Source organism: Mesoplodon densirostris, chromosome 12, assembly GCF_025265405.1.
Source record: "Mesoplodon densirostris isolate mMesDen1 chromosome 12, mMesDen1 primary haplotype, whole genome shotgun sequence".
NCBI classification, from domain to species: domain Eukaryota; kingdom Metazoa; phylum Chordata; class Mammalia; order Artiodactyla; family Ziphiidae; genus Mesoplodon; species Mesoplodon densirostris.
In genome coordinates this window covers 31611344-31755522 of record NC_082672.1, presented here as the reverse complement: position 1 = coordinate 31755522, position 144179 = coordinate 31611344, and the positions used below count along the sequence as shown (strand labels likewise).

At 38.3% G+C, this 144179-nt stretch overlaps 2 protein-coding genes across 2 annotated transcripts; one reads left to right on the top strand and one right to left on the bottom strand.

The window, feature by feature from the left end:
- The first annotated feature begins 26408 nt into the window (after positions 1–26408).
- On the top strand, positions 26409–94059 carry ENPP1 (ectonucleotide pyrophosphatase/phosphodiesterase 1). The gene is made up of 25 exons (XM_060114404.1): positions 26409–26670; positions 59073–59145; positions 61359–61475; positions 62209–62334; positions 63239–63299; positions 65417–65514; positions 67397–67476; positions 68376–68495; positions 69568–69677; positions 71060–71125; positions 71433–71505; positions 72658–72766; positions 73746–73877; positions 76247–76278; positions 77032–77159; positions 78412–78481; positions 79345–79432; positions 80902–81071; positions 81906–81957; positions 83325–83479; positions 85036–85165; positions 86240–86320; positions 87155–87287; positions 88901–89063; positions 90674–94059. The coding sequence occupies exons 1-25, from the start codon at positions 26431–26433 to the stop codon at positions 90842–90844; spliced, it is 2778 nt and encodes a 925-aa protein (XP_059970387.1). The 5' UTR covers positions 26409–26430; the 3' UTR covers positions 90845–94059.
- Positions 94060–140170: 46111 nt separating this feature from the next.
- Positions 140171–143308, bottom strand: CCN2 (cellular communication network factor 2). Its single transcript, XM_060114684.1, has 5 exons — positions 143148–143308; positions 142818–143040; positions 142287–142538; positions 141944–142155; positions 140171–141529 (listed from the first exon to the last, which is right to left on the bottom strand). The coding sequence occupies exons 1-5, from the start codon at positions 143211–143213 to the stop codon at positions 141233–141235; spliced, it is 1050 nt and encodes a 349-aa protein (XP_059970667.1). The 5' UTR covers positions 143214–143308; the 3' UTR covers positions 140171–141232.
- Positions 143309–144179: the final 871 nt, after the last annotated feature.

Here is a 144179-nt window from a genome sequence, read left to right as displayed (position 1 = left end):
AAGTTTGCTTCCTCAAGGCTTCTACTCATCCATTACATGACCCTGCCTACTGACTTCCGTTTATCTATTTGAAAAATATTTATTGAATGCATACTAGATGCCAGGCACTGTTTTTAGTGCTTAGGATACATCAGTGAATAAAGACAAAGTCTCCTGCCCTTATGAGTTTTAGATTTCAGTGGGAGAGACAGACAAAAGAAACAACATAATTTCTTATAAAATTATATACACGTTAACAGGTGCTAAGTGCTGGGGCAAAAAGAAAAAGAAGAGCACAATCAGAGGAATCAGGAATGCTGGCCAGTGCAAGCCAGGGCAGGTTGCCATATTAGAGAGTGAGCCTCATTGGAAAGGTGGCATTTGAGCCAAGACTGGAAGGTGAGGGAGTGAGGGAGCCAGGCAGATCTCTGAGGAAAGGATTGCCAGGCAGGGGGACCTGTGGGAGCAAACGCTCTGGAGAGGGATGTGCCTGGCCAGTCTGAGCACCAGCAAGGAGGTCAGGATGCTGAGTAGAGGGAGTGAAGGACAGAGGAACAAGAGGTTAGGTCAGAGGGGAAATGAGGCTCCATGTAGGGCTGTGAATTGAATGGGTGTGTAGGAGGCACTGGAATATTTTGAGCGGAAGCGTCATACATTCTGCCTTAACTTTGAGCAGGGTCACTACATCATCCACATCGAGATCAGACTGTTAACAGGGAGAATGCAGAAGGCAGGCCATTTAGGAGGTATTGCAAAACCCAGGCAAGATTTAATATCGCTTGTATTCTGATAACCCAGACGTCAGTGGGATCAGTGGAGGGAATAAGTGGTCAGATTCTGCATGTATTTTGAAAATAGAGCCACACATCTGCTGAATGATTAGATAAAAGGATTGAAGCAGAAAGAGAAGTCAAGATGACACCGAAGTATTTGTTCTACCTCAAAGGATAAAGTTGACATTAACTAAAACAGAAAAGGCTAGGGAGAAGACGAGGAGCTTAGTTTTGACACCTTGAGGTTCAGATATTGATCAGACATCAAAATGCAGTAGTTGAGTAAGCAGTTGGGTGCGTCTCAATCAATTTTATGCATCCTAATACAGTTTATCAATAAAAGTCATTTACCATATATACAATTTGAATTGTTGGTAAGCCCTGAGTACCTTTCCCTCATAGTCCTTATCTGCTTATAATTATATTGTTGGTATGATTCATTTATTAGCACCTTCATTAGACTCTAGACTCCAGGAGGGCAGGGATCGCCTTTGTTTGTGCTCATTTGGTCACTCTATTTCCATTGCTTAGCAGTAATGCCTGGTAGATGGTAGGTTTCAAGGGACATATCAACCACCCAATAAGTATTTGTTGAATGAATTGATATTTGTTAAAAGAATGAGTTTTTCTTTTTTATTTGGAAGAGGGATGTTGATCTGTAAATATTTGGAGATAAGAACAAAATATTTTTTGAATTTTTCAAATCTCATTACCATGCTATTTTACCAGAAGTATCCACCAGCTTTAATTCAAGACTAAAAAAACAATTTTATCAGAAATTATATTTGTCCTAGATATGAGATTTCGACAAGTTTGAGGCATCAGAACATGTGACTATTACTATAGCTTGTAAATTAATATATGTATATTAAATATTTGCATATATAAATATATAAATCAAAAAGATATATGTATACATATAAATTGTCCTCTTCAAGTGAGATGGCATGTCTGAAATGACAATGCATCCCAGGGAAAAGCATTAATAAGATTTATAGAAATTGCAAATAAGCAAATCAGAACTTTTCTAGAATGCTACAAGCTTGTAAAGAAAGACTCACTTTATGTAAACGTTATGGATTCAAGTAGATGGTACTGAAATAAGTGAACAAGGAAATGGTGTGGGGTGAAGTGGGTGGAGGATCTTGATGCAGAAACCATGGGGAGTTTGGATTCTGAGATATTTGGCCCTCTGTGTGCTTCTGAGGGACTCGACCACAAGGAAAGAAAACAATGTGTCCTTGGATTCACCAGTGTCCCCACAGAGGAATTTTCTGGAGTCTCAGAACCACTTCTCTGTCTGCTGAGGTTGAAGAAAGGAATGGCCAAGACCCAAGTGAAACAAGTACATCCTACTTGTTTCACTTCTTAGACATTTCTGAATTCCTCATCCTGAGATAAGGAAAGTGCAGCTAACTGCCAGAGGAGCAGTGCTGCGTGAGGCCCAGCAGGACAACAGTGTACCTCGGTGTATCTCAGTTCATTTAGCTTATTTCCATGATTTTTCCTGAAGCACACAATTCTGACCTTGGTTGAAACCAGACTCTGATGTGGAAAAAGTGAGATAATGTGTCTGCATCTATTTTTCTAAGGTTTTCAGGCCAATTCATGGGCCTGTAAAACCTGAACAAGCCAAGATTTCCTACAGCTTTCCTGACCTACACCCAGCTCCTTAAGGGAATGTCTCCCTCATCCATCAAAGAAATCCATCAGGGAATAAACTCTTGATAGATTAAATATCACAGACAGATCTAATGATAATGGTATTGCTTATTGAGATTTGAATATATTTTACCAGTTCTCCATGCCTCCCTCTGCAGAGTGAATGAAAATGTGTGTCTTTGGCAGTTACACATAGCAACACAGTGAAAATTTCTGTAACTTTCTAAGCATCGATTTTTTCATCTTTAAAAAGGCATTCTAGAATACATCAGACATTTTTATGGATTAATATATGTAAAAATATATGCTTATGTAAACATCTGGTACAGATTAAGTGTTCTAAATAGTGGCTTTTAATACAGAGAAGTTGTATGAAACATCATTGTGACGCGATCTAGGCACTGGGGATCCCTAGCAACAGATGTAAGCCCACTGTGTTCCTTTTAGAACGCATCACCACATTTCCCATATTCTGTGGGTCACTGTCTTACCTCAATATTCTTAGTGACGTGGCTGAAAAATGCATATATCTCTGGTTGTGAATCCTCCTGTATACTTCCTTTGATCTTGAATTAATTGACTGAAGAGTCAACAGCAAACAAATCTCCACAAATTTCTATCTTTGTAGCAACTGTGAGCAAAGCAATTCCTGACAAAACCTATCAATGTAACTGCCATTGAAGGAACCAAGAAATGCATAAGTGTTTTGCCTTAAATTGGCAGAGGTTCCAAATGGAAGGCAGAATGTCTAGAAGTGAACAGTAAATCCTCTGGCTGCTCTCAGGTATAAAGGATATAAAGTCCCTGTGGAGGGCTCCCTAGAGGAATGCTCCACGTTTCTGGGATCTGGGGATGGTCAGAGTTGTTTCTCACCTCCAGGGCCCATCATCTTTACCTCTTCCACCCCATCTGCTCTGATCTTCCCTCACTAACTCTGTTCCAGCCACACTGGCCTCCCCAGCATCCCTGGGACTGGCCAGGCAGGCTCCAGCCTCAGGGCTGTGTACGTCCTGCTTTCTGCAACACTCGTCCCCAGATGTCTCCCCTCTTCTCCTTCAGGTCTTTACTGAATTGTCAGTTTCTCTGTGAGGCCTTCCCTGGCCACCATGGTTAAAACTGCAGCCACCTCTCTCTTCCCACTTATTTATATCCACAGAATTGACCCCTTGTTAATATACCAGATGTCGTATTTATTTATTTTCCTTGTGGTGCCTCCCCCACCCACCCCCCCCCCCCCCACTAAACTGTAAATGCCAGGAAGACAGGGATCTGTGTCTCTTTCAGTCGCTGCTACATTCCCAGTGCCAGCCATGTAGCAGGCTCTCAATATCTCTGTCTGATACGTGGATGGATGCCCGATAAAAAATGGGTGTAGGGGCTTTGATGGTGGTGGTGATGGTAATAGTAGAGATTCAAATAGGTAGAAAGGTGGGCAGATGGACCATGAGGTGGGAAGACTGAGGGACTGAGAAGGTCTGATGGGCCTGGTGAGATTAAACATATTTCTGACCTAGTTCCACATTGGAAGTAGATTAGACGTCTGGTGACAATTCCTGGGCCATCATGTACCGATATTAAGTAAAAGCACAGTTTTCTGAAATCAGAACCCTGAGGAGGACAACCCAGGAATCCCAGGGTCATGGGGATGGAGGACATTATAAGCTGTCAGAGTGTAGATGTGACAGCCCTAGGAGGGTAGGAGAGCAGAGAGAACAGTGAGATGCAGCAGAAACTAGGGCAACCTGAATACTTTGGGAACATGGATCATCATTTCATGCCAAGGCTGTGTGTGTTCTTAGAGCGTTTCCACGTGTGCCCTCTGTAACACCTTCTCCAGGTGTGCCCGGCCACTTACCCTGGATTTTTTCATCCCTATTGACCAAGGGATGTTCCATTTTGTTCCACTTGCCTCATCAGATGCGGCATCCTGGTTCATCTAGCTCACTAGTTTCTGCTTTCTTTTATCCACATAACGAATGCTGTCGTGAAGGGGGAATGCTGTCAGGGATAGGTTCAATAAAATAAGGCTGGAAAATAAATAAGCAAACTGATTCCAGAGTCCACAGTGCCCTCTGTGTGCCCCCTCATTTGTCACAGTCATTTCAGATGCTCAGTGCCCTCATCCTCTCTCGCTTCCTTCTCTGTCAGAACCAGCTCTCGAGCTGTCATAAATCTTTCTCCATTAAGTTATAAACACTAGATAAAACAAATTCTGTTATCCCTCTCAAGAATATTTGCATTTTGGTAAATAAATTATAGATATAGGTAAATAAAATATTAAGCCAATCAAAGGCATTCCTAATGCAGTAATTATGTAATTTCAGCATCTCCTGGTTGGTGGTGGATACTGGAACCTGGAGGCTTTGGTTTCTGAGATCAGAGTCTTTGTTGGTGAGCAAGTAGATGAGATGCAGCCAGCCAGCCTTGCTGACACCTTCAGTTCTGTGCTTCTTAAGGCTGGGGACCCTCAGGGTCCTTGAAAGATTGATCCATGTACAGTAGGTATTTTACTTTTGATTAGAGAATGTAGAGATCATAAAATCTTTAGACTTCACTCCTCTGAATCACCATGGATCAAGAAGAAATGTAAATATTAAGTAAATCTTAGGTGTAGAAAGCTAGCCAATTCATCATTTTTTGGGTCAATTCCCATTGGTTACTCTGTGTGGCAAAGTGACTTCCGTCTTTATTTCTCCATAAGAAAACGTCAACATCACAACATGTATGTGTTAACATTTCCTGATTGTTCCAGCATATGGGATTTCAACCTTGCTCATGGGTTTTCTGAGAGCTGTTAGTGTATTCTCACAGGCAGAGCTGTACTCCAGGAGTTGGACACTAAGAAGCAATTAATCATGAAAAATACTTTCTGGTTGTAGTAGTGAAGTCTGGTTTCAATGTATTTTTCTATGGTTACTTAGCAAAAGGCTTAAGTAAGCTCATGCTGATAAATGTGGGCCAGGCTTCCCCTCTTCCTCTTCCATCCTACTTCTCTCCCAGGAGATTGGTGTGGAGAAAATTGTTCTGTCTGGGATGGCAACTCTCCTTGTATTCAAACTCTCATCCGGAGCTCAGTCAGCTCATTTTCCAGGCACATGACTCAAGCTTCATTGTGACCCTTGGGCACTGGGTTTACAGTTCCTACAGGCAGGCTGACTGAGGAAGAGAGGGGTGGAGACAAACATGGGCATTTGTGTCCTGGGCTGGGGCAGTGATGGAGGCTGGATTTCTCTTTCTTGCACCCTGTGAAGCTGGTGGTCTCATTGACACCTACTCTCAGCAGGGATCTTGGCTTGGTCGTGAAAGTCAGGCAAATTCTCACAAAGAGCAGAAAGGAGGAAAAAGTCTGGACAGCATTTCAATGTTTCAAACTTTGTGCCCCCCTTGGAAAACCAGATTAACAATAAATGATTTAGAATTTCAAAATAAGCATTTTTATTTGGTTTTCCAAATATAAAATTATATTATAGTACTGATTTTTTTTTTTTTTCAAAACACACATACCTCACTGAAAGTCTAATCTACACCACAGAAAATCTCTGCTCGGAAGTATGGGTGATCTCGCCAGGGGTCCTGGTTATCCTGAGGCTCAGGGCCGGGGACTGGGGGATAGAGAAACACTGGAATTGCCCAGTTTCCTGCTCTACAGGGGGCTCATCTTTATAAAAACTCCTGGTATTTTGGTTCTATTAGGACCGTGTGGGATGCCACCCAAGGGAATGTATTTGGCAGTTATCCCAGTGATTTGATTAAGTGGAACAGTCAACTGGAATACTTCAATTTGATAAACATATTTTCTTCCTTCCATTCTAGTTTGCCTGCTGTTTGTGGAATAAAGCACATGGTTCCCAGATTTACAGCTTGTTCACAAATTAGTTCTAATATTGGTGGAAAGTTTAGAAACATAGAATGTTATGCAAGCCAGGTAATTATTTTTTATGAGCTTAATTATTTTCCATTGTACGCTGGTTATACATGCAGGAGAATCATTGCAAAGTGCTGTTTCTTTAACAGGGTGATATCTTTCAAAGATTTCTTTCTACTACTCGCTAAAGAATAATTTAAAATCAGCAAAATCTTTAGGTATTCATGATAATAATAATACATCTTTGTACTATTATGTCTAATTACATATATATATATTATATATATATATATATATCATAAAATAATACATCCGTGGAAGGAAAGCAACAGGGGATATTAACTGTGAGGAAAGAGGATCAAGGAATATCCGGAATCTTCCTTATGAAAGATGATTGAATGTTGCTTATTACCTGAAAACTGCTGTCACCTTGGAATTACTCACTCAAGGGAGTAAGAATAGAGCAGGATGTGGTCAAAAAGAAGTAATATTAAGCAGCAAACACATCTTATGTGATTTCTTTAGAAATGAAGTTCATTATGGTTGGGGGAGGGGAGAGGAAAGGCACGTCCGTTATCTCACCACAGATCTTATAAAAAAAGGCACACTGATTTTTTTAGCTTAAAAATTAACAATAATTTTATTTGTTTACTTTCACCTGTGTCAGCAATTTGTTTTTTTTGGGTTTTTTTGTTTGCCACTAGTTATCTCTTTTTTTAATATACAGCAGGTTCTTATTAGTTATCTATTGTATACATATTAGTGTATATATGTCAATCCCAATCTCCCAATTCACTCCTCCACCACCACCCCGGCCCCTGCTTTCCCCCCTTGGTGTCCATACATTTGTTCTTTCATTCTCTACATCTGTGTCTCTATTTCTGCCTTGCAAAACGGTTCATCTGTACCATTTTTCTAGATTCCACATATATGTGTTAATATACGATATTTGTTTTTCGCTTTCTGACTTATTTCACTCTGTATGACAGTCTCTAGGTCCATTCACATCTCTACAAATGACCCAGTTTTGTTCTTTTGTATGGCTGAGTAATATTCTATTGTACATATGTACCACATCTTCTTTATCCATTTGTCTGTCAATGGGCATTTAGGTTGCTTCCATGACCTGGCTATTGTAAATAGTGCTGCAATGAACATTGCAGTGTGTGTGTCTCTTTTTTTTTTTGCGGTACGCGGGCCTCTCACCGTTGTGGCCTCTCCCGTTGCAGAGCACAGGCTCCGGACGCGCAGGCTCAGCGGCCATGGCTCACGGGCCCAGCTGCTCTGCGGCATGTGGGATCTTCCTGGACCGGGTCACGAACCCGTGTCCCCTGCATCGGCAGGCGGACTCCCAACCACTGTGCCACCAGGGAAGCCCTGTGTGTCTTCTTGAATTATGGTTTTCTCTGGGTATATGCCAAGTAGTGGGATTGCTGGGTCATATGGTAATTCTATTTTTAGTTGTTTAAGGAATCTTCATACTGTTCTCCATAGTGGCTGTATCAATTTACATTCCCACCAACAGTGCAAGAGTGTTCCCTTTTTTCCACACCCTCTCCAGCATTTGTTGTTTGTAGATTTTCTGATGATGCCAATCTTAACTGGTGTGAGGTGATACCTCATTGTAGTTTTGATTTGCATTTCTCTAATCATTAGTGATGTTGAGCAGCATTTTGTGTGCCTCTTGGCCATCTGTATGTCTTCTTTGGAGAAGTGTCTATTTAGGTCTTCTGCTCATTTTTTGATTGGGTTGTTTGTTTTCTTAATATTGAGATACATGAGCTCAATATTATATATATTATATATAATATATATATTATATATTCATATATATAATTTATATATTTTGGAGATTAATCCTTTGTCCATTGATTCGTTTGCAAATATTTTCTCCCATTCTGAGGGTTGTCTTTTCGTCTTGTTTATAGTTTCCTTTGCTGTGCAAAGGCTTTTAAGTTTCATTAGGTCCCATTTGTTTATTTTTGTTTTTATTTCCATTACTCTAGGAGGTGGGTCAAAAAAGATCTTGCTGTGATTTATGTCAAAGAGTGTTCTTCCTATATTTTCCTCTAAGAGTTTTACAGTGTCCAGTCTTACATTTAGGTCTTTAATCCATTTTGAGTTTATTTCTGTGTATGGTGTTAGGGAATGTTCTAATTTCATTCTTTTACCTGTAGCTGTCCAGTTTTCCCAGCACCACTAATTGAAGAGGCTGTCTTTTCTCCATTGTATATCCTTGCCTCCTTTGTCATAGATTAGGTGACCATATGTGTGTGGGTTTATCTCTGGTCTTTCTATCCTGTTCCATTGATTTATAGTTCTGTTTCTGAGGCACACTGACTTTTATTTTTAAACTCAAATTTTACTTTGAAATAAAAGGACATTTTCTTGCATAGAGTTCTGTAGATTTAGAAATTTACTTTGGATCCTCAAACATGTCTGCAAATTTACACATTTATCACCTCAGGATAGAATGTTCTTTGGAGCAAATAAGAAAAACCAGTTTGCCTTCTCTGTGGTTATAAGCTGTAGATACTTTTTCAAAGTGAAAAAGTTGTTTTCAAATAATCATGGTATGAAATGAGAAATGAGCATTAATTTAAAACACATAATGGTTACAAGTTATGTTTGCCAATACTTCTGTAGTTCGAAACTAAAAAAAATGAAATCCTAGGAATTTTAGAAGAAACAAACTGCCACCCCAAAGAGACAAATTCACACTTTAGGAATAAATACTTCACCTTTGGTTTGCAGCTACTCCGTAGTAATTACAAGAGGAACAGCATCACCAACCCTAGGGGTCCCTTAAAATTTACAAAGTGTTTTACGTTCAGAATCTTAATATTTCAAACAGCATTATTTGAGATTTGCAAAACAGGTAGTAGTATTACCCTCATTCTTAAAATGTGGAAACCAGAGCAGAAAGAAGTTAAATGACTTCACTAGGGTCACCCAACCATTAAATAGAGAAACGAGGGCTTCAACAAAGGTATTCTGATTCCAAAGGTTTTTCTCACCACAAAATGATATAACTACCTTTACAAACAGCTGCAGACCCTTCAAAACGGTGATATTGGAGTGCGGTCCAGTTGGGACCCATGGACATCAGGCAAAATCTAATCATACACTTCCCTTCCTTACTGCCATCAGCTCCCCTTCTCTTCACCCACTTTCCAGACAAAAATCTTATAATAAAATATCTGCAACCGGGGCTTCCCTGGTGGTGCAGTGGTTGAGAGTCCGCCTGCCGATGCAGGGGACACGAGTTCGTGCCCCGGTCCGGGAGGATCCCACATGCCGCAGAGCGGCTGGGCCCGTGAGCCATGGCCGCTGAGCCTGCACGTCCAGAGCCTGTGCTCCGCGACGGCAGAGGCCACAACAGTGAGAGGCCCGCGTACTGCAAAAAAAAAAGAAAAAAAAAATCTGCAACCAACGGAGGAAGTTGTATGATTACATATATTTAGGAAGCAGATTTTCCAAACAGGTTGGAGTCTGAGAAACAACCATTTTTAAAAGATCTTGTGACTACTCTGGATTCCACATAACAGATGGACACATAAGTACTTAGCATGCCTTTAGCACATTGTAGAAATGATGTAATGAAATAGTATGTGAAATACTGAAGCAGTAATACAAGCATCCTGACTCAGCAATAACTCTTCTTTCTGTTGCTTCAAAATGTAATAAATGTAGCTTCACACTCTTCACAGAGGTTATCAGGACAGTTAAGCAACAGCTTTTAACATGATGTGTCTATATTCTGCTTTGGGTTCATGCCCCCTACCTCAGAGGTATTTATCTTACTACCTTTCAAAGCGACCTGCTCTCTACTGGAAAACAGGACTTCAAACCTACAGACAAAGCTCACTCTTCCTTTTTGAAGGCTGGTAATCCCACCTTGAGGATGGTGCTAAAGCCTTGTGAGAAAACATAAGTACACCTCAGGAAGTCACTTCCCCTGCCACCTGCCCGCCAGACCAATAACTAGGGTCCAATCACAACTTGGGGAAATCATATCTGGTTGGGGAGGTGCTGGACCTGCTAGGGAAGGAAAGGGACTTAATAACAAATGAGATGTAGAATCTAGCCAACATATACAAGCAGTCTCTAGGAGAGAACTTTTGAGAGTGTGACAAGTCAAGTGAGATGGAATATAATATATAATATTTGATGTAATAAAATAAAAGTTTACTGACACAGGAACCCCCTCTCCTGACGCAGGATTTAACGTTGGTAGGGTCCACTGAAGATGATGCTAATACACTGCTAGGTCGACTCTGGAAACTTTGTGGAAATAATGGCTCACACTTATTGAAGCAGAAATTCCAGAACTTCCTGGCAAGTGTTTGAGCAAGGGATCAGGAGGCTCACAGAAGCGGGCATGCTAGAGTGAATATACTATGTAAGGCCAGAAAGTCCACCTGCTGTGGGAGAGCCCAGATGAATGCAGTTTACCAAACCCATAAGGGATGCACTGATGAGGGAGAGCTGTTGTTGGGAAGCAGTGTTGGTGTGAAGCTCGGTGATGTTCTTATCTGGAGACCAGGGCTGAGGGTAGGAGCAGCTCTACAGAACTGGGCTCCATGAAAGCCATGGTGATAATGGAAGCTAGGTGATGCCATTTAACCTTGTGAAGCAAAGTGGATGTGATTATCATAATGAACAGCATTGTAGGAGTAGCAAGTAGAAGAGGCTGAACCACCAAGAGGTATGAAGATGGTTAATGGAGCATGATGTTCCCAGGGCAAGATGGCTGGGCAGATAACAAGGATATTGTCCAATGTAACCTACAAGAGAAATCAGGATAGAAAATTAGGGGAGTGAGGGCAAACAGCCCAATAAAATGTCACAATCCCTAGCCTAGTTTCCAGAACTGAGCCAGTTTTCAGACCTTTATCATACTGAGTCAAGGACAGGCTGGGTTGTCCAGCTCATGTGGGGCCCATGGATTGACAAAGTGCTCAGTTCCTCAGTCCCTGAATGTATAATTGGAGTGGACAGACTTGGTATTTGTCAAAATGCTCCTTTGGATTCCTTGGCCAGTTGGTAAAAACGATCACACAGTGGGAAGGCCAAGTACAAACCTCTAAAACTGCCTCCTCTGGCCCAAATAGTGGAACCTAAAACAATTCCACAATCCAAGAGAAATGGCAGAAATTTGTGCAACCCTTAAAGAACTAAAGGATTTCTGGGTGGTGGTCCCTTTCATGTCCACATTTAATTTACTGGCAATTAAAAGTATGGCCCCTACATAAGCCAGATAGATCCTGGCAGATGACACTGGACTACTGCAAACATAAACAAGTTATAACCACAATTGCAGCTGCTGTTTACATGTGGTAGTGAGCAGGGGGACTGCTTTAGGAGGTTTGAAGGGAGTGGATAAAGGTTTGCACAGCTATACCAGAGATGTCTTCAAGTACGTTGACATGTTAAGGATCCAGCTAAAGTTGAAGGCTGTGAATGGATGGTGGCGTCTATTCTCTGATGATGTGAGTTTTAATGCTCAGAAACCTAGATGTGGGGTCTAAACTGCTGTATTTGTTTTCTAGGGCTGCTGTAACAAAGTACCATAAACTGGTGGCTTAAAACAATAGGAATTTATTCTCTCACAGTTCTGGGAGGCTAGAAGTCTGAAATCAACGTTCCAGTAGGTTCGTGCTCTCTCTGAAAACTCTAGAGGAGGATGCTTCCTTGCCTCTTCTGAGCTTCTGGTGGCCCCCAGCAGTCACTGGTGTTCCTCAGCTTACGGTTGTATAATCCCAACCTCCAGCTTTACATGATGGTCTCCCCTCTGTGTCTTCATATTGTCTTCTCTCTGTGTGTTCATGTGGGAAAAGCCTACACTCATCTTCCTAGGTTTCTCCTCTACACTCACACTACTACTGTCCTCACAACACTTCTGACACCAGATGTGCGTGGGGTTTTCCCACATCAAGCAATTCTGTGACACCCGCTGGGTCTCTTACGGTAAAACTCACTTCTGACATTATCTATTTGGAGACAGTATCAGGTCCCGCAGGTTACATGCTCAGTCCCAGAAGACTCAATCCACCCCACTTGAGATGGCAATTGCAAGTAAGAGGTTCCCAGGTTACCCAAAAACTCTGTCCGACTTAGCTATGAATTGGAGGCTCCTGTGACCTCCTCCTCGGGTTAGATTAATTTGCTACATAGGCTCACAGAACTCAAGAAAACACTTACTTAGGTTTACCAGTTAATCAAAAATAGGATAAAGGATACAGATGACCAGCCAGATGAAGAGATACATAAAGTGAGGTCTGAGAGGGTCCTGAGCATAGAAGCTTCTGTCCTCGTGGAGGTGGGGTGCCATCTGATACATGGATGTGCTCACTAATCTGGAAGCTCCCTAAACCTTACACTCTTGGGATTTTTATGGAGGCTTCCTCACGTGGGCATGATCAATTATTAACTTCATTTCCAGCTCCTCTCCCCTCTAGAGAAGTGAGGAGGGCAGGACTGAAAATTCTAAGCTTCTAGTCATGGCTTGTTCCTTCTGGTGACCAGCCCCCATCCAGGAGCCCAGCGAGAGTCACCTCATTAGAACAAGGGATACTCCTAGTGTTTCTACACTAGGAACTGGGGGCAGATATATATATATATATATATATATATATATAATGTGATTTTGACACCTCACTTCTAGAGGTGGAGTCTGTGTTTCCTTTCCTTGAATCTGTTTTATTTTTATTTTATTGTCCATTAGATTTTATTCTTCATTCTGCTTTTGAACACTAACACATTTTTACGATGTTCTGTTTTTGCCACTCCCTGTCTCATTTGGAGGTTATTTCCTCCAGGTATATTCCTTTTCTATTAGTCAAAGGGGTAAGTTTGTACTGACTTCTTAGGCAGTACATGGGGTGGGCTTTGTGCCTAATGTGGCAGTGGCACTACATGACTTACCAGCTAGGTCATAAAATTCAGTAACTGCCCCCTGGATCTCCTGGGAAGTTTGCTCTCAGAACTCAGCCACCATATTCTGAGGAAGCCCACGTGGACACATGAGAGAGCCCAAAGAGGCATTTTGGCCGATAGCCCCAGCTGAGGTCCCAACTAAGAGCCAGTATCAACTGATGAGTGAGAGTACCTTCAGATGATTCCAGTCTCCAGCTGTCTAGTGACCCCAGCCCTCACTTCTTTACAACTGAGGCCCCAAACACTGTGGAGCAAGATAAGCTTTCTTCCTGTGACATTTCTGAATTCCTGACCTAAAGAACCTGTGAGCACAATATAATGGTTTTTTAGTTACACCACTAATTTTGGGGTGGTTTATTAAGCAGCACTGGTAACTAGAATGGGTAGGGGGAAAATAGAGTATCCATTAAATGGTTCTGGAAAAAAAATAGGTTGCCATTTGAAAAATAAAACCCATATCTCATACCAAAATAAATTTCAGATGGGTCAAAGAGTGAAATACAAAAACTTAAACAAAAATGTTACTAGGATAACATTGGAGAATTAAAAAAAAAAAGCTTAGAAGGAAGATTTTTCTAAGTGTGATATAAAACCCTGAAATTATAAAAGATCAATAAATATGACTACATACAAAAGTCATATGTTGCTTGGGAAAAAATCATAAGCAAGTCATAAGTAAAGTCAAAAGATCTTGACTATATTATGGGTCAGTAAGAAAAAAACCAACAACCCAGCAGAAAAGGGGACTAACAAAAGGAGTAAACAGCCAACTCACAGAAAAAAGAATGGCAAATTTTGTATAAAGAATGTCAATCTTACTCATTATCTGAGAAATGTAAACAAACACTACAGTGAGGTACCCCTTTTCACCCAACAGACTGACAAAAATAAAACTTGAACCACAGAATGTGGGAATTAAAAGTATGGGCCCTGGAATCCAAAGCTGCCTGGCTGACCTTCGGCAAATTTGTTAATCTTTGCCTGCCTCAGTTTCCTCATCTGTAAAATGGCAATGATAACAATAGTATTTATCTCTTAGGGTTTTGTGAGGATTAAGTGACTTAACGTATGTAAGCCATTTAAAACAGCGTCCAGCATTATAATAGGCATCAATAAGGGATTGCAGTAATTACTGCTAAATTGAGAGGCTGGGGGTGGGGACTGGAACACATGCACTGCTTGTGGGAGAATAAATTCCTTTACTCCATGTAAGGGCCATTTGCCAGGATCTTTAGAAACTAAAAGAAGGGACAATCCAGCATTTCCATGTATTTAAGTATATATCCTACAAATGTGGTCCACATTTGGGAAATAAGGTATATGCAGAGGTATTCATTGTAACGTTGTTTGTAGTGGCAAGACTAGAAACAGCCTAAAATCACACTCCATCCACAGGGAGTTGGTTTTAAAATGTGGTTCCTTGGTACAATAAGATCTTGTGAAACTACTGAAAACCTTTCAGTCTCCTCAGAGTAAACAGATGATGAGAACTGCCTCATGAGTAGGGAGGGAGGGTGAGGGCACAGCTCTCTAGCTGTCACTGTCTTGTAAACAGTGAAGAGAAGGGAGCAAAAGCAGTCTGTAAATTGCACAGCTCAGTGTCTAGCGTATTGTAAAGGCCCCCAAAGTGGTAACTGGCATTGTTTTATTATTTGTCATCATTTATTTTCTCCATATAATAGAGCCACATTGCCACGGGCTCCACAAGCCACCTGGAGTTGTATCAATGTCTACTAGAGATATCATTGGCTTTAAGCCTTTGCTCAAAAAAAAAAAAAAAAAGCATCTCAGCTGCTCGCCAGACGGGTCTGTCACAAGCAGCTGTTTCCCAGCCAGTCCCAGTCATGGCTTACAGCCAGGGAGCTGGAGAGCATGCCTGAGTGAACCCTTAAAGTTCTTTTCATCTCTGCTTGGGATTGCTTCACTCTTGTTTACACTACAGCAACTGCTAGAGAGCAGGGCTGCCCATTCTGCTCATGCGGCAACCTCTGCTCCCAGCTGGGAGGCCAATCACTTCCCTGAGGACAAAGGCCTAACATTGTGACCCACAGAGTCCGCATCCCCCATCCCCGGTTGGAAAGACACATAATAATTTACAGAAATAAAATTTTGATACATTTTACAATTTGTGACGAGGTTCAAATATTTCTAGTCTGAAGAAAGTGTAAAAATAACCAGGATGAATCTTTATGTTGTATTTTTTCATTTTGTCAAGCAGGCATTCCTCTGAATGTTTTTGCAAGTTTAACTGTGTAAGATTGAGGAGAAAAGGCACAACTTTCAATTTCCTTATAACCTATTATAGATCACTTGTTACTTAGAGTGTCTTAGAACTCAAGTTAAAACAAGAAATATTTTTATTGATTTCCTTCCTCAACATCATTTGGTGATTTGCTTTCTTTTCAAACCTCCTTTTAGATGTATAACACCTCATTTACTGGGATAAAACCTTATTTTCGAATAGATATTTGAATCGATTTTCTAATTTACTGTTTCCTATGTTCAAAATGTACATACCTGAATCACATTTCAAATGTATATTATTGTTATCATCCCTTTCAAGTTTTTTTTTTTTTTTTTTTAAACTTGTCCATTCCAGCGCTTCCCTGTTCTCTGAATTACCAAACTATTTCTGGCATTGTCCGGGCGGGGGTGGGGGGTGGGGGCGGATCTTGACTTATTCTCATTTATAAAAGGGAACCCGTAAAACTGGTGGATTAAGAACTGATGTCCGAATAGTTTCCAGTTTATGACTCATAGTCAGTATATCTCATTTCTTCTTATACACAGATCTTACACAACTAGCAAAAGCCATATTTCAAAATCATCTAGGTCTGTGGTCTTATTTCTACTTATTTTTCAAATCTCAGTGAAAGCATTCCATCCTCAAGGAGCCCTTCACTGACCACATCCTACTCCTACCACAGATTGGTTCAGACATTCCAGTTATATATTCTGCCCTCATATACTTTTTTACCATAGTGTTTATTACCATTTTTTATTATAGTTCTCAACATTTAATTGATTAATATTGATCTCCCTTCACTAGACTCTTAAATTTCTTGAGGAGACTGATATTCTCTTACCCATGTATCCTGAGTCTAGAAAAACGCTTGGCTCATAGTAGGGATTCAACAAATATTTAGTGAATAAATGAATAAATAGAGGTGAAAAAAATGAATGAATGACTAAAGTCCCCAGAACTGTGACCAGTATACGGTGGCACTCAATAAAATGATAGTTGATATTATTATTGCTGGTCTCCATTCCAGATCAAATCAGTTTGCTGAGTATTTTAGTTTGTTGAAGTCTTGATTGTGGCTTCAGAAACAAAGTTATGTACTCTTTCAAATACGTGGTTTCTTACAGTTGAATTCTTTTCTATAGTTGTGTAATAGACAAATATGTAGATAGAGATAGAAAGAGACACGTGTGTGTATGTGTACATGTGACTGTGTTAATAAGGAATAAATCAATAATTTTTTAGATATAAAAATATGTGAAATAATTTTTCTATTTAGTAATCATGCGTATTATAACATATATAGACCTTGATTTAATTTCTTATTAAAACAGTTAAATTTTTAGTATAAGTTTTATCAATTCTTATCAGGATTTCCAAAATCAACAATATATGACAAGAAGTAAACAAGGTTAATTACTTATACATTTTTTTCATTTTTTGAGAAATTTGATTTTATTCCTTTTAATTTGAACACTTTAATAAAATTTGCAAGTTCAAGACTTCATTTTTCTTTAGAATAAAATATGATAATCTCAATTATAGGGGATTTCTGGATAATTAGTTATTTTTCTGTTATAATAAAGTTAATTTGCATTTTGATTCTCAATTTAGTGATAGCAAGGACTCAGAATTACTTGGTATTAGATCCAAAGTTTGAGACTTGTGATTAATTACCATTCCATTATTACATTTGATTTCTTAAAATGAATTTACTTATAGCTCATAGACAGTGAAGATATTTTGAAAGCACTTTTTTCCCACTGAAATTATTTTCTAAACAGAACATTTACACACAGCAATACTTTTATTAATTTTTCTATTGGAACCAGAATGTCACAACTCATTGTCTTTTAATTGGCTTGTCAAACTTTCCAGTAAACTTATTTACCTTTTTTTTTTGAGTTGTAGAAACAAATTTGTCGTATATGGCTGGACTCAGCTCACCCCATCACCTTTCTCATTCAGTGCCTAGATGCCAGCTGTACATCCCTGGTCTCTTCCCTGCTGCAATGTGCTTCAGCTGAACTCAAGTGCTTTCGTTGCAAGTACTCTTTCTTGTGCCTGTGAGTTTTGTGTGGGCTGCTCCTTCATCCTCAAATAACATCCTTCTCATCCTTTGCCTGACTGTCACTGGTCCTTGGAAGTAACAGACTAATAACAGGAAGTCTTCCATGACCCCTGTTCTATTCTTTTTGTATGAAAGGAAAGAAACCCACTAAAATCAGATCATGGCCCAAAGAAGGGGCATTCTTTTGAGAATACAGCAACAGGTAAGATCCAAAGACAGTAAGTAAGGTAGAGCTGAGCCACACCGGTAGTGGGTTAGGGTGTTGAAAATCAGGAGGTCACTTCACGTTTTCTCCTGACTCTGCTTCTCTCCAAGTGCCCACTCCATGCTTCCCTTTCTGTATCTACCCGAGTCCTCTGCTGACTCACCTTGCACAGTGTCCAGTGTGGTCTCTGTCAGCTGCTGTTTCTACATTGTGACTTTCGGCTCTGTCTGATTGCAAAATTCTCAAGTGACAGCAAACCTTAGAGCTCAAGCCAGAGAAAACCCCGGTCACAGCGGAGTGAATGGATGGGCTGGATTTCTGTGAGGCATCTGATCAAATCATTTGTGACCACAAGAGCAGGGCCATGTCCCAGGATATGTAAGGCTGTCCTTTCTAGTGGCTCTCAGGAGAATAGGTTTTCTAAAGTGGACTACAGGAGGTATAAGCAATGATAGTCATAAGGACTATAGCCCTCCAGTTTGGGATTGGTACCTTTCTATGGGCTCCCAATACACTGGGCTGCCCTTTCAGAGTTCTCAACATACTATATTACAATTAACTGTGAATATTTCTGGCTTCCACACTGGGCTAGGAGCTTCTCATGAGGTTGGACAATTCTTGTTTTTCTTTCTTTATCCCATGTTTCTGGTACAGTCCTTGGTATACAGTAAGTAATCAATAAATGTGTGTTCCAGAGGGCAGGTGGATTAGCATTCAGTATGCATATTTGCAACCTATTTTTCACACTAAATATATTTTGGGGGTAAATATATGGTAATTAGCCAAATATGTTGATATGGTAATTTGTCACCTTTCAGTTCTGGAGCTTTAGAGTCCAAAGGCTCTGTTTTATTTTCTCCACAGAATAAACCTCCAGTTTTCTGCTGACAAGGGGGAAGAGATAGTCACCAGCTGCATGGAACTGGGGAGAAGATCTGGCCCTCTAACTGCTTCTTTTTTTTTTTTTTTTGCGGTACGTGGGCCTCTCACTGCTGTGGCCTCTCCCGTTGCAGAGCACAGGCTCCGGACGCGCAGGCTCAGCAGCCATGACCCACGGGCCCAGCCGCTCCGCGGCATGTGGAATCCTCCCGGACCGGGGAACGAACCCGCGTCCCCCGAAATGGCAGGCGGACTCTCAACCACTGCGCCACCAGGTAAGCCCCTAACTGCTTCTTAAACAGACTTCGAACCAATTTGCCTGTTTTTTAGTCCTACCTTCCCAGCCTCTAACAGAAGTACCTGGTGTAGCCCATTTTGCTTATGTCTGGTTACATCTTGGTTTTCTTCACTTTTGGTTTAAGGTTAGGCTTTCTTTGGTCTGTTAAAGCATTTATCAAGTGTCCACCTGTTTTTCCATCCACTATTTTGTTATTCTCGTCACGTCTTGCCAATTCTCTTTGTCCCCGAGGATTTATGCCTTTAAAAAAGGCATTCTTTTGTCTTAGTATGGTCTGGGGAGAAAGTGAAAGCAAATGTACCTGTTTGATACATCATCTTTTTCCAGACGTCCCTGTTTGCATGATTTCCTTTTTTTAATTTTTAAAAATCACTTTTACTGAGGTACATTTGATACATAGTAAAATTCTTTGATTTTAGGTCTATGATTCAATGAGTTTTGACAGATATATGCAGTCGTATAACCACCAATATCATAATGTAGAGCATTTCTATCACTTGTGCCCATTTATAGTCAATTTCCTCCGCTCACCCTGATCCTAGCAAACACAAGTCTGCTTTCTGTCACTACAGTTTTGTCCTTCTAGAATTTCACATAAAATTGTTTATAATATTCCCTTATCCTCCTAATGTTTGTAGAATCTGCAGTGTTTGTGCCACCTGTTTCACAATATTAGGGATTTGTTTCTTTCCCAACAAGTCTAATTAGAGGTTATCAATTTCATTAAGCTTTGCAAAGAAATATCTTTTGGTGTCATTGAGTTTCTCCATTTCTTTCTGGCTTTGATTTCATTAATTTCTATTCTTCACTATGTTTGTTTCTTTTATATAAAAGATAACAGTCCTTAGCTGCCCACTACTAATATGATGAAAAGACATTTTAAATATATTTTGTTTAATTTTATTTTATTGGTAATATAGTATTCCTTTGATTGGCAATTCTCCTATTATTAGTTAGGGCATTGCTTTGGATATTTTCCTGGCCATATGCTTTTCTATTTTTGGTAAGTGCCTTTTTTTTTAAAATAAAAAGAGTTGGTTTTTTTGTCATTTTTTAAAATACTTAAGTTTTTCAAAATATCATTAACTTTATAGCTTTTTTTTTTTTTTTTTTTTTTTTTTGGCTGTATGTGGGCCTCTCACTGTTGTGGCCTCTCCCCCTGCGGAGCACAGGCTCCGGACGCGCAGGCCCAGCGGCCATGGCTCACGGGCCCAGCCGCTCCACAGCACGTGGGATCCTCCCGAACCGGGGCACGAACCCGTGTGCCCCGCATCGGCAGGCGGACTCTCAACCACTGCGCCACCAGGGAAGCCCAAAATATCATTAACTTTAAATGATTATAAAGTTCCTTGTATATTAAGAAAGATCATACTTTATCATTCTCATTTATTCATTCTTCTAAAAAATGTTTGTTTGAAAAACCAGGAGCTATGAGGTAATTTTTGATAATCACCTATATTTTTTTCATATGCATTTGAGGGGTTTTTGTGCATGTGTTTATGTTCACATTTTTATCTTTTAGAAGTTTATACTGCAATAAAATATGAGATTTTTTATACTGTTTTTCCAATATTTTGGCTTTATGTGGATTAAGGTATAAAGAAGTACAAAGCTTTTTTTCCCACTATTCTCCATATTATGAGAATGAACAAATCTGTCTTACACTGGGCCAGACCTAAGCATCTGATGTTCTGGATTATGTCACCAGCACAGTGAGGAAGAGGAAATTCTTACTCTTTGGGGTTCACAGCTGCAACATTCCTCCTTGTCTCCCAAGATTTTAGACTATTCTGCAACTATGGCATCTTTGTAGCAAATGTTCTCTCAGATGAGTGAGAAGGAAAGTCATGTGCTTGTCTCAGGCTTGGTCCTGTGTGTCCCATGATCATACCTAACCAGCTTTGATGACCACATCAACAGAAAAAATGGGATTCCCCATAATGATGAATCAAAAAAATGTCAGGATCTTTCCTATATACATGTTATATGTGATTATATACTTGTGGGGGTAAAACTGGATAATAATTTTGAAAAGAATGGTGAGTTAAATTTTTTTTTTTTCTGTGTGAGGGATCTGATCCCTGACCAACTAGAATTATCCACCTGCCTCAGAGCTGGGAGAGGAAGATAAGGTGGGCAGCCTTGGCTTTATTATGCCCAATATACAAAGATAAAGGAATTGCTACCAGTTTTCAACTGCAAAAATATAATTGTAAGACCTACTTCAAGGATACGTAACACCTACTTCAAAGCCAGGTGTTGTTAAGAGACAAAACAATTTCTAAATTTTTTAAGCTCCCACAAACAAATTAAGTGTGAGGCCTGAAAGACTTGAATGTTCAGTGGACTATAAACCATGGGAATACAGAACTCAGGAGATGATGCATGAAAAGTCCCTGCTACACTGCCATGAGAGAAAGTTGACTCTTGGATTCTGTGGAGTGTGGAAAGGAGAAGGGTGAGAGGGAAGTGCTCAGTTAGACACCTTTATGATGCCTTTACCTTTTGTGAGCTGAAATCCTGGATGGGAAGGTAAGTGTTAGGTAGGTTGAATAGAAAGCCTGAAGCAGAGATGCTTCTACCCTACTTCCTGGTTGGGCCTCTGTGGGTAGAACGTTCCCCTCATGGATATGGAGGGGCTTCATCCAAATGAAAAATGTTTACACCGTGTGGCTAGGCAGAATCTGATGTAGCGGATGAAAGTTGGCTCTACTGTAGGAAGGGAGCAATACTGAACTTCTTGCATGCCTTTTGGGGATGTGGAAGTTACATGAGTTGAGAGCCAGTGGAGTTACCCAGTGGGCCTTATAGTCAAAGATAAGATGACCCTAACAATCATCTCAGGGTTCTGTAAATTGACCAAAGGCAGACAAGTTGAGAAAGCATTTATTCTTGAAAAACTGCTACGGTTGGATAAGAACAGTGGGAGTTTGTAACCTTTAGCCATCAGAGGGGCAGGCTTGATTTCGTGAGGTGATGGTGGAGTATGAAAATGGCAAAATCTATAGAAAACAGCAGGAAGAATCTGAAGTTTTAAGTCCAGGAGAGTACTGAAAGAAAAAATTCTCAGAAAAATAATCAGAATCCAGAGTAGCTATAAAATATTACCTACAAGTCCAGTTTTCAACCAAAAATTACAGTACTTGCAAGGAAGTAAGAAAGTTTGACTCAGATTCATGAAAAAAAAATCAGTGTGTGTGTGTATGTGTGTGTGTGTGTGTGTGCGTCTGTATGCATACTCTGTTTTCTTAATTTCTTTAAAAAAACCTAAGGTTGAAAACAATGATCATAACACTGCATCATTGGCTTTATAACATATAGATTAATACATATGATAATAATGGCAGAAATGAGGAATCAGAACGTGGAGATCTATTACAGAAAACAATGTTATATTTTAGCAGAATGAAGTCAGTATTAATCTGAAGTAGATGGTAAATTAAAGATGCATATTATAACCTCTAGAGCAACTACTAAGATAGTAACTATTTAGAAAAAGTAAAATTCAACAGAGGAATTACCATCGTATAATAAAACATATTTGAAATACAATTTTAAAGAAGTGAAGGAGAAACAGAAGGACAAAAAAAAAGACATGAGGCATAGAGAAAACAAATAGCAAAATGGCAGGCATGAATTCAGATTATCTGGCAACCCCAGGTTTTGCTTGACATGAGGTATAAAAGAGACAATGGGGGGTGGCAGAGGCCGTGGACAACCAAAAAGTGAAGACTGGACAGCAGTTCCCTTTAGATGGGGTCTGCATTTGCCATTTTTCCACAGTTTCTATGACTCAATTGCATTCACTTTCTGCACTCATTTCACTGATTTTGTTACTTGACAACGAGGTGTGGTTTTTCCATCACAGATGGGTCAGTATCCCTTCCTGATCCCATGGGCTGTCCCTTTGCAGATGCATATATCCAATGGGAGTTCTCAAACCTTCCCAGAAATTATATTTAAATTATATTTAAATCATTTATAGTTGTTATATTTAAATATTTAAATCATGCATAATTTATGTAAAAATTAAATCATTTTATTCGCTTTCTTAGGGGTAGAGATTGGGTGATTTAAATATGGAAAGGATCTATTTAAATTTTTATGTAAAATTGGGAAAATGTAAAACATTTTGTTGACATTTAGAGATACTAGTGTAATTTTATGTTATTATTTGTAACACCAGTTTATAAATGAGGCAACCAAAGCTCAGAGAGTTCTTGTACTCTGTACAAGGTCACATTGCAATCCAAGCTTCTTCCATGGGGAGTATTTTTGCACTTACAAAAAAGAAAGAAATCAGGATGTCAGGCAAAGTCTGAAAAATAAATTAATGCCATGGAAAAAAAATTTTTTTTTTCTAGATCTCATAAAGATGAAAGAAACTTGTTTTTTCATTTTAGACTGGGCTAGATGTCTTCCATGTTTCACTGGAGAATTGGAGGGATTTCAGCTGGAGAAGCTCTGGAGCAGGTGCTAAAATAATTACTCTATAGTATATTTCATTTTTTAAAAGCTGAGAAGAGAGTTGTTTCTCAATTTTGAGAAGTCATAGTTCAAACATAGATAACAAGTTGGTTGTGTTTGCTGTTTTGGCCTTACTCATATCCAAAGTTTCAGGCACCAAGGGGGAAGTGTTTACATATTTTTGTACAGTACAACTTAAGGAATCATAAAATCTTACACCCTCATCTTTTCTGCTGTACTAGATTAGAGTTCTCAATCATTGAATGACACATTCATTGTTCACCTTTACACTAACTGGAGAAGTTTTGTTGCAGTTTCTGTCTCTCGACCTTATTGTACTTTGGAGTGTGAAGCTGTCCCTCAGATCATTTTGAATACAAACAAGATGGAGACAAGACTTGTCTATATCTCAGCGCATGGCTAAACAACATGAGTGGCCCACTTGATCCACTTTTATTATAATTTTAGGGTTTCAACTGTATTTTTATAGTTACCCATAAAAGTCCCAGTTGGCACAGGCAAGGCCTGAGCATAAGGCAGAGGCCACATCCTGTTGGCCTGAGTGCCAGGCCCACCCTGCTGATGTGTTACATTTTGTTCAGCCTTGAAAGTATTTAAAGAAATTGTTTTTCTGAATTTTGTAGACACACTTTTGCAGTCTGGAGAATTCACATAAACATCTAAATTTCCTGTTTCTCTTGAAAAATCTGACTATCTGGCCACAATGGGCACACAGTCCTTCTGAGTTAGTGTCATAGCCTTTAACAGGGCACACAATCACCTACAGGGGGCTGCCTCACTCTTTTATGGTTCCTGTTGGTCCCTGGATGTTTGCGTTTGTGACACTGCAGTCCTCTCCACCAATGGGTGGGGTCTTTAAAATGATTTGTTGAGGGCTTCCCTGATGGTGCAGTGGTTGAGAGTCCGCCTGCTGATGCAGGGGATGCGGGTTCGTGCCCCGGTCCGGGAAGATCCCACATGCCGTGGAGTGGCTGGGCCCGTGAGCCACGACCACTGAGCCTGCTGCATCTGGAGCTTGTGCTCCGCAATGGGAGAGGCCACAACAATGAGGGGCCCGTGTACCGCAAAAAAATGATTTGTTGACTTGGGATGCAGAGAGTACACTTATTTCATTTGTTTTCTCAAGTTCAAAGCCACTTTGGAATGTCTCTGTTGAGTTGCTTTTAGAAGTTTTGACACTCATTTGACCAGTCTCCGTAAATCTTTGTCCTTGACTCTGATTTTTGGAAACAGTCAAAGGAAAATTTAGAGCCACGTTTGGGGTTAAAAAATGTGTGACTCTGTGGTAGTGAAAACCTGTTTCTCTTGGGTGGTTTGGTTTGAAAGCTGACTCAAAGGTATTAAAAAAAAAAAAGAGCTCAATAGTGCTTTGAGGGATGGCCTTTATTTCTTCCAGATGTCAGTTACCCTTTCCACTAAGCTCTCATAATATCCTATGTGTGATTCTATTACGCTTATATATAATTTGGGTTTTAGTTTTTTGTTTACTGCCTTCACCATGTTTGATCAGACTGAGAGCCACTTGGGAAAGATATACTTCTGTGCATCTTTGATATTGTTGGAGACCACTGACATTGTTGGAAGCCAAGAGATTGAACTGAAGGATTCATTATTGAATGAATGAATCAATCAAGCAATATAAATGGAAAGCATCCCAAGTTAACTATTTTAAAGGGGACAACACACATCTTATATCTGTTAAGCATCCATTCTCATTCAAAAAATATTTGTATATATTCCTGAAATCAAAATGAATTGAAAATTAATTGATATTGGATGGTATAACTTTCCTTGGTCACTAAAGTCAGTTCTGGGTATGGAAAGTCATTGTTTTCTGCTTGACAACCAAGACTCACGTCACTACACACTTGTGGTTTTTCTAATTGATGAGCAAGGAAATGTAAAAGTTGTAGAATCAAAGGTGAAGAAAAACCCACCAAGAATTATAGCCTACTGTTCGTGTCCTAGTTCAAAAACAAAGTATCAAAGTATTCCAGACTGTTGAAATTTTGACGTTGCTAACAAGTATCGGCAGCAATCTCAGGAGAGCGCAGCGCGGACTCTTTGAAGCTTTTCGATGTATAAAGTCTAAAAGAACTAATGAGCTGGGCTTCCCTGGTGGCGCAGTGGTTGAGAGGGCACCTGTTGCTGCAGGGGACACGGGTTCGTGCCCCGGTGGGGAAAGATTCCACATACTGCGGAGCAGCTGGAACCGTGAGCCATGGTCGCTGAGGTTGCGCGTCCGGAGCCTATGCTCCGCAACAGGAAAAGCCACAACAGTAAGAGGCCCGTGTACCGCAAATAAACCCCAACAACTAATAAACAAATAAAGCAAGAGCAGCCCTCACCCCCAGCACAGAAACCACAGAAAATTATTATATTTATCTCTTTTATGTGTGCATTTGTAAATTCAGGTATTTTAAGGTTGGGTAGTCCTGAGTAGCGTAGGTAGTGGATAGCAGGGCTTTGAGGGAATTCTTGTCTGTTGCTACGTAGGAGACAAAGGTCGCTTCCCCCAACGCTTGACCCCACAGCCTCTCTGCTTGTCCATCCAGAAACACACAGGTCTGTCCTGACTGCACTCTCCCGCCTTTGAGAAGCTGCACTAGCCCGGCGGCCGGATCCTCCCTCTCCTACTCTATTTTGGGGCCCCATGATCTCATGCCCTCTGCAGACCACGCTCTGCAGCTCCAGTCCAGCCCGCGCCGCGAGGCCACGGAGGGCGATTCCTGCAAGTGTTCGGCTGGTGGCCGGGGAGCGAGGCTGGGAAGGCTGGTGGGTGTGGGAGGGGGGGAGTTAAAGACGCGCCCACGTAAAGGACCCAAAATAACCTACACACAGAGCGCCCGCCATCAGACAGGAAGCCAAATAATCCGGGGCGTTGAACTGCTTTCCCCTCATTCGCAGCGTCGGGCTGCGGGCGCCGAGCCAAGGGTCTGGCGGCGAGGGGCGGGCGCGGCGGGGCGGGGCTCGCGCGGAGCCTATTAAAGGCGCGGCGGGGCAGTAGGAGCCGAGCGCCCAGGGCCACGATGGAGCGCGATGGCTACGTGGGGGTTGGGAGCCGCGGCGGCGAGAGCGGGCGCGGCTCCCGGGAGGGCCCTGCGGGGAACGGCCGCCACCCGGGCCGTGGCTCTGCAGCCGAGGCGCCCGGGGAGCCGCAGGCGGCCTCGTCCCTGCTGGCCCCCATGGACGTGGGGGAGGAGCCGCTGGAGAAGGCGGCGCGCGCCCGCACGGCCAAGGACCCCAACACCTATAAAGTGCTCTCGCTGGTAGGTCCCGACGCGCGGGAGGGCGGGGAGGGCGGCACCCGCTCCTGCGCTCCGAGCGGGCGTGGTCAGCACCCGGGGACGGAGAGAGACAGCTTTTATGCCGCTCCTATACCCCTTCTCGCTCTCCTCTGCCGGCTTTGATCGGTGCTCATCACCGCCGAGCCTTCTCTAACCCCCGGGGGGAATAGTTCACTCTCACTTGTATTACTGAGGCTCAGAAGGGCCTGTTTTATGGAACCAGGCTGTTAAAAATCGAGATCTTTAGATATCCCACCTCTTCCCCCACCAAGAGAGCACAAGGTTTTTCGTGGGGAAAAATGACCAGCCCGAAAATTGTTGGTCTTAGGAAGGACCGACAAGGTGTTTTTGTTTCGTTTTGTTTTTTTAATTTTATTTTTTAATTTAATTTTTTACCTCTTTTGGGGGAATCTAGGTGCAGTATTGATGACTTTCCTTGCGTTAACCGATTCCACTTGAAAAGATTTAACAGAGCTCTTTAAGTTGTATCAGGAACTCTAGAAAATACTTTTTCTCTTGGCTCTGTTTAGGAATTTCCACGCAGCTGTTCAGAAATTCCGTCAATATTCATGTTATGTGAATGTGAAGAAAAGTTAATGATTCTTCGTCTACTCTTTCAATCATAGGTTACACGGTTTTTGTTGCTAACAGAGGTACACACTCTCCCTCTGCTATTTTGTCGTGACAGCTGCAGGATCCACAATTTTATGAAATGTGGGGTGGCTTTTCATTCTACATGTATGATAGGAAGTGCTGGGCTGAGAGTCAGAAGCCTGGGTTCTTGCTTTCATGGCCGTTATTAATTGCTGGGGCCTCCTATAACTCTCCCCAAACCTCAATTTCTTCTATGTTAAAATGAGGACAACATCACTTCTATTTGCATCAGATAAGATTATTGTGAGGGTCACTGTGCAACATTGCATGTGGGGGAGTAAATTCGAAAACTACAAGGAGATATAATCATTTTACTGTATTATATGGAAGTGACAGTTCTATGTATAGTGTACCTTAAAGCATATAATCACTTACATATTATGATTAAACAATGCAGTGTAGAGGATATCTTTTCTGATTTTTGAGATCTTTCCTTTCATAAGCATTTCCATTTTCACTGTGTCTTGGGTATCGTGGAGATGATACAGTGCTCTGAGGAACCAACATTCCTAGACTAAAGAGATGGTGTCATATAATTAGTACTTAAAAATAAGCCTAAGATTCAAAGGGTAAGTGTCCCGAAACACATACTGTTTGTATCTCAAGATACATTTCTGCATCATATATCACTGTTTAAGAACACCTGATATTGATGAGAACTTAGTTTTAGTCTTTTGAGTCACCTTTTTTGTTTTTGTCAATGGAAGACCTTAGCTTTTGCAACACTATCACCTAACTTAGTATCAGTACTTTTCAGTGTTTGGCAGGCATTCCATAATTGTACGTCAAATCTGTATGTAACTCCCGTGTGAAATCACTTCTACGTGCCAATCTACAGTCTTGAAAGTTTGGTAAATTGCCAGTTGCTAAATTCCATTTTAAAATCTTTCCTATTCATTTACCTATAGATCCACAATAGGTATCAGCAGAGATCTGCCTTTGGAACATGCATTTCAGTCTTTGACACCTGCAGTCAGCTGGTCAAAAAGCATTTCTTTATGCTCTTATGATGCAACTCTGGGCTTTGACATGGAAGTGTCTTTAGTACTTTCACAAGTAGGACAATCATGAATATTTTTTATGCCATTAGGAGGGGTCTCTTGCTGTAACACACGTTGAATTGGACAGAATTCTTACTTCATGACTTTTGATGAAATACAGTGGGCCATTAATGTACACCAAAACTCATTGCTGTATTTTTGAAACTCTTAACTAATGGTTTCAGGTGAAAGTGAAACCTCTTACCCATTCTTCTTTCCCTCCCCTACTTCAATACCTTTCTTCCCTCTAGACTTTCCTAAATGCTGCACTTCTAAAGGGAAAAGCCTCCAAGAGGAGCTTGACAGTTGTCATCAGAGAGCTCTGGGACATGTCTTCTAGAGAGAAGCTGCAATTATGGGATTCCTTTTTCAGGTGAAACATCAGCACACTTTTCATAAACCTGAAGAAATGGGTTGACTAGTTGCATCTGGGATTGGGATTACAAGAGCCCAACCACTTAGGTGGTCCTCAGCCACACAGTTGTTATCTAGTAGGATAAACACAAGAGTTGCCTTCTGGAGAGATAGGCAGTGGTGACATGACTGTTGCATTTTTCTGAAAGTGTTTCAGATAAACTTAAATGCCGGAGGTATGTGAGAGTAGATGCAGAAGGGACGATCCCGCCCTACCCTGGCTTCTCCCCATTTGATCCCTAGGAAGACCACAGGCTCTGCTCTGGAGACTTTGGCCCTGGGCTCTGGAAGTACTCATGCCTAGGCACTGAGCCAGACTGTGGAAAACCCCAGAAGGGTAAATAAGTACATGCTTCAGTAGATACGTTAGATCTGGATGCCTTTACTGGTTCCAAGTTAAGTTTTGAACTGAAATGTCAGCTTCCACTGAGGTTGGCCACGGACATTTATTTGAAATAACTTTCCTGTTCCCTGGCAGGTATTTTCAACCACGTTGCAGTACACTTCTCCACTGTACAGTAAGCTCTTCCACGGCATAATTTTGTGTTTGTGGCCTTCTGCTGTCCTTATGAATACATATACCTGTGTGTGTGTTCATAAGGGGCCTTGTGTGTGGGTGGCTGTGAGTGCAGACAACTTTCACCTTCTGATGAAAGAGTTCTTTGTAAGTGGCAGAAGTTGCCCTTGTTTATCAGAAATTTGAGTGTGAAAGTTATTAATTCTGTTAGCTTTTCTCTCCCTCTTGCATCATATCATCTTATTTCTAGAATACAGCATGGAGAATATTCAAGACAGTCCTCTGCTCTTAATCTGACTCAGAATTGACATTGCTTTTTGGTTTGTAAAATTTTATATCTGTCCAGCTATAGTTGAGCATTTTATTTCAAAAATGACCAGAACGGGCTTCCCTGGTGGCACAGTGGTTGGGAGTCCGCCTGCCGATGCAGGGAACACAGGTTCGTGCCCTGGCCCCGGAAGATCCCACATGCCGTGGAGCGGCTGGGCCCGTGAGCCATGGCCGCTGAGCCTGCGCATCCAGAGCCTGTGCTCCGCAGCGGGAGAGGCCACAACAGTGAGAGGCCCGTGTACCGCAAAAAAAAAAAAAAAAAAAAAAATGACCAGAACATCTTAGGGGCCAGAGTCATCTCCTGTTTTCCCCTTATGGTGTTTGTTGCACGTGTTCTAATAAAACATACCCAAGGTTTCTAGGAACCCAGCAAGACTGTTGTGTTTACTTCTGGGCCTAAGATGGTACCTCACACTCAGTGTCAGCTTTTGGTCGAATGAATGAAGTGCACTTTTACTTAGACTGAGTAACACTTTGACTTGGAAAAGGACAAGATGGGAAGACTAAATACACAACCACATACCCATATGGCCAGTTGAAAGTCAGGAATCCAAATATAGATGCATTAATAGAGATGACATTGGGTATCAATTCAGGGATAAGATCAAACTGGAATATCATTTGTTTAGCACATAGGGAGATGGAAGAGGCAGTGAATGAATGATAAACAAAAGTTCCCAACTAAGGCCAGCATACTGAAGAGGCCAGCAGGGCCTCCATGATAACTTGGATTCAGAATCAAGATCTAGCTACTGGGCACGCCCTCAGAAAGAAACAAGGCAGGTGCAGCCGTTTGGCAGGTACAAATGGGTCTCCCTTGCTTATACCAAGGCATCTTCTGTTTTGGTGACTTTGCTGTCACACCCCAAATTCAGTCTTTGTGGCTCTTGTAGGAAACTGTTTTCTTCAGCATTGCTTTCTGTGACTTACCTTCTTCTGCTTTGATTCATATTCTGGTCTTTCTCTCTCTCATCATTTATATTTTAGCTGTTTCTTCTTCATGCAGCCTCTTAGGAATACACAGGCACCCTTTCAACCCTTTTTTTTTTTCCATTCTATTCCACTTTTTCAGTTACCTCTGGGCACTCAGTTTTGCCGTCTCCTGCCCCATCATATCCTAATCATGACTGTGAATCATGACTCTCGCTAGAGCCATGTTGAGAGACCTTATGCATTTTGTGTAATAAAGATCTGGGGACCATTAACCTTTTTAGAATATTTATAGGAATTTTTTAATCAGCTTCTTATCTTCCTCCAGTCAACTCTTTCTCTCAGATATCAGTATTAAAGGCAAATGAAAATAGTTTTAAATTCAGTTTTGTTTTTGAGTTTGATAAACTCCATTGCAAAATATCTGTGTTACTTTTAAGACATAGCAAATGTATTTCATCTGTATTACGGACATTTTAGACAAGCCAAAGAACTTAATCATGATTCATAACTTTTTGGGAGGGTAGGTAGGGGGAAAGCCACTTCAAGTTTCAAACAACACAGGAAAAAAAAACTTTTGGAATACAACTTGTAATTAGAGATCTGCCTCTGGTTAAAATAAACATGCCTCCATCAACCATGAAATATCCCCCAAACAACAAAAATAAACGAGAAACCTTTTAGCAAATGAGCCCAAGGCAGAACATAGATTACTCTTCTAAGTTCTGTGCAACAAAAACTGATACTCAGAGTGCTGACCCAATATGAAAACCCTTTGGCATCAAACAAGAGCTAAGTTATGTATTTACCAAGGAAAGAAAGAATAATAATATATTTAAAAGGGCTTCTCAAAATAATGATCAGAATGTTCAGCTAAATATTAACTGGAACATTCTGTTTCCTGATTGTTTTAATTGTATGAGGTTTGATTACAAGAATTAAGATATTATCGATATCATTATAGAAATCAAATAATGTGACATTTGTCTAAAATATGAACTATACTAGAAGAAATAAATAACTTAATAGTGAAAGAATACCACTATTAAAATCTAACATTTCTCTTTTTTTAAATTTCATCTCATAAGGTGAGATACTAATTTTACCTTGATCTTGAGCAAATTCAGAGATGAGAAAAATATTATTATCAAGCTGAGCATCCATATGTAGGGGAGCGTGGGAAGATGTAAACCTCTCATTTTTAAGCAAGTATAAGGTCAGTGACGTAGAAATCAGTTCTGAAAATCCTTTCTAGTTCCATCTAAGTCAGTCTATCTTGTGCTGGGCCCCCTCCCACCTCCCTGACAGTCTTCATTAACAAACAAACAAACAAAAAAGGTATTATCGATAGTATTTTTCATTTTATCCTCCCACTTTTGGTTTTTAGAATAACGTTTGGTGGAAAAGTAGGCGGTAAAAGTTCAGATGATTATTACATAGCACTTTGCACTTTCAGAAGCATTTTCTTATATATTTTTAATTGATCCATGGCATATCAGCAACTCTGAAATAGGAAAGTATGGTGACAGTCAATCCTACTTTACAGATAAGGAAACTGAGGCTCGCAGAGGTGTTTCTTAAACATTAGGGTGCATAGGAACCAGCTGGGAACTGTTAAAAGACCATAGATTCCAGGGCTCCAATCCCAGAGACAGTGATTTAGAAGATAGTTATGGACTGAAGGTTTGTGTCCCTCCCAAATTCATACGCTGAAGTCCCAACCCACCAATGTGATGGTACATGGAAGTGGGGCCTTTCAGAGGTAATTAGATTTAGATGAGGTCATGAGGATGGAACTCTCATGATGGGATTTGTGGCCTTGTAAAAAGGGGAAGAGAGAGAGGAGATCTGAGCACACACACCCATCCATAGAGGAAAGACCATGTGAAGACATAGTGAGAAGGCAGCCATCTGCCAGCCAGGGAAAGAGCCCTCACCAGGAAGCAAATTGGTCAATTCCTTCATCTTGGACTTCTGAGCCTCTAGAACTGTGAGAAATAAATTTCTGTTATTTAAGCCACCCAGTCTATGGCGTTTTGTTATAGCAACTTGAGCAGACTAAGATAGGAATGTATCTAAAGAATCTGTATTTTTTAAACAAGTACCTCAAGTTGTTCAGATGTAGTTGGTTCAGTTATTCCACTTCTAGAAACTGGGTTAACTTTATAGGCATAAGTCACATCATTTGTAAGTAGTGGACTATGAGAACTGAAAGGACTTTTAACTACAGATTTTTATTCTGGGCTAATGGCTACCTCCTTCCCCCATTTATTTCCCTTTTATCAGTGTGAAGTCAATAATCATGTTATCGTGAGCTTCCAAAGTATACAGATTTGGGGGAAAGTGACTTCCTTCTTTTTTTTCTCTTTTTTTGCGTTACACGGGCCTCTCACTGTTGTGGCCTCTCCCGTTGTGGAGCACAGGCTCCGGACACGCAGGCTCAGCGGCCATGGCTCACGGGCCCAGCCGCTCCGGGGCGTGTGGGATCCTCCCGGACTGGGGCACGAACCCGCGTCGCCTGCATTGGCAGGCAGACTCTCAACCACTGCTCCGCCAGGGAAGCCCGACTTCCTTCTTAATCTGAGTTTCCTTCTTAATATATCTTTAGATGTACTACAACAGGAAAATAGAGTCATGGTAGTCGTTTTGGAGTGAGTGGATTTTCGCAAGCATATCTCATTTGTGGGTCAATCATTTTCTCACCATACCTTAGGACTCTACACAGATTTAGGTGGCAAATATTCTATCACTGATGTGGTTTGAGACCCTTAAAGATCACTCTACCTTGGTTTTCAGGGAATAGTCCTGAGAAAGTATTGGGCTGCCAAAAAGTTCGTTCAGTTAATGAATATGTTGTTCAATAAAGTTCTTGGTGAAAATGAAAAATGCCTTTTATGTTTACTTAAAACCGAAGGAACTTTTTGGCCAACCCAAAAAGCTGATTTCTTTCCCTTGATAAGTTTTTTGGCATTAACAAGCATCTGGAGCCTTTGGTCTCTCATGGAGAGAGTGAACTGAAAAACTCAACAGTTTTTTTATGATGCTATTATACAATAAAATAAATTTAGCTATTATTATGTGATTTTTTTTTTCCAAATAGAGTTTCATATTACTCCAGAGTACCTGTAAGTGATTTTGGATAAATACGTTTAGAAGCAAAAGGCAAGACAGGTAGAACAAAGCTTCAGCCAGAGTATTTCAAGCAACAGTTCTCAAAGTGTGGTCTGTAAATCCCTGAGGGGTCCCTAAGAGCCTTCCAAGGGGACTGTGAGATCTAAACCATTTGAACATTAATAGACATTATTCACTCTTCTCACTGTGCTGCCGTTTACACTGCCGGAAAACTGCTTGCCCCTCAGCAGGAATCAGGGCAGTGGCACCAATTGTACACGTCCTCATGCATCTGCAGTTAAAACCAAAAAAGCCAGTTTCACTTAATGAAGAAGTAAAAATACCCTCAATGAAGCAGATTTTATTAAATTTGAACCTAAATTACCTTCCTTTTTAATATTCTGTGCGACAACATTGGAAGTCTGCCTTTAGCACGTCTGCTGCAGCCTGAAGTACTGTTGTTTTCTGGAGGGAAAGCAGTTGAGCTGCTGTTTGAGTTGTCAGCTGAACTAGCTGCCTTTTTCATGGAACACCATTTTTATTGGAAAGAGCAACTGACAAACCAGTGATTCAGACTTGGGTATTTGGCACATACTTTCACAAAAATGAAAAGCATTAGCTTGTCACTTCCAGGAAAACAAAATGAGGTACCTGCTGCCTGTGATAAAATTCGATCTTTTAGGTAAAAATCGAAATTTTGGAGAACTTGTTTCTGCCACTGTAAGCTTGACAGCATCCCAATCCTTAAAGATTTTTTGGACGAAATAGATGGAGATAGTAAGGAATGTGATTTTTTTCATCTGGTACAATGACATGTGTCAACATTTGAAAGAAATACGTAGCAGGAACCAATATTTTCCAAAGGACCAATGGATGATTTACAAAATTATGCATGGGTGTGAGTGCCAATCAAACTGCAAGATAGACTAATGAATTTTAATATAATGGTATGAAAAGTTAATATTGTTTCAAGTTTCATGTTGCATTTCGCCTTTAAGAAATTATAACTAAGAATTTTAGTCTAGTTTTAAATAAGAATGTATACAATTATCTGAAAAGGCTTCTTAGGGTCCTCAGTAATTTTTAAGAGTATAAAGGGATTCTGAAACCAGCAGTTTTGAGAATATCTGCTTTAAGGAAAGGTGTGTTCATTCAATACTATTTTTAGTACTAGGGAGAGAGGGAAAGGAAATTAAGGCATATAAAAAGAATCAGCTATTTACAACAGTTGTATCATTATTTAGGTAAGATCCTTTATGGATTTCAAAATACTTTTACATCTACCACCTGGTTTGGTCTAAACCACACCTCTGCCATTATCTCCATGTTAGAGATGAAAAAATCATGCTCAGAGAAATTAAGGGGGCTTTCCAAGATCATAAAACTAGTATAATAATTCTCTTAATCTCATTGCTGTAGCTTATTGAGAAATGAAGTCAGAGATAATTGGATTTAAATCCTGGTACTGTTATTAGCTGTTTTTGAAGGTAGGCAAATAACTTAAATTTCCTGAATATCAGCTTCCACAACCATAAGATAGGCTTGATAAAACCCTGGTGGTGGTGTTAGGAGAATTAAATTAGATAAAGTGTACAAAGTGGCACATAGTGTGCCCCGAATAAGTGGTCATTTTTGTTGTTATTTTTGATAAGCTTCAGTGTTACTGAATTTAAAAATTTTTCCTTATGCAGAAGACACTTTACATCTCTGCTACCCAAAGTGTGGTCTGTAGACTAGCATATCAGCATCATCTCCTTGGAACTTTTACAGAATGCAGACTCTTGGGCCCCACCCCAGACCTACCCTACCAGAATCTGTATTTTCACAATCCCCAGGGATCTGTCTGCACATTGAACTTTGAGGAACAGCACTCCATAGGGCTATGAGGAGGCACAGAAGGCGCTCCCACCCGGATTTCTTTAGCTGGGGGTTCCAGTCAACCCTTACCCTGCCATTGACTTCATACATGTTGCTATGATTTAAAAAAAAAAATTACTGAATGCTCCTTACTAACCTCAACTGTGTTAGCGTTGGGTGGAAGTGGTGCTGCTGCTGGTTGCATTTGCCCCTTGCCTTCCTTGAACTTAAGAGGCACATTGATTAAAGTAGCCCCACCGCTTTTGTCATGTCTACAGGACATTTCATACACAGTCTGTTTGTTTCTTTAACTTCCTTTCCTTACCCTGCCTTGGCTTGTCCTTTAATTGCTCTTTATCGCTGTCCGCTGTGCCAGTCTTCTGCCTTTGCTGTGATCTGATAACACTCCAGTGTTCTTTCCAATTCAACCATCCATCTATCAGAATATCAAGTAGATTTCACTTTACATTGCTCCATCAATAGAACTCTTCAGAGTTTCCACTTCAGTACATTCTCAACAATCTACAATATACTTGACATAATACCAAAACAAAGGAGTCTTAGACCAGGGCTTTTTCAAGTGGTGTTGAGGTATTGAGTCAGGTTTGGTGTCTTTGGCACAGAGTTTACTCCATAATACTTCATCGTCTAAACACATTGGCTTCCTATAAAGTGCCACCCCGCACCATTTAGATTAGAAACTTCCAAGACCAGGAGAAATAGGTGAATGAAGTATATCAGGTGGGAAGGATGTAGGTTAGGAGCACTGTGAATAGACTGTTGATCTTATCTCTTTTTGGATTAACCACAGAAACAGTACAAAACAACTCTGCTTGTACACTATTTAAATACCTTACTGATCAGCTCACAGGAAGTAAATGTGAAGAATATTGACATAGGAAAGTATTTATGCCTTTGTCATTTCTTGGAAACTTTCAAAGGAAAAAAGAACATTGATTTTTCTGGGAAGCTTCAAAGATCTTGAGAGACGGGTTATGTGAAGGGTCCTAAACTTGGAGTCACAAGAATTATTTGCTGTGTGACCTTTGAGCAGTTGTTTCACTTTCTGTGACCATAATATGAGAGTTTTGGATTAGGCGGATTTCTTCTAGGTTTTAAATCTTTGTTATAGAGAGCTTATAATATTTTCCCCTTGTTATAAAGGTACTACGTATTGCAGAAATTTCAGAAAGTATAAAAAAAGTATAAAGGAGAAAATAAAGATTGTGTACTTGTTATTATCTGTTATTAATATTTTGTATTTTTCTCTCAGGACTTTTCTATGTGTATGTATCACTTCTTTTTTTTTTTAACAAAAATGAGATCATGCTGCATATACTGTTCTATTTTCTTTTTTAACTTATATTTCCATTATGAGATTTTTCCATTGCTAGATGGCTTTTTTTTTAAAATTTTTAATTTTGGGCTGTGTCGGATCTTAGTTGTGGCACGCAGGATCTTCGTTGATGCACGTGGGATCTTTCCCTGCAGCGTGAGTGCTCTTCCTTGCAGCGCGCAGGCTTCTCTAGTTGGGGCATGCAGGTTTTCTCTTCTCTATTTGTGGCGCTTGGCTCCAGAGTGCCTGAGCTCTGTAGTTTGTGGCATGCAGGTTCTCTAGTTGAGGCACATGGGCTCAGTGTTTGTGGTACTTGGGCTTAGTTGTCCTGCGGCATGGGGGATCTTAGCTCCCCGACCAGGGATTGAACCCGCATCCCCTGCATTGGAAGGCGGATTTTTTACCACTGGACCACCAGGGAAGTCCTGCTAGACAGCATTTTAATGCACCTTTCATGAATGGGATTTTGAGACTTTTATCAACTTTAGTTCATGGGGTAATCTTTGAAAGCATCTCTACTCATACCTCAGACATAATCATTCCCCAAGAATTTAAATATTTTTTAGGACACAGTTTTTGTTTAATTCATCCCTCAACTCCATCTCCATTGCCTGTGTCTCTTCTTATGGTTCGATTATTAGTTTTCTGAAAATAATTACTTCCTTGCACTTTGTTTCCGCTCAGAATTTCTCAGAGACTGCCACAACACGTGGGAAATTGTGTACTCTTAAATGCACTCTTCTTTTCAGCTTTATTTCTTATTACTCAGGTAACAGTGTTACCACTTGAGGGCTTAACACTTAGAGCTTCATCCATTCACAGAAATCCTGCAGGCCTGGGACATATATATGTAGCCATTTATTAGTCCATATTTGTCCAGCACTCAGAGCAGACCCATGACATAGTAAGTGCTGTGTGTTTGTTGAATTCCCATATGCCTCTATTGAGTTTACTCTATGTCAGACCGTATGTTAAGCCCTTTATCTGCTTAATTGGCACAGTTGTGTGAGGCAGGAGGGAGCAACCGTGTTGGCTGGTGAGTGAGTCTGGTATGGAGCCCACACCTCAGGGGACTCTATGTCCCATATGTTATAGGGGACTCGTACATGTTATATGCATAACTTGGATTTAGAAGTTCAAAGGATTCAGGTTATTTTTCAGCTTCTGCTCTGGTGGTACTTTGCCAATTTAGAGGGTCAGAAAGGGTCTCAAGATGCCTGTCTCACAAAAGTTCCAGCTGTGTTGAAACACACCTTCCATTACAGCTCAGATTTTTACTGTTCGCCAGATACAGTTTACAGGGACCATTTCTTTCCTCTACCCCAGAAATGGTCTTTCACCTCCTTTTTTCTCACCCAACACCAGGTACCCCCTGGGATCCAACTGAATTTATCCTCCCAAAGGAAACGTTCCTTTACTGCTCTTTGTCTTGTATCCCCTGTCCCTGGATCACTTAACCGCAGTTGCCACTTAATCATATAAAGGCCTTAGAGCTTAGTGGTTAAGGGCCAGACTGCTGGAGTTGAATCCTGTCTCTGCCCGTAACTGTTGAGTGTCCTTGGGCAAGTCCCTTAACTTCTCTATGCCTCAGTCTCCTCACCTATAAAATGGAGATAATAATAGTAGCTACCTCACAGGTTTGTTTTGAGGGTTATATGAATTAATCTATGTAAACTAATTAGAAAAGTGCCTGAAAGATAGTAGAGGCTAGATTAGGGGTTATTGTTATTATCATGGTTATGGTTAGTAACTTTTTCAACAAATATTTATAGCGTTCCTATTGTGTGGGCAGTAATGGTTAAGAGGCTGGGGGCTAAATGGTGGTGAGGGGAGAGGAAAGACTTACTCCTTGTTCTCATGGTCCATCCCCACAGGACTAGATGTTTATCAAAAAATCCTGCAAGAGTGTCTCTCACTGCAGCTGGGATTGGTGCTGCCTAGAAATTATATGCAGGGCTGTGAGAGAGGGTAGTGAGGGGGAGTTGGCTTAGTCAGAGAGGTCTAAGAAGGTGTCCAGGAGGAAGTGACAGGCGAGCAGAAGAGGATTCTGAGGGGAGGCAGCAACACATACAAAGGGCCTGGGGTAGCAGGGAGCATGGTGTGACCCAGAATTGGGAGATGACCAGGTAGCTGGTAGGCAGAGAGATGTGTGATGGGTGATGAGGCAGGAAAGGTAGTCAGGGGCCAGGTCCAGGCAGGGCCTTGCAGACCATCTTAGGGCTTTTGGGTTTTGTTTTAAGAGCAATTGAAAATCACTGACATATTTTTCTGTTTGCTTGGTTTTGTTTCCACTTTTGTTCATAGTGACAAAGTCTCATTTACATTTTGGAAAGGTCATTTTAGCTTTAGCGGCAAGAACAAATTAAAGAGAGCACGTTGGGTGTAGAAAGAGCACCGTCTTATTTTTTTACTTGGCTATCTCATAACTACTTTCTCTTTTCTACTAGATTTTTAAGTTTCACATGTGACTGTGCAAATTAAAATTTGCATGAATTAAAGCTAAAAAGTGTAAAAAGGAATTCAGTTCCTCATCATGCTGGCCATTTTTTAAGTGCTCAGCAGTGATGTGCTGGTACCACCCTGTAGGGCAGCTCAGACAGAGGGAACATTTTATCATCTTAAAAACTTGAATCATGCCAAAGATGGTGATATCATAGGGTTTTTTACTTTTATGTTTTTTTCCAGCAAGTAATAATGAAAATGTGCATAAAACAAATGTTTGTTGAAGAAACATTTGTTAGAAGAAAAGAAGTTGCTTAAGGGAGTTAAGTTGTGAATGTTTTTACAAATATAATTTTAAGATTCCTTATCCAAATGAACGCATGTAATTTTGTTGACTTAAGCCTAAAGATACACATTAAAAGGTCACACATTTCTAAAATTATGGTTCCCTCCTAAATTATAAACCTCTATATCCATTACCAGATTTTAAGTTCTGTCTTTAAGTTGCGACTGTAATTGTGATTGAATACCTAACCACTGGATCTTTAAAGAAAGTAAATGGTCATTTTAATCTCCCTGTTAATCCCATTCTCTGTTCTCAGGAAGAATACCAAAAATCCTCTGGAAGTTATCTTTTTGTTGTCTATTTCCACTGAGCTCATTTTTCAAGAATAAATGCAAGGTGCTCTAGTCATTATGTTCCAAAAATTATTTCAGAAAAAAACTAGAAATAAATCACATAAACAACTGAATATGATATTCTTTCTCTTTTTGTGTTTCTTCGTCTCTGACGTACCACCTGCATAGGCAGGAAACCTGCCTAGGCAAGAAAAACAATGTCGTTTAGACAAAGCCCATAGCCCTTTACCTCTTAGTCCATCTGTTTCATCCTCCGCGTGAGGGTGGCAAGGGCTGTCCTGTACCATTAATAAACTGGTTTCCTCTCTTTCCTGTCTTATGAGCTAAAACAAAACTTAAAACATAGTTTCCTAAAATGACTTAATACTCCTTTTATTTAGTGAGTCATGTCTTTCTTGATTGTAGCTTCTAATGAAACAAACTGTTTTCCGGATTATTTTGGCAGTGCTTTTTTTTTCCCCCTTGAGATCCAACTGAAGCAAGATCTAATTAAAATATGTTTTGCATCTAGGAGACTGAGAACTAAAAACAAGTAAACTCTCAGAATGAAAAGTTCTTTGCCTATATTTGATTTAGCTTCGTTTATGCCTTGGGGTATATGTATGTGTATATCTGATGTCTGATCATTTGCTGTACGGCCAATTAGAAAAAGACAAGTCCATACCTGGTAATTTAATCAAGAGAATTTAATATAAGAAACCAGTTACAAAGGTGTTGGCAGAGCTGAAAGTCAAATATTGGAAGAGCCGAAAGCCAAATGGGATGGTATGGCAATGTGGCAACCCAGGGAATAGTACCAGAAAGAAGCTTGTACTACCTTGAGGTCAGGAAAGGCAAAGGGGAAAAGCTGATGAAACCCAGAGCTGGCAGCCAGGACTTCCCTGTAGGAGCTGGGACCCTGGAGAGATGCAGCCCCTGCCAGGGGTCCTGTCTGAGGCTAGAACAGGGAAGATGTATGCTGACTTCTCCCGTCCTCCCACCCTCCGATCTTCTGTGTTTCCCATTGGCTTATCCTGGTCTGATGCTGGAGCCAGGGAGCCTGGGCAATATACTGATATTTACTAAGAGGTCCTTTCTCTGAGATAGAAGCTCAGGAGAAAGACAGTGTCAGAGTTTGGGTTTCTCAGGAAACTGACTCTGAGATGGAGACTGGCATCCCAGGGGTTTTATCAGGTGTGCCCTTGAGATCAGCTCCTATGGAAGGAAAAGGACTGCGGGGAGGGCAAGATGAGCTGTGAAGCAGTCTCTCAGTGGAGGCCTTCCCCGACTCCGTGAGCTGTTCCTCCTAGCATGACCATTTAGAGCTGTCCAGGAGGGAGCTGGCTTTCCTGGGAAGGGGTGTGGCATTGGGCAAGTTCTCTCTTCAGCTGAGGCAGGCCCTGCTGGCTGGCACCCCCAACAGCCAGGGGAGTAATTCCTTCCTTCCCGAAGGCAAATCCAGGCAGCTTATCACAGTCTCCACCACTGACGGCGGCAGATGTGAAAGCAGCGTCTGCACATTGTTTAGTTTTAAAAATCATATAGCGCTGAAATATATAAAGTGGAGGTTCAGCTTTTTCACTTAACAATACCATGTATTGTTTAAATGGGTCTATATCCCAACCTATGGCTCTACATAAATTTAATAATATATATATTTTAAAGAATTTATTGATAAAATAAGAAATGCTTATGAAATAGTATTACATGCAAAAAAGAAACAAAATTATGTATAGAAGAATTTCTTGATAAAAAATGTATATAGAAAATATTGTGTACATTTATGTGTGTGTGCATGCATTTTTTAAAAAACTAAAAGTAGCCAACGTTTTTAAATAGTGGAAATTTTGTGGTGGAATAATATGGATTCATGCCTATTTCTTTTTTTCCTTCTCTTTTTAAATAAACTTTTTATTTATAGAATGGTTTTAGATTTACTGAAAAGTTGCAAAGCTAGTACAGAGAGTGTCGATATACCACACACCCAGTTTCCCTGTCACTAACATCTTACATTAGTGTAGTACATTTGTCACAACTAATGAACCAGTGTTGGTACAGCCTTATTAACTAATGTCCAAACTTTATTCATATTTCCTTAGTTTTTCCCTGATGTCCTTTTTGTTTGTTGTTCTGGTATCCAACCCAGGAATACCATGTTACATTTCAATGTCACGTCTCGTTAGGTTCCTCTTGGCTGAGTTCCTCAGACATTCTCAGACTTTCCTTGTTTTTGATGACCTGGACAGTTTTGAGGAGGACTGGTCATGTATATTTGTGGAATGTCTGATGTTTTCCTCATGCTGAGATGGGTATCATATGCTTTTGGGAGACAGACCACAGAGGTAAAGTGTCATTCTCAACATACCATATCAAGAGTCTATGCTATTAATATGACTTAATCATCGATGATGTTAACTTTAATTACCTGGCTGAGGTAGTGTTTATCAGGATTCTCCACCTCCAAGATATTGTCTTTTGTGCCTTTCCATTCTGTACTCTTTGGCAGGAAGTCACTGTGTCCAGCCCACACTTATAGAGGAGAGAGTTCTGTTTCACCTTGAGAGTGGGGTATCTACATAGATTGTTTGGAATTCTTCTGTACTGGAGATTTGTCTACTCTTATTCATTTATTCAATCATTTATTTATATCAGTATTAACTCATTGATATTTATTTTACACTTTGGATTATAACCTACTAATATGTTGTTCATATTTTTGCTCAAATTATTCCAGCTTTGGCCATTGGGAGTTGGCTCCTGTGTCCCTTTGACATACCCCTATCATTGTGTATATGTGTTTAGTACTCCCTTACTTTCTGGTGCTAGAAGATGAGTCTGAAAGTCTAAAACATCATCACACATGGTTACAGTTTTTTGTCTTGTGATGAGAACTTTTAAGTTCTACTCTCTTAGCAACTTTCAAATATACACTACAGTATTAGTAATTATAGTCATGATACTGTATATTACATCTCCAGCACTTATCACTTATTTATTTTATAACTGGGAGTTTATACCTTTTGACATACCCCATCATTGTGTGAGCGTGTGTGTGTGTCTGTATGTGAGTGTATGTGTGCCTCCCTTTATTTTCTGGGATAGGACTTTTAGGCTCCTCTTGTCCTATTTTTTCCCCCCTAAATGTTTACTAACATTCTTGCTGCTATAAAACTAGTGAGTGTAACCAGAAGTCCACTTCTCCACCTGAAAATTAGAAGTGGACTTATGTAAACATATATGCCTAAACTCTCTGTGCATTGTACACATCACAAGTACACATCACACCACTCACATCCCTTTATCACTCTGTGGAATAGTTTTCAGACATTTCCCTTCTCTGTGAAGTGATGAAGAAGCAGGTGGTTACCTCTGAATGAAGCTGGCCAGCTGTGCACTTTCAGCAGAATCAGCTATTAGATTCCTTCATTTACCATTTTGCTGTGGAAATGGTTTAAGCATAAAGTCTGGGAGAAAGAAAAGCAAGCATGTTCTCTCATGTGGTCAGGAAGCCATGTTGGTTAGTACTACCAGCTTGATAAATTCATCTCTGTTCAGCATCTGGTCATCAGCTCTGTAGACTCAAAAGTCCCTCATGGTTTTTGATGGGTCAGGGATTCAGGAAAGGCTTGGCTGGGCAGGTGTGGCTCAGGGTCTGTCATGCAGTTGCAGTCAGATGGTGGCTGGAGTTGCAACAGGGAATGGAGCATCTAGATGCTGGCCAGGCATCTCTCTCCCACTTCAGGTAGTTTCAGGACTTTCCCACTGGTCTCTGTGCCTAGGATAGTCTGGGCTTACTCGCAGCATGAGGCCTCAGAGTAGACTTCCAGCATGGGGGCTGAAGGCTTTAAGAGTAAGTATTTCAGTGATGGATTTACATAATTTTGAAGTAATTGGATAGTATTTTATATTGTTTGGGTTTACCATAATGCATTATATTAACTCAATTGTTTATTGACAGAAATTTAGGTTATTTGCGTGTCTTTGGTATTACAAATAATGCTGCAATAAATAAATATCTCTGTGCATATCCTTATCTGCTTATGTGAACCTTTCCATCAGATAAGTTAAGAGATTTGGAATTGCAAGAGTGGAGGATATGTACATTTTGAATTTAGATAGATTCATCTAAATGACCTTTGAGAAAGACACTTATGCTTCTGTAAAGACAGTGTGAAAGTGCCTGTCTCTCCTTATATCCTTCCCAGCACTTGTAATTATCAATCTTTTTAACATTTGTCGATTTCATTGGGTAAAAAAGGGACTCTTTGATTTATACTTCTTTGAATTTTAATGAAGGCGTATGACATATTTTTATTAGCTGTTTTATTTCCCGAAATATCCGGTTTATTACTTTTGGTGTTTTAAAATTGTGAGTTATCTTTTTCTACTTAACTTTTATACACTCATAATCTATCATGGAAATTAACTTTTTGTCATATGTTGGAAAGTTTTACCTTAGTTTCTCCCACCCTGATTTTTCTTGTGGTAGGGGTTCTTTTTTTGGAATTTTTACAGAAATTCCTAATTTTTATGAAATCAAATATATCAGCTTTTCCATTATAATTTTTGGATTTTGTGCCATGCTTGTAAAGGCATTTATCACCCTAAAAATATAAAAATATATGCCTATATTTTCTTCTAGTGATTTCATGTTAAACCTTTAAATATTTACTTCATATGTTATTTTGTTGTAAGGCAAGAGATAGAAATCCAGTTTACTATATATTTCCCTCAAGATCTCTTTTCTCAATAGATTGCTTTTCTTAAAAAGCTAAGGTAATTCTGAAGATTAGATAAAGAGAGGCCACAAAAATGTATTTTTCAATACTAACAGTCCTGTTGAAGACAGAAGACGGTTAAATAAGCCGTCAGACTAAGAACAGTGTTGATATTTAATAATTCTGTGATCCCTTGTGGGCATTACCCATTTGTGGATGTGAATAGAAATTCTAGGGGCAGGAGGCTATATCTGAGGAGTTACCCACAAGCTTTTTAAGAGGATCCTGCTTTGTGTTGAGGTGTTTGCTGTTACTGATCTTGTTGATTAGGTGCTTGCATCTCAAGATTCAGTGAGGGTGTGGGAGTCATGGAAGGAAGCTTGCCATCAAAGCTGAATCTCTGCTGAGACCACTACTTTAAACTACCAAATGGACTTTTATGCTTTGACCTTTAACTTCAGAGGGAAACAGAAGGAAAAGTCTGTGAGGGAAAGTCTTCAGAGGGAAAAGTCTGTGAAAGCAGTCACTGCGATCTGGGAGAAGTGATTTGCTCACTCAAGCAGAAGTTATAAGTACTGGATGTTTTTTCCTTTGAAAATGTTTGGTACTTTTGGAAACAAAAATAAATGATCATGTTTTTCTTTTTATTGTATCTGTATGAGATGATGAATGTTAGCTGAGCCTGTTGTGGTAATCATTTCACTATATATTTAAATCAAACCATCATACTGTATGCCTGAAACTTATACAGTGATATATGTTAATTATTTCTTAATAAAACTTGGGGGAAAAATGAACACTATAGGAAAGGAGAATTACTGGCCTAGATAAAGCAGTTCTCTGGAGGCCTTGCAGGGTCCCCAGGAAAAGTTTTGATATGGAGGATATGGCTCAGGTGAGTTTCTGACCCCCTTTCTGCTTCACCTGGGAAAGTAAGGCTTGCAGGCTAGTGTTTCAGGTACTTCTCATGACAGGCCTAATAGTTTATTCCAATGGCCTGTGTTCAACAAGAAATCTTAATACATGTATATATTTGGGGTAATATTTCTTAAGAGAGGAGGATAAAGGATGTGGGGTTAGGGGTGATCCAAATAAAGGTAACATCAAATGTCAGGGGAAAGTAGATTCATAGATATTTTAGATTTATTAGGGAGAAGAGAAAATACCCAGTCCAACCCAATAAAGGGGCTATAGATAACGTGCTTTTCTCGATATCACAAAGCTCCAGAAGTAACTCACATCTTAATTTGGGTATAAAGGCATGAGAGTTATTGGTTTCTTTGAGATTAGGGCTACAATTTTGCCAGACTTATATTGTTAATCGAAAATGGATAGAATTTTAATAATTTCCTTACAGTTTATGGTAAAGTTCTAACATTGTTTCTGTTTTCTTAAGCTAGAGTTCTAATTTGATATTCCATTTTAACCTGTTCTCCTAAAAAAATATTTTCCAATTATCATTACTAGCTCCCTGGGCTACTAATTTGAGCTTTCTTTGAGACTTTTCTTCAAGTGCTTATTTTACCAGGATAATTCATTGAAAATTAGGGAAATGATGAAATGACTATTTGCTTGAATATTAAAAGTGCCAAAACCCTTCTCTGGACTCTTAGAGTTTAGACAAGACTCTCATAGTTTTATCTGCCTGAGAGACTGGTTCAACCAAGTGTGTACAGCACTGTGCTTATTCAAGATAATTGTTTTGAACTGCACTTTCTATTATCAGCAACTCCTAACAGATTTATATTTGATTCAGGGCATTATCTTCTTTATCTTTCATGTACATAGTGTCCTATCTGGATGGTAAAAAATATGTCTGCCATTATCTTTCTTTCTCACTTAGGAAAGGGTTAAAAGCTCAGAGCTGCTGAGTGACAGATGGGGGGAGCCTTTAAGAGCCAGTATTAAAAAAAATAATATAAATATTACATTAAATATTTAAATATTAATTTAATGATATTTTGTACCTCATAAAACTGCTCTACTGCCTTCTAAGTTTATTTCTCCTCTATTCTTTTTTAAAAGGATATGAGAAAAAAGAATACCAAAGAAGAGTGTGTAGTTTCTCAATGTGAATATATTTCTTTTTACTCATGACTAGAATTCACTTTGGTAAAGTCTGTTAAACTCAGCCTGCTACTGATTTCCCCCATTCACTAAATATGAGAAGTAGTTTGTATCTTAAGAAATGTGCCAGATTTCATAGCAATATTTCTGACATAAATTGGAAGAAGTACTGTTGGAAATGATGGTATACATCCAGCAATTCTGTTAATCATTATTGTAAAAAAATGTGTCGATGATGAATTCTTAGAAAGTCAACCAAAATTTCTGTGCTACGTCTTTGAAGCTTGTTTTTGTGGACTCCTGTCTTAGCATCTCTCATTTTAAAGGTAATATTTTCCATTTTATGTTTGTGGAAAATACAGTATCCGCAGAGCAGAGGTTCCTTCTATCCATAGAAGTAAGAGTCTCTCTGAGGGGGAGTGCTATGGCTTGTGATCTTAGGTTGCTTATAACTCATACAGAGGTCCTAGAAGTGCTTTAGCAGCTGGGCTTGCACAGGTAGTGACACGTTCCACCCCACATGTATGGATCTGTCCAGAGTCAAAGGAACCCACCATGGTGTTCCTCTCCGTTATGTTGTCATTAGCCTCGTGATTGGTCCTTCTGGTTACTCTTATAAGCAGTGGTTTGATAAATGGCCTTGATCACCAAGACCCTGGATATTTTTGGGGTTTTGTTGTCATTCTTTGTGTGTGTGTGTGTGTGTGTGTGTGTGTGTGTGTGTGAATTATAGTTTAAGAAATTGCTAGTTGTTGCTTGAAACGTCATAAAATGACTCCCCCATTACACTTTCATTTTAGCACCTCTTCTTCCCTCTGTCATTGTAACCTTCAACCTATGCTAGTCCTAAGTTGGTATTGCGATAATGATTTCTGTGACTCCTAATTGAGACCTGTCAATGAGAGAATAAATATTATCATTATTTTCTTAATTGCCAATGCTGATGTAATTGTGAGGGTAGAGGACATCCAGCTTAATACAGTTGTCATATGAGATATTCCCTGGAATAGTACTGGCAGGGACTAATATTTCTTAAATTGAAATTGAAGAGGTTGAGCATGGGCCAGAGAGACAGAGATATAAAAGATATGTTTTTGGAAACTATCAGCAATTAGAAATTGAGATATGGTTTTGAAGTCATAATTTCATTTTATGAAGAAATTGTGCATGCTTATATACCTTATAAGCTATGTATTATATTATAAGTGAATTATCTTATATATGTAATATGTTGTATGAAGTTGGAACATCCTGTGGAGGACATAGGTACTGTGTAATTTATGGCGTATCCTCCATATATAAAGATATATACAAGCTGATCTCACTTTATCTACCTCAAGTTGTGAAGGTGGTCTCAAACTTGAAATTTCCCCAATGTTTTTGGCAGAAGCAAAACATAAATCCTTTTTGGAGGAAAACACCATCATCCTCAGCTTCAAAGAATCCTGAAAAGTTTTAACATCAATGAATGAACAGAACACAGTTAAAAACAACTAAGCACACAAAGGAAAATGGCAACATGAGCAAAAGCCAGCAGAAGCATCACACAGCAGAAGCATCATACAGCAGAAGCATCACACAACAGAAGCATCACACAGCAGAAGCACCACACAGCAGAAGTGTCACACAGCAGAAGCAAACAAACAATGACTTCAGATGATAGTGTTATCAGACACAGATTATAAAATTCTTGTCCTTTTTAAAGAAAATATGGAAGAAATAATAGTGAATTGAATTAGAAGGATAATTTCTTGTGATCTTTCTTTGTGATACATGCTAGATAATGTCTTCTGATCTATTTTTCAGCTCACAAATTCTGTCTCCCACTACTCTACATCTCTTCTGATGTGAAGCCTAATCCTTTAATTAATTTTGTTCATTTTATTTCTAAAAATTTATTTGGTTCTTTAAAAAACTTTCTAGGTTTCCTGATTACTGATAGTATTATCCCTTTTACCTTTTATTTTGGACACTATTTGAAGAGATGACAGTTTTCTAGAACTGATGAAAGACATCAGTCCTTAGATTCAAGTAGCTCATTGAATCATAAGCAGAATAAATAAAAGAAATATATGTCAAAAAACAACAGAATAACATTGCAGAATACAAAGGTAAAAATAAAAATCATTGAAGGTATAGGAGAAAAATGACAAATTTTCTTCAAGTATGATGGACTGACAGCTGAATTCTCATAGTATAATGAGATCTTCACTGTGCCGAAAGAAAACAATTGCCAGACTGGAGTTGTACACCCCTGCAGAAATACCATTCAAAAATGAGAATAAAATAAAGACATGTATATACTAACAAACACTGACAGAATCTGCCATGAGGAAAGTTTTAAAAGATTTCTTTATGCAGAAGGAAACTGATTCCAGATGTTTCCAGATGAAAAGTGTAAAGGAAAATATGCATTAAAATGCACAAACTTGTAAATATTTGGGTAGACATAAATGTACTTATAAAACAACAATGTCATAGGGGTTTAAAAGTTAGAATAAAAGTAATATTAAAAGAGAATAAAGTCCAAAAAAGCTAAAACCTAAGCGTCCATATCAACAACTTAATAAAAGAAAACCCAGAAAATTAGACCTGGGATATGGAAGGAAAGAAAAAAATAAAGACTAGAAATCAGTAAAATAAAAAAGAGACTGACAAAGTAAAAAGCAGATTCTTTGAAAAGGTTTGATCCCCCATGGTGAGCCTGATTACCCAAAAAAAAGAGAGAAGGCACAAATTACATCAGGAATGAAAAAAAGGAACACAAATTCAGTGCTACAGCCACTGAAAAAATAACAAGTGATTATTGTAAATCACTTTATACCAATATAGTTGAAAATGCAGATGAAGTGAAAAATTTCAAGAAATGCTGAGTCAAGAAAAATTAGAGAATCTAAGTAATTCTATAATCAATGAAGAGATTGAACCAGAAGTCAATAAACTTCTTGCACAGACCTCTCTAGACCCAGAGAGCTTCCACAGTTAGTTCTATCCTTCAAGGAAAAACTAACTCTGATCTTATACTTATTCACTGCTTATTGTGAAGTGAAGTTGGCATAGCCTTTCACTTGAAGATCTTTTTATTGTTGGTGTTCTGGTATTTTATAGTGATGTGAATAAGTATGAGTCTTTGATTTATTATTCTGGTTACTTGATATTAGTAGTATGAGCCTTTTGATTTCAAGATTTGTATGTAACTTCTTGAATCCTATTGAGAATACTACTTAGATGGGTTTGTTTTAAATGTTTTTCTCTCTTCTCCTCCCTGTTTTTCCTTTGTGTTGATCTTAGACCTTTTCTTTTTGTTGATCTCATATTTTAGGCTTACCTCAAATGACTGGTGAATCATGGTGGTTCATTGATATTTAAGAATGAGGGATTAGGTAGGTTAAATGGAGGCAGAATTTGTTGATTAGAGTTTGCTTAGGTTAAGTGGGCAGGGAGGACTTCCTGTTACGCTGAAGATCACTAAAATGCCAGAATGAGGTAAACTTTACTCTGGGTCACTAGTATCCATGCTAGCCCCCTGGGTTCTCCAGTATACTGATTCTAAAAGTATATGGGTTCATTGTGGAAACTGGAAAATAAAGGTAAGTACCAAGAAGATAACAAGAATCACTGTGAACCCATCAGCCAGAGATAAGACTATTTGTAAACTATGTATTATGTATAACATAAAATTAGGACCATATTGCCTATTCTGTTTTATAGTTTGCCATTCATACTCAACAGTGTCTTTCCCCAGGTCATTAAATATTCTTCTAAATCATAACTGTTAATGGCTTATAATATTCATATTATATACATAGTCCATATTTTCTTTAGCCATTTTCCTATTATTAGACATTGTACATATGTCTATTTTTTGTTATAAATAGTACTGCATGTATATATTTGTATCTAAATATTTGTACATAATTTTTTTGCCTTAGGATAAAGTGTAGGAAGTGTAGTTTTTGAGAAGTATATATACTTTAAGGTGCTTGTTTCAGACTTTTTCTAGAGATTTTTATATGCACAGTGCTTGGATCCATCCACAGCTAATCTTTGTTAAGTGTGCAGTTATGAATCTGTAGTAATCTCTAATTCACAAATTGGTGTTTACATGGATCCCTTTTTCAGTGGCATGGGTTGGAGAGCTGCTGTATAGGTATAACTCAAGTTACCAGTACAGCCATTCCCTGCAAAATAATAATTTGCTTTTCTTCTCTATTACACCTTTTTGACATATTTTCTTTACCAGTGCATGGTCTTCAACCACTGTTAAACAGATTACTGCAGAATTAACCACCCCCCCAAGAAAAAGGGAAATATTAGTATACTAGTTTATGGCATTTCTTTTAACAGCAACTAAGAAAGAATGCCCTGAAGTTTGATTAAACATTGATAAGGTTATATTGTTCCTGTAGAAGAATCTGTAATGTCTCAGTGCTCTAAGTGAGTTGGATATTCCTAGTAGGAACTGTCATTTATGGAGTAAATATGCCCCAGTCACCAATCTGGGTACTTTCTGTAAATTATGTCCAAGGCTTGTGCCAGTTTTTTGAGGTGTGTATTGTCACCACTTCATAGATAAAAAATAATGTTTAGCAAGGATATGAAACATTTCTAAGTCACATAATTGGTGGTTGTCTATAAGTCACAAGAAGGTAAGCTCCATGAAAGCACTGAAATGTTTTCGTTTCCTGGTGTATACCCAGCACGAGGCTCTTCTTAACACATGGTAGCCTCTCAGGAAATATTTGTTGAATGCTGAAAAAAATGAATGAACAGAGGTGGGATTTGAACCCTCGCCATTTTGAAACGGAACCCCTTTCTGCCAGGTAGATGTCAACTTCTTCAGCGTGTTCAGGTTTCACTGAGAGGTTGAGTGTGAGGTTTGCCCCTAAGTGATGTGCTTGTCCAGTGCGTAGTATCTCCTTCCCCCATTTTCATTTGACCAGTTATATAAATTGCTTCACATAAAATTTCACTGCCATTTGGGAGAATCTTCAGTTAAGTCAAATGTAACTAAAACGATACTGAGTATATAAGAGGCCAAGCAAAAGTTAGACCCTTGTCTTTAAAAAACTTCTCAGTACACTCAAGCAGTTGTTCTAACTTCTACACTGAATTTTGTAATACTTCAAAGTTCTTCAAAAACAAGACATTATCTTTGAGCATGACATGCCTCTGAGCCTCCGGTGGGAGTTTCTTGGCACTGGGCTTGTTGCATTAGGATCTAACCCATATCCTCTAGGAAAGGAAATCCCCTGAAGACTCCAGCAACGCGTAGGTCTGAGTTCCCACAGAGTCGTTTCCAGAAAGCATGCTGCTTGAGTAAAAGGTCAGAGGACTGACTGATAGGCAATGTGGTCAGCCAATTCATCTTCAAATTGGAGAGGCATCTGTCACATTTGAATACCAAATCCAGCAATTGTCCATTTCCTAAAAAAATGCTTTTCACCTATATTTATTATAGGCACCCTTTATATAAAGGCACTTAACAAACTGATTGACTTTGTCAACTCAGATGAAGAAAAGGGGGAGATTTATAGTTTTCCCCCAAATTATTTAATTAAATCAGTTTACTGATTTTTCAGGTCCACAGTTATTTTGAATGTCTATGCGCTAGGCACTCTGCTAGACCTAGAAAATACAGAGATGAATCAATAAATCCACGCCTCCCTGGAGCTCACAGTCCAGTCAAAGACAGACAGATAAACAAATCTCCCAGAGCATGGTCAGGGCTGCAGTAATTGGAAAGACCCAGAGGAGGACAGAGCATCTCCTGGGAGAAGACAGGCAGGTGAGTGGCTTATGGCACAGCCTTTCACAGTGTCACCAAAGGATCTTTCTAGAATTTATAAATCCAGTCATGTCGCTTTCATGTTTAAATCCGCAGCAGCTCCACACTGACTGCCCCGAAGGCCACAGCCACCTTTTGGACACTCCCGTGTGCCCCCCTCCTGCCCCACTCCCTTTACAATCTGACTGTTTAAGTCCTAATCTTGCCCATGTCGCTTATCAACTCTGATCCTTGGCAAGTTGCTAACCTCTCTGCAGCTAAATTTCCTTAAACTGGGTAAATACAATAATCTGTGTCACAGTGTTATTGTGAGGATTAAATGATTTGATAGAAAACTCTTAGAAAAGAGCCTAGCACATGGTAAGTACTACAGAAGGGATGGTTCCTATTGTTCTGTAGAAGTGATGGCTACTACTGTAATCACTGTTATTCTCTCTTTCCCAGACGGGTGTTATTTTCTATACTTCCCTGAATCTGCACAAAGCACCATTGCATAGATTTGTTACTGAATTAGATACCAGGCCCCTCTCTTGGGGCGCTAGATGAACTGAGGCCCCCTGGCAGGATCAGGGAGTTCTTTCCCGCACTCAGGTTCACGCTGCCAATAATGAAACTGAGTTTGGTGCAAGCAAGACAGGCTTTTATTCAATGGCCAGAGAATGGAGAAGCAGAGCTCATGCTCTAAAGGTACCATCTCCTCTAAGGGAGGGAAGTAAGGGAATCTTAAGGGTCAGGAGGCAGACAGGTCATCAGGGCACTAGGAAAGGGGTGGAGATTTCCAGGGGCAGCCTGGGCATGCGCGATCTTCCACACTCCTTTGCACATGGCACCAATTGTGCAAGCAGAGTACAAATCCCCCCGCTGGGCAACGATCTTAGCATGGTGATGAAGCAAAGGAAACTCTTGGGCTCCTCCAGGTTTCATCTGCACAGATGCGGTCCTGTGGTCAAGTCAGGACCGGGTTCTGAGCGGTTGACCACTGTGTATCTCTCAAAGCATGTATCTCTCCCAGTACAGCTGCAAACCATCGGCCCAACACCAGGTACTTTTGAAACAAACACAGAGATAAATCAGGGCAAGTGTCCTTCAGCTCTCAGGGGTTGATATGGAAACACAGAGATAAATCAAGTCAAAGAAAATGGTGACCATTAGCCTACTTTGTCTGCCATCTTGGATCTAGCTGGTTCAGTCTGGTTTTGCCACGGGCCTTTGTGGCATCTTGTTGATAAAACACAGCTAGCCTGTACAGTTAAAAAATAGTTTCTGTACCTATGCATGGGTGCATGGGTGACACATTGTCACTATGTAGTTTAATTCTTAGGTTACTTCTCACTGTCTCATGTCTTTGTCATCAACAAATTCTAGAGTTGTCGCCCTGAGTAGATTATCAACTCAGATTAGGGATTTCACCACAAATTCTTTTTTGTTTTAATTTTGTACTTCTCCACAGAATCGAAGTCCAGTGCGTATTGCAGGCGCTCAAACATTTGTTTATTGATTGAAGGGGAAATTCCTTTTTCCCCCCTCTCTCTTTGTGAAGCCTTTTGTAACCATTCTCTCCTTTTCTTCTCTCCACTGTGCTGGTAGCATGTTAACATTTTTTACATATTTCAACTGTAGCTCTTGTCCAGTTCCATTGTAATCATTCATTTTATTTTATTTATATTTATTTATTTATTTATTTATTTATTTTTTGCGGTACGCTGGCCTCTCCCGTTGCGGAGCACAGGCTCCGGATGCGCAGGCCCAGCAGCCATGGCTCACGGGCCCAGCTGCTCCGTGGCATGTGGGATCTTCCTGGACCAGGGCACGAACCGAACCCGTGTCCCCTGCATCGGCAGGCAGACTCTCAACCACTGCGCCACCAGGAAAGCCCTGTAATCATTCATTTTAATGTCTACCTGCTTTCTCTGTCGGGGAGGAATTGCTTTCATTTGCATCTCTGGCCTTTAGCAAAGGCCAGTGGACACATATTTGTATGAATACTTGATAAAGAAAGAATAATACTCATTATGTTAACGCCACTGTGTTTAAGGGAATTTGTGAGAAAAAAAATTGAGTGATTTCTTTATATCTGTTTTGGTTCACTAAATGTCCAAGAAATGATTCAGGGACTCTAACTAAACAAGCAGGAAACTCCAAATAAATATTGTTCTAACATAGAGGCAAAACATTCCAACAACTTTACTTTTACTTATATGTCTCCAAGCTTCATGTTTTCTAAGATAAAATATTTTGTCTATAGCTTCTAGGAAAATATCAAAACTTGAAAACTACCTAAAGTGTTATAGAGGTATGAAAGGATGGTGGATTTTGACATTGTTGGATTAAACTACTTTGAGAAGAAAATTCAAATTGAATTAGATTTCGCAGCTCTGTTAATTGTTGGAGAGAAATTTCCTACTAAAAACTATTCTGATTGGGTGTTGTGTAACAAAGTAGTAGGTAATTTAAATTTCATCTTTTACAGAGGTGAAATGTTTGTTTCTATGGTCATACTTTAGTTTCAGTTTCATGCTATGCATTATCTAAAAGGTAAATCTAAATAACATCTTTTAGTAGCAAAGAGGTGATTAAAAAGATCAGCATGCCTCTTCTGTAGCTTAACAAGAGGGCAAAGATTTTCATATATCATGTATGCTTTAAACTCATGGTTGCAATTTAAATGCTTGCTTACCACTAAATCTTTTCATAGTTTTCTTCAAGATGAGACTTACTTGTAGCAGAACTGTTCACAAGTTTTGTTTTATATTTAGTTAGAACAGTAAGGTTATTGGTAATACATCTTCATGACTGAATTCCTTCAGCAGTGAGGGAATATGTATTGTAAGTCAATAAATTTGAGAATATAAATAAGTTCTCTTATCATGATTTTCATTCATTGTCAAAAGGTTAACTCCGATTACTAGTAAAAGTAGTAGAACTTTTTCATCTTCTTAACTTCCAGCAAGTACCTTATGCCAATTTCAGGTTTCTACTTTTGGGTTCACCTCCACTCCAAACCATCCCACTTCTGAGAACTCAGACTCTGAAATTCTCTCCAGAGTCCATAACTTCTGTTCTTCTTCCTTCCTCACTCCCTCCCTCATTCCCACTCCTTCATTCGCTCGATCCTTCACTTCTCACAGTTCTCCATCCAAATACCCATGGTCACATGGTCCTAACCCTCCCTGTTCAGCTGTTGCAGTCACACCTTGACTCTCTTGGTCCCTTTTCTGTTTCCCCTCCCTTCCTATCTCCCCATGCCATGTTATCTTTTTACCCCACTCCCCCACTCCCACTCCTGGAATTCCAGGCCTCTGGGTCTTATTACAAACAATTCATGATCTCAGTTAAGCTGGGCCCCCAGAGCTGGAGGGTCTGTTCACTCTTCCATTATTGATTCCATCTCTGTTGTCCCTACTGATTTGCTGCCATCCTTCACGTGGGGTCTCCTAAGCCCCCTTCATCACTTCAGAGCCCCACCTTGGCTTCCTCACTCCCCACAGATGCTTCTTACTTACAGAGAAGGATTGAAGGGCTGCTTCCAACTTCCTATGGCTACCCCTCAGCTTTTTCTGGTTTTTGTATCTTTAAGCCTTCTTCTCACCCACCTCTCTGAGGCTAATCCCCTGAGAGTATTTTATTGTATCATTAACCTGACTGTTTAAACCAGTTTCTTATAATGAGCTTAGGTTGTTTCTGTTTTTTTTTTTTTTTTCAAATACGAACAGTTCTGAATTAAACATCCTTGGATATATATATTATTATGTTATATACTATATTACTGCCCACTAGTGAGAGTACAGGCAGTGCTAGCTCTGCATGGTTCTCTGACATGTACAATTTCAGTTCCCACAGTTTAATTAAATAACACCAGTCTCCCAAAAACATGGTTCAAATTTCAGTAACTAAGATTTATTGACTATGAGTAATTGCATAAAGTACAATCTTTGCTACTAGCTTTTTCAGTCCACAAAACACTATGCAAATAGCAGATGCATATCATGGTCAGTGACCAATGTCACTTCTTTTAAAGTGTATCAGTGATTGGTTACTATGCATCTGTTGGTCAGTTCAGCACAGACAGAAAAACAAATATTTGTGTTGCTTTTTTATCTGCCAATGGTAGACCTACATCACATTTTATAGAAATGAATTATTGAAAGAGGGAATTGGCTGATAAAGTGCAGTTAAAAAAAGAAAAGTGATAATGCTGGAAATGAAATTCAGATCAAATGTAGTTGGGGTTACGGAAGAGATAGCTGACTGTGGGTAGGCAAACACTGCCACTGTTCAACACACTCTAGATATACAGCCAAAGGAACTTAGTGACAGTGAATTTATTGACATGAGAAGCATGGTTGTGATGAAAAGGATGAAGATGTCCCAGAGGAAGTGACAGTGATACAAAGATTCATATTAATGGAAGTTTTGGAGATGTTTCATGATATTAAAAGTACAAAGGTTAAAACGTTGGAAACTTATCTAAACTTAGAAAGGAATGTGACAATTTGCCAAGGCATATAAAAGATTCTCACTCTGTATTGTGAGAAGTAGATAAAGCAGTGTTCAAACTATTCTTGATAGGTTTATTACAAAGAAATAAAACTTTAATTTTCCATGGTTTAAATTACAGGATACTAAATACAGATTAGTTTTACTGTTTTTTCATTTCCCTATATATTTATAATTGACAGTAAGAGAATTTTTATTGTTTTTGATAGATCCTTTAGAATTACTCTTCCATAAGTTTGTGTTAGTTTACACCACCATTAAAGGCTTAGGAGAATCCATTAGTACTCTTATGACCTTGTTCTATTTGCCATTCTTTACATATTTGTTCAAGCTCTTCTTCTGATGGCTCCCTATTTTCATGGACATATATACATTTAGGTTTTTGATTTCCTAAAAAAAGAACCTGACCTAGACCCTGTTGTATTTTAGACCCACTGTACTTTCACTCTTTTTTCCTTAACCTTCGTTTTCTTTAGAAATGAGTTAGACCTGCTTCCTCAGTTTATTTGCCATTCACTCCCTCTTTAGTTCTGCAGTCCCTTGACAGTAGGCATGCTGAGGACAGAGGTCATGTCTCTTTTACTACTGAGTACCCAGTACCTAAACTACAGATCAGCATACAGTCTACACTCAGTATGTTTTATTTGAGGGAATGAGTTCAGAAAACATAAAAAAGCCTCTACCCACCACCCACCCTGTCCCATTCACCCATCCCTCCTGTCTTTAGTATCTCTTCATCTTGGCTTTTGGGAAATGCCATGCCATCTTTCCACACTGTGTCCATTCCCCTTTTTCATATTCTTGGTTCCAGCCAAAGTAGGCTGCTCATCATTCATCTGCCGCCTCCCATATGCCTTCCTTCCTGCAAGCCTTTCCTTAGACTGGCTTTTCTCTGCTCTGCCCTCTCTTCCCTTCCATCAGCTCTACCTGGCAATATCATGCCATCATTTCCCCTCTTCAGAGTCCAGCCCAGAGGCTTCCTCTATGAAATCTTTTCTGATCTCTTTCTCACTGGCCACCCCAGCCTTTCCTCTTTAAACAGCTATAGAACTCTGCACCTAGAGTCTACCAAATATGAGCCATTTGTGCTGTTGCTTTTGCCTTTTCCCAAAAAGTAGAAGCTCCCTGGGGGATCTCTTATTCTTTCCTTCAGTTCATAATATAGTCTTTACACATAGTTGGTGCTCAATGCATATTTTATTGAATTGTCCTGAAATGTGACATTCCAGAGAGCTGCCAAGGGAACTCCATTCCACTGAAAACTATTGAGGACTATTTTGTAGATTATTCTGCTCCTTTTTTTTTTTTTCTAACTCACAAATAAACTTCTGTCATTGTTCTTGGGAGTTATATGGTGTAATCACTTACACCATGTTAACCAAATGATCTAGTTAAAGTCAAATGTCAAAGTGCAGAATAGTGGAGAATGAGAAAGTTGCAAAATGTTAGAGCTGGAAAGATTTTTAGGGATCCAAGGAGTCCAGCCCTTTAATTTTATAAGTGAGTAAATTGATGTCTGGTATGTTAAAGTGACCTGCTCCAAATCTCTACACAACTAGTTTGTGGTAACATTTGGGTCCGGGATGTAGTCATCCAATCCTGTCTGTTGCTCATTCCCACAAGCTGTCACAGTGAATATGAGAATAGTGTTTAGGTTTGTGTAATTAAACTGTTAAAAGAGGCATCTGATATTCTTATATTGCCTTTTATGGATTAACAAGTAGAAAATTGTTAGGTTTTCTTTTCTCCCTACCTTAATTATTATAAGTTTTTGGACTGGATTCATTTACATCAACTGGGAAATTTCTGGCGACATTAACCCAGGAAGGCATAGATTTGTTTGCTAATATTTAAGTAAACTTTTTGTTGAAGTATGACATACATACAGAAAAATACCTGAAGCAAAAATGTGCAGTTTGAATTTTTCCAATGTGCACACATCACGTGACCAGCACCAGATTAGGAAACAAAGCAGCACCAACAAGTTTAGAAGTATTTAAAGAAATAAAAATTTGAAGAAATAAAAGGGCTTTGAAACTACATCATTTTTTTTTTCTCTCCACAGGTATTGTCAGTCTGTGTGTTAACGACAATCCTTGGTTGTATATTTGGGTTGAAACCAAGCTGTGCCAAAGAAGGTAACTAGTATAGTAATTAGTGTGTGTGTGTGTGTGTGTTTGTGTGTGTGTGTGTGTGTGTGTAGGGGTACTAGTCAGCCTTTTTCAGAATGTGATTGAGATAAGCGTTATGTCCTAATCCCTTGAGTACTCCATAGATAGTGCAAATTTGATGCTGGTTTGAGCCTTTTTCTTGAAGCTCTTTTATTATTTTAGCCATATACTATTTTATTTACTTGCAGAACTTCATCCCAAAATGATGAAGAGGGGCTATGACCAAAAAACCAACCAACCAAACAAACAAACAGAAAAACCTCAAAACAACAAAAAATAAAGAACAAAGACACAAACAAGCAGCTGGCTGACAGGTTCTGGTGCTGTGCTCCTGGAGCCTCTCTCCCTGACTTCCTCCAGTGACTCTCAAACACTTTTTCTCCCTAAGGAGTTAGCCCTGGAGGTTACTAGGTAACCAGTTAGCATCCCTGGGCAACCAGAAACTTATCCTTACATGCTTGTAAGTCTTTTAAAATTGCAGACATGTCAAAGCAACAGTGATATTTTTAAGCTTCTAGATATATATGTATATATATATATTTTATTGAGTACAGAAATCTAGTCAACACTGACAAGATTACTATGAATAATAAAACTATGAATCACAGTACACTGTAGCAGTCATTATTTTGGCTCTGAGGTAGTTTTTATTTTTTCCCCGTTAAAATCACTGATGGTCTTCCTAGGGAATTTGGTTTTGAAAATTGAACAAATACTTCTGTTCAACTCTTCTGTAATTGTAATAAGAGTCATTTAAAAAATTTTAGTGATTGTTAAGCTGTCATTTATTGTTGAAATGAATGAAATGTAATTTTATATATTTAGTCGGCAACTATTCAGAGAAAACTGTCAATGTTTAATAAAATTAAAAAGCTATAGACTTTAGTGTTCATCTATGTAGCCTTTAGACACAAAGCAATTCCCCTTGAATTTAGTTTGGCATGTAAAAATAAAACCGAATGATTGAAAACAGCAATTTTAATCCAAACTCAACATGGAATGCATGTTATTTTTTAAATGACTAGGAACATATTAGTGAGCTCCAAGTAATAGCTATTATTATAATAGCTTTTCCCCCTTGGGTGAGGAAAGTTAATATTTTTGACCCTAGAAATTATTATTGTCATTTCATGTCCTTAAAATTGCCTAGTTTCCTGGTGTTAAATGAGAGTTAAACTCTGTGGCAGTGTCTTCTTGGGTCAGGAGACCATTGCAGTCAAGAGCTAGGATTATTCATTTTTTTCTTTTGGACTTCCATTATTTTATAAGTGGATTTTTTTTCTTACCATCCTGATTTTTTAGTAATCCAATAAAAACCTAGCTTATTCTAGATAACTAGTAAAGAGTTACAATGTAAAATTGTTTTTAATGAAAAGTATTTTCCTTCCATATCTGCCATTTATCCATTTAACAAAAACGTATTAGTACCAGCTATAGTCAAGGCTCTTGCTAGGCACCAGGGATACAGTGTACTGGGTAACATCCAGATGTAGTCTCTGTTCTTAAGAAGTTTGTGCTCTAGGGTGAGACTGGGATATTAACCAAATGATCTAGTTACAAATGGAAGTAAGTGACTGAGATGAAGGGTAAGGTTTTATACAAACTTAAAAGGAAAAAGGACCTAGACTGGGAGTTTGGGAAAGTTTCTCAAAGGGAGCAGGCTGGATCTGAAGGTGCAATGGATGTTTTAGGTGATGGTGGGAGATGGGTCCTGCAGAACATGTTCTGTACAAACACGTTACTTCTCCTTTACACCAGACTGAGAATGATGTAAGTCAGGTATTCTCTGTCTTTCTGAACTATTCATAGATTATCACTTTTTAGAGAACTCTGCATAAAATCTTCAGAACAAGCTCTTCTTATTTTTATTTTCTTTATTATTCAAAAGTATTTAAGTTTTATTAACCCCAGTAGGGTTTATAATATATAAAAGAAAAAAGTCATCTTTTTTTCCTATGGCAAGAGATAAAATTGCAAACTCTATAAGGTTACTGCCTTCTGTTTGTGTCATTTTCTACATGTATTTGTGAAAAGATTCTTGGTTAACTTTATTGCCCACCCCATCTGTGTTTTCTAAAACAATATTTGAACCTGACTATAACTAACTTAGGTGTATTAATTGATGTTTGCTTTGTAATTATATAATGATTAGAAACATCTAACTCCTTCAATATTTTCAGTTAAAAGTTGCAAAGGTCGCTGTTTTGAGAGAACATTTGGGAACTGTCGCTGTGATGTTGCCTGCGTTGACCTTGGAAACTGCTGTCTAGATTACCAGGAGACGTGTATAGAACCAGGTAAAAATATGCAGGGGAAAAGATGGAGTCATGGGCCTTGGTAAAAGAGCAAAGAAAAGTTCTGCATCTTTTAGGTATGTGATTTACCTAACCCATTTGAGATTTTTAAAAATTTGGCCTTTATATTTTCTGAGAGAAAAGACATTTATATATTTTGCCTTGTTCAAAGTTTTATGGAGAGCAAAACTGTCTGTTTTTAATGTATGCTGACAGCCTATGTAGTCTAATTTTCATTTCACCTAAGTTCAAAAAGGCTGCTTAAAATATATGAATATTTCTATGGGCTTATTAAAGCAAGAGTGCTTAAGATGTCCACTTAAACTTCAAAGTAAAGCTATCAGACTATGGAAATTTTCTGTTTGATTTGGTCTTCTCTACATATGACATGGAATAACATTTAAATGAGAGCGAGCCAGGTTTAGATTAAATTTTGAGAACTCTGACAAGGACTGGTGGAAGAAGCCAAGACGGACATGGGAGTTGTATAATAAGAATTATGTTTGTTTACATTTTAAAATGATGAGATTCTGGCTTTTCAGTGAATGATAATTACTGCCTGCATATTTTCTCTTAGTTCAGATTGACCACTGTGGTGGTAGGTTCTGTGACTGACTCAGGGTTAGAAAATGGTCCATTTTCTCTTCATGGATCATGTTCCAGAGACATTTCTGTATTCACTTTGGACATGTTGAATTTGGACCATGAAACGTATTGTGTTGATATTTGTTTCTAGAACGGATATGGACTTGCAACAAATTCAGGTGTGGTGAGAAAAGGTTGTCCCGAAGCCTCTGCTCCTGTTCGGATGACTGCAAGGACAAGGGCGACTGCTGCATCAACCATGGCTCCGTGTGCCGAGGTCAGGAGGTCATGCCCTCGCCGGGTTCAGATGCAGGCTTACCTCTTCCTAGGTCCTAGCGGGGTTTAGCACAGATGTATTTTTTACATTAGAAGTCATAGTTATTGACTAACCATATTGGCTGAAAAAATATTTTAAAAACATTGTATTAAGGAAATTTTCAAACATATATACCTGAATAGAGAGAATATGTGATGAAGCTTGTGTCACCCAGCTTAATAATTACCATTATCTAACATGGCCAATGTTGTTTTATCTGTAGTCACTCACTTTCCTGCTACAACCCCCTCATGTTATTTTGATATTAGCTGCATAGTTAACGCTGTACTTGTGGAAAGATCACTTTTGCGGGCCTGGCTGACTATATAACAGGTTCCTTTATAGTAAGTGAGGACGATGTCTGCTGCGCATTGAGAGAGTAGATGTGAAGTTAGGGCATAAGATTCTGTGTAAACTGATGTCATTATGATGTCTCGTCTAGGTGTTACAGGGTTCCTTGAAATTCTTTGACAGAACCTGGCTCTGTATGAGAGGAGCTAAGACATCAAGGATTTAATACCAGAAGATTTTGTTGGGTGGATAGAAGAAGGGTTGTAAATTTTGGCTGAAAATATTAACAATTTGAAAATGGAAAAGGTGCCTTCAAGTTCTCCCAAATACAGTAGTATGTTTTAGTCTTGCAATTATACATTCATTTTTTAATTCCTGATATCAGCTAACTTTTATTTTGAAACAGAATAACTCCCTTTATTTGTTTTGTTTCCCTAGAATCACGTCCCGTATTATCTACGTATCTGTTAACATATTTTGTTTTTGGAATCTGTCCTAATGTGTCTCACAGGCATCACAATCATTGTTTCTATTGAGTGTGTTTAACTCATTGTACTTCTTGAAAATGTTTTAGGTGAGGAAAGTTGGGCAGAAGAAACATGTGAGAGCATTAATGATGCACAGTGTCCAGCAGGGTAAGATTATATTCTGAGATACTAATTTTTTTTAGGAGTACCATTTTTTTTCTCTTTCCAAATAAAAATAATAATTATTCATTGGTTCAGTAAATATTATTTTTAGTTAAGCCTTCTTTTGGCACTGGTGGTATAGAGATGATTATGGCATGACTCCCCACTCTGGAAGCTAGTGGAAAAAAGAGAGGTCATAAATATTTAGTATTCATGAGTGCTGGGTGAAAGTATTTGTGTTTTCCTTCTAGGAAGGAAGGATCTTTACATTCATTTTAAGTTTTTCAAGTTGAACTTATAGCAAATTACAGCTTCTTTTTATTTTTTTTTGTGTTTTTGTTCATTTATATATTTTTGGGATAACGTGTCTGTGAGAAGATGTTACATAATTTTTATAATTTTTACTTGTTATTTTTGTATTTAGAGTATTTTTACAATACCTTATGTTTACAAGGTCATCAAAAAAAATTTGTGTGGAATTCAGGTGGAAATTTGGTGACAGTATTAAACATAATTATCTTTGCTCCACTTGAACAAAGATATATGAATTCAAATTCATATAATTTGAATTATTAATCTTCAGAAATATATTTTTCTGTCTTTAAAATAATGATTTTTCCAGACTGTTAAACATTTTAACGCTGTATTTTAGCTTACTTATGTATATAATTTATTTTTGTTTTTTAAATACGTATTTTTGTTTTCTGTTGGATGGAAGAGTTCTTTTCTGTTTAAAACAACAGTAATAACAGCAGCAAAAACTAAACCCAAAAAATTCCAACAGAAGAGACTTTTTTCAAAGAGGACTTCTCATATATCCTAAGATGTCTGTTAAGTCCAAGGTATATTGGAAATTTTACACTTAATGAATTTTGAATCTTCCTTTTCCTTCTAAACATTGACTATTATTTTCCAATTGTAATGTTGACTCTGTTAGTGGAAAATATAAGTCCTCCTTTCTTTACAAGAAGACCATAATTTAGGACACATTTTATTATACGGGAAATTATTATACCCATATATTTACCTGGAGGCCCAGCAAACTGTTTTTATGTTTTCTGTTGATTGAATAGAAATAATTTTATACAGACATGGACCATTGAGACTATATGCAGCTGATTCTGCAGAGTCTCCCAACAGAACTATGGTACAAATACTAGTTAGTGGAAATTATTCACAAATTTCCTCCTTTTTCCATTTGTGTTTGGGTATGAGAGTAAGCTGGGGAGGCAGTAGAGTTGGAAAAGGCAAGGTAAGGTAAATCTTTGTGCTCAGATTTTTAAATTACTGAGTAAACTTTCAGTGGAAAGTTTTTTCATGGTTATCCAATGATATACGACTTTCCTACTGTCTATCAGATGTCATTAGAAGCTGCAAAATTTCTGAACCATGCCTGTTTTGGTGTAGCCATGGAATGGTTGTCCATAGTTATTCTCTTTTGTTGAGTATATCATTATACATGTTTTTTTGCTTCCCTCTTTGGATTTCCATACCACACATGTAAATCTGTGTGTATGTGTGTGTATGTGTACCTTCATTGTTTGTTCATTTCTAGCTTTGGATCATTTCTTTGTTGTTTATATATTTAAATGTAGTAAATAACTCACCAACTTCTCTATTAAATATTAATATCTTTTAAATACGGTAAACTTAAAAGCTAAATATTGTATATAATTTATGTGATATGAGATACTCTCTATTAGTTTCAAGTAGAGACAATATCAGAAAATGCTTTTACAGAAAAAAAATAGTGGAAACAAGAACATAATTTAAAACATGCTGTTTGTTAACATTTATTCTCTTGCAAATTGGGAAAATATTATTACATTTTAGTTGCTTTTGGTCTAGCTTTTGGAATAGCAGGAATCATAAATGATGGTCTCTGTATGGTGGCTCAAAATGGTATGAGTGCTTAATCAGTACTATTTGATGATATATATAATAAAATATAAAAGCATATATATGAATATAGATGCTTACAAAATATTCTTTATGAGGATGTTTGTTGAACTTGTTAGTTTACCTTAGATTACATACCAGCCTCAGTGGAAAACCTTCACTGGATCTGTGTCTTCTTTCTTCTTCTTTAAACAATTTTTTTTTCTTTCTTTCTCATTATCCAGGTTTGAAATGCCTCCTACCCTCTTATTTTCTTTGGATGGTTTCAGGGCAGAATATTTACACACTTGGGGTGGACTTCTTCCTGTTATTAGCAAGCTGAGTGAGTAACTTCAGAGTTTACTATTGGAGTGCCACAGTTTCAGTGAGATAGACTAAGGAGGGAGTCTTTTTTTCGAAAAATACTGGCAGAATGTGTTTTACTAAACTCCTCTATTGCAAAAGAGTTAAACCTAATGATAAGGAACTAGTATTTAATATTGTAATTGTTGTGAAACTGCCTTTTAAATAATTCTGAGATAATAGTAGTTATTTTAGGATTTTTATCCCTTGGTGATAGATGTAGATATAAGGATGAGATAAGATATACTTTTTTTTTCTTAGACTTTTGGATTCCTTTTATGGACAAATTATCTACAGATTTATCTAATATGTATTATGTCTTAAAATAGCATTTCAAAAACTGAAGGTATTTCTGCTATGTTTCTAGTAGTGTAGATATAGAATATTTGTTATTTATCTTATAGTATCATGTAGCATCCTTCCAACTTCTTTATCTCAATAAAGCCTTAATTGAATGATTATTGTATAAGTTACTAATGCAATAGTAGAATAGTCTTTTCTTAGTATTAATGCCAAAGTTTTAAATCACATTAACCACCAGTAATATGGGCATCACTTGTATCATCATTGTTACTGAAAAAAGAAAAAATTAAATATGGGTATAAAAACTGTAGAACATTGCTTGTTATCAGTGATCAGTATTTAAGTAGCCACAGTGTAATGCTGGACTGAACTAGAAGTAAGTAAATACACTGTCTTGGTGTTCTTCTGGAGTTCTGAAACATTATTTACTAGACTTGAGTATATGAGGTTGGTTTAAACATCAAAGTCACTCTCAGTAAATACATAGGTACGTTTATCGTACTTCTTTTGTGACAAGCCAAAATAATATTTGGAGAACTTTAAAAATTTTCAGTTTTTAATTTCTCCTGGGAAGAAAATAGTTTTTATAAATAATCATTTGACATAAAAATGTCTTTGGCAGAGAGCTTGCATGGGCAAGGAAGGCTCTGTTCTTACCAGCCAGGCTCATGAGCTTTGAGGTTTGAATATGGCCCTTCGTTATCATCAGGAGGAAAGTTTGTTTCCATAGCACCAAATATGAGTTCAGAACCTGAGTTCAGAGTTAAGGAGCTGTAGGTACCTATATATGAAGTTGAAAGGAAATCAATACACAGTTAGACTAAGTCCTCTCTTTGGGTAGTTGGGGAATGTAGCTTGTAATTCTGAACTCTTTGGAAGGCAGTGAGATAGATAGACACATGCCAATCTGAGGATTATTTTCAGGCAATGGGGTATTGATATGCTAGAATCATTAGTTATGTATTCCCTCTTCAATGGTAGAGACAGAAGAGGAATGTGACACTAGGGCTAAATCAGGAACAGTTTGACTTCTGTCCTTTCTTGTACTTGAAGCCAGAAGATGCTTTTTATCTTTAGAGCAGTGTTGAACTTGTCTAGAGTTAGCTAGATTGGATTTTTGGGGTGGGACACTGTCATCCCAGCTACTGCTTCATTCTTGTTTTAATTTTTCAGATTTAGCTACTAGTGCAGTTTTTTGTTGTTAAAATATAACTACATCCTATAATTTAGTATGTTACCACCAAGTAGTAGCAGACAAAGATCTAGCAAGAATCATTATGGTCCATCTGGAACTTAATGTTATTGATAAGTATGGGATAATTATTTCATTGGCTTAACTATTTTGTTTAATGATTTTCTAAGTAAGAGAAAAACTAACTCAACATTGAATTCGAATCCAAAATGTTGCTTTGTAATTCACCCTGAATTTTTATATGGTTGTAAATCCCTTCTGGGTTCATTTTTTAGTACTATTTAGAAGTCTGTGGTACCAAAGCTAAATGAGGGAAACAGATTGTTAGTTGTATTTAATATCAATATTTAATTTTTTTCCCTTGTAGAAACCTGTGGAACATATGCTAAAAACATGAGGCCAGTATATCCAACAAAAACTTTCCCCAATCACTACAGCATTGTCACAGTAAGCTCTGCATTTCAACTTTTATATGTTCACAGAAGTGAGATGTAAATGTAACATTTTTCAAGAGAATAAGTAGATTTCAGATCAGAAAAAAATAACTTCTTTTTCATTGTGTAGTTAAGCAAGGAAACCTAGGTTCTGGTCTTAGCTTTTCTACTAACTAGTTGTGGCCTTGGGCAGGTCACTTTACCTTCTGGGTCTCCATTTCCCATCTGTGAAAAGAGGTGACTAAAGACTCCAAGAAATGATTTCTTAGTTCCCTTTCAATTTAAGAGTCTCTGATTATTGGGTCCTGTTTTTTCTGATTAGTTTTTATCTTACTTTATTTGAGCCCCAGACTGTCTGCCCTCACATGTTCTCAGCTGTCTTTCCAATCATGTTGATGTACGAGTTCTAAGCAAGCCACTTTGCCTGACTTTAGGTAGGATTACAGCTCTATTTTTGTTTCACTCAAAGTTTGCAGATTTAATTTGAATCCAGAAAAAAAAGTAGAATTCATTAGGCCTTAGGGTTGAAGCCAGAGAATTAATATTTTAGTTTGTGTTGGTACAAGCTATTCTTGGACCCAACCAAAAAGCAGTTTGTTCTGCAGAAATGTTTCACTGAGCAATGCAAAAGGACAACACAGTACTTTTTTCAAAATTAGGCTGCTTCTTTATATAGAACTTCATCCATATCATTCCTAATTTATTTTCTCTATTACATAAATTAAAACACAAATACTCCATAAAATCTTGAGCGGTTGGTTGTGTTTTAACAATACCCATTGTTTTGTTCTTCTCTCCTTAAGCTGGGTTAAGTTCTGTGTAGCTTAAGTTGTCTATTTCTCTTTGATGATTTTGTTCTGTAACTTTAAAAACTTAAAACTTGCATAAAACTTCTATTTTATATATTTTTAGGGACTTTATCCAGAATCCCATGGCCTCATTGACAATAAAATGTATGATCCCCAAAGGAATGCTTACTTTGCACTTAAAAGTGAAGAGAAATTTAATCCTGAGTGGTACAAAGGAGAACCAGTGAGTTGTTTGTTTTGTCTATTAAAATTATTTTTATTATTCTCATCTGTTTCTATCAGAGTAAAATACCAGATTCCCTGGAGCTTTTAATAACTCATTTAATTTACTATGTTTTATGCCATCCTTATGCAAACAGAGATGAATTCAGGTAACTCTAAATATAGCTTGTATCATTATGTAGTTTATTCCAGAGTGGGGTTTGGGTTATGCTGAGCCAGTTTTCTTTTCTGCTTGATTTTACCTTTTTGTCCTAGTAGCGAAGAGCAGTAGTCTGGGGGTAATATTTTGATCTGCACAAAGCTAACTGTTTCTACACGTGTAAACTTTGACTTTGTTTGCATTTGCTAACTTAGAAGATTCTCTCTGATTGTGATTTAGATGTGTTCTCCTTTTGAGTTTTTATAAATTGCCATGACAATTCTATAAGGTCTATTTGGATAGTCTTGATATTCCTCTTGGAAGGAGAAGAGCATTTGCAAGTTATAAATTCAAATTTTAGCTCTGACATTTAAAGCTGTGTGACTTTGGGTAAATTATTCTTTGTGTGCCTCAATTTTCTCATATCTGTACTGTAAATAATACTGTAAATACTGTTAACTACCTCATAGATTTATTGTGATGATTAGTTGAATTAATAATCTAGGATGCTTATAGAATACTATTTAGAACTGTAATTGGCAATAATAAGTGCTTAATAATTGTTAGTTACATAAGCAAAAATGTCAATAAGTTAAAGATATGTATATTTTAAAATTTTTCTTTTCTTTTTCCTTTCATGAAGTTTTCTTCTTTTAAGAAGGAACCTATTAAGTAAAAGTATGACTATAAAAGTTGCAGGAGTTACCAACTGTTCATATTTTTTAGGTTAATTTAATTTCTGATTATTTAATTTCTCTTTGCTGCTGTTCAAAGTCATATTACATTGTTATTTTGTAGTCTAACTGCTGGAGCTTATTAACGTCAAAAACATTCTAGCATTTGGGAGGAAAGCATTGGTGTTGCGTGAACACATGGTTTCCTAAGAAATGAATGCTTGCATAATTTCCTAACTTTCCTTCACCGGCTTCCCCAGATTTGGCTTACAGCTAAATATCAAGGCCTGAAGACGGGCACATTTTTTTGGCCAGGATCAGATGTGAAAATTAATGGAATTTTCCCAGACATCTATAAGGTGTATAATGGGTATGTATAGCTGTACTTTTTCTAGGACCTATAACATAAAATTAATTTATTTTCTTATCATAGCCTGAGTTCTCACATTTGAATGATATGTTGTTTGAAAAATGAGACCTGTCAGAATAAGAACTCTGTCTCAAAGAGTTTTAGATGGATGATAGATGGACAGTAAAACTATGATGAGTTTTTTCCTGGAGGTTTTCTAGAAAGCACTGGTAACATGTTAGAGTTCGCATTCAGATCTTTGGGCAGGAATAAGATTGAAGTCCTGGTGAAAGTAGAGGTCCTGCACCTTTTTACTCTAGGGAGAAAGAACGAGGAGAAGGAGGTGAAAGTATTAAAGGGACACAGGTAGGAGTGACTCTCTGGTATCTGGAAATATTATTTAAAAGAAGATATTAATGGCACCCTTGGATTTACATTTTCAAATTACTTTGTTAAACGTTCCATTTAACGTGAGAACTGATTGGAGTAACCTTCCTGTGATATTCAAAATCCATGAGGTACCACGAAAAAAACAGAAACTTTTTTTCTGGAAAACTCTCTTTGGGAGAGTTTTAGGGAGACTAGCAAAATAGTTTTGTCTTTCACTTGGGAAATTTATGTCATAAAATCAATACGATAATGTATTTGAGGGACGAAAGGAAAAGTTCATAAATTCCAAACAAGAAATGCATAATGATTTTCTTTGGTGACCTTATGCTGTTGTTTATTCCTTATGGTTCACACGAGCACCTTGTTATTTGCCATTAATTTCATTCCATAGATGGTTATTGAGATTCTATGTGCCAGGCACTGTCCTAGGCCTGGGGGATTTGAAGAGTAATGATATATGTTCTCTGGCTTCTCAAGGTCTGATAGAGACCTTCTCAAGGTACAGCTAAGTGTACTTGAGGTTGGGCAAGCACTCTGATGGAGACGTGTAAGCAAAATCCTGTGCCCACAGGAAGGTGCCGTTAATTCTGCCCAGAAATTGTTGCCTGGAGAACTGTCTGCTCATTAGGTGTCCACTTCCCAATTTTACTAAGAGTCATCAATGAGTGAGTTCTTCATGAGGTCCTCTTTGAAGAGTGTATTGACACATGGGTTATTCATGCTGTAGCAATTGCTATTCTCAGGTCCAGGAGTAAGATCCTCAGCTAGAGTATAGGAAGCAAATCTTTTAAACCCGGCTACAACTTCCATATGTGTAAAATTTAGTGTTCGTTTCTTTGTCGGGAAAACAATTTTAAGTTTTCAGATGAAACTCTTACATTGCCTGGAACACATTTGATGCCTTGAATTGTTTTAGTGTCTCTGAATGCAATTTTCAGTGAGACACACATTTATATCTTAAACCCAAACAGTTGTCACAGATTTGTTTTCATTTTGTTTATCTTTCATATTAGTTCAGTACCATTTGAAGAAAGAATTTTAGCTGTTCTTAAGTGGCTGCAGCTTCCTAAAGATGAAAGGTATGTAGACGATTAATTTCTGTCATAAAATACTCCTTTGTTTTATAAAAATGTCAGAATATTTTAAATAGATGACAGGAAAACTTTGCTATTGGCTATGATGTTTTATATCCAAATGAACTCTTTAATGCCCTATTCCAGCCACATTTTGAAGAACTCTAAACATGTAAATTATTTCTCAGCAATTTTAGAAATGTTACCCCAGTGTTGTATTAACTTTTATTCACTATCAGTTGTTGAATTATTCTTTCTATTCTGTTTTACAATGTGTTCGTAAAATATTACATTTTGATACTGTTTGATTTAGACCACACTTTTACACTCTGTATTTAGAAGAACCAGATTCTTCAGGTCACTCTTATGGACCAGTCAGCAGTGAAGTAAGTATATTTTTATCAGTGATTACTTCATTAAACCTGGTAATATCTAACTGAACCTCGCTTTGAAGCAGGTTTCTAGACCGTTCTGTAAGAATCCATGATTTCTGGAAAGAGTGAGTATTAAGCACATTTTTATTAAACCAAAAGATGCACTTTAATCAAAAAGAGTTGGGAGCATTGTTTTGTTTTACACTATCTACAGTGCTAAATTGAACCAGTGATGAGTTAAATTCTATATTTTCAATTTCAAATGAGACCTGTCACACTCCACCCTTTGTACTTTTTCCATCAAAACCTATCTCCAGTAACTTCAGTGTAGTTAACAACCCACATGCCCTTGCTTTGATTCTGTCCTTCAGGTAAGTAGAAATTCTCCTTCTTAGAGGTGGGAGATGTGTGGCCATCAATGCGGCCATGTCATAATTAGCCAAATGGAAGTTTCCTGTAGTTCTTATCTTGGTTTGAACAATTGGCCAGATGCTAGTATACTTTTTATTCTTTCACTGTTAAGACCCGTGTCTAGGTCAGTTTGGCTACAAGTAAGTCTAAGGATCATTTTGTAATTGATTATCAGATCACATAAGTTTTAAGACCAGTGCTATTTTTTCTATTCACTAAAGATTTCCCAAAGTACCTGCTTTTCTGTTTCATCTTCATTCAAAGTCGAGCCCATTGCTTTTCAAATCATATTCATCAATTTATAAACTCAGTTAAACGCTAGTATTATTGGCTCATCGAAACCCACTTTATCGTCATACTTAAAAATTCCAATCCACGTTGCTTGGATATCTTTGAGTGAAAGAAAGACCATGTTGAAAGAGCTTGTTTCATAATACAGTGAAATACACAGACTATAGATAAAGGTTAGACTGTTTTGATACAGTACCGAAGACACAGGCAAAACTGCACAAGAAATTGCCTCCAGTGGTTTTGCCTGGAGAGAGGAGGAGAGAAGAACCAGAGGTAATTTGCCAAAATCATATGTCATTCTGTGTCCTTGTGATATTCATATGCAAAATAATACAGTTTGTATGGAAACAATGGGTTGTATTCCTAGAAGTTCTAATTTTAAAAAATTAAGTACATAGAACTATAAGAAGCATTTCATGAATACTTTTAACTGCATGACATGAGATTGTTTCCCTTTCTTAGGTCATCAGAGCTTTGCAGAGGGTTGACAACATGGTTGGCATGCTGATGGATGGTCTAAAGGAGTTGAACTTGCATAGATGTTTGAATCTCATCCTTATCTCAGATCATGGTAACCTGAATTTGCATCATTTTTCCTTCAGGTTAAATGGTGCCCCCAGAAGTTTACTTGGTTGATTATTGTTTTATTATTTCCTCTGACTTTTGTAGTTAATTCTTTCTTTTAAATGTGATTTCTTGTAGAAGGCCTTTAGAAAATACTACATTAAATATAAATCACAAAGGAAACATAGAATTCACAGAAACCTAAGAGCCTATTAGCCACAATGCACTCATCTTCTGATTTGGGGAGGGCTTACACCAGGAACTTGGAGAGTTAAAACAATTTTTTTAATATTAAATTTTGGTAAATCTACTCTAAAAATTTTAGGTGTAATTTAAATAGATTATTATGTGCTGCTTCTGTTTTCTCTAGCATGATAAAGCTGACTTTTAAAAGCAGTATGTATTAATTTTGGCAATATTTTAAGTTAACTTTTACTTACTGTGACCTTTAGAACATGTATGTGTATAGCCTTGGGACTGTAAAAGCGATGTATATACAAGAAAATAGGAAAGAGGTTCTTTTTGTTTGTTTTTTGTTGTTGTTATTATTGTTTGCTTCAGAAATAATTACTGAAAGCTATTTCTAGAAACAGTCCTAAGAAGCTGTATCCTAAAGAAGCCCCCAGTCCTGGAATGAGGTTGAGAGTTTTTATACTCATAGTTAATATGCTAGGTGATTCTGAGAAAGTGACTACGCTTTCATATTCAGTCTAAAACTGTGATATTCCTCATCACTCACATAAAAATACTGTAATATATAAGTAAGAAGAAACACTAATTTTGGATGAAGGAAAGGGAAAAGATTTTTTTTAAGTGACGTGGTAGATATACATGAAATTCTGTGTCTTACCTATTAGATGTTCAGCTGTCATGAGAGCTGACTTCATGTTTATTGATTTAAATTCTGGAAGTGAAAGAAATTCTGTCCTACATGTTAAATGCTTTTTATTAAAGTTGTAACATGTTTGGGAATTTTTTTGTCCTAGGCATGGAACAAGGCAGTTGTAAGAAATATGTGTATCTGAGTAAATATCTGGGGGATATTAAAAATGTTAAAGTTATATATGGACCTGCAGCTCGATTGAGACCCTCTGATGTACCAGATAAATACTATTCATGTAAGTATATCTCTATGCTAATTTTGAATATGATTATATTCACAATACATTCCTCAGAATCCTTATGTCTCTAAATTAAAAGGGATCAATTAATTTCCTTTTCATGAATAAATCTCCAGGGCTGATCTTCTGCACCCAAAGGGATTTTATGGAACTAGATGTGAGGGCACAAGTCTAACCACTTATCTCTTATTCATGGCTAAGAATATTATTTGATGAACTTGGTACAATTTTATGTTATCGTTGTGTCTTTTGCTTGTGTTGGGTTCAAGATTACTTGTACTAGAAAAATAAAAACTTAAGAAAAAAGTTCGGCTACATTTATTCAACTTTAATTAATGTCATTTCATTAAAATAATTTACAGATGTTATAGGATAATATTCCATTATGAGGAGGAATGCTGGCAGAGATGATTAATTCTATAAGCAACTAATTTCTGTTCTCAGAAATGACTTTCTTAAACTATTCCAAAAAACAATAAGAATGTGTTTTTTGAACAGAGAAGAAGAAATTTCACATTCTCTCTTGACCCCATGTTGTACTCAAACTAAACTACTAAGAAATTTAAAATATTCATTCTTTTGAAAGTCAAGCCTATTTCAGAACTGATTGCACCTCTATTATACTCCTATTTTTTTTTTTTTTTTTTTTTTTTTTTTTGCCGTACACGGGCCTCTCACTGTTGTGGCCTCTCCTTTTCTGGAGCACAGGCTCCGGACGCACAGGCTCAGTGGCCATGGCTCACAAGCCTAGCCACTCCGCGGCATGTGGGATCTTCCCGGACCGGGGCACGAACCCGTGTCCCCTGCATCGGCAGGCGGACTCTTAACCACTGCACCACCAGGGAAACCCTATACCCCTCTTTTTGATTACCATCCTTGGTAATTCGCAAATACTAAGGGAAGTTTTGTTTATCTTTTTGTTACAATTACCTTTGAAATGGAAAGAGAAAAGAGCTTTTCTGGCAGTCATCAGTATTGGATTAGGTTTGGGTATATGCAGTGCTATATGTTTCAGTAGATACTGTTGAATATTCATGAGAAGAAGTATATTTCCCTGCAGGAAAATAGTTATGCAAATATATTAACATAGTAACCCAAAGCACAGACTCTAACTTGTACAATTACAAGTTTTAATTAGTGTTTAAAAAATTTATTAAAGTAGTACCTGATTGTTATAAAACCTGTTATAAAACTATACAGGCAGTGGCAGTCCCCAGAGATGTTTAGGATAGAATGGCTAAGCTTAGCCACACCCTTATCTCAATTAGGCCCCTAAGTTTCCCAATTTAAAGTAAAAATTACATATTTCTGTATCTACATTCATACATTAATATATATATACAGTACATATTCTTTTATCTGGATAATTTTCTCAAACTTATGTAAAGTATAGCTAAAAGAATCGTAGGGAGCTAGGCAGTTACTGTTTACAGCACAGAGTACACTAAGTAAGTACACTGTGGGCTTGCTGTGCAAATTCAATTTCAAAACTCTTCTACCTGCCCTCACTTCTAAATTCCCCTATGTCCTTATTTGGAAATTCTGGAATTATCCTTGAATATCAAAGTATGTAAAAAGTAACAGTTTTCCACCCTAAATCCCCCTAACTCACAACTCAGTTCCTCTTTCTAGAGATAAATACTTAGATTTGGGATGTGTCTCCCCAGGTATTTGCTATGTATATGTAAAACACATTCATTTTTATTTTTACAAAGTGACATTATACAGATCTAGATGGGTGGATGGAAGGATGGATAGATATTTGGATGCATGGACAGATAGATAGACGGATGGATGTATAGGCAGATGGACAGGCAGATGGATGAATGGACACACGTACGAATGATGGATGGATAAACTGATGTTCTATAACTTGCCTTTTCACTTAACAATAGGACATAATTTCACAGGCATGGTGGTAGTGGAGGTTGGGTGGTTCCTAAAGATCTGTCTTGTTCCTGTCAATGGCTAATATATAATAATTGAAATCAGTGGTCCCCAACCTTTTTGGCACCAGGGACTGGTTTCGTGGAAGATAATTTTTCCACGGATGGGGAGGGGGGATAGTTCAGGCAGTAATGCGAGCAGTGGGGAGCGATGGGGAGTGGCAGGGAGCGGCAGATGAAGCTACGTTCACTAGCCCGCTGCTCACCTCTTGCTGTGTGGCCCAGTTCCTAACAGGCCGCAGACCGGTACCGGTACGTAGCCTGGGGGTTGGGGACCCCTGGTTTAAATGATCTGTTTGAAACCAGCTTTGGTATTTAAATATAGGGCTTGAGTCTGACATTATATATTTTTTGTATTATTTTTATTTCTAATGGTAGCATACCATTCAACTATTAATTCTTATCTTTGCCCCCCTTCAGTTAATTATGAAGGCATTGCCAAAAATCTTTCTGTGAGTATCTTTTTCCCCCATTACTTTGTTATTACTAGTTTTATATAAAATGTATTTAGAAGAAAGTTTCAGTATTTGTTCTTGGGATTGTAGAATTTAATCTAATTTTTTGAGTATCTGGGCCAACATTTAAATGCTCTGTAGTTTTTAAAGATCTTTAAGGACATAGCCCAATAATGTAGGTTTTTAAAATTTTAAGAATTTATTTATTGACATTGTTAAATTTATATGACAGTACAAGAAATAACTGAAAACAATAGAAGGGAAAATCCTATAGCTGTACTACCATAAACACTGTTAGCATTATGATGTATTTTCTACCAGTCTTTCTTATGCCTATTTTTTAAAATAAGCTTTTGTCCTAGTGCTGATTTATCTATACTACATTTTTTTACTTGATAGAAAATTCTTACAATTTAAAAAAAAATCTTAAAATTGTTATAAGAGTGTTTGAAAATATGATCATCAGTAGTAACACAAAGGTAAACTAGTGACTCAATCTAAGCATACTGGGACTCATGTAATAATTATGATTTTTCTAGAAAAATAAGAATATTCAATAGTTGGGAATATTCCACTTGTACTTTATATAGGTAATAAGAACTCAGTTTATTTGCATCTGTGACTTATTGGGCATACTGATTAAATGTTTGTGAGAAAAAATTCATATGGAGTTAGAAAGCAATTTCAAGGGAAGTTTACACTTAAGAAAATATGGAAATAATGGTTTTTCTTTGCCTTCTACAATTTCAGTGCCAGGAACCAAACCAGCACTTCAAACCTTACCTGAAACATTTCTTACCCAAGCGTTTGCACTTTGCCAAAAGTGACAGGATTGAGCCCTTGACATTCTATTTGGACCCTCAGTGGCAACTTGCATTGTAAGTTCTGACAATCTCCCAGGTAAAGTTAGCTTGATCTTATAGTAATTCAAGGTAACCATTGGGCCCTTTCCAATGATGTCGTTATATGAAAACTACAAATATGATTCTCTTCACTCTATCCCAGGGTCTCTCAACCTTGGCCTATTGACATTTTGGATCAGATAATTCTTTGTGGTTGGGGAGTTGTCCTGTCTGTTGTGGGATATTTGAAAACATCCCTGGCTTCTACTCACTAGATGAAAAAAACACCTTTTCTATAGTTGTGACAACCAAAAATATCTGCAGACATTGCCTGAAGTCCCCTGGGGAGGGGAGTCACCTCCAGCTGAGAACCACTGCTGTGTCCCCTCACATCCGTCTTGATTATTTCTTATGCTCCACATTTGTGTAACCACCTTCCATTGTATCTCTTCTGCATGATACAGTTATGCCTAATAATACCTTCAGAGTCTAACAAATAATTGGCAAAACTCTTTATAATAATGAGCCATTACCTTCTTCATTAGAGCTGTTTTTTCATTCTTGTTATACTAGTCCATTAATAAACCTCAGTTTATTGGTGTGTTCAGCACATTATTTGGATGGTTCGTACTGTTAATATCTCAAAACTTGATCATTAACTCTGTATAGTTGCCAGGAAGCCAGGAATGATAAATACCCCTGTCCAGCAAAACCTAAGCAGGGAACCAGAATTCAGTCCACAGAATTGCACTGTCTCTGCTTTATTAGAGAGCTGTGCTTTCAGTGTTTAGAAAAAAGAATATGAAAGAAGAGGAGGTCCTCACCTTCATGGGAGAACTAATATCAGTGAGCATCTACTGTGTTCTAAGCACTTCTTTAGTACAAACCATTTAATTTTTATAAACCCAGCATGACAAATTGAAACCATGAGAAGATAATTAAATTGCCAAAGTCACAGCTGCATAAATAGTATGGTTAGGGTTCAAAACCATGCTAATGGTTTTCTCCTTTATACCATATTGCTTATAATTGATTCGTCTACAAAATGAAAGATAAAGGTGGCTGCCCCTTAATGCTTTTCAAAGACAAGTGGTTTTATTTACTTTTTTTTTTGATTTGCTTAACAATAGTTACTTGTTTTTTATCAAAGAATATTAAAAATGTACAAAAATATTAAAGAAAAATATTAGAGAATAGTTACTCTTTATTAATGGAAATAATGTCATGATTGTCAGTTTTACTTTATGAATGGACTTTACATTGTTAATTTATATTATGTGAAAATTAGGAATCCTTCAGAAAGGAAATATTGTGGAGGTGGATTTCATGGCTCTGACAATGCATTTTCAAATATGCAAGTGAGTAAACCTATTATACATAAAAATTATAGTTTATATCTGAAGAAAAAACTGATATATAAAGTTTTAGACTTAAAATCATAGACTGTCATTATATGTCTTGAATGAGAATTAATGAAGCTTATAATTTCATGTAGCTGTTTCACTTTGGACATTAAATAAATTAATAGAATTTTGTTAAATATTTATATTCATGTTTTATGGATGTGACTTATACCTCATACTAACTTTCTAGTAATTATTTTGTATGTATTTGTGCTTCATTAAGAATGTTGCTCCACAGTAAATGAAAGCCAGTAATTTAATAAGTGAAAAGATATCATAGTTATGTTTTAAATAAAGATAATGCCGGGAATTCCCTGGTGGTCCAGTGGTTAGGACTCCGTGCTCTCACTGTTGAGGTCCTGGGTTCAATCTCTGGTCAGGGAAGTAAAATCCCACAAGCTATGCAGCGCAGCCGCCCCAAAAATAATAATGCCTTCCATTTACCTAGCACTTTAAAATTTTCAAAATATACTCATAATAATTTTCTGATTTGATCCCTACGGCACTGTGTGTGGTGAGAGTGAGATTTAGATCCCATTTCACAGTTGAAAAAGGATTTCATCATCATTCTGTTCTGATTGTCATGTTAGGAATTATAATACAGTTAAGAAAAATAACCTAGATGTCCTTAGGTTAAAAGTGCAACAGGGGTTAAAATAATATCCTAGAAAGTCCACTGGGAACAGTATTTTTCCACTTACCTTAATATAACCAGTTTATATATGTACAATGGGGAAGATATAAAATACCTTTTTGGTGACCAACTCCATACATAACTGAAATGAGTAGATAAACTGTTTCTTTTCTGGCCAACGTAGGCCCTCTTTATTGGCTACGGACCTGGATTCAAGCATGGCATTGAAGTTGACTCCTTTGAAAATATTGAAGTCTATAACTTAATGTGCGGTAAGTGTGAACAGGCATCTTTTCTCCCTTCTGAACACAGAGCTGGAATAGGATTATCAAAAGTAGGTCACATGTTGGGCACCTTTCTGGAAGTGATGATACAGCAAGACAGACCCTTATATTTCCACCTTTCTTCTTCCTGACCCAGAGTCACTGAAAAAATGTGCAGAACATAATCGTCTGATGACTGACCTGTTCCTTCCACTAGACTGCACAGTGGTGAAATACAACACTCAGAGTAGGCAGGTCTGTACATCCCAAGTGCCCAGTACTTTGCCAGGCCCTGGACTTCATTAAATGACAGTTGAACCAGATCAGGGTGGAAGCCAGAGAAAAGAGTTTGGGGTTGTGAAAGGTAGACAAAACAGATGGATCCTCTGGTAGCAGTAATAGTTGAATGGATGGCAATGTCAAGGTTATAGAAATGGAGGAGGACATATTGAATATGTTCTTAGTTTACTCTGTACCTTCCAAATTAGTACTTTTATGGTTGAGTATTGCATTTTAAATATACTTCCTTTTTCTGATAACAATACTGGGCATTTGTAAAACCTTAAATATGTTCTAAGTATAATTATTTTAGTGAGAGCCTGTATACTTAAATGAGTTAATATATCCTAAAGGACTTAAACAGTGCCTGGCATATAATAAGTGCTTTAGTGTATAAGTGTTTGCCATCATTATTATCAAGAGCGTGAGTCTTAGACTTGGACAGAGCTGGTTTTGAATCCTAGGTCTACTACATTAGTAGCTTGAAATCTTGAGCTAAGCACTCTGGTTACAGGCATACCTTAGAGAAATCGCAGGTTCAGTTCTAGACCACTGCAATAAAGTGAATACTGTAATAAAGCAAGTCACATGATGGTTTTGGATTCCCAGTGCATATAAAAGTTACATTTATATTATACTGTAGTCTATTAAGTGTGCAATAGCTTCTGTCTAAAGAAACAATGTACATACCTTAATTAAAAAGTACTTTATTATTAAAACATGATAACCGTCATCTGACAATGTGGGGTTGCCACAAACCAATTTGTAAAAAATGCAGTGTCTCTGAAATGCAGTAAAATGAAGTACAGTGAAACGAGGTCTGCCTGTACTCATCTACCAAATGTTGACAATAACTTATTAAATTGTTTTGAGGATTAAGTAAGAAAAATATATTAGCATACTGATTGGCATATAATAAGAATTCAACAGGAGATAACTATATTTATTGTATACATTAAAATTTAGAAATTTTTATAGAGAAGTACAGCATGCATATCAGTATTTCCATTGAGAATAGCATGGTCATAAATACTCTACAACCTAAGAGAGAGAGGTTTATAGTTTTATTTTAGGTAAAGAGTTAAGGACTCTTAAATAGATTTGGCTTTAAAAGATAAAATTCATAGTGCAAGTCTACTATTTATTTAGTTTTGAAATTTCTAAGTAAATCTTTATTTACCATTCTTGAAATTATGCAGATTTACTGAATTTGACACCAGCTCCTAATAATGGAACTCATGGAAGCCTTAACCACCTTCTAAAGAATCCTGTTTATACCCCAAAGCATCCCAAAGAATTCCGCTCCTTGGTCCAGTGCCCCTTCACAAGATCCCCCAGAGAGAGCCTTGATTGCTCGTGTGATCCCTCGGTAAGTAGTCCCAAGAAGTTTAGCCCCGTGGATATGATTTTTTAACACCCTCTGCATAGCATATGTTGTAGAAATACATAATGATTAAATTAAAATTTATGAGTGGGAGTAATAATATATTTATTTTCAATTCCAGTGACACATGCTGACCTTCTTATTATTTATTTTTCCTGCTCTGGGTTTTTGCACTCTCGCTCTATTTTTATCCCCCTGTGTCGAGACTTGATTTGGCTGCAGGCTGGGAGAGGTCTAGCTGAGTCCTGAAATGTACTGAATCCCAGAATCCGTGCTGATATCGTAGCAGAGAGGTCTTTTATGAACCAATCACAATATTCCTTTTCTAAAATACACCCCAACCTATTTTAAATTTAGAGGGAAAATGTCATTTTTTGGCATGAAATGGATTTATGACACTTTTCCTTTTTTACTCCTATCTTAATATACAGTTGTTGTAAGGAGATGAAAATATATGACAAGTTATGAACAAAATCGAGAGTGTCCTTAAAAATAGACATTTGAGTAGCTCATCTTATGCTTTCCATTTTGCTTTAGGTTTAATTTAGACTTGTAAAAAGACTGTTAGAATAGAGATAAGAATTATAAAGCAGCAATTACATTCTTGTTTTCAATGACTTACGTTATGCTAACAATTTTGTCTTTTTGCAACTGTTATCCCTATTCTTTTATCTCTTCTTCAAAAAAAATAACTTTCACTTGCACAAAATGATTTTAAATTTATCTTTGTTCTATGGTGGAATACTTAAGCTGTAAAATTCATTTATTACAAAATGAAAGCATGTTTCTCAGTCCTTAAAAATTGTATCAATTTTTTAGATTTTGCCAATTGTGGATTTTCGGACACAGTTGAATCTGACAATGGCAGAAGGTAAGGCATGCTTAGTCTTGAGCCTGGGATGTGGAGGCAAGCTTTTTCTCAACAATGTGAACCACAGAATTAGTTTCGGGTCATTGTTTGAGAATAACCAACAAAATAAGGTAGTAATGGAGGACCACCTGATGAACCGGAGAGATTTCTTAGCTTGATAGTCTAGACTATTAGTCATAAGGAAAGAAGGCGTGTTTACAGTGGAAACAGCATGTAATACAATTAGTGGAAGCTGAATCACTCTTTATGAACTTAGTGGAGTGTTTTGAGATTTTGAAGATATTTATAGGTTTATACAATATTATAATAATAGATCCTCAGATTTCCATTTAAAATACCCATTAGCTTTCTATCTTACCTAATTCTTCGTTAATTATAAGGGAGTATAAATTGATTTATTTATCTAAAGTTATTTCTTCATGACTTTTGAATGAAAATTACGAATATGCAGGCAGCTGATGAAATGTGGATATTTAGCATCACTTTGACACAGTCTCTGATCCTTAAGTTACTTGGCTCACAGCTTTTTCTTGCTGAAATAAAAAGGTGAATTATGCATCATATATGCAGAATGAATGAAGTTCTGCATTCATTTATATGAATGAAGTTCTATTCATGTAGAACTTCTCTATATAAAATCTCTGCAAGTGTTCAGATTAGAGAAATCTCTGATGGCCCCAAGGTGGCAAAGTTTTGTGGTGAAAAGTGACACCTTGGAACTGAGTAGATATGGGTTTGCATATGAGCTTAGGAACCGTATGTCCCTGGAGAAAGCATTTACTCTCTATACATTGCTGTCTTCTCATCTATAAAATGGGCATATAACCTTAATACTTAGGGCTCTATAAGAATTAAATTCAATGATGTATACAAAGAACTCTAAAAAAGCATCTGATGCTTGGAAAAAGGGGCAGTAAACGGTATACATACTATTGTTGTTTCATTCAGTGTAGTCTCATAATCTCAGTTTTGAACTTTTGCTTTCCAGGTACACACATCATCCAGAAAATTTTCCTTCTGTAGTATATCCTGGAAAATAAGTAATAAAGACAATGTTAAAGTATTTTAGTAATATAATTTAAGTCCTAATTGCTGAAATTCCTAGCAATTTCATGTAGTATCTTGTGATATCTTAGTATTACATTGATCTTTCAGAATCTTCATAGGCAAAAACTGCAGTGAACTCCTTTTTAAAAAAATTGTTTATAGTTCTGCTCTTTGTAATTAGTTTAATTTTATAGTTACAAATAATTTTTCAATAGGGTTAAGTAGAGGAAAGAATTAGATCAGTGTATCATTATGTATTATCATATCATGCACACTAAGTATATTTGAATGGTGGTTTCATTTTCCCCCTATGACCCAAGAGAAGGCCATTAAGCGTGGCACTCTACCTTATGGAAGACCCAGAGTTCTCTGGAAGAACAGCACTGTCTGTCTGCTTTACCAGCACCAGTTTGTGAGTGGTTACAGCCATGACATCCTGATGCCCCTTTGGACAGCCTACACCATCGACAGAAATGCAAGTATTTGTCACCTCTTTATCTCTGTATGGTTATTTTATATTATCATTAAGCAAAACATTGAAAGCATAGTTTCTCACTGTCAATCTTGGCTCTGTAATCAGTTCCCAAATTAGAAGATCACTGAACTGAGAGTCAGAAAAATTAGATTCTGGTTCTAGCTCTGCTGCTAACTAGCTACGTAACTTTGACACCCAGAGCAAACTTCTTCTGTGAAATGAGGGTGTGCAGTGAAGATTTCTCCCTTGCTTTTGTTTTTTCTCAGTTTTAATATTTGATGATTCTAATTTCTAATTTAATGAACTCAGTTTTACAATCAGTTTATCTCAAAATACATAGCTGTGTAAGTACAAGGATTTCCCTTGGCTGCCCAAATCTTAGGGGGTCCTCAGTGATGGAGAAGGCCATTAAATCTCAGTTACCTCACTGTGTATACCACCTATAGGAAGACACCCAGACCAAACCAGGGAAAGGTCAGGGATCCTGTCTACCACCCAGACTAGAAGAGTTTGGCCTTGAAAGAAGTAGGGGAAAATATCCCAGAATAAGACCACCATTCTCCCTCACTCTCGTCCCTTGGGTGCAGTGGTAGAAAGATAAATGATGAAGGAAATAGGCCTTAAGAAAGAGAATGGGAGGAGGAGATGAGATTTAGATCTTATCTGGAAGTGAAGTTTTAAACTAGACTGACCAGATTTTCAAAAACTGAAAATGTCTGGTAAGCTATAGGATTCCCTTAAGGGATGGAAAGGGGATTTGAGAGAGCTTAGTTGACTGTAGCCGTTAGATTTTAAAAACAGAGCTTTTGTTACTACTCACTAAGACTGCTAAATAAAAAGATAGGGAGACGTGTATATATATGAAATTTCTGTGTCTATATATAGATATATCGAATACACACAGACATTTCACGTATTAACATGTTTTTACCTTAATTTGATTTTTAATTTTTAAAGAGCATCTTCAAACACTTTAAACACATTTTACTTGACTTTGTAGTATATAGCAGTTTACCCAGTGTTTTGTAGGTCCCCATCCTATTTATTGTTGTTTAATACCTTAATTATGGTGTTTTTGGACTCTGAATTTTCAGTTTTCTTCTATAATGAAAGCTGCAAAAATTCAGAGTCATCACTACTCCTGAGATTTTCATATCGAATTGCTGTTCAGTGGCTTTTCTCCACCCCCTAAGCCCCGCTACTTTTGCTGTTGTGGCTGTGTTGGATATGAAAGAGTCTCATCTCTAAAAATCAGCAATTCACTACACAAAAGTTTGAAACTGAGTAAACAAAAACATTATAAACAAAATTAGCACAACATAGTAGGAAAATATTTGCACACATATGATTAATACCCTAATATTGTAAAGAGTTCTTACACTTGGGTTAGAAGCAAGATGAATACTCTCGTAGAAAAATGGAAAATGGTGAAGGACATGAACCGACAGCCAGAACTCTATGATTTTATGTTGTGGTTCACCTTTAATATTTATAAAACTCTCTCTTTTTCTTCTGTGTGCCTGATCCCTGATGGTCCTTTTCATTTTGTTCTTCAGGATAGTTTCTCTACAGAAGACTTTTCCAATTGTCTTTACCAGGATCTCCGAATTCCTCTTAGACCTGTCCATAAATGTTCGTTTTATAAAAATAACACTAAACTGAGTTATGGGTTCCTTTCCCCACCACGTAAGTCTCTTCCTCTTTGACCTTCCCTTTCCCTTATCTTCTTTCTCTCTTGCATTTCCTTTTCTTTCTTATGGGGCAGTGTATGTCTTGTTTATTTATTGGTGAAAACTGTGAATGGGAAATAGAACTATTAGGGAAAATTTTCAAGTGTCTAAAACTTGAGTTTTGGAAACCTTTTTACTTTTGTTTGGAGGGTGATGGATTTAGTGCAGGCACTGTAGGTAGAACATTCTTCACTTTTCTGCGTTTCTTTTAAACAGAATTTGGGAAAACTCAGGTCAGAAGGATGCATCAGGATTCTTAGGAAGGAGATACCATTTTGTTGTTTGAAAAGGAAAATGTGACTTGTCAAAGAATTAGGTAAAGGGAGAGCCTAAGTGTGCTTGTTCTTTCACTGATACAAAGCCCCTAGGGAATGGCTTTTTTTGAAGTTAAGTGTTCTGTGTTTTCAAGTGGCAGACTTGTATGTTAATGAGAAGACAATTTGAATCTGTCCTAAAAAGGCAAAACTCAGAAGCCTCTAGGTGCTCAAATACACTCAATATCCAATCGAGTCCCCAGAGCAAGCTTCTGAAGTCAGAACTTGGCTATTGCATTATAAAAATAGACAGGTCTAAGCCAAAAGTGCACACAAAGAAGCCTTGTACAGCATTTTGAGGCAGACATCCTGTGATGTTTTTTCTAGTTAGTAGGTGTTGTTCTGAAGCCAGATAGTCTCTTTTTTCTTTTCACTCTGAGAGAGTTTAAGGAAAGAAGATTGTCAACACAATATACTTTAGTTGAAATAAGGCAAATGAGGTAAAATTTGAATATGTTTAATTTGGGACCTTCATATTAAAGATTCTGTTTCATTGATAAATTCATCTTGAAGAAGAAAAGATCCAAATATTTTGCTTTTTTTTTTAAGGGACTTGACCAAACACATTGCATTTCCCCTTGATCCGGTACCTGGGAAAGTTTTCCAAGTTTAAGATGATACTCAGCTGATGTTTTTAAATGCCTCCCATGAGAAAGTATAATTCCTAGTGTTATTTGTGAAGAATGAAATAGTTGACCTTGTTATTTTCTTTGTAGAATTAAATAAAGGTTCAAGTCAAGGATATTCTGAAGCATTACTTACTACTAATATAGTGCCCATGTACCAGAGTTTTCAAGGTAAAAATTTTTAATCTTATATCTCATAATTTCAATGAATTTCCCTAAATTATAGGTATGATTTATATGTAATAAGACTGATGCTCTAAATTAAATGACTAAACGTCAGATATGTTCTTATAGGTTTGTTTAACTTTGAGAATACCAGAACACAAAAAATTCTACAAGTATTAGAATTATGATATATTCCTATAGTTATTATTATGCTTTGTACTTAAGTGTTTACAAGCATTTCTGGTGGAAAAAGTATGTAATGTTCTTCCTAAGTTATGTAGCTAATACGGTCTACTAACATACTAAATTTCAATCTGTTGTACTATTTAACTATTTGGAAGTTCTTGATAATTGTTTTTTATTTTAAAATGAATAGATTTTACATCATTATTAATTATTGTAATACTTGACTCTTATAAGAATAAATATACATTTATACTTTGTGACATATAGAATTTCAAAATATAGAGCATACAAGGAAAGTTTTACTCTAATTTACATCTAGAATGCTTTTGAATATTTCAAAAAATTCAGATATTAACAATAAATTTGAATAACCTGCCTTGTTTGTGTTCATGATTTTTTTTTATGCTTAATGATGATGTGTGATCACAGCTTCATGATAATGCACATGTTTAAGGATGCCTGAAGTAGAGTTGAATTCAGCATTTGCTGGTTAGTCCTTCCAAGGGCCAAAGCTGAACAGTGTATTCTTGGCCAAACTTGACTTTATCCCTAATTATGACAAACGCTAATTTTGAATCATGGTGTTGATTTATTTCACATGACAACATGGCACCTTGTTCTTTTGAAACTATACTGTCTTTCTTCTTGTTTCAGTTATATGGCACTACTTTCATGGCACCCTACTGCAAAGGTATGCTGAAGAAAGAAATGGTCTCAATGTTGTCAGTGGTCCCGTCTTTGATTCTGATTATGATGGACATTATGATTCCTTAGAGACTCTGAAACAGTAAGAACGTATTTCATTTACTCTTAAAAACAGCTCTCAAGTGAGATTACCATCCAGCTGAGTCAGCAGAACCTTTTCTATCTGATACTGTTCATATTTATGTACATGACATTTCTGATTACGCTGGAAGCCCCTTGAAATATCTGATTAATTTTGATGTTTTGCTCAGTGTTAAATATTTTTTAGATGAAAGTAGTGTTTATCGCCCACTCAGCTCAGATGAATAATTCTGTAGTTCATATTAAATACTGAACTCTGCCTTTGTTAAGAAAATAACATCAGTGTTGAAAATCTCTCTGTGTGGCTATTGTTAAGATACTGTCTTAACTTGCATACTGCCAATTAGAAGATGAAGAATGATATAGTGTGGCTGGAGGCATCCTGAGTCAAGGAAGCAGAAGGCTTATAAAGCGGTAGTGCCCCAGGGTTGCCTCTGGTCTAATGTCACAGCTTTTACCCAACTCTGCCGGGAGGGGAATGATACAGTGACCTTCTTGAGAAACCATCAGTGGTGCTGTTTTTATAAAGGAGATGGGAAAACATTTTAGAGACTAGTTAATCTTTATTAAAACAATAATTACAAGATTTTTGGAAGCAATTTTGCTATTCAGACTGTAAAAAAAGGAGAATGAAACATCCACTGAGATTCAGCCCCTTTCTGAGAACCACTCTCTCAGGCAGATTTAAGGATTACTGTTTACACACATATACCTGTGACCACTTTAGTTTGTAAAATTACATTTTTCTTTTTTTTGTTTTTACTATATCCCTTGAGGCATAAGGGTCTCATGTAAATGCCTCAGAGATGACAGCAATAGAATGGGTAAAGAAGAGAACTTATACCTTTCCCATTCACAGCTTTAACCAGAGCGCTGTTTCCATCTATTTTATGTATCATGGTTCCACATAACGATTATGTTTTAAAACAATGATACCAGTACCTTAAATTTTGAAAGATGCTAAAATACCACCCAAACAAATCTAGTTTGTTTTTTTTTTAATTTCAAACAAATCTAGTTTTGAGACCAAAGGAAATGGCAGAATTAAGATGAGGTAAAAGTGTCACTTGGGACATCTTTGAGAATATGCTTCAATTAAAAAAAACATAAAGTTATGGGATAGGAAAGAAGATCCAGGTAAAAATAGGAGAATTCATAGGTTCTCTGAAGGATCTAGAATAAAAAAGTCCCAAACCAGTTCTCTTTCACTCTCTGTTCATAACTGCCTAGAATATAAAAGACTATCAGTAATGCTTTAGAGTCTTGGTTGTACATATTCAAAATTGACATTTTTCTCTTTAGTGTCTCAATTTCAGTTTGTTAATGTAGAATTACCCCCCAAAATCCAAAGTTTAATAAATTTCTATAGAAAATCACATTATGTGGATTGTGTTTAGCTGTCTTCTAATTCTTATTCTTTCTCCATCTGGCAGAAAATGTTGAGGTATTATGATAACTAGCTTCTTACAGTATGTTTAATTATTTGACTGAATTTTGGGGGGGATGTATTGTATTAACAATATACTTGAGTGAAATATTCAATAAGAGGAAGATAGTTATTTCTTTCTTAAACTTAAAGAAATAAAGTTATTTGTTTCTTACCATATTTTACAGAAACAGCAGAATCATCCGTAATCAAGAAATTCTGATTCCAACTCACTTCTTCATTGTGCTAACAAGTTGTAAAGATACATCTCAGACTCCCTCACAGTGTGAAAATCTAGATACCTTGGCTTTCATTTTGCCTCACAGGACTGATAACAGTGAGAGCTGTGCTGTAAGTAACCTTTTTAAATTTACCTTAAACACTGATACATAACTATGTTTGTGTGTGTCATATCTAACATAACTGGTATATACATGTACTTCAAAATTATAGGATGGTTTTAAATTTGATCCTCTAAGATGACATATCTTCAGAGAAGATCATTCTTGTCTGTTAAAAGCACTAACAGTAAGATCAAAATGTCAAAACTTAGTGACTTCGTATGGCTTAGCCATTAAATCCATGTATGAATTCTGGGCCCTCCCCTGCAACAAAAGGCAGCAATAGACTTATGCTTACATTTCACTGACCACAATGATGTTAAGTGCCATGAATTAGGCATTGAGTTCCTTTTCCATCTGTACCATTCCAAAAGCTATTTTACCGATATCTTAAATACAAGCATTTAACAAATTCTATAATGGCAGTGTAATTAGAAGACACTAAATATTGAACATGAACCAGAAAGAGGATTATTTGAAGGTGTATCACACATACTTACGGAAATAGTGACTAAGGATTAGCTGGATATTGGCCTGAGACAACAGATCCCTTGTGTGTACTTTTTATTTATTCCTGTAAATATTGGAACAGATGGCAGATATCTACCGGCCAAGTAGTCTATTGAGTCAGGGCTATTCCCCTGAAAGCCAGAGTGAGGACTGCTGCAGAGGAGGAGACTGAATGGAGCAGCAGTTTTGGGTAGTGGATGATTGGAGGCTAATGGGAAAGTAGAAATTATTGGTCTGTTCCTTTTTATGTGAAAAGTCTATATTTACCATTTCCAACTAATAATATCTTAAAGGTACATGGACCTTTATTGAAGTATGCCTTTAAAGTATAATCATAGCACACCAACCAGTGGATATGCTCTTCATCTGACTTTCTCCAGTAGCCATTTTCAGAAATATGTATACCAACACATGAATGTATGATTTCCATCCCTATTACCTGCCTTAGCTACCATCTCTGCTTCCATGTGCCAGAGCATAAGGCTTTAATTCTCTTTTGATCTCGTATTAGCTAAAACTTCACTACCTCACCAGAAATGAAAGTGCGTTTTACCACTTCCCCTAATCCTTTCTTCATCGCAACCACATAGATAACTGATTTGGATAAGAACTAGCATTTGTATAGTGCATTTGCACACATCATTACATTTGATCTTCAGAGTAACCCAGTAAGGAGGGTGCAGGTAAGAGAATTAGGATTCAGATGTTAAATAACTTGCCTCAGTTTACCTGGTAGGATAATGGTAGAAACAGGACTTGAATCCAAGTTTCCTTATGCTAATTTCCATATTCTTTCTACATGGCATGTTGCTTCTGTTTTCTAACATTTTTAAACTCCATACTGTTGCTGTTTCTTGCACCAAAGTCATAGAGGAACATCTGTTCCACGTATACTTTTCCCAAATTTGATACATCTATTAAACAAACATGCATGGTACATATTAGATAGCGAGCTACTCAAGAGCAGGGATTATACCTAACAACTTTTGTGGTATCCGCCATTTAAGAGCCAAGGTGTCACGGCTGATTAAAATGGGGGAGATGAAAAGTTCATAGGGAAGGTTAATTGACTGCTCTCCAGTGACTCGTCTTCCTTTCCCACCCTCATAGCATGGGAAGCATGATTCCTCATGGGTTGAAGAGTTGTTGAGGCGACACAGAGCTCGAATCACAGATGTTGAACACATCACTGGACTCAGCTTCTATCAAGAAAGAAAAGAGCCAATTTCAGACATTTTAATGTTGAAAACACATTTGCCAACCTTTAAGCAAGAAGGCTGATGTTTTCTATTCCAAAACCACGCTGTAAATCTTTTTGAAAGAACCTTCTGTTTTATACATCCTGTATTTACACTATTGCATTGTTTGGAGACTGTTGACCAGAGTTAGAACTGGGAATCCTCTTGTGATACACAACCATCTCAGGGAAACTTGTGGCCTCCGCATAACAGTAGGAAAGTGTTCCTGTTGAGTCACGCACGTGTCTGAATGTGTAAGAATTGTTCAGATTTGGGAATAAAGACAGACCATACCTAAAACTGCTCTTCTACTTCTCTTAAGGGCAGAAGTAGCTGTGAACATTCTCTGGACACCAGATGTTTGAATCTTACTATCATTAATAAACTTCTGTGATGCTGGCAAACACTACACTAATGAGTAGGATTGGAATAGGCCATGTTTCATTCGTTTCTTCACAAGAATTTAAAAGTGATTCTGGATTCTTTTTAACTTGGAGTTAATTTTGATTTTAATCATCAAAGTTAATGGAAGCAAAAATATTTGAGGCCCTGTTTCTATCTTTTCTGTACAGTCCCTCAAAAGCCAAAGTATGTAATCTTGTGTTATTTTTTTAACTGTGACTGGGCGTCTTCAGATTTAATGATTCTTTCAAGTTAAACTTTGAGGGAAGACCTGTATTGAGTACATCTTTTTATAAAATTTTACTTAACATTTGTACCAAAGAAGAAAAATATTCCCATCCTTCTCACTGGTATTTAACATAGGTTGAAAATAACTCCCAAAATGGTTATTTTAGACTGTTAAAAGTGTGTCTTGTCTTAGTGAAGCTTCACAGAGCTTGTCAACTCATGCAAGGTGGCATTTTTCATCCAGAGAGTAGGAATGTTTTCCTCTGTGCACAAAAAATTATGCTACCAGCAGCAGAGCTATACTGTTCTGAGCTGTTCATTTTGAAGTTCCATTGATTTGAAGAGAATGTGTTACCATCATTTTATATCTTCTCGGTAGTCATGGTAAATGAACTTGATTTCTCTGCTTTATAGACTATACCTTTAGTACCAACCTGTGGACTTTCAAAAGCTACATTCACTTTTAGGCTACTTGGGTCTGATATAAGCGCTATATTAATACAACAAAGATCTGTATTTGTCCTTCATATGATACTTGTTCTTCAAAAGCATAGGGGCCACAAAGACCTAATTTAGATAATACAATTTGCATCTGAAAATTATTTACCAATTTAGAAAGTCTCACTGGTTTTGTTTTAGTCCCACAGATCCCTAAGATTCTGTACATTTTTTTTCCCCAGTCTGTTTTTTTCTCTGTTGTTCAGATTGGGTAATTTCTATTGCTCTGTCTGTCTTCAAGTTCATGGATTCTCTCCTCTGTCTAATCCATTCTGCTGTTGAGCCCATCCACTGGTTTTTATATTTCAGCTATTGTGTTTTTTTATTTCTAAAATTTCCATTTAATTCTTCTTTGTAGCTTTTATTTCTTTGCTGAGAAATTTTATCTCTTTGCTGAGACTTTCCATTTTTGCATTTGTTTCAGACATATTCATAATTGCTTATTGAAAATTTTTATGATGGCTGTTGTAAAATCCTTGTCAGATAATTCCTACACGTGTCATCTTTGTGTTCGCATCTATTGTCTTTTATCATTCAAGAAGATTTTTCTGGTTCTTGTTGTAGTGAATGATTTTCAACTGAAACCTGGATATTTTAGGGATTATGTATGAAACTATGGATCTTATTTAAACTTTCTGTTTTAGCTGACTTTCTCTGTCATCACCCTAGCAGGGGAATTGAGGGCACTGTCTCATTATTGCCAGGTTCCTTACTCAGCCTCTATTGACATGGGGTAAGAGGGGACCCTTGTTACTAGGCAGGGTGAGAATTCAGCTTCCCACTGGGTCTCCATTGATGCTTCCCTGGCTGAGATGTGCAGGGCACCTTGTTACTTCCCCCTTGTGGTCTCCACTGATGTTGTGGACAGGGGTGGCAGGGAAAACTTTATCACTAGGTGGGAATGAAATTACCAGGTTCCTACTCAGTCTCCTCTGATGCTATCCTGGCAGAGGACTTGGGGCACCTTTTCAGAACCTGGCAAACCACTGTCTTTGCTGGCATGGGTGGTATCATGGTCTTTTATGTGGTGTGTAGTTGGAGTGGAGCAGTTAGTTTTCTCCCTTGCTAGGCCACTCCTCTTCTGGTCCTTTGGCTGGTGAGATAGCAGGCCTTTCTTGGGACTTCTTTTTGTCTGTGCTCGTTGACATTTCAAGGTTGCTGACTTCTTCAGCAACAAGTCTGGCATATATGAACTAAAAGAAAACCCAGCAGAACTCATTACAGTGTTGTTCCTTGGGTCCCGAGATCCCTAGCCTGTCTGCCTTCTCCTCTCCACCTTTCAGAATCTTCCTATGTTTGTTTTATATATAATAATGAAGATTTTTATCTGCACTTAGCAGAAGGATATCTACTTCTTTATAGAAGTGTCTCATTGATTTTTATATATTTTTCAAAACACATGCAGACACAGTTGCCTCTACATAGAGCATCTTAGCAGATCTTAATTAAATGGATAGATGCCTTTCTCCTTTGCCAGACAGCAAGAATACAGAGAAAAGCAAGTTACAATCCTTCCAGTCTTGGTGAGAGAGAGGAGGCAGCAGAAGTGTAAATGATCCCTAAGAGATGGTAAATGTTATAATGGAGCCGTGGGCAGGGTGCCAGGGAGTACAAAGCAGGCACTGGGTGCTGCTTGGCAGTATCAGCAGTGGCTTCCCAGAGGTGGTAATGATTGGGCTAGGACTTGAAGGATGAATTGGAGCTCTGCAGGTGAATAGGTGAAAAAATGGCATTCTAGCCTCCCTTGGGTGGATACATTTGGGGCATTTTTCCATTTACTGGTACTTCTGATATTTTCTACAAGTGTCACTGTGACCAACTTACAATATACAACTATTTCATTTTTCTTACTTTGTTAATCTCCCGTTCTTAAAGGAAATGTCAGACTATAAATTCTGTGCTGATTCTTTAAAGGAAAAGGCATCCACATCTGTTCCTACTTAGCTTTCAGTTGCTCTTATACGATGTGCTTTTGCTTTTCTCTTGTCTTGAAAGAGACCCTTTCTTGCACTCTTTCATCTACTTAAGACATGTGACTAGTCCCCAGTTTGAATGGTAAATTCACATGATCATATATGGAAATGTATGTATCCTACTTTTTTCAATAAAGGCTATTCTTTCCTTTTCAAATGCACAGCAAAACCTTTATTTATCCCTAATTTTGCTGCCATGCCTCCAGTCAGTACTTCTTAAATGAGGTAAGTAACTCTCATACATAATTTTCTACCTGGTTAGTTTATTCATGGCAGAGCAAAAAATCAGGTGAAACCTAAAAATATTTCCAAGAATCAGAGAAAAGAGGGCAAACCTTAGGGGGAAGAAGGCGAATGTTCAGGTTCCAGCAGGGTAAAGAGATATGCAGAGCATGGTTATGCCAGTTGGCCTGGTTGGTCCTGTTTAAGGAGATAAGACCCCACTGGGATAGAGCTGAACCACTGAGTCCTCCAGGATAGGCTATGGCCACTCCCCCTGGACTATTTTCTGCCATTAGCTGCAATAACTGTCCAGCCCGGATCTGTGGGTACATGTTTATTTGTAATTGAAACTGTTGTTTGAACTTGGAAACTAAATGTGATTATACTTCACACTGAAGTCTATCACAGGAATTTGGTGTGTGGGTGCTTTCATAAGCACCAAGTTAAATTTTATCATGGCTATAGTCCAAGGGCATTTTCCCTGATTTTTTGGCCAGTCTAAATATTGTAAGGTAGGGGAAAAAAAAAAAAAAACTTCTATAGAATAAGTGTCTCTAAGCTAAGAAATGTGAATTTACAAATAAAAGTTGTATATACAGAATCTTGGCTGCTTTCCTGCCTGGATGTGGATGTGTGTTTGGAGGGTGGGGTCAGGAAGGGCGGGGTGTTTCTCCAGGGATTAGTGCTGAGTACAAGGGTTGTAGACAATTAACTCCAGCTGTGTTGTCAGGAGGAGGAAAGAAGATCCGAAGTTCATTTCAGGTTCACAGAGTTAACCATTTCTGATTTGTGACCTATATCCTTGTTTGCGGTATTTTAATTACATTTAGTCGTACTTCTAGGTAACAATGAGTGACAAGCATATATAAATATCTTTCCAGTATTTCAAATGGTCTGAAACCAGGAGGAAAGTCTCCAACTTGTAACTTCCATAGATTTTTTTCAACATAAAATTTTTGCATTTATCCTTTCTGTGATAGATAAATAATGAGTGAAGAAAAAAGATATTTGCTAGAAATCATATCTGTACCAGAAACCATAGAGGTATGAAATACGTTTTAGTGTACTAGAAATGAAAGAATCTCTGGAATAGGTATTATACCCATGGGATGGCAAAAGGAAGCAATGTAATCCTACCCCAACGTGGTTGCTTTAAATTTAACTTCATACTTTCACTCAAATCCTCAATTCAAGGGGTAATTTGAAGATTTTAATAAAAATATCTAACACATTACTTTAAAAACTCATATCCAATTTCATTATATATCAGAAATTCAGAACTCAGAATAGACTTTGGCTTTCACAGAATAGAGATACAAAACAATTCAATAAACATCCAGGAAATGAGATTTTTACATCTCTTGATAATTTTGCCCCATCATGTCTAGGTATTTTTCACTATCAAAAATCGTTTATACCTACACTTAGATGGCATTGCGCTGGGTTTAAAGGAAGCAAAACAGGTCTCAGGGGCTTCCCTGGTGGCGCAGTGGTTGGGAGTCCGCCTGCCGATGCAGGGGACGTGGGTTCGTGCCCCGGTCCGGGAAGATCCCACATGCCTCGGGCGGCTGGGCCCGTGAGCCATGGCCGCTGAGCCTGCGCATCCAGAGCCTGTGCTCTGCGGTGGGAGAGGCCACAACAGTGAGAGGCCCGCGTACTGCAAAAAAACAAAACAAAACAAAAAAACAGGTCTCAGAACTGAACGTTTATAAGCTAATAAAAACTTGAAACAATTTTAAATAAATGAGAACAAAATTTTCTCAGTCCAATGAGTAGATCTCATTGCTCAAATTTTCACAATTTAAAAAAATCTCAAAATTCTCAATCATAAACTATTCTATACCTTGACACAATTTCATTATTTTGAAGAGTTACTTTTATTAAAGTCAAAACAGAAACAGGCTGGTAGATCTCTGGGGCTTTTATTTGTGTACTTGTTTGTTTTTAAGATAACGCCACTTTTTAACTTAATAGCACACTTTAAGACACTGCAACTAGATTAGATTCAATTAGGTCAAGATTGACAATAAATGTCAAAGCTGTGCTTACTCTGTGTCAAGGAATTAGGCATTAGAGATAAATTGGGGAACAGGACAGATGGGATGCCTGCACCCTTGGTACTTCCTTATCAACCTCTTAAGTTCTAGCCCAATGCACATGTCCTTTTGAAACCTCGTCTCTGTCCCGCTAAGGGATCGATCATGGGATCATACCCTCCTAGACTTTGGAGATTATAAATAGCACATGCCCTCAAGGCTAGACATTCTTACGTAGTTGCACCCAACTGCCCATGTTCCATAACCTGGGCACAGTGTTGCTAGATGGCATCGAGACCTACTAAGGGATTGTCCCCAACCCCTCTCTTCCCCCACCGCCCCGCACCCCCACCCCATGCTAGGTCTAAATACATGGCTTGCTAAAGGCAACCTGCAACCGTAAAAGGAAATAAAATGATTTTAAGGTGATGTGGTTATAGGTATAAGGGGATTGTTGGCTTCTACTTGGGGCTTCCAGGGAGGGACCTGGCAGGATTGTCTCCTAAAGAGAACACATTACCACAAACCATATAAGGAAAATGAGAAGTCCCAAGAAGCTGCATCATCTATACTTTTCCCAGCCTGTGATCTTCTGTTAAATTTGCTAAGACTGTATCCTTTGAGCTTATCTCCAAAAGCTATAACTTTGATGAGATATATTGAGTGATGTTGAATGTGCTCTTTCACCAGGAGTGCAACTCTATACTGTGGGATTTCTTTCCTCCCAGTGGTTGTAACCGTCAAAGAAAATTAGTCAATTTAAGAAAGAATTGGAAAATTTTATTGGAGCCAAATTTGAGGATTATAACCCGGGAAGAGCATCTCAGAAAGCTATGAGAACTGTTTTGCCTGTTAGAAGTCAAGACACAGTTCATATAAGTTTTTTTAGACAGATGGCTGTACATTAAATGATGTATTATTTATTGACAGTTTACATAATCCAGGTTTAAGTGCCATGATGATGGGTCATATGATCCTTTACAAGATTAAGAAGGAATGTTATCTTCTAAGGACTTGTTGATGCTAGGAGAATGTTGCTGTTTATGGTTGAGCAGGTATTCCTGCTGAAGGGGAAGGTTTGGTAAATGCATAATGCAGATACACAATGCACAGTGGGGGGAGAGGGGAGGCCAAAGGGTAGAAAAGAATTTTTATGTTTAAATTTTTCCTGTCTTGCCATAAATATGAATTTTATTTCACGTAACTCTCATTTGGGATTTAGCATGCTTCTTAAATTGATATATTCCTTTCATTTATTGTCTTGTCTGCAAAGTCATCTGTCACTGAGAACAGAAATAATCTTTATATCCTCTGTTTCTAGCACAATGCCTGGCACATAGTAGTTGCTCAATTTAAAAAATGCCCAGGTGAATAAAAACCAATGAGATGATCCTAGCAAAATATCCATTTAAGATAGCCAAGGACTCACAGGTTACAGAAATGCAGCTGGAGGACAATCACACTGAAATTAATTATTCTTTGCATCCCTAGTTTTTAAGTGCCATATGGAATTTTCAATGGGATATTTTTAAAAAAGAGTTCATCTATAGATATGTTTCTAGTGCACAATGCAGATTTAAAAAAATAATAATAAACAAAAAATCAAGACTGCCTTTCAAGGGTCATTCACAGTTGTTTCATTGACTACATCCTGTGGAAAGTATGATGTCTGGTGAACTGAAAACGAAACAAGGAACTCTTCAGAGTTTTGACATGTCAAACGAAAACCTCTCCATAAAGCACACAGCGTTTCTCCAGTAACAAGCTGCTGTCATAAACATTCAATGGCAAAGGTGAAGGTGCGTGGGAGTGTCATCCATGCTATGTAGCCCAGGCCCTAGGAGCAAAAACTGTTTTTTTAACTATACAGGCTAGTTGTGTTTTATCAACAGGCTGCCACAGGCTGCTTGGATCAACTGGCTTGATCCAAGATGGTGGACAAAGTAGGCTAAATGTCACCACTTTCCTTGCCTTGATTTATCTCTGTGTTTCCATACCAACCCCTGAAAGCTGAAAGACACTTCCCCTGACACATCTCTGTGTTTGTTTCAAAAGTACCTGGTGTTGGGCAGAGGTGCTTTGTAGCTGTACTAGGAGAGATACATGCTTTGAGAGATACACAGCAGTCAGCTGCTCCAAACCTGGCCCTGACTTGACCACAGGACCACACCTGTGCAGATGAAACCTGGAGGAGTCTAAGAGTTACCTTTGCATCATCCCCATGCTAAGGTCTTCGCCCAACAGGGGGATTTGTACTCTGCTTGCACAATTGGTGCCGTGTGCAAAGGAGTGTGGGAGACCACGCATGCCTGGGGTTCCCCTGGAAATCTCCACCCCTTTCCTAGTGCCTTGATGACCTGTCTGACCCTTAAAATTCCCTTACTCCCCTCCCTTAGAGGAGATGGTGCCTTTAGAGCATGAGCTCTCCTTCTCCATTCTCTGGCCATTGAATAAAAGCCTGTCTTGCTTGCACCAAACTCAGTTTCATTATTGGCAGTGCGAACCTGAGTGGGAAAGAAGCCCCTGACCGAGCTTGGGGGTGGCGGTGGGGGGGCCTTGGTTCAGCTAGGGCCCCAAGAGGGGGCCTTACATCTCATACAGGAGAATATCTTAGTTCTCATGTTCATCAACTCCAGGTAACACCTGCTGCTGTGGGGGAAAGCAAATCAGCCTGGAAGAAATAAGTAGGTGGTAGCAACCACACTGGAGCTTCTGGAACAGACAGACTTCAGGCAACTTCCCTTTACCAAAGAGGAGAGATTTTCCTCTTTCCACACCTTCCTCCTATCTTTGAAATTTAGAGCAATGGAATCTAGCATTGGCTAAGATAGTAGTGAACCAAGAAGTGTTAGAGGTGGGTGAAATCATCCCATCCATCTCTGATGGAAGGTTGACAAATGATTAAACTTAAATTCTCAAATAACCAATGAATCAGTAATATTATTATGATAACAAAGATCTTGAGATCAAATGTGATGTTAATTATAATAACTACCCATTACTGGGTACTTATTTTTTTCCAGACATTGTGCTAAATGATTTACATATATATTCTCAACAATCCTGTAATGTGAAAATACTCATCTAACCATAGCTAGTGGGTTATCCCTGGCAAGGATTTGAACCCAGGTTCTGGCAAAGTTCATACATTTAAGGAGTATGTCATATTGCCTTCTTAATAAACACATTGAAAATGTTCAAGTTCATCAAGTTGTACTCCATCAGTAATTGAACTCTGAAATAGTTCTTGAAATAAATTTATTAATAGTGTATTAATAGTATGAAATATCACCAATTTAAAAAAAAAGCACTTAAAAACAAAACAAAGATACGTTAACCCTCAATTGAAAAATGGGCAAAAGTCTGGATTAAGACATGCACAGGAAAGAAATGAAAAGAGAAAACATAAATGCATAAAATGTTTTAATTCATTAATTAACATATTTTTGTGCTTACCATGTAGGAAAATGATTAAAAAGATGCAGATCTCCAGTGTTTCAAAGTTATAGGCAGTCAGACCTTGAGGAGGACAGCACAACATAAGATGCTATGACATCTCTGATGGCAATTTGATAACTGTGTTCTGAAAGTCTAAAAATTGTCCACAAACACTTCAGTCTTCTGTATGAAGAACTTTTAGTTCTTCAAATTTGTTCTGAAGAAGACATGATTCAACTGCTGGAAGATACAAAGTCATGCTCAGTCTAAATGGTTGACTATTACTAGAGAAACAGTAATGGTATAGTATATTAATATAATAGAATAAACTCTTAAAAAGTGATGCTTATCTAAATTTACTAAAGTGGAAAACTTCACACCATAGGAATTCAAAACGACAGCTTCTAAAATAGCATATGATAATTTATCGATTCTGGTGAAAGGAAAAATAAAATCCCCTTTCCTCCTCTTTCCCCTTCTTCTTTCTTCTCTTCCTTTTCTTCTCTTTCTCTCCTCTTCAGTGTCATCCCTCTCATTGTTCCCTCTGGAAGTTAATGCCCTAAAATATTAACAATATTTGTATCTGAGTGGTGGGATTTGGGGTGATCTCCAGTTTCTTGTTCCTCTATAATGCATTAATTTTATAATCTGGAAAAAAAAAACAGTAAAATTCATTTAGGCAAAAAATATTTTGAAAATTCATAAAGTATTTGAAGTATCTTTACCCATGTCTATATAGGTGGTAATAAATGTCTGAACAGCATAAAGTATCCAGTACCAAAGGATATTGACTTGGTACAGATCAACAGTGTGTACGTGTCATTCCCTCATTACATTGCTGTTTGCCATGGCGATGCTAACACAATTCCAAAAGGCCCATTCTGACTTGAATTCTGCCGTACTGCACAAGACATGTGTCTTTTATCATCTTCCTTCCTGTTTTCTGTGTGCACACCTGGTCCAACTTCCTTCTAATCCATCATAGAAGAAGTGTGATTCTTTTTCTTTTTCCTCCAGGCCTGACTCCTCACTTCCTCCAGGGCTTTGTTTTCTTAATGATTAATGCTTCTTTCTCACACGCACATCTGTGATTCCTAACTCTGAACTGATTCCACATCTCTGCTTTGACTATGCACGTGTCCTTCTTCTATTCCTCTAAAGTATTTACCCTGTGGCATCTGTTCCCTCTGGCTGCCTCACAGTCTTCTCTTCTCACTGTAGGAAAGGACAGATAAGTGATTGGTTTTTATTTCCTGATGTTATTTTATTAGTTTCAGACCACCTGGCCAAACTTCACTACTTCTTATAACCTCTCTTAAAAAAAATAACAATTTCCTAATTGACAGCTTTTATTTTTATTTTGGTAATTTAAAAAATATATTATAAAATATAAGGAGGAAAATAACAATCATCCGATGCAGCCACCCACTATTAATATCCTTTCTAGTCTATTAATTGATTGATAATTGCTTCAATCTTTTTGTGTTATATTTTCAAACACTATGATTATCTTAAGCCTCCTTACATGGCCCAGATTCCATTTTTCAGTAATGTTTATTTTCTTCTTTCTTAGTTGTAATTTATTATTTCTATATTATTACTTTTTTGAGCCTACCATCCCCTCTTTTAAAATCTCCTCCTATTGTTTTATTATACCTTCCTTAACTTTATTCTTATTTTTTGGATTCACATTTCTGTTAACCTGTTCTGTAATGTGCAGCATTTCTTTTGACCTATGTGTTTTTCTTCTAGATGGGATTGATGTAATGAGCTCTTCCTTCCTTCCCTCCTTCCTTCCTTTGTTCCTTCCTCCCTCCCTCCCTTCTTTCCCTCCTCTCTCCCTCCCTTCTTTCCCTCCTCCCTCCCGCCCTTCCTTCCAGCCTTCCTTCTTTTATATCCTGTAGTAATTTGCTGAGTTTAATGTCATTTCTTTTTATATTACTCATCCTATTTTGTTCTGAGATGAAGCAATCATCTTCTAGTTGTGTCTGAGTGTTGTTTGTGTTTTCCTTTAAACTGTGTCAGGGAGGAATATTTTATGTCCTATCCAATTTTCTGAAGTCCAAGGGTAGTGTAGGGATGGGAGGAAAGATGGACTGAGGTTGTCTTAGACTTTCTAGGATATTTGAGATCTTTCCTTCTTCAGAGATTGTGTCTCAGAGAAAGGTACAATTCACCTTAGGTTAAAAAATCCTATGTTGGATAATTTTAGACTTTGACTTATTTCTCCAATTTAGTGCATACCAAAGAGATTTCACATATCTGTCAACCGTATTTTCTCTTTCTCTGTTTCACTGGTTTTCCTCCCATTATGTCCCTATTTAACCATTATAATAGATGGTTGGCTCTTTCCATTCCAAATGCCTCTTTGCAATGTGACTTTGCTGCTCCATCCATTGAATGTGGGTTAGCCTTGTGACTTACTTTGACCAATAGAATGTGGCAGAAGTGACATTTCTCCACTGATGAGGTTGTCCACCAATGAGGTCACCTTGCCACTTATGCTTCTGGCTCTGAAAATGCTCCTACTACCATGTAAGGAAGTCAGTGCTTAACTACTGAATGATGAGAAAATATGTAGGAGAGAGGCTCAGCTCACAGCCGGTTCCAAGGGCCCAAATGAGAGGATAAGGCCATCTGATGGCCTCTAGCCCCAATGGAGCTGCCAGATGACTGCAGCTATATGAGTGGCCCCAAAGGAAACCATCAGAAGAACCACCCAGCTGATCACCGTCACAGAATCATGAGAAATATTAAATCATTATTTTAAGCTACTATGTCTTAGGGAGGTTTTTATGCAAAAATATATAATTGATACCTGAACAAGGATGGTATCATAAGCCCAACTTGAAACATGTGACATTGGCTTTGGGACCAGGCAGTGGGCAGAGGCTGCAAATGGTAGAGACTGTTGAAGGTAGAAGAAAGGACTACTTGAGTTATGTGTTATATGATGTTGCTGTTCTTCAAAATCTGTCTCCAGTTGTTTGTGAAACACTCTGAAGGGGACAAGGCTGAGTTGAAAATTGAGACTTAAGGCATTTGTGTGCGACTGTTGATTCCATATTTGAAAGGACACATTGATGCACATCAGTGTTCATTGAAGCATTATTCACGATAGCTGAGAGCAACCCAATGTCCATGGATGGATGAATAGATAAGCAAAATGTTGTCAATACATACAATAAAATATCACTCAGCCTTAAAAAGGAAAGAAAATCTGTTACATGCTCCAACATACATGAACCTGGAGGACATAGGTGAATAAGTCAGTCAACAAAAGACAGTATTGTATGGTTCCACTTATATGGGGCATCTAAAGTGTCAAATTCACAGAAACAGGAAGTAGAATGGTGGTTACCAGTGGTGTGTAGGTGGGGGAAATAGGGAGATGTTAAATGGGCATCTGTTTTGCAAGACAAAAAAGTTCTGGAGATCTGTTGCAGAACAGTGCAAATATATTCACCACTACTGAACTGTACACTTAAAAATGGTTAACACGGTTGTTTGTTTTTTTTTTTTTTGCGGTATGCGGCCCTCTCACTGCTGAGGCCTCTCCCGTTGCGGAGCACAGGCTCCGGACGCGCAGGCTCAGCGGCCATGGCTCATGGGCCCAGCTGCTCCGCGGCATGTGGGATCTTCCCGGACCGGGGCACGAACCCATGTCCCGTGCATCGGCAGGCGGACTCTCAACCACTGCGCCACCAGGGAAGCCCAACATGGTATATTTTAAGTAAGGTGGTTTTTGTTTGTTTGACCACATTTTTTTTTTTCAGTCGAGGGTGGGGAAGGACATGGTGACAAGATAGGTGGTAAATCCTAATTGTAGATGGGGAATTTGCAAGTTTACAGTTAAGCTTCACAGCAAAAATAAATATAGCGAGAGCAAAAATAACAAAAAAATTGTCATTTTAGAAACATTGTTAGTTCTGTAAATGTAAACATGAGATAAAACTGAATATAGGAAACTCCTGTAGCCACGGTACTTGGTAGATTTCAGCACTAAACTGAGGAGCAGTTCGCCCCCTGCTGGCCATCTTGGAATTGTTTCATTTTAGGAAATAACCAGGACTGATGGAATAAGCATGTGCCCTGTAAGATTAGGTGCTTTCATTTACCAAAATATTTCCTGTAGAGACTCTAAACTCCCATAGCTGTTATCTGCAATTATTCACTCATTCATTCTTCCATTTTTTAAAAATGAACGTACAGTTCATTTGGATATAGCTCACTCATTCACCAACCTTTATTTAACCCCTAATAGGTGCCAAGAGTTGTGTTAAACACAGGTTTCAAAGATGACACTGGTGTAGACCTGAATTTGGCATCTAATAGAGTGACATTGACACGTAAATCATTAAATTCAGTCAAGCGTTATAAATGTGATAGAATTTGTCTGTGTACTAGAGAATAAAAATTGGGGCATAAAGAGTCAGTAAAGAGACTCAGCAGAAGTATAATGAGTAAATGGGATCCCTACCCTTAGAATTCACTAAGAAGAAGTAATCTGATCATACAAATATTAATATATTAATTGTACATTAATATATTCTCTTTTTTCTCTAGTTGGATTTTTCAAGAACGGCTCTTTATTTTGAAATAATTACAGATTCACAGGAAGTTGCAGAGGCAGTACAGATAGTCCCACGTATACCTCATCCTGTTTTCCCAGTGATTGCATCTTCAAAACAGAAAGTTGATAACGGTATAAAGTGTGTGCATAGTTCTGTGTCATTTTATCAGATGTTTAGATTTCATAAGTGCCACTGCAATCAAGTATTCCATCACCACAGACCCCCTGCAGCTACCCCTGGAGAGTCACACCCACCTCCTCCCTCCATCATCCCTAACTCCTAACAACAGTTCATCTGTAAAAGATGACATTGGCCCCCAGAGATAACAACTAATAGAAAGACATAGGTAAATCATGTAAATCAAATTCAGGAGATATATACATATATTAAGGTATTTTGTCATTTTAGGAATGTTATATAAATGGAATCATATAATATGTGACTCTTTGATATTGGCTTTTGTTTCTACACAGTACAATGTCCTTGAGATCCATCCTAGTTGTTATATATATCACTAGTTTGTTCCTTTATTTTTTTTTAATTGCAGAGTAGCATTCTTGTTATGGATGCACATGGTCTGTTTAAACATTCATCTATTTTGGTTATTTCCAGTTTTTAGCTACTACATGTAAAACTGCTATGAACAATCACGTGCCAGTTTTTGTTTAGACATAAGTCTTCATTTCTCTGGGGCATATGCCCAGCAGGACAATTGCTGGATTGTATAGTAAGTGTATGTTTAGTTTTTTTGAGAAACTGCCAAACTATTTTCCAGAATGACCGTACCATTTTACATCGCCACATGTAATGTATGAAAGAGCCAGTTTTCCCTCATCCTTGCCAACAATCTGGGTGTCAGTATTTCATTTTTGCCATTTTGATACGTGTGCAATATCTCATAGTGATCTTAATTTGCATTTCTTTATTTGCTAATGATGTTGAATGCTTTCATGTCCTATTTGCCGTCTGTATATCCTCTATTTGCCGTCTGTGTATCCTCTAGTGCAATATCTCTTCCTGTCTTGCCCATTTTTTAACTGGATGGCGTATTTAATTAATTTTTTACTGTTGTGTTTTGAGAATTCTTTTAAAAGTCTGTATATGAATTCTTTATCAGATATGTGGCTTGGAAATATTTTTCTCTTGGTCTGTAGATTGTCTTTTCAACCTCTTAACAGGGACTTGTGAGGAACTTTTGATGCACTTACTTAGCAAAATTAAAATGCTTTTAATTTTGATGAGGTCTAATTTATCCTTTTTTTAAAATTTTTTTTTAAATTTTTTTATTTTTTAATTTTTTGCTTTATAACAAATTTAATCAGTTATACATATACATATGTTTCCATATCCCCTCCCTTTTGCGTCTCCCTCCCATCCTCCCTATCCCACCCCTCCAGGCGGTCACAAAGCACCGAGCTGATCTCCCTGTGCTCTGCGGCTGCTTCCCACTAGCTATCTACCTTACGTTTGGTAGTGTATATATGTCCATGCCTTTCTCTCGCTTTGTCACAGCTTACCCTTCCCCCTCCCCATATCCTCAAGTCCATTCTCTAGTAGGTCTGTGTCTTTTTTCCTGTCTTACCCCTAGGTTCTTCATGACATTTTTTTTTCTTAAATTCCATATATATGTGTTAGCATACAGTATTTGTCTTTCTCTTTCTGACTTACTTCACTCTGTATGACAGACTCTAGGTCTATCCACCTCATTACAAATAGCTCAATTTCATTTCTCTTTATGGCTGAGTAATATTCCATTGTATATATGTGCCACATCTTCTTTATCCATTCATCCGATGATGGACACTTAGGTTGTTTCCATCTCCGGGCTATTGTAAATAGGGCTGCTATGAACATTTTGGTACATGTCTCTTTTTGAATTATGGTTTTCTCAGGGTATATGCCCAGTAGTGGGATTGCTGGGTCATATGGTAGTTCTATTTCTAGTTTTTTAAGGAACCTCCATACCGTTCTCCATAGTGGCTGTACCAATTCACATTCCCACCAGCAGTGCAAGAGTGTTCCCTTTTTTCCACACCCTCTCCAGCATTTATTGTTTGTAGATTTTTTGATGATGGCCATTCTGACTGGTGTGAGATGATATTTCATTGTAGTTTTGATTTGCATTTCTCTAATGAGTAAAGATGTTGAGCATCCTTTCATGTGTTTGTTGGCAGTCTGTATATCTTCTGTGGAGAAATGTCTATTTAGGTCTTCTGCCCATTTTTGGATTGGGTTGTTTATTTTTTTGTTATTGAGCTGCATGAGCTGCTTATAAATTTTGGAGATTAATCCTTTGTCAGTTGCTTCATTTGCAAATATTTTCTCCCATTCTGAGGGTTGTCTTTTGGTCTTGTTTATGGTTTCCTTTGCTGTGCAAAAGCTTTGAAGTTTCATTAGGTCCCATGTGTTTATTTTTGTCTTTATTTCCATTTCTCTAGGAGGTGGGTCAAAAAGGATCTTGCTGTGATTTATGTCATAGAGTGTTCTGCCTATGTTTTCCTCTAAGAGTTTGATAGTGTCTGGCCTTACATTTAGGTCTTTAATCCATTTTGAGCTTATTTTTGTGTATGGTGTTAGGGAGTGATCTAATCTCATACTTTTACATGTCCCTATCCAGTTTTCCCAGCACCACTTATTGAAGAGACTGTCCTTTCTCCACTGTACATTCCTGCCTCCTTTATCAAAGATAAGGTGACCATATGTCCATGGGTTTAACTCTGGGCTTTCTATCCTGTTCCATTGATCTATCTTTCTGTTTTTGTGCCAGTACCATACTGTCTTGATTACTGTAGCTTTGTAGTATAGTCTGAAGTCAGGGAGCCTGATTCCTCCAGCTCCATTTTTCGTTCTCAAGATTGCTTTGGCTATTCGGGGTCTTTTGTGTTTCCATACAAATTGTGAAATTTTTTGTTCTAGTTCTGTGAAAAATGCCAGTGGTAGTTTGATAGGGATTGCATTGAATCTGTAGATTGCTTTGGGTAGTAGAGTCATTTTCACAATGTTGATTCTTCCAATCCAAGAACATGGTACATCTCTCCATCTATTTGTATCATCTTTAATTTCTTTCATCAGTGTCTTATAATTTTCTGCATACAGGTCTTTTGTCTCCTTAGGTAGGTTTATTCCTAGATATTTTATTCTTTTTGTTGCAATGGTAAATGGGAGTGTTTCCTTGATTTCACTTTCAGATTTTTCATCATTAGTATATAGGAATGCCAGAGATTTCTGTGCATTAATTTTGTATCCTGCAACTTTACCAAATTCATTGATTAACTCTAGTAGTTTTCTGGTAGCATCTTTAGGATTCTCTATGTATAGTATCATGTCATCTGCAAACAGTGACAGCTTTACTTCTTCTTTTCCGATTTGGATTCCTTTTATTTCCTTTTCTTCTCTGATTGCTGTGGCTAAAACTTCCAAAACTAGGTTGAATAAGAGTGGTGAGAGTGGGCAACCTTGTCTTGTTCCTCATCTTAGTGGAAATGGTTTCAGTTTTTCACCATTGAGGATGATGCTGGCTGTGGGTTTGTCATATATGGCCTTTATTATGTTGAGGAAAGTTCCCTCTATGCCTACTTTCTGTAGGGTTTTTATCATAAATGGGTGTTGAATTTTGTCAAAATCTTTCTCTGCATCTATTGAGATGATCATATGGTTTTTCTCCTTCAATTTGTTAATATGGTGTATCACGTTGACTGATTTGCGTATATTGAAGAATCCTTGCATTCCTGGAATAAACCCCACTTGATCATGGTGTATGATCCTTTTAATGTGCTGTTGGATTGTTTGCTAGTATTTTGTTGAGGATTTTTGCATCTATGTTCATCAGTGATATTGGCCTGTAGTTTTCTTTCTTTGTGACATCCTTGTCTGGTTTTGGTATCAAGGTGATGGTGGCCTCGTAGAATGAGTTTGGGAGTGTTCCTCCCTCTGCTATATTTTGGAAGAGTTTCAGAAGGATAGGTGTTAGCTCTTCTCTAAATGCTTGATAGAATTCACCTGTGAAGCCATCTGGTCCTGGGCTTTTGTTTGTTGGAAGATTTTTTATCACAGTTTCAATTTCAGTCCTTGTGATTGGTCTGTTCATATTTTCTATTTCTTCCTGATTCAGTCTTGGCAGGTTGTGCATTTCTAAGAATTTGTCCATTTCTTCCAGGTTGTCCATTTTATTGGCATAGAGTTGCTTATAGTAATCTCTCATGATCTTTTGTATTTCTGCAGTGTCAGTTGTTACTTCTCCTTTTTCATTTCTAATTCTGTTGATTTGAGTCTTCTCCCTTTTTTTCTTGATGAGTCTGGCTAATGGTTTATCAATTTTGTTTATCTTCTCAAAGAACCAGCTTTTAGTTTTATTGATCTTTGCTATCGTTTCCTTCATTTCTTTTTCATTTATTTCTGATCTGATTTTTATGATTTCTTTCCTTCTGCTAACTTTGGGATGTTTTTGTTCTTCTTTCTCTAATTGCTTTAGTTGCAAGGTTAGGTTGTTTATTCGAGATGTTTCCTGTTTCTTAAGGTGGGATTGTATTGCTATAAACTTCCCTCTTAGAACTGCTTTTGCTGCATCCCATAGGTTTTGGGTCGTCGTGTCTCCATTGTCATTTGTTTCTAGGTATTTTTTAATTTCCTCTTTGATTTCTTCAGTGATCACTTCGTTATTTAGTAGTGTATTGTTTAGCCTCCATGTGTTTGTATTTTTTACAGCTCTTTTCCTGTAATTGATATCTAGTCTCATAGCATTGTGGTCGGAAAAGATACTTGATACAATTTCAATTTTCTTAAATTTACCATGGCTTGATTTGTGACCCAAGATATGATCTATCCTGGAGAATGTTCCATGAGCACTTGAGAAAAATGTGTATTCTGTTGTTTTTGGATGGAATGTCCTATAAATATCAATTAAGTCCATCTTGTTTAATGTATCATTTAAAGCTTGTGTTTCCTTATTTATTTTCATTTTGGATGCTCTGTCCATTGGTGAAAGTGGGGTGTTAAAGTCCCCTACTATGAGTGTGTTACTGTCAATTTCTCCTTTTATGGCTGTTAGTATTTGCCTTATGTATTGAGGTGCTCCTATGTTGGGTGCATAAATATTTACAATTGTTATATCTTCTTCTTGGATCGATCCCTTGATCATTATGTAGTGTCCTTCTTTGTCTCTTCTAGTAGTCTTTATTTTAAAGTCTATTTTGTCTGATATGAGAATTGCTACTCCAGCTTTCTTTTGGTTTCCATTTGCATGGAATATCTTTTTCCATCCCCTTACTTTCAGTCTGTATGTGTCTCTAGGTCTGAAGTGGGTCTCTTGTAGACAGCATATATATGGGTCTTGTTTTTGTATCCATTCAGCCACTCTGTATCTTTTGGTGGGAGCATTTAGTCCATTTACATTTAAGGTAATTATCGATATGTATGTTCCTATTCCCATTTTCTTAATTGTTTTGGGTTCGTTATTGTAGGTCTTTTACTTCTGTTGTGTTTCTTGCCTAGAGAAGTTCCTTTAGCATTTGTTGTAAAGCTGGTTTGGTGGTGCTGAAGTCTCTCAGCTTTTGCTTGTCTGTAAACGTTTTAATTTCTCCATCAAATCTGAATGAGATCCTTGCTGGGTAGAGTAATCTTGGTTGCAGGTTTTTCTCCTTCATCACTTTAATTATGTCCTGCCACTCCCTTCTGGCTTGTAGAGTTTCTGCTGAGAGATCAGCTGTTATCCTGATGGGGATTCCCTTGTGTGTTATTTGTTGTTTTTGCCTTGCTGCTTTTAATATGATTTCTTTGTGTTTCATTTTTAACAGTTTGATTAATATATGTCTTGGCGTATTTCTCCTCGGATTTATTCTGTATGGGACTCTCTGTGCCTCCTGGACTTGATTAACTATTTCCTTTCCCATATTAGGGAAGTTTTCAACTATAATCTCTTCAAATATTTTCTCAGTCCCTTTCTTTTTCTCTTCTTCTTCTGGAACCCCTATAATTCGAATGTTGGTGCGTTTAATGTTGTCCCAGAGGTCTCTGAGACTGTCCTCTGTTCTTTTCATTCTTTTTTCTTTATTTTGCTCTGCAGCAGTTATTTCCACTATTTTATCTTCCACCTCACTTATCCGTTCTTCTGCCTCAGTTATTCTGCTATTGATCCCATCTAGAGTATTTTTTATTTCATTTGTTGTGTTTTTAATCGATGCTTGATTCATCTTTAGTTCTTCTAGGTCCTTGTTAACTGTTTCTTGCATTTTGTCTATTCTATTTCCAAGATTTTGGATCTGGGAAATAGAATCTTGGATCATCTTTACCATCATTATTCTGAATTCTTTTTTCAGGTAGACTGCCTATTACCTCTTCATTTGTTAGATCTGGTGGGTTTTTATCTTGCTCCTTCTCCTGCTGTGTGTTTTTCTGTCTTCTCATTTTGCTTATGTTACTGTGTTTGGGGTCTCCTTTTTGCAGGCTGCAGGTTCGTAGTTCCCGTTGTTTTTGGTGTCTGTCCCCAGTGGCTAAGGTTGGTTTAGTGGCTTGTGTAGGCTTCCTGGTGGAGGGGACTAGTGCCTGTGTTCTGGTGGATGAGGCTGGATGTTGTCTTTCTGGTGGGCAGGTCCACGTCTGGTGGTGTGTTTTGGGGTGTCTGCAGACTTTTTATGATTTTAGGCCACCTCTCTGCTAATGGGTGGCGTTGTGTTCCTGTTTTGCTAGCTGTGTGGCATCGGGTGTCCAGCACTGTAGCTTGCTGGTTGTTGAGTGAAACTGGGTGCTGGTGTTGAGATGGAGATCTCTGGAAGATTTCTGCCGTTTGATATTATGTGGAGCTGGGAGGTCTCTTGTGGACCAGTGTCCTGAAGTTGGCTCTCCCACCTCAGAGGCACAGCACTGACTCCGGGCTCCTCAATTTGGGATGATGTGTTGTCTATTCATGTATTCCACAGATGCAGGGTACATCAAGTTGATTGTGGAGCTTTAATCCGCTGCTTCTGAGGCTGCTGGGAGAGGTTTCCCTTCCTCTTCTTTGTTCTCACAGCTCCTGGGTCTCAGCTTTGGATCTGGCCCCGCCTCTGCGTGTAGGTCGCCGGAGGGCGTCTGTTCTTCGCTCAGACAGGACAGGGTTAAAGGAGCAGCCTATTCGGGGACACTGGCTCACTCAGGCCGGGCGGGAGGGAGGGGCACGGAGTGCGGGGCGAGCCTGCAGCGGCAGAGGTCGGCGTGACGTTGCACTAGCCCGAGGCGCGCCGTGCGTTCTCCCAGGGAAGCCGCCCCTGGATCCCGGGACCCCGGCAGTGGCGGGCTGCACAGGCTCCCGGAAGGGCGGTGTGGGCAGTGACCTGCGCTCGCACACAGGCTTCTTGGCGGCGGCAGCAGCAGCCCCAGCGTCCCACGCCCGTCACTGGGCTCCACGCTTTCAGTCGCGACTCGCGCCCATCTGTGGAGCCCCTTTAAGCAGCGCTCTTAATCCCCTCTCCTTGCGCACCAGGAAACCAAGAGGGAAGAAAAAGTCTCTTGCCTCTTCGGCAGCTCCAGAGTTTTCCCGGACTCCCTGCCGGCTAGCTGTGGCACATTAGCCCCCTTCAGGCTGAGTTCTCGCCGCCAGCCCCAGTCCTCTCCCTGCGCTCTGACCGAAGCCCGAGCCTCAGCTTCCAGCGCCGCCCGCCCTGGCGGGCGAGCAGACAAGCCTCTCGGGCTGGTGAGTGCCGCTCAGCACCGATCCTCTGTGAGGGAATCTCTCTGCTTTGCCCTACCCAGGTATGTGGGGAGTTTCTTGCCTTTTGGGAGGTCTGGGGTCTTCTGCCAGCATTCAGTAGGTGTTCTGTAGGAGTTGTTCCACGTGTAGCTGTATTTCTGGTGTATCCGTGGGGAGGAAGGTGATCTCCGCGTCTTACTCTTCCACCATCTTACCCGGAACCTCTCCTTTTTTTTTTTTTTTTTAAAGTATTTTGGTGTCAGGTCTAAGAACACTTCACCACACCTTAGGTCCTGAAGATTCTCTCCTGTGACTTCTTCTAAAGCATTATCATTTTATGTTTTACATATAAATCTATGATCCAAAACCTTGAATTAATTTTTGTTCAAAATGTGTGTTTAGTTTAAGGTTTATATTTTTGCCTGTGAGTATTCAATTTCTCTAACATTATATGTTGAAAAAGCTATCCTTCTTCCATTGCATTGCTTTTGTACCTTTGTCAAAAACTAATTGGGCATATTTTTGTGGGTCTATTTCTGGGTTCTCAATTTTTTTCCATTGATCTATGTTGCTTACTGAACCTATATAGTAAATGTTGAAATCAGGTAGAGTGAGTCTTCCCATGTGATTCTTTTTTTTTTCTTCAAAATTATTTTAACTATTCTAGTTACTTTACCTTTCCACATATATTTTAAAATAATCTTGTCCTTACCAACAAAATATCTTCTGGAATTTTGACAGAAACTGCAATAAACCTGTATATCAATTTGAAGAGAATTGACATCTTTTCTATGTTGAGTTTTCCAGTCCATGACAGCAGTATGTCTCTTCATTTATTTAGATCTTTGATTTCTTTCATTTATATTTTACAGTTTTCATCATGTTTTTATTAGATTTACACGTAAGCATTTTTCTTTTTTTTTTAGCAATTGTAAATAGTATTGTATTTAAGATTTTGATCTCCAAGTGTTCATTGCTAGTGTATAGAAATACAATTAGTTTTTGTATATTGATCTTGTATCATGCAATTTTGCTGAACTCTTTTACTAGCTCTAGGATTTTTTTGAATAGATTTCTTGGAATTTTTTATGTAGATAATCATACCATCTGCAAATGAGGACAGTTATATTTCTTCCTTTCCAATCTGTATCCCTTTTATTTCCTTTTTTGCTTTATATCACTGGCTAGAACATACAGTATTATGTTGAATAACAGTGGTGAATGGGCATCCTTACCTTGTTCCCAGTCCTAGCAAGCAAACATTATTTTTCACCATTAACAATAATGTTAAATGTAGGTTTTTTGACAAATGTTGGTTGATAGAAATGCCATTTTATTTAATTTTTCTCAATCAGATTAAATCTGAACATTAGTTGCTATGTTTCTGATGAGCATCCATTTTTTATGTTTATAAAAACAGTAGGTTTATATAAAATAATTAGAAAAAATAATAAATAATACTGTTGCGGAGAAAGAATTTTCCTCTACTCTTCAAAGTTTCTTTCAGCTCGTCTAATAATCAAATTGATGTGAAAGAGATAAACAGGAGAAAAACAAAGTTTAATTTTGAACATATGAGAACTCCACATACATGAGAGGTTCAAAGACAGAAAGGTAAAATGAAGCCTATATGCCATTCTGAGCTAAGGAATGGCTTAGGGGCTTGAGCTTTCCAAGGTTAGGGGGGGTCATTCACAGGACAATATGAAGAAAAGCAGATGTTGGGTAATTAGATGTTTGCCCTGCCACACAGATGGGCCACTTGAATAAAACTGATCTCTGGCAATAACTCTAATTCTGGGAAAAACTCCTAATTTAAATTCTTCCAGGTACTCACGGGAGGGGCAAAAGTTTCTCTTGAATCTACAAGTTCTCCATTGCCTTTAGTGCAAAATAATCCACATACCACAGTGGCACATTTTGGGGAGACTTGTTCTGAACCCCTTCAATACAAAGAAAACTCATACTCCTGGTAGAATTTTTCACCTTGCAGTGATTATATGAAAAGCAGTGATCACATTAATAATTATCTGACCAATTACTTTAAGATATCTTTTGTATTTTCTCTTGGTTTTTGTTTTTATTCTTATAACAAAGTCCTCATTCTTATGAATTAGATTAAAGTAAGAAAAGAAAAAGTCAGCAACTATAGTTGGCCCTTGCCATTATGTTTAGGTACAATTGATAAGCCGTAATCACTTTGCCAAAAAATTGAGGTGACTCTCATTTTATTGATAGGATAAAGTGGATAATCAAAACCTTTAAAATATTATTAGATCACAGTGAAATATCACCATAGGATCCCTTCAGTTTAGGAAATATTAAGGGCATATGATGCTCATGAACTAAATATACAGATGCCATGGGAATTCCTTGGGAAGCACTGCCTATCATTTTGAGTATCCGTTAGAGCACTGACCACTGAGAGGAACTGTTTGCAAAGAGTATCATATAGGAGAAGTACCTCCCCTTGTATCTCACAAGTCACTGAAGTCTGGGCCAATCAGCAGAGACCTTCAGCAGGCATGTAGAAGCTCTCAGAACAGCCAGCGATGGCTGCAGATGTCCGTGGCAGATGCCATTTCTCTGAACTGTCTGCACTATCTTTTTTCAACTGGCTTTTGCTTTAACAACAACAGTGACAGAGGACAAACAGCCCAGAAGTTATAGCTACTTAAGAGTTCAGTTTGTCCTTGAGATACAATTTGTCCTTGAGCGCTGCTTCTCTTCATCCAGCAGGTGGCGATAAGTGATTATGGGAAATACTGTAACAAGCATCAGCGTGAAGGACCTAGGAGTTTACTTAGGCTGCTTAGAAAGGGTAATTCTAAGGGCATGTGGGACATAATGCTAATCTGAAGGTATCTTTTAATTTGAATATCACCTGAAACACTGTTTTATTTGGTGCCTCTAAACTAGTGAAGTGGTACCTACTGTTTAAGCATAAAACAGATTAAGAGCTGAGCTACTTTAGTTGAAGAGGGGCATGAAGCCACTCTCTCCCAATACAACAGACCTGTGGGACTTTGAAGACCCTGCTTTGACTCAGCTTCTCATTGGAACAATTGACCTGTAATTCTTACGGCTAGGTGACTAACCTCCGTCTAGATGTCTGACAGTCATCTCAAATTCAATATGTTCAAACCAGGCTGTTTTGTGTTGTGTCCAGCCTCAGTAGGCTTATAAAAGCTGATTGATAATTTGTCAGAGATTTTGCAGGTGGGTTGACTTTACATTGGTAGCTTGATATTGTCTATCACAGAAGCATTTACAACAGAAATTTTCTGTTGTTACAAACCAGTACCTTCCATCTCTTCCAGCTAGTTGTTAAATATTTACCAATGTTCTGCTGATCCAAACACACTTGCTTTGTCCCTTAACAACACCTCCTGTCTTGCTCACACACCCTATCAATTCCCAAACCTCTGATTATCTCACTCTCCAAAGCCCAATTTAAATTCACTTCCTCCCATGGTCAACTAATATTTGACAAGGGAGCAGAAAAGACAGTCTCTTCAATATGGTGCTTGGAAAATTGGATATTCATATGCAAAAGAATGAAACTGGGCCCCTATCTTACACCACTCACAAAAATTAACTCGATATGGATTAAAGACTTAAATATAAGGCCTGAAACCATAAAACTCCTAGAAGAAAATATAGGGAAAGAGCTTCTTGACATTGGTCTTCACAATGATTTTTTTTTTTTTGGATATGATGCCTAAAGCATAAAACAACAAAAGCAAAAATAAGCAAGTGGGACTATATAAAACTAAAAAGCTTCTGCACAGCAAGAGAAATGATCAACAAAATAAAAAGATAGCCTACAGAATGGGAGAAAATATTTGCAAATCACATATCTGATAAGAGGTAAATACTCAAAATATATAAGGAAAGCATACAACTCAATAGCAATACTAATGAATAATAATAATAATAATAGTAAATCCAATTTTAAAGTGGGCAAAGGACCTGAATAGACATTTTCCAATGACCAACAGGTACATGAGAAGGTGCTCAAAATCACTAATCATCAGGGAAATGCAAATCAAAAGCACAATGAGAATGACTATCATCAAAAAGGCGAGAGATAACGAGGTACAGCCACTGTGGAAAACAGTATGGAGGTTCCTCAACAAATTAAAAATAAAGCTACCACATGATCCAGATATTCCATTTCTGGGTATATATGCAAAGGAAATGAATTCACTATCTGGAAGAGATATCTGCACCCTCATGTTTATTGCAGCATTATCTATAATAGTCAAAACACTGAAACAACCTTAAGTGTTCCAATGGATAAAGAAAGAAATTGTGGTGTAAATGTAGAATGTTATTTGACCCCCCAAAAGGAAATCTTACCATTTACAACAACATGGATGGATATTGCTAAGTGAAATAAGTCAGAGAAAGACAAACACTGTATGATCTCACTAATATGTTGAATCTAAAAAAACTGAACTTACAGAAACAGAGAACAGATAGGTGGTTGCCAGAGTGGGAGACTAGGGGAAATAGGCCAACAGGGTCAAAAGCTAAAAACAGAAAAAACGAATTCACCTCCTCTTGCAGTAATACTGAAATTCCTTCTCTGACTCCTGCCACTTCCCCCTATGCCTCTGGCTTCTTAAGACATATGGTTTACGCCACAGGGTAAAATACCCTTATTTTATAATGTGTGTTTCTCAAAAGTCTAGTGAGTAGATACTAGACTGTGGGTTCCTAGAGGGGACTTTGAGCCCATGCCTGAGACATCATGGTAACCTCAGTGGCTATGGTAGAACTTGGCACATAGTAGATACTCAAATGGTTGTGGTTTTGGTTGTTGCCACAGAATAACTTTGCAATTCTTTTATGTTGACCATCTGACCCCAACCAGATTATTAACATCACTTTTTACTTCTCATCTTCATTAATCCTGTTATATTTGTTACATTTTACTCAAACCATGACCCTTGATGTACCCCATGGCCACCTCCCATCGTCTCCATCTTTGTGTGTGCTCTGCCCTGTCCCCATGGAGTATCTTTATCCATTTCCCTCAAGGTCTTGCTCAAATGCCTTATCTTCCGTGGAGCTTTTTTTTTTCTCCTTATTCTTTCGAGTCTGCCACTCTAAGTAATCTGATCTCTCAACAGCACGTCTCCAAATTTGTCCACTAACTCCTAAAATTCTGTGAAAAGGGGAAACTGAACTAATCCACTGTGGTTGACTGGACCGCAAAGGGGAATGCCAGAGTTCATGAATATTCTGAGAGCCTTGCCAAAGTCACTCCCTTGTCCAGACCAAACAGGAGTGTGAGTGATAGATAGAGATTTTGGACGTGGGGTGTAATGAAGGAGAGGAGGGCAGGGCTTGAGTTCTATCTCTTTAAACTGGTTGCCTGTTTGGCAGCCCTCCCTGGAGGTGAGAGGGGCCTTTGTGTTCTCACCCGTATCAAAGGTACCATTAAACACCCTCCAGGCCAGGACTGTTAGCCTTCCTCATAAAACCATGTTTGGAGAGGTATCTCTGGGGAGGGAATTTGGGGTTGAAACTGGAAAAGAAAAAGAAAGCCTGAAACGTAATTGGGAAGTAAGAGATATATCAAGGGGAAAAAGGCAACAATATTGAAGTGGAAAATATGAGGAATAAAAATAGTAGCTTTTAGGTGGCACATGAGGCAACTGGGCTTCTAACCCTTCCATTAGTTGACTTCCTGTGTCCCACGGGGACTGTCCTCTGAAGGCTGATTGCTGCCTTTGATGCTTCTAACCAGTTGGTGTCACTACCGTGGCCATAGAATCTGGGATTCCAGAAAGACAGGTAGATTAGCAAAGAGTTAAAGAGCTTTGTTTTGAAAAAGCCGATTTGTCAATCACTTATCAAGAATTTGTTAGAAGGAGATATACAAAAATAAATGTGTGATTCAAATGTTTGTTTGTTTTTCCCTCTTTGGTGCTTTGGATAAAGTGAATGGTTTTCGGGCCTCCCTGGTGGCGCAGTGGTTGAGAGTCCGCCTGCCGATGCAGGGGATACGGGTTTGTGCCCCGGTCTGGGAGGATCCCATATGCCGCGGAGCGGCTGGGCCCGTGAGCCATGGCCGCTGGGCCTGCGCGTCCGGAGCCTGTGCTCCGCAACGGGAGAGGCCACAGCAGTGAGAGGCCCACATACCGCAAAAAGAAAAAAAAAAAAAAAAAAAAAAAAAAAAAGTGAATGGTTTTCGCTTGTCTGGCAAGACAGCATAAAGAATGAAGTGGTTGCTTATGCCCCATGGCTCACTCCTCTCCCTCAGTTCAATTCAGCACACTTTTAGTAAACCCATGCTCTGTGCTACATACTTTGATAGGCCCTAGGTATACATATTTGAATGAAACATCATCTATTTTTCCTTTAAGGAGCTCACTGCCTAGTACAGGAGGTAGATCTGTACACTTCTAATATTAGTCCCTGATAGGTTATAATTAATGGATGTACAAAGTGCAGTGGAGACTTATAGAAGGGAGTAAGTTGGGGAAGGCATTATGGAGGACTTAGAATGCTTCGCTGCTATTTTTGTCTCTTTTAGTTACATACTTTATTATCTCAAACTACTTGTTAGGCCCTGGCATCCCTGATCCAGAGAGATAAAATAGACAAACAACATTTTCCAATAAGAAGAGAACACTACATACGACAATCAGGCTTTTCCACTGAGCCTGGACGTGGCCTCAGATTTCTCTCAACTCAAGAGCTCAGGGGAGCCATTCACAGCCATTGCCATTTGCACAGAGTAGAGACCTATTTCTCACCCCAAACCCCTCCCGAACTGATATGCTACTCCCCCATTACATTAATTTTTAGGGGTCTAAAATTCCTGTTTTTGTGCCCTAACATTCCCTCATGAAAGATTTATAATTTTATAATTTTGAATTGTGAACACATATTTATCCATGGAAATTCTCCACAGCCTGACTTGGGGATATGCCGCTCCAAAATGGTTTCCAGTTTGCTTTAGTCAGGCACATTGAAGATATTAGCATTTTGGGACTAACCTTTATATTAATCTCCTAGCTTGAGGGTTCCTAGACTATATAAGTAGTGCTCCTTCAAACCTCAAACTACTTATGGGAAAGCCCACAACTATTAATGCCAGAAGAGACTTTTTTTTCCTATCCAGTCAGACAAAACTGTTTCTCTTGTGCTAGTAGTTTGATTTTTTTTTTCTAGACCACCCTTTCAAGTGTTCTGGCTTTACTGGGCAAAGAGCTTGGGGTGGTGGTCTTATTTTCATCTCCACCTCCTGGCATCAGAGCTTCATATGCTGTGTTTATGTGAGTGCTAAGACCCCAGACTTATGGTTCCTGGGGCTGGAACCCTCTTCCCTCCCAGGATAACCTCAGTGTTATTTTGCACTCATAGCTTTAGTTTTTAATATCTTATTATTTGAAGGCCCTATAGAATTCCTTCTTTTCTTGCGAGCTCAACCATGCATTTTAAAGATTGTTGGCTGTATTTTACCCAGAATTTCTAGGTTTAGACATGGTTGGAGAATGTTCTAGTTGTCTACTGCCCAGAAACAGAAATCCATCTGGCAAACACTTAAAACCTAACATCATTCAAGCCGTCCTTAGCATCCACAGACATACGTGAAAACAGAATCGGACCTGTGACAATGTCTTCCTATCTGATTATTTGGACCTCTACAGGCTTAGATATAGAAGACTGAGTCCTGCCTTCTACTCCTCATGGCAGAAACAAATAATATAGTTCAGGCATGAACCAAATCACCAATTTTTAGTGTACAAATACAGTCACATTTCTTTACTTTTCTGTGGAATCACTTTAAATCCAACTGCCTTTATTGAAAAAGTCCAATGTCTCTCTTTTGAGGCCTCACCCTCTCAGCAAATTATTCAAGAACTCCTAGGGATTATTTAATACAAAGGGAGTCAGTCCTCTTCCAGCTCCAGGCAGAGAGAACTGCCCTGTACCTCAGCACAGCTATTGTCAGTCATTGCCACATGGTGTCGCTGTTGAGCGTGAGTCCTGCCGGGTCCAGGGACGGTTGTTTACTGCTACAAATTTCTTCCTTGCTGGTACCCTCATTTGGACGGCAAGGTTACAGCTCTTTTAGTTCACTCTCAGATTTTCAGCAATTGTTCTCTAAAGCTGTGACAGAGGAGCTGGTCCTGAGTGCCTTTTCGCCTCAGCTAACCACTGTGCCAACCGGCTTATTCTCACTCAGATTCTCGCCCTCCTGTTTTGCAGTAGTGTTTAGACTGTATATTTTTCTCAAGGATATTAAGCTCCCATTCTTTTCACTTCTCACTTATACTAAAAAAGAAAAAAAAACTTTTTTAATATAATGATTTCTATTTAGTAATTTACTGATACTCAAAACCCACTCTATGCAGGCAGCACTGGGACGTAGAAAGAAGTGACTTTCCCAAGAGAATTCTACCAATTACTGTTAAAACTGAAACTCCACTGTTCTCTGTACCAATGTCACATCTTTCAGACACTAACTCTTGCCACGCAGTAAGTTGTTTGAGTACAAATCAAACATCTCCTGTATATCTTCACACACCTTTGCTTATTTAAGTGCAGTCCCCTCACTAACGGTCTGCTCTGGATTGTCTACACTGTAGTAGTTACAAACACAACACTAATGATTCTCAAAGCGCGGTCGCTGTACTAATAGTATCAATATCACCAGGAAACTTGTTGGAAATGCAAATTCTCATATTCTACCCAGACGGGCTGAATCAAAAACTCTAGGTGCGGGGACCAACAGTCTGTTTCCCCTAACTTATGAGAAACCCTGCCTCACAACACATATAGTCTTTTATCTCTTAGATACTCTGATACAGTGCTTGCCCAGGTACATAAGATCGTGAAGGCCTACAAAAACGTTTGTAATTTGAAAAACAAAGTTTCATCTACAAGTCACAAAAAGAAAATGCCAAACTGTAAATCAACGTTAATAAATAGGTCACTATCTACAACACAACACAATATGTCAGTCAACCACCTCAATTCTTATAATTATCTATATGTTTAATTAGGAATGTGGGTGCATTTTATTACATTTGATATGATGTGCACCGTCAAAATAAGTGTATACTTTGGTCTTGTTTTGTTATTTACTTCTTGAACATAGAGACTCAACTCCTCGTATGGCATCCTTGCAGATGAAGGTTAAATATGCAGAGGGACAATCGTCAATTTCCAGACATGTGTTCAGATGACCACAAATATTGGGGTAATTAAAGAACAAATGACTATGCTGCAGTAGACTCCCACTAAAATGTCTTTCAAAGCTAAATTATTATAAGCAAATGAAATGAGAAAAAAACCCCAAACTATATAGCCCTATTAGTCTGTCTTGGCAGGGCATCATGCTTGATTTCTATTTTCTTCTTATCTCTGCTCTTTTACCTGTGCATTCTCTAATGTAATGACATTAGATGTTTAAGTAACATAAGATGAAAAAGAAAGACTATTTACTGATTGCTTACTTTATATCAGCTACTATGTGCCTGCTACCTAGTAGACAATTGAGAGAATTCATTGAATGCAATACTAAATTTGATATTCACATTGATGAAGAAGGCATTTACTATTGTTTCTTTTTAAGGATGGGAAAAAATGAAGTTTAGAAAGGTTAAGTTACATTCTAAGGCCACACAACCATAAATGTCGATCCAGGAGTTAAATGTCTTAGACACTAGAAACTCATGATTTTTCCACACTACCATGCTACTTCTCTGAGAAGTAGCATTAACAATGAATATTGTCTCTGGACAATTTTTACCATGCAAGGCATATTGGTGCCATTTACTATTGCTTTGGGATCTGGAAACTTGTGAAGTAACTAAGTCTTTCTATGCCAGTATATGTAGGCATATGTACAAAATAATTATTCTTTATGTATGAGAAGTCCAGATTTGCTATATTTGAGTTGAACTTCAAAAGTTGACATTTAAGGGGAAGGTTTCTTATAGGAAAATCTATTTTGAGACTTTATTATTCCCCATTCTCTTATAAGACTTTAAATGCAGCAAGTCCCATCAATCTGTTTTATACTGGTTGCTTAGAGGCAGTCTGTAGCTACTTTATGCTTTGTCAACTCTACGGAGTCATCTGCTAAAAATAGTATTATTGCTTGATGATAAGCTTGTACGAGAGAATAGCCCATAGCTACCACTGACAGACAATAGTCTGTTATTGTTACTGCAACTAGGCCAAGTGTAATATGAAAGGTTTAGCTTACAAACACTCCTTTCATCCAAGTCTCTACTCTGTTTCCTAAAAACACATCTCACTGGATGGTCCAGGGCTCCCCCACCTGCTAGCTCTCTGCAATCAATATTTTAGGGAAAAGTCTAATTAAGGAATGGAGATTCAACTCATAATTTGCTCAGCAATAAGCTCACCCAGCAAACAAGTATCTCATTTATTTTAGTCCTGATGAGGTTGTAGATGAATATTTATTCGTATGACAAAATGTTCTTAACAGCGAGAAGTGGAAAAAAAGTTATTAAAAAGTTTGCATAGTACTTGACCATTAAAAATTACATTTACTTAACAATCTAGAAGACATACATGAATACATAATACAGCAACACTGTTCAATAGAAATATGAGTCACATATGTAATTTTAAAGTTTCTAGAAGTCACATTTAAAAAGCAAAAAGAAATAGGTGAAATTAATTGGAATGATATATTAAATGTTCTAAACTATATTAATTTTACATGTATATATTTATGTAATTATATATTTTACACAATATATAAATGTTATATTTATATTTAAATATGTTAATTTATTCTATTAATAATATATTTTAACAATATATTAATCTATATAATAAAATATATTAATGATATAGTGACTGATTTTATTTATATGTGAAATCAATATAAAATTATATATATATATATATAGATATACTTTACATTTTTTTCATACTTAGTCTTTGAAATCTGGTGTATATTTACATTTACAACCCATCTCAATTTGGACACTAAATTTGATGTGTTTAGATTTCATAAAACTTATAGCTAAAAATAGGTTCATATACTGAGTTATTCCATTTCATAAGTCATACATAAAAGTTTTCCAATAATTGAATTGAATGTCAATTTTAAAGTTAAATTAATTAAAATTAAATTTTAAGAATCAGTTCTTCAGTTACACTAGACACACTTCAAGTGCTCAATGGCTACATGTGGCTAGTGGCTGCCTTTCTGGATGGTGCGGTAATAACATTATTTTCATGAAGTCTCAGACTGCATAATCACTTCCAGACCGCAGAGGATGGTCTTCCTGTTCTGAAGCCCAGGACAGCTGAGGCTCTGCCCTCTGCTAGCTTGGCCTGCTCCCAACGCCATTTCTCTCTTACCAGACACAGTTCCCTTTGTCAGGCCCACAGTATACAGTTACACAGATGGCACACTGCATAATTCCAGGGGATACCACTCACCCTGTAGTGCCCTGCTGGTGGACTTTGATGATGCTGCAGGTCAGTCTCCTCACCTAAAGACTGTCCTGGTGGGTGGGCCATCCAGAGCACCCTCAGGTCCAGGTTTTCCCTCCATCAAATCTCTCTTGTGATGTGTTCTGTTCCAGCTCCTCAACTTTCCTCCAAGTCTGCCCAGAATCCAGGCAGGCAGCCATGTCTCCTCTGAAGATCTCTTTAACATGAACGGACACCTCCATAATAGCTCTGTGATTAGAAATTGATTGAGACGATGTCCTTATGTTCCATGATGAAGAAGGGATGAGATTAGACCTGGGAGTCAGACTCATAATCTTGGTCCTCATCAATCAAGGTACTGAAGGTGAAAAAATATTTTTATAAAAATATGAAACAGTAATTAGATTCCAGAAGTTCTCTTGCTGGAATTAGGTGAAGAGTCACCTGATTTTATCATTAAAGAGAAGCTATGGAAACAGTTTTACTAATGGTATATCAATCAATCACCTCTGCTTCAAAATCAAGAGGAAACCTAGTGGTATCTTCTTCAGACTGGAAGCATGAATTCAATGGGAAATGGAAAAAATCAGAGGGCTGAGATGCTCCATCACAGTAAGAGAAATCCGTTAATTATTGAGGTCACATGACTCTAAAAGTAATAGAGTTAGTGCTGTAAAGTAATAAAGTGAGAATGGGATGTAGAAATCACTTTGAATCTTGGGAGCAGAAATGCAGCTTTACTTACAGAAGGAATCTGCCTCGAGAACTGAACAGTTTCCATTGGACAAGTTAAATCAGGAAGAGGAACTAGGCTTTCCTGGGATCAGAGTCAGTGACCCTTCATTGAAAGTTCAGGACAGCCAAATGCCCGAGGGAGAAACCCTTGGGGCCACTCAGGAAAAGAAGTGCCTCCTGCAAGGAGCCCAGAAGGGGAGCTACAGAGATCTCTCGGAAAGACGGAGAGGGTGAGAATGGTGTCAGTGCAGGAGTCCTGGAGTCTGGGGGAGCAGTCATTTGGGACCAGAAAGTTCAAGGCGCATTTTTGCCCTGGGTCAACCACAAAAATGTGCTGGACTTAAAAGCCAGCTTTTCAGCAGCTCCCACCTCCCCAGAGGCCACGGAGCTACCAGTGACTGCAGGCATCTCACTGCATAAGCATCTCTTTCCACGCTTCTCCCATTCACTCATATTCCTCAGGTTTAATCTCAAATTTCTCACTTTTGTCCTGCTCTCTCACACATAGACTCTACTCTTTGATCTTTGGATGATATCTGACTTTTAATTTCTTCTCAAAGCTCTGTCTCTGGGCTCCGCCTTTTGAGGATGTGTTTTTCCTCACCCAGAATAGTTCTAGGATAAAGCATTTAACCCACTGGGTGGCGTATGCACAAATCCTGGAGCTTATAAGCATTTTAGAGACCCCTCCCCACCCCCCACCCCCTGCAAAATATTTGAGTCCTGAAAAAAACACGTATGGCTCCAAATAATATAAGAAGACTGGAAAATTGAAAGTAATAAGTGTTTAACTAAAATCTACAAATATAGCACCATGTCAACTGTATTAATTGTCAAATTTAGTATTTATACCAATTTCATTGCCTTTGAATATAATTTTGGTATTTGGAATTTCTTACTTTGAAATACTTCCTAAGTATACATGGTGATAGCTGACAAATCATAGTCAACCATCAATCAAATGCTATTTGTAGCCAAATAGCTTCAAAGGTAAAATTATAAGCACCCTTTCAAAAAATTTACAGCTGAAAATTACATTTAGTGTGGGATGAGGATTTGTTTTGCTATGTTTTATGTGATGCAGTGTGAAGCCTCCATTATAAAAGAACTCAGGGCCTACCAAGGCCTTAAAATGACCCTGCAAACCCCTCTCCACCCCGCCCATACCCGGCCTTTCCTGTTCCTGGATAAGACAAGTCCACATAGCAGATAACATGATGTGTTAGAAAGTCCATGAAATTCACATCCTGGACAAATGAATTTTTAGCAGTGAGAAAGTTGGCAGCTTCATTAGCCTCTCAGACCTTTCATTTATTTGACTATTCAGAGATTCCTGGGAGGATTACATAAGATGACAATTGGGTTCAGTATCTAGTAGGTTGGTAGGACAGTCTAGAAAGACAAGATGGGTTAAATCCTTGTATCCCATGGCAGAACAGAAACAGAGAAATAAAACTGAACTCGTCATCAAGGACTTAACTAAGGAATTAAAAACTGCAGGTGGGGGGCTTCCCTGGTGGCGCAGTGGTTGAGAGTCTGCCTGCCGATGCAGGCGACGCGGGTTCTTGCCCCGGTCTGGGAAGATCCCACATGCCGTGGAGCGGCTGGGCCCGTGAGCCATGGCCGCTGAGCCTGCGCATCCGGAGCCTGTGCTCCGCAATGGGAGAGGCCCGCGTACCGCAAAAAAAAAAAAAAAAAAAAAAAAAAAATGATTTCAGAACCACAAACTTTACAAAATTCAGCATCATTTACTGCGAGAAAGATACACTTAAGATACCTATGTTAATCAGCTCTCGTGGTAGTTGCATCATTGTACTCACGACTCAGTCCCCTTCCCTGTAGGATAATTACGCATTCTCACCCATTGCCACAGGACTTGTAGAGCCACCCTATCGGCTGAATACACTTGACCACCATGTCAACTTGGCCATGTGGCTTGTTTCAGCCAATGGAAATGCAAATGCCACATCCAAATAATAGCTTTAAGGGCAGTTGGGTGGTTTGGCTTTGCGTCTTGCCCTTTCCCCTTGGACTCAATATTGATGTAGTGTCCCAAAGAGGGGCTGCTGTTTTAGCCCTGTTCCTGGCATGATAAGGCACATGGAGCAAAGCCACAGCAGCCAAGGCAAAGCTACTAATATGGAACTGTGCGAGAAATAAACATTTGTTGTTACAAGTCACTGAGATTTGGGACTTGTTTGTCACCACAGGAAAGCTGATTAATATAGGCATTTAGGAGGTAGACACTTCCAAGTAAGAGGATTATTCTCCTTGTTCTTTTATTGATCTAATTTGAAAAAGATTTTTGCATTAATAAGCAGTAAAGAACACCAGCATGTTTCACTCTCCCCAGAATAGTGTTGTGCATAATTTTATAGTAATTAACACTTTAACAGAATTAGTAAATTAACATTAAAGGTATAATCCCTGTGCCACCTGTCACATGCCACAAGGGTCCATGTCAGGATGGAGTCATAGAGATATTTGAACTCCAATAAAGTTACTTATTTGTCCCTAATGACATCTTCTGGGATTTACTGACGGAGGCATTTCATGTTTTTCAATTATAAGTGTGAAGTGTTTTTGTTGCCAATTTTGCTAGTGTTAGGAATTCTTTGCAAAGTTCTTTCTGTACTTAGAAAATCATTGTTAATTAAATCAACTCATTTCCCAAAGGCTTAATTTAGCACACTACTTATTTCTTCATGGTGAAAATCTGTTGTTTCCTCTCTGAGCTCTAGATGAATAAAGTACCTTGACTCAGAAGAACGTAACCTTTCATGAATTAAAGTAGCAACTACTAAGATTTTTTTTTGTGGTTGTTGTTTCTGGTTTACTTTTATTTATTGAGTGAATGCTACTTTTAATTTTTCTTAGTGTAGCTCTCAGACCAAACAGTAAAACTTTATACAGAGGGATGGTCTGTCTTCTTGTGGAACCTTGGAATTCTTGCACTAATCTGAACATTTCTGCGTTATCCCATTGTCTCTGTGTCTGCCCTTATTTTTCTCGCCACATTTGCCTCATTCATTCATTCAGAAGATATTTGTTGACTACATGTCAAGTACTGTTGTATACCCTACCGATATACAAGAGAAACAATATCTTATTCCATTGTACTTAACATTGTTAGAAAATTCATAGGAAAAGATTTGCCTCAGTAGAGGGAATAGAAAGTCAAAAAGCCATGAGACATGGTTGAGCTTAGACCATTTAAAGAATAGCCAGAAGATAATGTTGCTGAAATAGAGCTAAAAAGGGGAGAGTGTTAGGAGATGAGGCTGGGAAAGCTGAGAAACTCTAGATCATGGGAGCCTTGTGAACTATGTTAAGAAATCTAGATTTTTTCCAAGCGTAATGGGAAGCCATGGGAGGATTTATATTTTCCAAAGATCACCCCACTGCTGAATAGAGAAAGGAGAGTAGCAGGGCAAGAGGACATAGGGAGACCTCTGGGAAGGTGGTTAGAGAAATCCAGGAGAGGGACCATGATGATGTGACATGGACTGGAGTTGTGGCAGTGACAGTAGGAAGAAGGGGTCAGATTCAGAATGTATTCTGGATGTAGATCTTGCTGACTGGCTGACTGTGGAGTGTGAGCAGAAAAAAATTCAAGGACGACACCTCAGCTTTTGGTCTGGATGATTGGCTAAAAGGCAGTAGCAATACCTGTCATGGAAAAGACTGGGGAAGAAGCGAATTATTTGGGTGTGGAGCAGTGGGGAGAGATTATATATCTTAGCACATGAAAGTGTTGTATCCAGAGGCATATTATCTGTTGCTAGAACTGGTACTTGTTATCATGAAGGCTGTCACCTTTCTTCCTGGGTTCCAAGTATTTGTAAGAGCCACTGGACACTCAGTAGACTATTTTAATATGCAGCCAGGTGAACTTAAAGGAAAAGCAACCTCCTGAAAGTCATCTGTTAAGATTCTCATTATAAAGAGGGGGCAGGGCTGAAGACTCAGAGAAGCAGGTGTGCCTATATTGTACTATGCATGTCGTAGATACCGACGGTTTGTTTTTTTGTTGCCTGACTTCCATCCTGATAATTGTATTCAATTTCTCTCTAGTACAGAGCCTGCCTCCTGATTTTGTAAATAAAGTTTTATTGGTACGAGGCCATCCCCATTTGTTGACATAATGTCCATGGCTGCTTCTGAGCTACAAATGACAAAGTTGAATAGACAGAGACTGTATGTTCCACAAAGGCTAAAATATTTATTATGGGGCTTTTTACAGAAAAAGTTTGCTGATCCCTGCACTGGTGGAATTATCATCCTCCAGCTTTCAACCCAGGTGCCTTGGGTAAAGCTGGTTCCACTCATAGACTCCAAGGTCCGCCTGAGTTAAACCACTCTCCACATTCCCTTCCGCTGGCATGAGTGACCAGTTCAGGAGTGAGCACTGACCTCAGCTACTCTAATTTATGAGAACTCAGAACTTTGCCTGGAATTCTGGGTCAAAGACTATAGATTTTTGTGAATCCAGAAGGCTGTAGGTCTAGAAGTGCTGGTACCTCTTTTGTTGGTGACAAAAGAATACAAGATGGAAAAGAAGAGCTCTGGAGAGAGAGATGGAGAGAGAGAGGAAGAGGGGGTGCAGAAGGAGGGGGTGGGGGGAGAGAGAGAGAGGGAGAGAGAACCAAACCCTGGTCATGTACTTTGAGTTCTTTCATCCAGTCCTGTCTCAAACCAGTGTACCTAGGACTTTTCTGTTAAATTCCTTTTTTTTTCAATAAATCCCCTTTCTGCTTAAGCCAGGCTAGATGGAGTTTTTTGGTCATTTGCCACTGAAAGAAATCTAATAGATGTAAATGGGTATCATGCTGGATCATAATATATGTGATTTGTCTGATATTGAGATGACATTAAGAAATGTATGCCTTAGACATTTTATCTTTCCTAGAAAGCCCAACTCAAATGGTTCCTTTGTCATAAAGTCTCAGCAGAAAGTGAATTTTCATTCCTTTCCTCTCCTATAGGATTTTTTCCCAGTGCAACACTTGGGAAATTTAATATGTTCTACCTTACTTTGTGATTATTTGAGAAATATTTCTATTCTATACATAGGTTTTAAGATCTGTGAGAGCAGAAACCACATCTTACTCACCTATGCATCTCCTCTAGAACTTAACACAATGCATAGGACTACCATAGTAAGGACTTAAAAGATGGTAAGCAAATCACTGAGTGTGCCTTGGTAGCAGTTTAATTTGAAGCTACAAATTAAAGATGAGGCAAAATGAAGTAGAACAAGTTGAGTGAAAGAGAAAACAAGTGCCACCTCCCTCCCCACCACCCCTGCAAACTTTGCTCCCTACTTGGAAGGAGAAGGTATTTAAATTAGATGCAGATTATAGTTTTGATTTAGATTGGAATAGATTTTTTAAAAATACCTGAATATAAAAATTGTATAATAGCTAAAAATAAACCAAATCTCTGGGATCTACCTAAAATATAAAGAAATAGGATCAGGATACTTATCAAAAATGTGTAATGGCTAGGGGTTAGGGGATGGGTGAGAAATTAAACTATTTCCTAAGTGTACTCTACTGAATTCAATCCATTCAATAAGCTATTTACATATATTATGCCTGATTTGTCTTGCATTTCTAGCTTTGGAATTTAAATGCAAATGATCAACTCTTTAAAAAGATGTTTAAATTTTTTAAATTATTCACAAATAAACATGAGACCTGATTAATTTAAATATATGACCCATATATTTATGTACTAGCATAATTAAATAACCCATTTAATTTAACCCATGTTTATTGAGAATCTTCCATGTCGAAGCTGAGTTTCTGAGCTCAAGAACTTTGGAGTTAATAGAGAAAGTAAATCTATGAACAACTAGAATGGTGCTTTCAAGTATAGCTTTCTGTGACGATGAAGATGTTTGCGATATCTGCATTGTCCGATCTGGAAGCCACTGGCTTCTGAGCATTTGAAATAATGCTAATGTGAGAGAGAAGCTGAATTTTACACTTTATTTAATTTTAATTCATTTAAGTTTAATAGCCACATTTGTCTACTGGACAGCAAAGAACTAGAATATGGGTAAAATTGACATAAGTGACATAGTACAGATATAAACAGACCATTTGCTAGATAGTTTTAAAGAAAAGATGGCTGCTGACAGGTCAAAGGAACCAGGAAAGGATTTGTGCAAGTGACTTCTGGGAAGGGTTTTAAAAGATGTGTAGGGTTGACATATATAAATGTATTTATGCATTTATACACATACACATTATGGAATAATCAGGGGAAAAATTTTTCAGGCAGAGGGACTAGACTGAATGAAGGCAAAGTGTGGAAACTATTTGGAAAATATGGTAAGCCCAGTTTGGTTTTGACGTGAAAAGTATGTACAAGAGTAATATGAACTTGGACTTGGATGTATCTATTTCATATCAAGCTCAGAAACTCTTTCCTCAGCTGTGTCAAGTTTACTGATGAGCATTCTTCATTTCTGTTAGTGTTTTTTGGTCTCTAACATTTAATCTTGATTCTTTATTAGAATTTCCATCTCTCCACTTACATTGTCCATCTGTTTTTGCACGTTGTCTACTTTTTTCATTGAATTCTTCAGCATATTAATTATAGTTTAAAAAATTTCCTAGTCTAATAATTCCAATATTTCTACCATATCTGACTCTGGTTCTGATGTTTGTTCAGTCTCTTCAAACTGTTTTTTCTTGTTTGTTTGTGGGTTGTTTTTTTTTTTTTGTCTTTCAGTATGTTTTGCAATTTTTTATTGAAAGGTAGACATGATGTACTGAGTGAAAGGAACTGCAGTAAATAGGCCTCTAGTAATGTAGTAGTAAGGTGTTTGGGGGAGGGGAAGCATTTTATAGTCCTATGATTGGGCCTCAGTCTTTTGGTGAGCTTGTGCCTCTGTAAACATCACCAGTACTTTCAGTCCCTCCTTGTCTTTGGTGTGATCACATAGCTAGAGGGAGCTGAAGTTAAGTATTTTCCTTCCTCCCGGTAGGTTAGACTCGAACAAAATCCCAATAGGTAAGGCTCTAGTAAAATAATTTCTCCTTGGGCCTGGCCTTGTTAAGAAGAACAGAGTGCTCTGGTGTATTTTTAAATGGTTACTTTTCCCTTTCCCCTGCATGAAGCAACAGTGGATTTTCCTCCAATATTCATAGAGCTCCTGGAGGTAAGATTCACAAAAGCATGGGGCTGCCCTTATGACTGGGTCTGGGACTACTTTCTCTATAAATAAATTTCTAAATTGAAGTTAAAATATTTGAGTGTGAGTAAAAGGAAAGTGGAGGATCCCATGGTAACGGAGTGTTCCCACCCGGGTAACAAGTAGATTAATAGTGCTATTAATAGAAATGCAGAGTCACATGGAGAAGTTGATTTTGAGAGAAACTATGATGTTCTCTTAGCGAGGAACATAATAAGACCAATAGTATTCCTCCTTTTTTCCCCTAACATCAAGGATGATTCACCTAACCATATTTACACAAAACGAATAACATCCTCCCTCAAAAAGGTCTTCAAGCAGATGACCCCTGGACCCAGCTCTCTATTAAAAGCACCCAAGGGTGCCTCCAGTCAACATCTCCCAGGAGAGCCTCTTGGCTGTTGCTCTTGGCAATGACCACTTCTTGTCCACTACTTCCAATAGTGGTCAGCAAGAATTTCCATAGCAGCAGCTTCCAGTGGCCACCCATATTGTCACAGATCCTAACCAGCAGCAACACATCCCAACAGGTCTTCCTTCTTTTCTTCCTTCCTTCCTCCAAGAGATTGCCAGCAGCTCTTGACCCCTTATCCTTGGAACCCCATTAAATTCTAAAAGATTTAATTGTAAAGGACCTCAATCCCATACATCTTCTCAAAAGTCTTCTGGTTTCCCTCAGTGACTAATGGGAGCATTAGACTTCCAGCATCACTCCTCAAGCCCATATCTCAATAGGCTCTCTATTAAGCCCTTTAGGGGCAGTTAAGATGTCACACTGTTCTTTCAAAGTCCTTTATATCTCCATTGGTTACTCTACATACCTAGTAGAAAAGTCCCATAGACAGAGATGTTGGGCTTCTGGCTTGAAGGACTGATGGGTGTTTACTCATTGTGGGGTCCTCTATGTACTCCAGTTAGCCGAGCAATCTCTGGGTGTAGGAGGTCACTAGACAGTCATGTTTGGAGCAGAGAAACAGAAAGACTACCTGGAAAAGATAGTTAGAAAATTGACAAAGACTCAAACCCAAAAGGATGAAAGCCACCAGAAACCAGAAGTGAGAGAACTGAGAATATGTATACTATTCTGTATACTGGACACCATTTTCAGTTGTCTTTCCCACTTTCTTTTGCTGTTTACCAAGGCAGAACACATGAACTGACTTCCCCAGACTTCCAGCAAAGCTCCTGTCTTCCTTAAAATGTATCTCCCAATGGTCACATTATAAATTCCATAACTCCCTCCTCAAATCCAGGCAATTTTAGTGTTTGGCTCATGCCCCACACACGTCCCTTCTCTCACCACATCCCTATTTCAAGGTGTTTATGCAAATGGAGTTCTGGGAATTTCTCAGACTTCTCAGAGCTCCTTAATATAAACATGGAAACTTGCCTAGGGTTACAAATTATCAGTGACATGAAATAGTTTTCATATTGAGATTCATCAGCCCAAATTATGGGTAAAATTTAAAAACTAGCAAATAAGCAAAATGCAAAAACAAACAAACAAGCAAAACACAGTCATGTAGAAAATATTTCCTAAGCCCTTGGATTTAATGTCATTTTCAGTATTTCATAATAACTCACTAGAGAGGATACAACAAATACTGACCACAGATCAGAAAGAATCCAGGAAGAGAGGAATTGGGGAGAAAAATAAAGAGTTGAGCCTATGCTTAGTTAAAAAAAATTCCTCTGGAATGATATAAAAGAACATTTGAAAAAAGAATAAAATAATAATAGTTTGTCTTTTTTTAATGCTTAGGGTTTCAATTTTAAAGGGCTTCAATCTCAAACATAGAATAAATCAATATATATTGGATTGAAAAATGGAGAATATAAACATTGTTAACAGTTAATGTAGAAGTATAAATTTAAATTTTGATCTCAGTTTCCCAATTTGAATTAACCCAATTGTGTTAACTGTGTGGACAAAAACTGTATTAGAATTTGTTGACCTAATGCAAATCTTATGTATGTTTTACATTCTTGAGACATAAATTTGAATTAATCAGTGACATTCTACATTTATTACTATTCTTTGTCTTTTAAATATCTAATATAGAAGAGAGTCTCCATGTCTACTGTTTTGGATCCTATATTTAGATTTGGAATGTGACAGTATTTTAAGAATACATTTTACATTGCTTACTTTATTCTTAGTCCTAGCAACAGTCTAAATATAATCAGTATGATTCATGAGATAAAGAATAGTTATTGTAAATTTATAGAAGAAAATCTTCCATGAATTTATTTATGGAATTGGAAAGTGAGGTAAGAGAATACACTTAATATACATGAATACATGTAGCCTAGAAGTTATATGTGTGTTACACACGCTCCTGGGCACCTGGCACATTAAGGAATAGTAACTTGAATGGCTTAGCCATCTGTTTATGTATCGTGAGCTGTTTATCTAAATCTAAAATCATGAAAAACGCTAACACTTTTTGGCATATTCTTGCTATATTTTAATGAGGAGTTAAAAGATTTATTTTTTAAAACTTTTTCTGATTATAAAATAATGCATGTTCATTTTGGAAAATTATAGAAAATTATTTTTAAAGAATATAAAATTACTTTAAATTGAATATTATGAGAAGAATACTACTAAGAGATTTATTTCTTTTAAAAGTCATCTCTGGATTATGTCTGGAGTTGGTACAGATTAGACCAATCACTTCTGAAGCAGTATGAGCTGTGTAGAATAACAAAGATGTGAACAAAGATATGAACCAAAGTCATCATGGAAGTATTACATTTAGTGTATAATGAATAGGTTCCCTAATATTCTCAGGTGGTCAGTTAGTTTTTTTCTTTAGCTATCATAATGAGCCAATCAATTTAAGGATAGATGATAGGCTTAATACACTGCAATTCTTATTCTCATAGAAGCTCAAATTGCCCCATCTTCAGTAGGAGTCTCTTCAATTTGCCTCCCGAATCCTTTCAGTATGATCTTAATGGTCCTTGTTAGCTTCATTATTATCCAATATATAAAGGTGTTCCCTGCATAAATGTATTTATCTTACACATTTACTGCCCCAGTCCTGGAGTCAGCCATTCTCCAAGAAGCCTTAGGTTCTTTTAGTGGAAAATAACAAGAGCACAATCTGGACTTAGGGATGCTCATTGCTTTTTAGTTGTCATTGTAGCTAAGCTTTTTCAGTGAGCAGATGTAGGAAGAAATATACATACGTGTGTGTGTTTTAAAAGATAAAATACATCATAAGTTTACGCTGATATTTCTAATTCAAATTCAGGACTACAGAATCTAACTTAATCACTTTTATATTACATCTGTACTTTCTGACTTCCTCACTAAGAATCCTAGGAAAACTCACCACCACTTGGGATAGTGTTAGAATGTCCATAATGGTTAATTTGCTTGATCTCACCTTACACACCCCACAGTCTAAGAATAACAGTACCACCACCACCACCACCAATAAAAGGAGTTAAATGTGTGTGTGTGTGGCATATGCTACTTTCATTCTCTCCCCAAACATTTTATGGTTGCACTCCACACTATCAGAGTATATAGCCACTGTATACTATACTTTCTCCTCTTTAGCCTTTATTTAGTTTTAGTTCTAAAGTTAAGCTATATTTAATGCTCACCACCAGTCCTTACATTAACATCTCTCAGACATTTTTGTTTTTTGAGCTTCTTCTCAGGTAGGCTCCTCAGAAAGTGTTCATAGGAACAATATGCCCTGAGTTCTTACATGGTTTTGAGGATTTGTCTGTGTCCTTTATTCTTGAATATCAGTTTTGAAGGGTAAAAATTCTTTGGCTCACATTTTCTTTCCTTCAGTATCTTAAACATGTTATTGTAATTTTTCTGATATGAAGTGTTGCTGTCATTATCAGAATAATGAATTAATTTTCTTTTACTTATAAAGTTCATGTTCTTTTGCCTAGATGTCCCAAAAGTTTTTCCTTTTTCTTTATAGTGAAGCAATTTTACTAGAATATGTCTTAGTGTTGGTTGACTTTATTATGTATATGGCATGCTTTTTCAGTATCACTTTCTTTCTTTCTTTCTTTCTTTCTTTCTTTCTTTCTTTCTTTCATCTTTCTTTCTTTCTTTCTTTTCTTACTTTCTTTTCAGTATCACTTTCAAATCACTTCTTATTTCAGTTTTCTTGATTTATAGTTTTTGGTTTTGTTCTTCTTCAGGAACTCCTACATTCATATGTTGGACCTTCTTTGTCTATCAGTAATACTTACCACTTTTTCTTGAAACCATTTAATTCTTTTTTTATTTAAAAAAATTTCTCTCCTCATTATCTCTTCTTCTTAAGGAATTAACTGTTGTGTTTGTCCACTCTTGTGTTCCTTCTATTTTTCTAATATTTCTTTAATTTCTAATTCCTTCTTGAGTTTTTATCATCATAATTCCAGGTTTTACTAACTCATTTACGTTGTTATTTTATGTCACTAGTCGTTCCCTTTTAGTCATTTATGTCCAGTGTTATTTTCTTAATGTTCTTTTGAAATAGTAGGTTATAGTTTTGACATGTTTTCTGGGCATGTATTTCTGGCATGCTTTTATTATCTGTAGATATGTTATTCTGTCCTTTATTATTTTTTTCATATACTATCTTTGTATGCATTTAGCTTTTTTTAAAAACATCTTTATTGGAATATAATTGCTTTACAATGGTGTGTTACTTTCTGCTGTATAACAAAGTGAATCAGTTATACATATACATATATCCCCATAACTCCTCCCTCTTGCATCTCCCTCACACACTCCCTATCCCACCCCTCTAGATGGTCACAAAGCACCAAGCTGATCTCCCTGTGCTATGCAGCTGCTTCCCACTAGCTATCTATTTTACATTTGGTAGTATATATATGTCCATGCCACTCTCTCACTTCGTCCCACCTTAGCCTTCCCACTCCCCGTGTCCTCAAGTCCATTCTCTATGTCTGCATCTTTATTCCTGTCCTACCCCTAGGTTCTTCAGAACCTTTTTTTTTTTTTAGATTCCATATATATGTGTTAGCATATGGTATTTGTTTTTCTCTTTCTGACTTACTTCGCTCTGTATGACAGACTCTAGGTCCAACCACCTCACTACAAATAACTCAATTTCGTTTCTTTTTATGGCTGAGTAATATTCCATTGTATATATGTGCCACATCTTCTTTATCCATTCGTCTGTTGATGGACACTTAGGTTGCTTCCATGTCCTGGCTATTGTAAATAGAGCTGCAATGAACATTGTGTTACATGACTCTTTCTGAGTTCTGGTTTTCTCAGGGTATATGCCCAGTAGTGGGGTTGCTGTGTTGTATGGTAGTTCTATTTTTAGTCTTTTAAGGAACCTCCATATTGTTCTCCATAGTGGCTGTATCACTTTACATTCCCACCAACAGTGCAAGAGGGTTCCCTTTTCTTCACACCCTCTCTAGCATTTATTGTTTGTAGATTTTTTGGTCATTGTCATTCTGACTGGTGTGAGGTGATACCTCATTGTAGTTTTGACTTGCATTTCCCTAATGATTAAAGATGTTGAGCATTCTTTCATGTGTTTGTTGGTAATCTGTATATCTTCTTTGGAGAAATGTCTATTTAGGTCTTCTGCCCATTTTTGGATTGGGTTGGTTTTTTTTTTTTGATATCAAGCTGCATGAGCTGCTTGTATATTTTGGAGATTAATCCTTTGTCAGTTGCTTCATTTGCAAATATTTTCTCCCATTCTGAGAGTTGTCTTTTCATCATGTTTATGGTTTCCTTTGCTGTGCAAAAGCTTTAAAGTTCCATTAGGTCCCATTTGTTTATTTTTGTTTTTATTTCCATTTCTCTAGGAGATGGATCAAAAAGGATCTTGCTGTGATTTATGTCATAGAGTGTCCTGCCTATGTTTTCCTCTAAAAGTTTTATAGTGTGTGGCCTTACATTTAGGTCTTTAATCCATTTTGAGTTTATTTTTGTGTATGGTGTTAGGGAGTGTTCTAATTTCATTCTTTTCCATGTTGCTGTCCAGTTTTCTCAGCACCACTTATTGAAGAGGTTATCTGTTCTCCACTGTATATTCTTGCCTCCTTTATCAAAAGTAAGGTAACCATAGGTGCGTGGGTTTATCTCTGGGCATTCTATCCTGTTACATTGATCTTTATTTCTGTTTTTGTGCTGGTACCATACCATCTTGATTACCGTAGGCTTGTAGTATAGTCTGAAGTCAGGGAGCCTGATTCTTCCAGCTCCGTTTTTCTTTCTCAAGATTGCTTTTGCTATTCAGGGTCTTTTGTGTTTCCATACAAATTGTGAAATTTTTTGTTCTAGTTCTGTGAAAAATGCCATTGGTAGTTTGATGGGGACTGCATTGAATCTGTAGATTGCTTTGGGTAGTACAGTCATTTTCACAATGTTGATTCTTCCAATCCAAGAACATGGTATATCTCTCCATCTGTTTGTGTCATCTTTAATTTCTTTCATCAGTGTCATAATTTTCTGCATACAGGTCTTTTGTCTCTTTAGGTAGGTTTATTCCTAGGTATGTTTTTTTTGTTGTTGTTGCAGTGGTAAATGGGCGTGTTTCCTTAAGTTCTCTTTCAGATTTTCATCATTAGTGTATAGGAATGCAAGAGATTTCTGTGCATTAATTTGCTACTTTACCAAATTCATTGATTAGCTCTAGTAGTTTTCTGGTAGCATCTTTAGGATTCTCAATATATAGCGTCATGTCATCTGCAAACCGTGACATCTTTACTTCTTCTTTTCCGATTTGGATTCCTTTTATTTCTTTTTCTTCTCTGATTGCTGTGGCTAAAACTTGCAAAATTATGTTGAATAATAGTGGTGAGAGTGAGCTATCTTTTCTTGTTCCTGATCTTAGAGGAAATGGTTTCAGTTTTTCACCATTGAGAATGATGTTGGCTGTGGGTTTGTCATATATGACCTTTATTATGTTGAGATAAGTGCTCTGTATGTCTACTTTCTGGAGGATTTTTATCATTATGGACTTGGCTTTGATAATTTTGTTTTTCTGTTTTTTAGGTAAAATTAGTTTTCCTGGACTTTATTTAGGAAGGAGCCTTGGTTTAAATAGCTTTTCTGACTTCATAGAGCTCCCTCTTTGGTTGTTTTCATGAAGCATTAAAAATATGGTTATTTGCTTCCTGAGATTTTGCATCTGTTTCTATTTTTATTTTTACCTGGACCCTCTCTCTCAATGTTTTTGCTGTCTCTGACTTGCTTAATTTTGATTTTACTCCCAAGAATGTGGAGTCGTCCCTTGGGAGAGAGCCTTGGTTTCTAAGTTTTGTTGGGATGGGCAAAACTCCTACCAGTTTCATAAGCTATCCTCAGATTGATCTCCTATATTTCACTGTTGGATATTTTGGAACTCTCCCCTTCTCAGAAGCATCAGATACCCTGCTGCATTCCTTTGCTTTTTCTCACATTTATGCTGACATAGTGTGGGTCTTGTGGTGGTTGATGATTTTCCCCCTCTCTTATCTTGGGGCAAGGGATGCTTTGCCACCTAATTTTGTTGTAAATATGTCTCATGGTGTTTTGATTTTGCAATCTAGTTACTCTGTTTTTATGTAGAGATTTGGAAAATCTAAAATCTATGCTTCTGCTATTACTTCTATCTTCCCAGAATTCTCAAATTCCTTTTAAAACAGTTAGGCTCATTTACAATGGCCCTTCATCTTTGCAGCTAGGAGTCAGCTGACAGAAAGGAAATGTAAAGCAAACAGTGTGCTCTGTGTGTGTGTGTGTTTGCATGTGGGCTTATTTGGGGAAGTGGAGTGCAGCTACTGATGGCATTGCTGTATATGTATGTAGGTGTATCCTAAAAGTCCAATGTTTTGACCAGAAATACTTTCCACATTTTGAACATGGGAAGCTTTCCCTTTGGTTTGTGGCATGGGTACTGTTTGTAGAACTAGTCTTTATTTTCGGATGTATTTTTGTCTTTTAGAATGACACTGGCACTACAACATTGCTAATTACCTTGTGAGGGCTTCGTCTGCCTGCAACTATATTTTTTTCCCTAGAATCCACAGCTATTCTGATCTAGAAAAAAAATGGGCTTTTAGTTGTCCCTGGAGTGTTTTTGTTTGCCACTTATGTCAGTTGATTTTTCAGTGGAGACCTGGTGAGGTCCAATATCATTTCTACACAGGTCTTCTTGAACAATTTCATTTTATCAAACCACTTGCTAAATTATTGATTTTGAGATCTGATAAAGTGGAAAACTTGGGGAAATGGAGGAGTTGCTTTTAATTTAAGGCAAATTTCTATGATACAAATGAATGGAAGATTTGCTTATCCTTCTTTTTCTACTTATGCCATCATGTATTTGTGATATTATCTGGCAACTGAAAGCAGAACTATACAAAATAAGACTTATTAAGTTGTTCCACTTTAGTGGAGATTTTATACTTTTTCAGATTTAACAGCAAGATATTAAAGTTCAGAAATAGATCTACAGTAGAGCATACAAATTCAAAATATAGTTAAAAATTTTCTATGTGCAAGGCACATAGGCTTTTGTGTGATCTACAGTAGAGCATACAAATTCAAAAAATTTTTCTATGTGCAAGGCACATGGGCTATTGTGTGATGACAGGTTGGAAATTAGATGCCTACAATGGCCAGAGAGGTATTAAATGTAAACAGGGCCAAGTGTAATACAACAGGGGTTAGTGGAGACTGAAATAATCTAGAGAGAATTGAAGTGTTTATAAAGTACTGTGAAGATAAAAAAAATGCCTGTGTACTCAATACAGTGTATATGCCTGCAAATTTGTGACACCTGATTCAGTGTGATGTGTATTCATGTAAAAGTTCTATTGAAGGGATTAACCAATTGATTAGAGGATAAAAGATATCTAGAAAATTATAAGTGAATTGTTTTAAGACAAACAAAATCTTTCCATTTTTACTCAAGAAAACTCAGAAATGTTTAGAGAATAAATGAATAACCAAGCCCTTTGTAGAAAAAATATATACTTTATTTTCAACTAGAAAGGTGCAAACATGTAACTTTTGGTCACACTCTCAACAAATAAACTGTCCAAAAAAACAGTCATAGTCAAAGTAGAAACAAATGCGTCCAGGTGGAAAAACCAATCAGCTATACAGAGCCACTCATTTTTTAATAAAGGTCATTTGTACATTAAAAGTGAGCCTACCACTTTTCCAACCTACAAATCAGACTTCCAAGGACATTGCTGCCTCACTTTCAGCAAAAAAACTGTTTTGATGGACTGTTGCTCTAACTGAGCAGAATTTCCATTTGAATATCCATTTCATGCTTTGAGTTATCAGACAAGCTTTATGTCCTACCTATGGTGTTCAGAATTGAGGCTAACATTTGAAATATCAAAGCATTAAAAACATAAACAAAAAGGCACAAACAACTTTAAATTAACTTAGATAACTGTACAAATATATATATATATATATATACACACACACACAGTATTTACAGTATCAATAAAAAAAAATCTGGCTTGTTACAGGCAAATTAGCTTGCCACAAGCTGTCCAGTCTAATAGACAGGATTCTGATTCCTGAACACTGTCATCCAAATCAGAAGGTCAGAGCTGAATCTGCTGTTATGACTTAGAGAAGAACTTGACTCATCCTCATGATGGCTGGAGAATGCACATCCTAGCTGTCACTGGAGCTACAAGCAGGTCAGTGAGTCTTCCTTCCCAGTGACACTCCAAATAGCAGGCACATCACTACTGTAAGAAGACAAGGCTTCCTACTGGTCCCCTCCCATTGCTCCTAGCATACATGCTGGTGCCATGCACTAATGCAGTCCCACGGTCAAGTCTTACTTCCTTCAAACCAGTGTCTGGGGTTGACAGACTGTTTGAATGTCATATGGCACAAGATTTTGAATTTGGTGGGAATTTTTCTTTTCCCCAGTTAGAAAAACAAATTTAAATAACCTGTGCTACTGAAATCATGTTTACACAAAAATGAGATGTGAATCAGTTCAAGTGACAGCCTAAAGAGTTCATGTCTCTCACTCTCTCTGGCTTTAGGCCATGTCTCCATACATCTTCCTGTAGTACAGCGACTCAAAGATGTCATTGTCTCCGGGGCAGTTGTAATGGCAGGCACAGGTCTTGATGAACATCATGCTCTTCTTCATGACCTCGCCATCAGGACACTTGAACTCCACGGGAAGGGTTGTGGTTCTGTGCGGGGTGCAGCACCGCCCATCGGTGCACACGCCGCAGAATTTAGCACGGAATGTCTTTACGCTGGTGCAGCCAGAAAGCTCAAACTTGACAGGCTTGGAGATTTTGGGGGTCCGGATGCACTTTTTGCCCTTCTGAGGAAGACAAGGGAGGAGAGAAAAATCAATGACTCTGCAAGGGGTGTGGCTTTCTTCAACCTCTGGGTGTTCTCGCCTTAGGGCTGTCTCACTTCTGTTTATATTTTGAGGATGGGAAGGTTGAGTCTCATTTGCCAGTTTTCTAAAAATAGACATGGCCTCTTCTGGGATGTCTTGAATGAACTAACACTGTGGAGGATTTCCGAGTGGAAAATTGGTGGTTCCTATTACATAACATCTCATTCCATCAAAACAGTTCAATGGTTGGATATTTTTGGAGATGACAGGCCTATAATAACAAGGGTGGTAAGAGACCTAACTTTGGTCCTGTCCTAACTTTGGTCCTGTCCTAACTTTGGTCCTGTCCACTCTTGTTCCATGATTATGAGTTAATAGGAGGAGAAAACGTACCTTAATATTCTCTTCCAGATCAGCTTCACAAGGCCTGACCATGCAGAGGCGGCTCTGCTTCTCCAGCCTGCAGAAGGCGTTGTCATTGGTAACCCGGGTGGAGATGCCCATCCCGCAGGTCTTGGAACAGGCACTCCACTCTGTGGTCTGGACCAGGCAGTTGGCTCGAATCATGGTTGGGTCTGGGCCAAACGTGTCTTCCAGTCGGTAAGCTGGGAGAGCAGAGCACGCAAACACGAGGTAAGACGCCAGGCTAAGACATTTCCCCCTGCCCTTGGCAAAGTCAGGACTCAGCCCCAGGGGGGAGAATCACGAGGCTGACTTAGAGGAAGACTCAGCTCACCAGCGAGGGCAGGGCCGACCATGGTGTGGTCCTTGGGCTCGTCACACACCCACTCCTCGCAGCATTTCCCGGGCAGCTTGACCCTTCGTGGGAAGGGGCAGTCGGGGCTGGGCAGGCGGACATCCATGCTGCACAGGGGCACGCAGCCCACCGCCCCGTCCAAGCAAGTGCACTGGTATTTGCAGCTGCTCTGGAAGGACTCTCCGCTCCGGTACACCGTCCCTCCGAAGACGCAGGGGGCACCATCTTTGGCTGAAGGAGAGGAAGGGAAAAGGGGTCGTGCAGGGGTCAAGCATCGGTTCTCTAGCCTGAACCGGAAGCGCGTCGGGGATGCGAGCTGGGAGCAGGGCTCCAGGGAAACAGCCTGAGGAAGGGACGCAATTCGAGCGGCTTTCTTTTCCGGCGGGACGGTGAGCGTGAGGGAAGAGGTGGTGGGTCATCGAGTGTCCCCCGGCGCCCCGGTGGCGGTGGCGGCGGCGCGGGGCGAGGGGCCCGGGGAGGCGGGGAGGGGACGGGGGCCGCAGGTCTTACCGGTGCACACGCCGATCTTGCGGTTGGCCGGAGAGCCGAAGTCGCAGAAGAGGCCCTTGTGCGGGTCGCAGGGGTCGCGCTCGGTGCACAGCTCGCCCAGCTGCTTGGCGCATACGCGGCAGCAGCCGCAGCTGTCCAGTACCAGGCTGACGCCGGCGGGGCAGCGCGGCGCCGGGCCGGCAGCGCACTGGCACCGGCCGCCGCAGTCCTGGCCGGAGGTGGGCTGTGGAGGGAGGCGGCTGTCAGCCGGGCGCACGCCCCTCGTTGCCGCCGGGGTCCCTCCCGGTCCCCTGCCCGGCCCCGGCCGCCGCGGGGGTCTCCAGTGCTTACCCGGCTGCAGAGGGCGAGCAGGAGCACGAAGGCGCAGCGGACGGGGCCCAGGCCGGTGGCGGACATGGTCGGGGCGCTGCGGGCGGCGGGCGGCGGCGGGGCGGGCGGGCGGTTCGGGTTCGGGCCGGAGGCGGGGTCGGGACGCGCCGGGCTGCTGTCTCGGGAGCTGTCGGCCTGGGCGGCTGCCGTCGAACTGAAGGCAGTGGGTCGCCGGCGGTGGGAGTCGCACTGGCTGCCTCCTCTCGGCGGGGAAGAGTTGTTGTGTGAGGCCAGGACGGGCGGCCCGAGGCTTTTATACGCTCAGGGCGGCCCCGGCTCGCCAATGAGCTGAATGGAGTCCTACACAAACAGGGACATTCCTCGCATTCCTCCCCACCTTCCTGCCTCATCAACTCACACCGGATTGATCCTGACCCCTTGACACTCAGCATTCCTCCCGTCTGAAAAAGCTGGCACACTCCAGCTCACCAAAAAAAAAAAAAAAAAAAAAAAAAAAAAAAAGGCTCAGTATTTCCAGCCACCAAATAGGATTTTTTTTTTCCTCTTGCCTCTTCGCATCACTCCTGATTTATATCATTTAAAAAACACATCGGCAGTGATTATCATTATTTTTATGCCACTCACTTCTGTTTGTAATAGCTGTGCCTGTTCTACACACTGACATAAATCCTTTGTAGGAGGTAGGTAGCTGAAGAGGCTAATAGCAGGGATTCCTAAAAAAATTGAAAGGGTTTCCTTTTTTATTGGTTTGGTAGTGATTTTTAGTTTTAGAGGCTGTCTGCCTTTGAAACTCTTCAGAGAGCAGAAAAGGAGTTCGTTGCTTTTAACTGCTTGAAATCCCCTAGAAGCAGAAGCATACCTGCAAATCCCTGAATCCCACATTGGAGATGCAGGAATTTGATCATTTGTCACTTGGAATAACGGTTTGGATGCCCATGCCAGACGAAAAGGAGAATAAAGCCAGGGGTCTGAGTATGGATGCAGTTTTCTGGGAGGGATTTCCACCACTCTTGCTTTGTTTTCTCTTAATAT

Bases quoted from the DNA above. Each gene is read 5' to 3' on its own strand.
- CCN2 (XM_060114684.1), bottom strand. From the start codon at position 143,213: ATGTCCGCCACCGGCCTGGGCCCCGTCCGCTGCGCCTTCGTGCTCCTG. The intron at 143,041-143,147 runs GTAAGCACTGGA...CTCCCTCCACAG, and splicing joins TGCTCGCCCTCTGCAGCCGG to CCCACCTCCGGCCAGGACTG. The intron at 142,156-142,286 runs GTGAGCTGAGTC...CTGCTCTCCCAG, and splicing joins GGTCGGCCCTGCCCTCGCTG to CTTACCGACTGGAAGACACG.
- ENPP1 (XM_060114404.1), top strand. From the start codon at position 26,431: ATGGAGCGCGATGGCTACGTGGGGGTTGGGAGCCGCGGCGGCGAGAGC. The intron at 26,671-59,072 runs GTAGGTCCCGAC...TTCTCTCCACAG, and splicing joins CCTATAAAGTGCTCTCGCTG to GTATTGTCAGTCTGTGTGTT. The intron at 76,279-77,031 runs GTGAGTATCTTT...CTACAATTTCAG, and splicing joins GCATTGCCAAAAATCTTTCT to TGCCAGGAACCAAACCAGCA.